The 144,179-nt window shown below is 36.7% G+C and overlaps 1 protein-coding gene across 3 annotated transcripts; it reads right to left on the minus strand.

Moving 5' to 3' along the window:
* Positions 1-18,471: 18,471 nt before the first annotated feature.
* Positions 18,472-113,159, minus strand: SLC5A7 (solute carrier family 5 member 7). 3 transcript variants are annotated; one of them, XM_008537740.2, is made up of 9 exons: positions 42,852-43,445; positions 41,318-41,547; positions 36,935-37,048; positions 36,016-36,171; positions 31,854-32,002; positions 30,919-31,062; positions 25,738-25,891; positions 23,416-23,633; positions 18,472-22,370 (listed from the first exon to the last, which is right to left on the minus strand). In XM_008537740.2, the coding sequence occupies exons 2-9, from the start codon at positions 41,493-41,495 to the stop codon at positions 21,744-21,746; spliced, it is 1,740 nt and encodes a 579-aa protein (XP_008535962.2). In that variant the 5' UTR covers positions 41,496-41,547; positions 42,852-43,445; the 3' UTR covers positions 18,472-21,743. The 3 variants fall into 3 exon arrangements, with proteins under 3 accessions (XP_008535962.2, XP_070429411.1, XP_070429412.1); XM_070573310.1 differs by lacking the exon at positions 42,852-43,445 and adding an exon at positions 113,011-113,159 and having other exon boundaries at positions 20,620-22,370; XM_070573311.1 differs by lacking the exon at positions 42,852-43,445 and adding an exon at positions 112,994-113,131 and having other exon boundaries at positions 20,620-22,370.
* Between the last annotated feature and the right edge of the window lie 31,020 nt (positions 113,160-144,179).

Raw genomic sequence — 144,179 nt, forward strand, 5'->3', positions numbered from 1 at the left:
GGTGGAGTCTTTAATGTTTTGTATATATAATACCAAGTCTTCTGCAAATAGTGACAGTTTTAATTCTTCTTTTCTGATTTGAATGTCTTTTATTTAGTTTTTCTTGCCTAATTGCTCTGGCTGGGACTTCAAATACTCTGTTGAATAAAAGTGGTCATCCTTATCTTGTTCCTGATCTTAGAGGAAAAGCTTTCCACTTTTTACTGTTCAGGATAACGTTAGATATGGGCTTGTCACATATGGTTTTTATTATGTTGAGTTACAGTCCCTCTATAACCATGTTGTTGAGAGTTTTTATCATGAAAGGATGTTGAATTTTGTCAAATGCTTTTTCTGCATCAGTTGAGATAATTCATATGATTTTTATCTTTCATTTTTTAATATGTATCATCATGATTGATTTGCAGATGTTGAACCATCCCTGCATTTCTGGAATAAATCCCATTTGATAATGGTATATGATCTTTTTAATGTATTGTTGAATTCAGTTTGCTAATATTTTGCTAAGGACTTTTGCTTTGTGTTCACCACAGATATTGGCCTATAAATTTCTTTTCTTGTGGCTCCTTGGCTGCTTATGCTATCAGGGTTATGCTGACTGTAAAATTATCTTGGAAGTGTTCTCTCCTCTTCTATTTTTTGGAATAGTTTGAGAAAGACTGGTATTAGTTCTCCTTTAAATGTCTGATAGAATTCACCAGTGAAGCCGTCTGGTTCTGAACTTTTGTTTCTTGGGAGTTTTTTGATTATCAATTCAATCTCCTTACTAGTAATCAGTCTGTTCAAATTTTCTATTTCTTCATGATTCAGTATTGGTAGGTTGTATGTTTCTAGGATTTTATCCATTTCTTCTAGGTTATCTAATTTGTTGGCAAGTAATTGTTCATAGTAATCTCTTATCATCTTTTGTATTTCTGTGGTACCAGTTGTAATGTCTTCTCTTTCATTTCTGATTTTATTTGAGTCCTCTTTTGCTTCTTAGCAAGTCTGGTTAAAGATTTGTCAATTTTGTTTATTTTTTCCAAATATAAGATCTTAGTTTCATTGATCTTTTCTATTGCCCTTTTGGTCATTGTTTCACTTGTTCCACTCTGATCTTTGTTATTTTCTTCCTCCTACTAGCTTTGGGCTTCTTTTGTTCTTCTTTTCTACTTCCTTGAAACGTAAAGTTAGGGTTTTTATTTGAGAATTTTCTTGTTTCTTCAGGTGGGCGTTTATTGCTATGAACTTCCCTCTTAGAATTGCTTTTTCTGCCATTAAGTTTTGGTATGTTGTATGCCATTTTCATTTGTCTCAAGGTATTTTTTGATTTCTCTTTTTACTTCTTTGTTAACCCATTGGTTGTTCAGTAGCATATTGTTTAATTTCAATTTCAATAATATTAATTATTGTTTAATATTGTTTAAATTCACTTATTTGTGAATTTTCAAGTTTTCTTCTTGTAAGTGATTCCCAGTTTCATATCATTGAAGTCAGAAAATATACTTGATATGATTTCAATCTTCTTAAATTTATTATCACTTGTTTTGTGGCCTAACTTATGATCTATCGTGGGCAATGTTCCGTGTACCATTGAGAATAATGTATATTCTGTTGTTTTGGGATGGAATGTTCTGTATATATCTGTTATGTCCCTTTGGTCTAATGTGTCATTTAAGGTTAATGTTTCCTTACTGATTTTCTGCCTGAAAGATCTATCTAGAGGTGAAAGTTGGGTATTAAGTCCTGTCCTATAATTGTATTGCTGTTTATTTCACCCTTTATATATTTTAATATTTGCTTTGTATATTTAGATGCTCCTATGTTGGGTGTATAAATATTTAGAAATGTTATTTCCTCTTGTTGGATCAATCCTTTTATTATTATGTAATGACCTTCTTTGGCTCTTATTATAGTCTTTGTCTGAACGTCTATTTTGTCTTATATAAGTATAGCTACTCTAGCTTTCTTTTGGTTATGTTTGCATGGAATATCTTTTTCCATCCCTTCACTTAGAGTATATGTGTGTATTTACATCTGAAATGAGTCTCTTGCAGGCATCATATAGACGGCCTTGTTGTTTATCCATTCAGCCACTCTATGTCTTTCGATTAGAGAATTGAATCAATTTACATTTAAAATAATTATTGATAGTATATATTTATTGCCATTTTGTTGATTGTTTTCTGGCTGTTTTGTAGTTCCTCAGTTTCTTTCTTTTTCTCTTGCTCTCTTCTTTTCTAATTTGATGATTTTCTGTAGTAGTATGCTTAGATTACTATCTCTCTATCTTTTGTATACCTTCTATAGGTTTTTGCTTTGTGGTTAGCATGAAGCTTACATAAAATGACTATTTATAACAGTTTATTTTAAGCTGATAACAAGTTAAATTTGAATACATTCTAAAGCTCTGTATTTTTATTCTCCCCCCACATTTTATGTTTTTGTTGTCACAGTTTACATCTTTTTATCTTGTGTATCCTCTAACAAATTATTGTAGTTGTAGTTATTTCTATTAATTTTGTCTTTTTTTTAAAGATTTTATTTTTTTCTTTTTCTCCCCAAAGACCCCCAGTATATAGTTGTATATTCTTCATTGTGGGTCCTTCTAGTTGTGGCATGTGGGATGCTGCCTCAACGTGGTTTGATGAGCAGTGCCATGTCCATGCCCAGGATACGAACCAACAAAACACTGGGCCGCCTGCAGCAGAGTGCGTGAACTTAACCATCGGCCACAGGGCCAGCCCCTATTACTTTTATCTTTTAACCTTCATACTAGTTTTATAAGTGATTAACCCACCACCTTTCTGTTAGATTATTCTGAATTTTGCTATATATTTACCTTTACCAGTGAGATTTATTCTTTCATATGCTTTCCTGTTACCTTTTCACTTCAAATTAAAGAAATTCTTCTAACATTTCTTGTAAGGTTTGTTTAATGACGATGAACTCCATTAGCTTTTGCTTGTCTGGAAAACTCTTTATCTCTCCTTCAGTTGTGAATGACAACTTTTCTGGGTAGATATTCTTAGTTGGAAGTTTTTTCTTTCAACACTTTGAATATATCATGCCACTCCCTGGCCTGCAAAGTTTCTATTGAGAAGTATGCTATAGTCTTATGGAGGTTCCCTTGAACATAACAAGTTATTTTTCTTTTGCTGCTTTTAAGATTCTCTCCTTATCCTTAAATTTTGACATTTTAATTATAATGTGTCTTGGCATGAGTCTTTCAGATTCCTCTTATTTGGAACTTTCATGGCTTCCATGGATGTTTGTTTCCTTCTCCAGGTCAGGGAAGTTTTCAGTCATTATTTCTTCAAATGGTTTTCTGCCACTTTCTCTCTCTTTTCTCCCTCTGGGAGGCCCTATAATATGAATGTTAGTCCACTTGATGCTGTCCTATAAGTCCCTTAAGCTATCTTCACTTTTTTTCATTCATTTTTCTTTTTGTAACTCTGATTGGGTAAATTACATTGCCCTGTTTTTGAGTTCACTGATCTTTTCTTCTGTATCATCTTGTCTGCTTTGAATCCCTCTAGTGTATTTTTAAGTTCAGTTATTGTATTCTTCAGTTCTATTCTATTCTTCAGTTTCATACTTTTTTATATTTTCTATCTTTTGTTGAAGTTCTCGCTTTGATCATCCATTCTTCTCCTGAGACTAGTTAGCATCTTTAAGACTGTTATTTTGAACTCTTTATCAGGTAAATCACTTATCTCCTTTTCATTAATGACTTGAAGTGTTATCTTGTTCTTTCATTTGGAAACTTTTCCTTTGTTTCTTCCTTTGGCTTGACTTTCTGTGTTGGTTTCTATGCATTAGATAAGACAGAAACTTCTCCCAGTCTTGAAACAGTGGCCTCATGTAAGACATGAACTTCTCATTCAACTCTGCCCAAGCCCTCTGTTGTCTTTCACAGCTTTGTGATTGTCTAAGCAGTCTATTTTATTTTTAGTGGCCTCCAGTTGAAAGTGTGCCAAGACATGTCAGTGTCCCAAAGAGGAGGATTTTGGTCAGCACCTAGATTCAGGCTGATTGGAAGCTAGGCCCTCAGGCAGCAGCTTTTAAAGTATGCAAATGTATACAGTCCTGTGGGACCACAAGCATAAGTCCTGGTGGCCACCAGAGCCAGGCAATCTAGAGATGTTCCCTGGGCAGCAGCCACAAAAATCAGGGCACCGGATGATGGTATAATCTCTTTTACAGGAGATACCAGTGACCTGGAGCATGGGAGAAGGGAAGCATAAAAAGAGATGACATCTACCAGCCTCTATTCCCTGAGACCATCTTGGAAGCCTCCCAGATGTGTCCCAATCCAGAAGCCTCCCCTGCATGCTGAAGCTCCAGGACCAGCAATAGGCCTCTTTCACAGAAAGGCTGAGGATGTGTAGTATTAGCCCTCGCAGTTTTTTTCTTTTTTGTAATGCAAGTGCCTGACTTATGCTTTGATTGTTGAGGCATCCACTTCAAATAGGCATCCACTTCAGAGATGGCTATCTTGAAGAAACACATTGCCAATCACACAACTAGATAAAGAGCCAGGCCACCCCTCCCCACCAGGCTACTTTGCTTTTAGAGATTGGTTGATTTCAATAACTGGTCATTTGGATCACTTGTTTTTTTCTTTCCTTATGCTTTAATTTCCTGTTCTGATGTTTTAAATTTATCAATAAAGAGTAAGCCCATGAAACCCTGCACTCAAACCTCAACCCCAATAAAATGGAATGCTAGGCCCACACTCTCTGTCTCTCTCTCTCTACATGAGCGACCTTGCTGTGTGGCTCCAGGTGTGCCATGTAATTTCCAGGATGTATAAGTAATAAACATTTTCTCTTTCAATGTTTTCTGATAGTTATTGCTGAGGGCATCTTACAATCATAATAAGAACCACAAGGGCCAGTCCAGCCACAACATTGGTTATTGATGGGCTGAGACCAACACAAAACAGGGTGCATTTCAGACTTCTGTCTGCATTTTGCCCTGGGGGTAGTAGCCAACAATAACTGTCTCTCTGATCGTTACAGTCTTGTGAGACGCAGGAAAGCAAGCCCCACTGGCCGCGAGAACCAGGCAATCAAGGAGCATTTCCTGGGAAGCAGCCACAAAAACCGGGGCACCAGACGTAAAACCCAAGCCACCAGAAATATGTATGGGCTCCCCTCTGGGATGTACCAGGACTCTGGAGCCTGGCAGAGGGAGAGCATAAAGATATCTCCGCCCTCTTAGGTCTCTGGAGAGGATTACCGTCAGCCCTTAGATGTGTGTTTAATTAGAAACCTACCTCTCAGGCTGTAGCTATGATGATAAACTATTAGGTTTCTTTCACAGAAAGACTGGATACCTTACTCAGTGCCTCTTACTGTGCCCTGGGGGTAGTAATTGGTTAAGAACTCTTTCTCCATTGGTTATAACCCTATGGGACTCGTGATCATAAGACCTGCTGGCTACCAGACCCAGGCAGCCTTGAAGTGTTCCCTGAGTGGCAGCTACACAAATGGGGGTGCCAGCTGAGGGTTCAATCTCCTTTCTGGGAGATACCCATGAGCTGAAGTGAGGCAGAAGGAGAGTGCAAAGATGATGTCTACCAGCCTCTGTCCCCTGAGAGCACTAAGATTTTTATCTATTTCTGTGAAAAATGCCATTGGAATTTTGTTAGGATTGCATTGAATCTGTAGACCTGTTTGGGTAGTATGGAAATTTTAACAATATTAATTCTGATCCACGAACATAGGATATGTTTCCATTAATTTGTGTCTTCAATTTTTTCTTCAATGTTTTATAGTTTTCAGTTTCCAGATCTTTCACTTCCTTGGTTAAATTTATTCCTAAGTATTTTATTGTTTTTCATGTTTATGTAAATGGGATTGTTTTCATTATTTCTTTTTCAGATATCTGATTATTAGCATATAAAAATGCCGCTAATTTTTGTATGTTGATTTTGTGTATTGCAACTTTCCTGAATTTGTCGGTTAATTCTAACAATTTTTTGATGGAGTCCTTAGGATTTTCTATGTAAAAAATCAGAGAGGCCAGCCCGGTGGCATAGTGGTTAAGTTTTCACACTCCATTTCTGAGACCTGGAGTTCGCTGGTTCAGATCCCAGGTGCAGACCTAACACTGCTTATCAAGCCATGCTGTGGCAGGCATCCCACATATAAAGTAGAGGAAGATGGACACAGATGTTAGCTCAGGGATAATCTTCCTCAGCAAAAAGTGGAAGAGCGGTGGCAGATGTTAGCTCAGAGCTAATCTTCCTCAAAAAAAAAAAAATCACGTCATCAGCAAATGGATGCCTTCCTTTCCAATTTGGATGCCTTTTATTTCTTTTCTTGTCTAATTGCTCTGGCTAGAACATCTAGTACAATGTTGAATAAGAGTGGTGAGAGTAAGGGCCCTTGTCTTTTTCCTGATCTTAGATGGAAAGCTTTCAAACATTGAGTATGATGTTAGCTGAAGATTTTTCATATATAGACCTTATGTTGAGTTATGTTCCTTCTCTACCCAATTGGTTGAGAATTTTCACCATGAAAGATGTTGAATTTTGTCAAATGCTTTTTCTGCAGCTATTGAGATGATCATATGACTTTTGTCCTTCATTCTAGTAATTTGACGTATCACATTTTTTGATTTGCATATACTGAGCCATACTTGCATCCCAGGGATAAATCTCACTTGATCAATGTGTGTATAGTCCTTTTAATATGCTGTTGGGTTCAATTTTCCAGTATTTTGTTGAGAATTTTTCTATCTATATTCATCAGGAATATTGTCTTGTAGTTTTCCTTTCTTCTAGTGTCTGTGTCTGTCTTTGGTTTCATGCTAATGCTGGCCTCATAAAATCAGTTTATGTGTGTTCTTTCTTTTTCAATTTTTTGGATGAGATTGAGAAGAATTGGCATTATTCTTCTTTAAATGTTGGTAGAATTCAGCCAGGAAGCTATCTGGTCCTGGACTTTTCTTTGTTGGGTGGTTTTTAATAACTGATTCAATATCCTGACTTGTTATTGGTCTGTTCAAATTGTCTATTTCTTCCTAATTCAGACCTTGTAGGTTGTATGTTTCCAGGAATTTAATCATTTCTTCCAGGATATCCAATTTTTTGGTGTATAATTGTTCACAGTAGTCTCTCATGAACCTTTTGTAATTCTGTGGAATCAGTTGTAATGTCTCCTCTTTCACTCATAGTTTTGCTTATTTGAGTCCTCTCTGTTTTTTCTTCTTAAGTTTGGCAAAAGATTTGTCAATTTTGTTTACGTTTTCAAAAAAACAGCTCTTAGTTTTGTTGATCTTTTCTTTTGTTTTGCTAGTTTCTGTTTCATTTATTTCTGCTCTAATCTTTGATATCTTCTTCCCTCTGCTAGCTCTGGGCTTAGTTTGTTTCTATTTTCCTAGTTCCTTAATTTGTAAAATCAGGTTACTTTGAAATCTTTATTTTTTCTTAATATAGGCGTTTATATTTCTCTTTTAGCACTACCATTGCTGCATCCCATAAGTTTAGTAATACAAGTGTGTTGCATTTCCATTTTCATTTATTTCAAGATGTGTTTTGATTTCTCTTTTGATTTTATTTTTGACCCATTGGTTGTTCAGGAGTGTGTTGTTTAATTTCACATGTTTGTAAATTATCCAGTTTTCCTCCTGTTATTGAATTCTAGTTTCATAACATTGTGGTAGGAAAAAAATACTTGGTATGATTGCAATCTTTTAAAATTTGCTGAGACTTGTTTTGTGAACTAACATATGATTTATACTAGAGAAGGTTCCCTGTGCATTTGAGAAGAATGTGTATTCTGTTGCTTTGGGGTAGAATATTCTGTACGTGTCTATTAAGTCCATTTGGTGTAAATTATAGGTCAAGACCAATGTTTCCTTTTTGGTTTTCTGCCCTATTCATTGTTGAAAGTGGGGTATTGCAGTCTTCTACTATTAGTGTATTTTTGTGTATTACTCTATTCAAATATGTTGATATTTGCTTAATATATTTAGGTGCCCTGATATTGGATGCATATATGTTTACAACTGTTATATTCCTTCAATGAATTGAGCCCTTTATCATTATATAATGATCTTCTTTGTCTCTTCTTACAGTTTTTGATATAAAGTCTATTTTGTCTGATGTAAGTATAGCTACTCCTCCTCTCTTTTGTTTTCTATTTGCATAGAATATCTTTTCCACCTCTTTTCTTCGAGCCTATCTGTCTCCTTGGAGCTGAAGTGGATCTCTTGTCAGCAGTATATAATTGGGGCTTGTTTTTTTTTATCCATTTAGACACTTTATGCCTTCTGATTAGAGAATTAATCCATTTACAGTTGATGTAAATATTGATAAGTAAAGAGTTACTATTTCCATTTTGTTAATTGTCTTTTGGCTGTTTTGTAGTTCCCTTCTTTCTTTCTTTCTCCTTTGCTGTCTTCCCTTGTGAAATGATGATTTTCTTTAGTCATATACTTTGATTACCTTCTTTTTATCTTGTACATATTTCCTACAGGTTTTTGTTTTGTGGTAAGCCTGAGGCTTCCTTGACACATCTTATTAATATACCAGTCTATTTTAAGCTGATAACAACTTAACTTTGGTCCCATAAAAAAACTCTTCTCTTTTACTCTCCCTCTCCCGTTTTATGTTTTTGATGTCACGATTCATATAATTTTAAATTGGATATTGTTTAAAACATTATTTCATGGCTATTTTTAATACTTTCATCCTTTAGTCTTTATATTAGAGTTGTCATCACCATATTGCAGTATTAAAGTGTTCTAAATCTGACTGTATGCTTAGCTTTACCAGAGTTCTGTATATTTTCATGTTAATAACTGTATCTTTCCCTTTCAGCTTGAAGAACTTCTTCTAGCATTTCTTGTAAGGCAGATCTAGTGGTTATGAACTCCCTTAGCTTTTGTTTGTCAGGGAAAGTTTTATCTTACCTTCATTTCTTAACTAAAACTTTGCTGGATAAAGTATTCTTGGTTGGCAGTTTATTCTTTCAGCACATTGTATAAATCATCCCCTTCTCTCCTTGCCTGTAAGATTTCTGCTGAGAAATCTGCTTATAACCTTATGGGAGTCCCCTTGGATGAGAGAATTTTTTTTCTCTTTCTGGTTTAAAAATTCCTTTTGTCTTTGATTTTAGACAGTTTTATTATACTGCATGTTGGAAAAGATCATTTTGGATTGAAATTATAGGGTGACCTACTAGCTTAATAAACTTGGAGGTCCAAATCTCTTTCCAGGTTTGGGAACTTCTCAGCCATTATTTCTTTAAGTAAGCTTTCTGTCCCTTTTTCCCTGTCTTTTTCTTTTGGGACTCCAATGATATGAAGATTATTTCTTTTTATTGTTTCTCTTCCTATAAATCTCGTAGGCTTTCTTCATCCCTTTTCATTCTTTTTTTATTGTTTGCTCCTTTGACTGGATAACTCAGAATGACCTACCTTTGAGCTCACTGATTCTTTCTTCTGCTTGATCCAGTTGGCTCCTGAAGCTCTGTATTGCATTCTTCAGTTCAGTCGTATTCTTCAGGTGCAAAATTCTGTTTGGGTGTTTTTTATATTTTCCATTTGTTTGTTGAACTTCTCATTTTGTTCTTGTATTGTTTCTGTGATTTTGTTAAATTGTTTATGTGTGTCCCCTTGTAGCTCTCTGAGCATCTTCAGAAGAATTATTTTGAATTCTATGTTGGGAAACTCATGTGTCTTCATTTCTTTGGAGTCGGTTACTACAAGTTTGCTGTGTTCCCTTGGCAGTGTCATGTTTTCCCGATTCTTCATGATCCTGACAACCTTGTGTAGATTTCTTCACAGTTGAAGAAGGAGTCATCTCTTCTAGACTTTATGGACTGACTTTCATAAAGAAAGACCTTCATCTGTGGGTGGGAGCATGCTGGAGTGTGCTATGATGCTGGGTCTAGTGGTCCAGGGACCCAAGTGCAGGGCCATGTGATGGCTCCATGTCTCATGGTATGGTGTTATTTCTCATTAGCTCAGGCTTCTGGGGTCCACTATGAGAGTCTGAAGTGGCTGCAAGGTGTATTGGGATCTTCAGTGGCCTCTCCAGTCCAGTGGCTAGGAACCATGGCAGGAAGTGTTGGTGGCTGGAGCTGGTAATGTGTACATACTTGGCTGAGGGGGCCAGCTGCAGGTACTTGTGTAGTAGCAGAGGCTTGTTGCAAACACACATTTAGTAGAGAAGGCCATGGCCATCAGCAAGGGCCTAGGCCAACTTCGGATGCACTGGGACCTGTCTGCATGCACTCCTCTGGCTTCAGTCTCTCCATGGGTCCACACATGGCAATGGAGAACAGTGTGGGGAGTTGGGCTGTGGGTGTGAAGGTGCATAGCTGGAGGGGCTTGCTGCAAATTAACCCAGTGGTGTAGGCCAGTGACTGGAGCTAGGGCTAGATATGGGCCCACAAGCATCTGCAGGGGCCTTAGTTTTTGGGATGCACTTCTGTGTCCATAGGAACTTGCCATGGGCACACACATGGCAGTAGAGGCTGGTGGTGGAAGTTAGGTTGGTGGTGTCCAAGTACACTGCTGGAGGGGCTAGCCCTAAGCATGTTCATGAAGGTAGGGGTCAGCTTCAGGAGTCTAGGCTGGTGTCTTGTACTCACACAGCTGCAGAGGCCCGGGCTGGCTGCTGATGTGGTTTTGGGCTCCAGTGTGGTGGAAGTGTAAGGGAGCAAGGAGGGATTCAGGCAGCTGGCTTCTGTGATTGCAAATACCTGTGGGAAGAAAGCCAGGTGAAATCTGCAGGAGGTCCATGGCTACTATGCTAGCCATGGATTTCTTCAAAGGTGAAAGCAGCAGGTGTCCTCTGCAGAGCAGGTTCCTGGGAACCTCAGTCAATCTTGCAGGATGGCTGATACCAGTAGCCCTTGCTTTTCTTCCTTGTTCCTAGCTATCTCTATTTGTCTTGGCTTTACCAGTCCTGTGGTGGGGTGAATTCTAAGTGAGTCCTTCAAATGGCGCCTCAAATGCTGGGGAAGCTGGTCACTCACCCTGCTCTTTCTTCCCTGTTAAAGAGAACTCTTTCTAGCTGGGGAGGTCCCACATAGTGCTCCTATAATTAAGAATCAGAACGGAAGATGTGTATAGTTTTGTTTCTTCTGTATCCTTAATTAGCTTAAACATCCCCAGCAAGGGAACTACAAAGGACAAAGGGAATCCTGTACTTTACTTCCACGTCTCTATTCAATTCATTTTTTGACATATTTATAAGGATAATAAATTAGGACACTTCCTCTGAATTATTTGAAGTCCTTTGTAAGATGTATCTAAAACTAACAACCTTTTTCTTTAGGCAAGAGGCCAGGCAAGCTAAGTCACTTCCACATAAATGATGGATGAGTTCATGCACTCATGGAGGCTGTTCTTTCAGTGAAAAGGAAGAGATTAATACACAGAATATGGATCCTTTGACCATGATGACAGCAGTCTTTGATAAGCAATGCCTTTAGCCTGTAAAATTAAAAGCATTCTTCATGTTTTAGTTTATTTTGGCTCTAAATTTTGTAAACATATCTAAATATGGTTTTAGAAACCATGAGAAAGTTGTACTATTTTAATATTAACAGAATTGATATGCTCCAATACCAGGAAAATATACTTTTATAAAAACAGAAGGTGTGTATAGCTTTTCCCTTTCACTTGCTCTAAAGACAGCTTTTGTAGGTTTGCCACCTTTGTTCTGCTGATCCAGGTACAGAGTGAAGATACAGGACTTAAGACAGAAATGGCTGAATCCCTCTATAGATGAGGAAAGAAGGCAAGAGAGAATCACAGAGAGATACTGGCCAGAAATTTTGGGGGAGAAAGACAAAGAAAGGAGATAGGGCAGGACCAGGCACTGTTGGGTTTTGAGGATTTATGTGGGTAAATTTGACTGTATGTGGAGAGGTGGAATCTTCCCTTTGTCACCTCTTCAAGATGGAAAATTATATTATTTTTAAAGTATATTAGATTTTGAATTTGTACTTCCTCTGAATGGAATATTATTCAGTAATTGGAATACTCAACCTAAATACAGTTTGACAAAGACTTCTCATTCTGAATTGCCATTTTATTAGATAGCTCTCCTCTACTACCTTAGCTACATTTTTTTAAAAATGAGAACAAAAGACGACTGGAATTCACTATGTTAATCAGATTATTTGTTACTACCCATACAACATCATCTGTAGCTGTTTGAGTGGCAAGGGATGCGACTCTTCTGTTACTTTTTTCAATAAAGATTGTGGGGAAAGAAGGTTAGTCTCATACTTTGTTATATAGATAAAGTTTTGTTTCAAGCTTAAGAGAAATGTAGATTTTGGTCAATAAAATGAATATGTGTTAAATAGTGGGAACTTTCTAATATTTGGGTAGGTCAACTCAAGAGTTGGTGAGTATCCTTCACTGGAATGCTCCAATATGGACTGAACGACCACTTGGAAGAAGTGAGTAGGCAAGCATTACTTAGGGATACAGAAGTTTTAAGTGACTCTTTCAGGATTCCAGTGGGTCTCTTTTTCCTGGGAGAAACTTGGAAGAGGAAAGCAAATGGTATAAACTGCAGCCTCCACCACTGTGCCTGTTATCAGGGCCACAAGTAATGCTTCTTGTCTGCTTGTCTCTTCTCTGATAGCCATTCTAAATTCCCTTCACTCTCAGCTGGTAAGTCTGCTGGTTTTGGTGGCAAACTTGGCGATTTATGCAAACCTTATCCCTGAGGGGTATAGGGGTGGGCCACCATGCCCCTTTTCAGGCCAATTTGCTGCACTTGTCCATTTATTCTACAAGTAAGCAAGGGAGTGCCAAAAGGCACCAAAGTAATCACTGGAATGTCAAATGTATTCCTCCCTGCTCTCATTGGGTAACAGCAGATCTAGTTCTTTCTGATGATTAGGATCAATATCTCCATTACGATGGTGATTTCTCTTCATGCTTGATAGTGCCTTGATAAAAGGAGCTCAAAGTGCCCAGGTGACAGCTGTGGTTTTAATTCAATGGGAATCTTGCTGTTTCCATTGGCAGAAGTGTTTCCCCTTTGGGAATCAGGATTTACAACTATGCAGAGCTCTGAGCTGTAGGGATGGGCAGCACAAATTCCCCATTAGGTCAATAGGAGTAATGGTTGGTAGAAGCAGTCCTGCTTCCCCACCCCTGGTTCCCAGACTCATTTATTTTCCATACTGGACACAATATCATATAAAGGTCTTTGATTCAAGGTATATGCTGCATCCCATGGGATGGCACTCTATTACCATAAAGTGTTTCCTCTGAAGCAGTACTTCAGCTGTACCTTATGCAGGCTAGTTCCACTCTCTGACAGGCAGGCAGCTTCTGGGTCAGATGTTATAGAATATGACCAAAGAATCCCATGGTCATGAGCCAACTCCCACACCTCCCTTGCTGTAAAGAAAGTCCCTTGGTTTAGTGTAAGGTTATTGGGGTTCCAGTGTAGGCGAAGCAACACTATAAACCCTTAGATAGTGGTACTGCCGAGAAAGCCAACACTTACTCAGAATATATAAATAGGCTATTCTTACTACAACTAATTGCTTGCTCTGCCAGAGTGAAAGAAGCCCAACTGAATCAACTTGCCACCACATGGCCTGTTAGTTTGCTCAAGGAATGATGCTGTATCAGAACTCAATGTTGCTCTCTGTTTCTGGCAGACTAGACACTTGGACTAGTAGTATCTAGATCAGCTTTGGTAAGAAGCAGCTTGTGTTCACAGTCCCATCTATAGCTTCTATCTCTGCCACCATGGTCACTTCATTCATGTGCTCACCATGTCAGCACTTGAGAGGCTGATGACAAGAGCTGGCTGGTATCTTGTATACTTGGTCATTAGTGCCTCTTCCAGAGCAAAAGCTTTCTGATGGGAGCACTCATCTGAGATATAGGATTTTATACCCTGGCAAAAGATCCTGGAGGTGGTATGAACTCACCAGTAGGATGACTCCTAGAAACATAACAAAGTTTTGGCCTAGCTCAATGGAGTTGAAATACCAGAATTGCCATGTTAGACAATGGAGGAAGGGATTAAAACATTCTTGAAAGTGGGCTTACTGGAGTGGATATACTAAATAGTGCTGGAAATTCAGTGGTGCTTTCCTTTGTAGGCCAAGGAGGCTGGTAGTAGGGGCTCACTGACAGCGGTTAGGATAATAAAAGATAGTACCCTGAAACAATAGAGTCCAAGTGGAGGGGCTCAACTATCAGAAAGCAGAAGACACAATTGTTGCAATAAGCAACAAGATTAGGTGGTCATTAAGGGGACTTGACTCACAGACAGGTATGGGGATGGTTGATGGCACATGGTGTTTGTGGGCATCGGACACCCCAGAGATGTTTTTGTTAGTGTTGTCAAGTCAATATCAACTCCTAGCAAAACTGTGGACAGCAGAGCAGAACCCTGCCTGGTCTTTTGCACCATCCCTTCACCTTCTGGCACTATATCAGACAATGCCTCACTGATATTCCTAGGGTTTTCATGGCCAACTTTTTTTGAAAGTGAATGACCAGGTCCTTCTTCCTAGTCTGTCTTAGTCTGGAAGCTCCTCTGAAACTTGTTCACCCTAGGTGACCCTGTCGGTATTTGAAATACTGGTAGCCCAGCTTTCAGCATGACAGCAACACACAGCTGCCACCCTATCACAACCTACAGGCTGGTGGTGTGGTTCCCTGACTGGAAATTAACCTGGGCTATGGCAGTGAGAGTGCCAAATCTTAAACACTAGACTGTCAGGGCTGGTACTCCATAGATGAGAGATGAAGAAAAATGATTTTTCTTTGCTTATGGAGGTAAAGGAGGCCACTGTCCCCCTTACTTCTTGAGTCTCCTGGGAAGGATAATGGGAATGGGTCCTAATTCCAATCTTGTTGGTATTTAAGTAAAATCTCTTCAAAACTCAGATGGTCCCATGTGTTTTGGCTGTTAGGACCTAGAGACTTCTCCAACTTCTGGGTTTCATTCTTCTGCAATGTAAATACATAGTGAAAAAAACACTCCAGTCTTCCTAACACCCTCAGGTGTAGTCTCGAGCCCCACTCTAGGCTATAGTCATTTGGTTTAACAGAAGTTTTATTCCACTTTTGGATCAGATCAATTAACTAGAAAAATGGCTACAGAGCTAACTCTCATGGTATTTAGAATTTCAGAAATCTTGGGCTCACAGAGGAACACTGAGATAGCCAGGAAGGTTTTGTTTCCCCATTGTTCTACACAGTTGTATCAGATGTGTGGATTTGTGTAACCACCGCCAAAATCAAGATACAGAACGGAACCATCCCCGCAATTTTCTCTTACCACTCCCGTAATGCTTCAGTTCACAACAATTGCAATTGTTAAACTTGAGATCTTTAGAAACTCAATAATTTGAATAGTTCCAGAATGAGCAATGAAGTATGTCCGGACTGATATGGAGGGGAGATGTAGACTCATGTCATTGGTAAATTCCAAGCCAGAGAGATGCCTTGAAGATCATCATTTACAGAATATGACTTGGGACTAAGAAAGGTTGATTAGCTTATCCAAGATCAAACAGGAGCAAAACCAGGAATGAAGGTAACTTCTCCTAACTCCTTGGTTCAGAGATGGTGAAGGTAAGAAAGTAGAATCCCTAAGGGGTCATCGACACGAATGTTGAAAACTTGCTTTTGCTTCAGACTTCATTGTTAAAAGTCTCAAGTATTTTCTTAAATTAGAAGGTAGAGTGAACCAAAATTAATTTTAAAGTTTTTTAAGCTGTCTTTCTAAATAACAGTGATCTTAGAATTGCTTTGTAGATAATAGATGTAGAAAGAATAGAAGACTGAATCAAATATGTATGAGGCCATAGCCAGATGTTTACATTTTATATTATGTCTTAAAAGCTCTAGTATAAACTGGTTTTCTGGAGCTTTATGATTCTCTCTGAAAAATGAAATGTGGGAAATATTACTAGGTGTAGTTTTATTTAGTAAAAATTTTACTATAAAAACTAAAAAGAAATGAAAAGGAAGTTGTTACAAAATGGAAGCCTATGTAGGTTAGCTTTTTCTGAAGGCTAAATTTTGACTTACTGTTGATTAACAGAAAATAGATCATGCGGCATCCATTGAGTCTATTCAAGCTCTGTGAACCAAATAAAAGTGGTTGGGACTGAGATTGCTCTGCGTGGGTTCGACCCAGATTGCTCCCTGCACTTAAGTCATAGCTTATATTTTATGCCCATGGCCATCCAAGTCTGGAACATTTTAACCTATATAGAGTAATATGGTTTGCAATACTTTCTTGACTTTGATGTTTTGAAATTTCATGTTAATTTCTATTGGTATCCATCAGCACTTTGTTTCTCACTCCCACCCCAACATACACATTTATGGGCTTTGAAGTCCAGCTTTGATTGGTTTTCAAATGACAAAATTTGCGTTTTCAATCTCCCATCATCTTTGTTACCTTTTAAAGAATTGTTTGAATCATGTGATGTCTTTTAATGGAATATCAGAAATGCACAAAGCAAGCAAGGAAAATTTTCACCAGCTTTCCCAAACCTACAAACCGACCCCGTAGACTTTCTATTCTTTCCTCACAGCACCAGCTACTCTTGGAAGATGGCACTGCCTGAAAATTCCAATATGAATAATGAGGTAAACTTTCCCACAGACTCAGGCACTTGTACTTAAGCCCAGGTTCATACATGGACCACAACTTAGATACATGCAGAGAAGCACTAAAATTCTGTTAAATTAGGTTTTTGAAAACTCAACTAATGCAAATATGACCTATAGCTCAACGTACTTTAAAACATGGCTCTTCTTTCTTCATCCTTAATTTAGGATCCATGCTTAAAACTGGCTGAATATGACAAGATTCAAAGTCAAAATGAGTTCCCAAATAGTTCGATATGTCTTGTCACGATTTTTCCAGTTGGAGAGCTCTATTTCTATTTCTAGATCTTCACACTTTTTTAAGTGTGTTCTATCATGTAGCCTTTTATGTATCATATAATTTAAGCCCAAAAACAGGCAAATACAATCCTCACTTGGGAAACTTGGCTAAGATCATATGACTGTTGAGACCCTCAATCTGAGGCAGAGCTGCTATATGAAGGCATATGTGTCTTACTCCACATTCACACTCTTACCTGTTGTCTGCCAAATTATGCTACAATTCCCTAAATAGGTTTCCAAGTAAGGATGTAATAAAAACTTAGAGATATAAGAGACCTTAAAGATGATCTAACTCAGAAGCCTTACGTAGATAAAGCAGAAACCCAGGGAGTTCCAACAATTCTCCCAGCTACATCCATTCTCAGGCCAGAAGCCAGCGAGTCCGATTCCTGCCATTCGTGTGTTGTGGCTCATGTCAGCTGCATTGTGTAGCACTACAAAGGGACTGTTTTCAAATATTCCTTCCATTAATACCCACTACTCTAACTCTATCGATAAGCCTTTAGTCCCATCTGGTTTATGGTTTTAACTGATTCTAATTCAAAAATTAATAAATCAACACAGCATTTTGGCTTCAAAAACATAATGCAGTGCTTCTTTTAAACAGGTAACCGTAGTTTTCCATCTAAAAATCATAACAAAATTATCACAAACTCTTCGATTTTAGAGAATTTAAATAACATGAGATGGCTGCTTTTACTATTTTGGAGCTCTTCTTTAGGTGTTCATATAAAAACTTTTTTAAAAAACCATCATTTATCATCATCCTTTAGTTCCCTGGATGTCTCTCAGAATATCTGTCTTAGAAGAATGCTAATGATCAAATTAAAATCTCTAAACACAATGGTTAAAAATGAAGAAAACATACACAGTTTGCAACATCATATTCTATACATTCTGTTTTCTAGCTCCTAATAATTTCTTCCATACTGTAAATTTGTGATAATGCAAAAATACATGCTCTTTAAAAGCGTGTCCGTAATGGCAAAGTACTGTGATATTTCTTGCCATAATACTTATTCTTTGCTTCATTCATTATTAAGCTCATTCGAGACCCCTACTTCATATACACATCCAAAGGCTTATCATTAAGGTGTAAAAGGCCAAAGTTCTTCTGAGAGTCTATATAATTACACTTTTAAAGACACCTTGAAAGAGTTAGGTCAGAGATATGAAGCCTATACTTAGAGCACAATAAGAACAAGTTTCTCACTTAGTGATTGGTTGTATATCCTAAATCAAGAATTATCAGACAGCTATATGGTTTTTAAGATGCAGATCTTCTTGATATCAATGGAATATACATGATGTCTATTTATTTCTTTGATTCAAAGAAAGGCCTGTGTGCAGTGGTAGAACTTCTTTTCCAGGGAAAATAATTTACATCTTTTTAAAGATATGATACAATATGTTGCCCCAAGATTTATGCGAGGTGAAACATTTCCATTTGACATTTGCATATGTTCAATGGAATTGAGATGGTTTATTTCAATTCCATTGAATGCCTGTCTTGAAGCACCATTTATATTTGCTTTAAGAGAGGGCCCCCAAAAGCCAAACCCAGACAATGATATCCTGAATTGTACCAGCACAATTTAATACAATACCATTACATTTATAACATTTACATGTATAGTTGCAAATCTACTTATTTTGATCATAATTTATATAATATTTTGACAGACAAAAATATATGTTTAGAACCATTATATGTATCTGTCTGTTGAGTAGCAAACTTACAATTAATTATACACTATTCCAGAGTAATTTTCTTGAAGGCTAAAAAAGAAAAAGTCATGATTATGTTTAAAATACAATGCTAATTCATTATTTCCAAATAAAAAAGCTAATAGCCATTGCACTAGATTCGCTTGTTTCAGGCTTACATTCATCTGATATTCACACAAAATTCATCACTTGTAAGTGTAGCAGCAAAGCTGGACTTTGACAGTGAGTGCTCGTTACTGACAGTCCACCTCCAAGCTTGATGTTTTGAAAAAGTACGTGTGAATATACTAACATTATCTGACAAACATGTTACAATTATTGTAAAAGTATGAAAATGAAATGTTTTATTCTAATGCTTTATCCACAGGTATTGCCTCCAAAGGTTAATATAGCCAGTATCTAAAACGTTTCTGTCGTTTTCTGTCCATTGAGAATGGGCTTTTGGAATTAGGTTTGCTGAGCAAAGCCGGAAGAATACAAAGCTGTCTGCATCACCTCTGACATCAAAACAGAGAAGGGACGAGCACAAAGCATCGTCCCCTACATTTCACCACTTCATTCCTTCCTTGGAAATTGGGGGGCAATTTGTGTGTGAATGTGCCTAAATAAAGACCCTGTGATTGTTTTTTCATTCCTTCTTATTTTCAACTATTTTCAACCTTTAAAAAAAACTTGCTAATATTTAGCACATTTATTAGTGGATTTTATACTGAACTAGTTTTTTATATATTTAAGAGTAGGTAGGAAATAATGAGATAAATAAAAATAGAACATTATTTGTTAGCTTATTTAATTTATCTAGTTTTTAACATTTTGGAGACTAAAATTTTTTCCCCTTTATCTTTCTATTATTATAAAATGAATGGGATGGAAGAAATTTTCACTACCAGTATTTATTCTTTTTCACTGGATTTAAATATGATCTGTTTGGACAATTGTTGCACAACAAAATTGTAAAATATAATGTCTGTAAGAAGATTAGACTTCCCTGTTGTACTCTATTGAATTACGGCTGATGTATTTCTATGGAAGCACGTGCCTAAATAGATTGAAACAAAAACTTACAGTGATGGAGTGGGTAAAAATAATCATTCAGACAGTGTGCTGGACAGCATGGCACAGCTGAAGAATCGTGTTTGCCAGGAACTGTAGACTCCCATCAAGTAATTACTTTTACGTGTCAAATATTTCCATCTCTGTAGTTTTTCTTCTTGTGTTTCCTGCCCCTGGTTCTTCTCTCAATCCGTTTCCAAGAATCTTGAGATTCTCACACTTACTAGTTCCCAAAATGTGCTCCTTCCAAGTACTCCATAGGGTACTGGCATAGAAAAGATTCTGAGCAAATAGATGAGTACAAAGAGTTCTCTTCTCATTTGGACATAGATGATGTTCCTTAAAGATTCTGAATGCAATGTCATATTCACCATCAAGTTTTGATAAAGCATTAAAAATAAGGGACACTACAATATGTAAAATTATTTAATTTCATATTTTAAAAATTACCCTGTTACTTTAATTCATGTTTAATAACAAAAACGGTGTATTATTTGATGCTTTTAGACAATTACAACTTTTAAGAAAAGGAATTCTAGCTTACCAAACACTTTTATACTTAATGTCAAACACTGAGTTAACTTCACTTTGTGTATGAATCACAAAAAAGAAATATTTTTGGAAAAAAGTGACTTAGTTTGAATAATTCAGGCTGCTTTTTTTTATTGGATCAAAAGCTCCGATACTTTTTCAGCTTATCAGTTCTGTCTGCTTTTGTAGACACAGCTCCAGGTATATCTATAAAGTGACTGGTGGAAAAGCATTTATAATTCATGAATGAATACAAACCGTTACATGTGTGTATATATATATACACACACACACACATATATTTTAACTCCAGAAAAGAAGCAAAATAATGTTTAATGGTCAACCTCATGAAAGTTATGTAGACATCAAAAGTAAAAATCAATGGCTTCTTCCTTTTAGGACTTATTTTTTCTTTCTGATTTCTCCTGCATGTTAAATTTCACTACATACTTTTTGTAATGATTTGTCCAGTGCCTAAGTTCGGCTTATGTGAAAAAGCGTCACAGAATATCTTGCTTGACACTAAATCATCCTCACTAATGAATATCCAAAATTAAGTGGGTTTTGTTTTCCTGGTTTTACTACCATGGGGAGGCGTGGCTTGTCTCTCATTAATCTTAATTGGTGCTGGGTAGCTACCTCACCCTAAACATGGCTCATTTTCACTTGCAATAATAATTTAGAGAGTAAGCCAAGACATTACTTCTTTTAGCATGAAGCAAGACTTTATACATTTTAGATGAGGATAAAAATCTACCATTCTTCCTGTAACTTTCTGCTTAATGGGCTTCTTGAGTTATTGCTTTAAAGTTGTCTAATAATCACGCTGTCCATGCTCCAGGTACTCTTCTCAATGCATCTGGTAGTTGTAGACACACTCAACGGAGCCCAGGGCTCCTCTGCAAAGATGGATTCTATTTCCCTATCACCTGGACATAAAAAATGCCACTATACAATATTTTGTGTGTTAGCTTTGCCTGTGCTCAGGATAATACATGCCACTACTAAAAGAAAACAAATTGCATGTTCAGCAAATGTTTTAATTAAGAACATGAAAGAAGAAAATCAGCTGGTTAATTCATTGCACCATTCCTTGGTGTGACGGTGAGTTATTCTCACAGCCTCAGTGTGAGAATTAAATTGGATTCACCAGTGCACTAGCAAACAAGATCTGGTCAAGACTATCCAATCTCCTTAGCTCTTTCACATCTACTTCCTTCTTTCACAATAAAGATAAACGCTCTGCTTGGCCCGCTGTTCTTTGAGTGGGGCTTTATTCATTTTGGAATAGTTAAAACTATCTAGAGTTAAAATCAAATGAGGATGAGAAACACCAATGAGGAAGAGAACTGTTGCTTTCACAGGTGCCTCCTTTAGCTTGGCTTGTATTTGTGCAGTTGCACTTTTATAGGCATTTTTGTCCTCCTGAACATTTTTGGTTTTTTAAACATGTTTTATATGCTGCAAACCATCCTTCCAGGACTAGCCTGCTATCGTGCTGTTTGAGAGAGCAGTATTTTATTTAGATGGGGTCATTATAAATTATCTTCCGTCCCAGACCCTTCTGGACTGGAATCAATGTCAAGGAAGGCCTCTTTATTGGTGAAAGTCGAACTGAGAGTTATGCTCTGTCGAGGCTTCACAGGTGCAAGTTCATCTAGTTTAATATTTTCATTTTTGACCAGAATCGTCTTATCCATGTTTTCTTCACTGTGCCTTGCAACAACAGCATCAAATACATCTAATTTTGGTGGCAAGGTTCCACTTTCAAATAGGTATTTGGCTAGATACGAGATGCAAATGTTGGTTAAGAATGCAGTAACCATGGCAAGGGTCTTAAACGGGAATCTCTGATTATAGATACCATTCTTATCAGAGTAATAACCAGGGTAAAAGATCAAGGGCTGCAGGTACAGGTATGGCTCCCCACCAGTTATTCTCAGAAAAAGGCCAGAAATATAGCCTGCCACGGCCCCATATGTGTTGGTTCCCTTGATGAAGAGCACACAGAGCAGCTGTGGGAAGATGATGATGTAAACAAGGTCTGAACTTAGGTACCAGAGCCCATACACAGTCTTTGTTAGCAAGGCCATGGCAGTTGCAGAAGCTCCAAACACAAATACTGTGATTCGCATCACCCAAACGATTTCCTTGTCTGATGCCTGCAAGAAATTGCCACAGTGTCAGCTTCTTACACAATGTGTTGGCTCATTTAGGTGAAGAATGAGATGCATTTTGGTGCTTCAAAGCTGTTCTAGAGAATTTCCCTAGTTCAAATGGCTCAACCTATGGGAAAAGCTGACCTAAACCACAGCATCAGAAGCAAGCAATTTAGGTGGCTTCCCGGGGAGGCCTTTGGGAGAGGATTCTCTGAACCATGTGCAGGAAGAACAGACCACCTGTGCCTTCCCCTGAATGTGCAGGAGGAGTGGTGAGATGAGCTGACGTCTTGTCATAGAGGAGTAATAATGCAAGGCTGAATTTTGCTCACTTTACATTTTAAGGAATAGTTGTTATGTGGCAGTAAGGAGCCATAGCTCCTCCTTGCTGCCTCTCTTCATAGGAGCCCTCCCATCTTTAGGGCCAAACACCTTAAAACAAAAGTTGAACCATTTTGTTACCTATGACCTGGAAAACCTAGAGTAAGGCAAAGCTTTAGTCAAGGCTATTGGCTCCTCAGCGACCACAGCAGCATGCTGCTCTGCACCCACTTGATTCAATAAGGAAAATCAAATTGAGAGCCTATTTTCTGACAAAACTGGACTTGGGAGTTCAAGCAAGCAGAGGCATAGATGTTACACAAATACCCACGAAACAACTTACTCACCATGTTCTGCTTACACTAGAGTTCTCAAGTTTCTTATCGTATTTAATTAAACTCAAAGTTTTTCTAAGATATTGTGAGTTTCATTACTCTTTCATTAGAAAGACAAGAGGCTTAAATTATAGCAATATGACTGTACCTCTTGGGAAATAGTTATATTGATTTTTTTCCCTTCAGTATTGGCATGAACAATAACATGCATTAAAAACATTTATTTATAGCATAAATAAAATTCATCATTATTTAACCTTGTGTGCTTAATCAAAGTAGGGTCAGATTTTAATATAGAATATTAATCAGTAAATAATATTACATACACAATAAATATAATGATGGCAACAACGATAACAATAATGATACATTTTTAAAAAATGTGTTCTTACGTTTTGTCTGAATGAAAGCTGGTAGATGTTCCGAGCAAACATTGAACTTGCTGACAAGATAGAAGAATCTGCTGATGACATAACAGCAGCAGAAACTGCCCCAAGCCCAAAGTAAGAGATGTATACAGGGCAGAGATACTGCAGAACAAGTGGTAAAATCATGTCTGCTTCCTCATTACTCTTTGGATCTGGAATCCCATATGCAGTCTGGTTCCAGTCTGTTGAATAGAAACAACAAAACAACAACCAAGGAGACATACGTTCTTCATCTTTCTGGGGATCATCCTATTAGGTAGTTTTTAAAATGAATTCAGAATGTACGAATTAGTCCAATTAGATGGGAAGTCCATGTAGTGGTCAAGTGAAATTGTCTTATATGTTCTGAGTTCTAATGGTTTTTGGTTGCATTTAGTCTTATTTACAGGACCTGCACAGAATGTGCTGGTGAGATATACACACATATATTTCTCTTCTGGAATGGTGGCATTACATAGAAAGTGGTGAAGAATTATAGAAAAGAAACGTTCTTAAACTGAAGCACAGAGTATTTCTCCAACCATTTGGAGATGTGAGAGGACACTTACTCTTTCATTCCTTAGTCCTCAATTGTACATGTATAAATGGATAAAGACAGTAGTGGGGCTAATCTTACCCAACCTCTTCCTGTACATAAACTTGGTTTTGTAGCTGTCTCATCATTGTTTTTCTCCCAACTAAATTCCTTCTTGCATCAAATTCCACTTACTGGAAATGGGAAGCATGATACATAAAGGATAGTCCCTTTGAATTGAATAAAAAGTGCAGGTATGGGGCTGAAAGTTTGAGGACATTTTTGGACTCTGTGGTAAAAAGATGTGAAACATAAGCTTATCTTTGAATGCATAGCTTCTTCACCTTTTAGTTATGCGAACACGTGCTAAAGAAGACAATGGAACCTTTAAATGTACATTACTGTAGTTTCTTGTTTAATGCCATGATTACAAGACCAAATAAGAGTGGTTTTCCTCAGATCCTACCATTTTTTTCTTCCCTCATTTTCCGTTACAATTGTTCAAAGCCACGCTTTGATGTAGCCAATTTTACAGCAGTAACTGAGATGTTGTGTTAGCAGAAATATTGACCAAGAATGTGTACCTGATCTAAAAAAAATTGTTTTTTAAGTCTCTTGTCCTACAACACACACACACACAGAAACATTACTGAAACCAGATCTGTTTTTTGACTGTGACATAAATTCTATCTTTTATTTAAAGGCACACAATCACCTTTGTCAGCCACCTTTTTAAGTGCTTATGTCACGGATGAACAATTGGAATAGAGAATGTATGCTATGAACCATGACTACTCTTTTAAAAATTAAGTAACCCAATGAATAGCTCTACTAATTGAAAGTCAAATTAGCCAGGTGAGCATCATCCTGGAATATCTTTACAAAATACAACGGAGTGAGAGGTGAACTTCTCTAATCTGTTGTAATCATCTCTACCTAGCCTCCTTGAATTTGGGTTAATGTGGTGTATTTTCATGAAATGCTCTTAAAAGCTGTATAGCATGGGAACACAGGGTCAGGAACAATTAATAAGTTCAATCACAATAAGGGTGCGATTTAAAAAATGTTCTTCATAGAGCCTAACTTGGAAATACGCATTTCATAATGCTGTTTTTACCAATTTTGAGTAAGTTATTCCCTAAGTGACTTAGTATCTTAGTTTATCTTTAACTACACACTTATAGATTGATTTCTCCAAGAAAGAAACTCTTAATTAACAAACTATCAAAAATGTAAAGCAGAAATCTCAAGTTCAAAGTGCTCCTGAGGTGGTCATGATGATGGCAGGTAAACTTCTAAGCCGACGGCTCTCAACTCTGCTGCACTTTGACTCAGCAAGAGGACTTGAGAAAGCACTGGTCTCTGGTTCTATCTTAGATTATTAAAATAAAATCCCTGTGGTGTAGGCCAGAAATAGATATTTTTTAAAGAGTCCCTCTCCCTCTCCAGGTGATGTCAACGTGCACCTTGGCTGAGAACCACTCCTGATAGGATTACATATACATGATTGATAAATATACCAACATTGGAGGGGCTGTGTGTGCTCACAGGTATTTTATTGGAAGAGTGAGCAACCAAAAAAAGTTTGGAGACTACTGAGCTATAACACTATTTGTTGAATGCTATAACAAAGGTGTATATGTGAGCACGATGAGAAACAATGAACTATGTGGGGATAAGAGGAAAAGCAGGGGTGGAAGGGCAGCTGGGTGGTAATTCGTAACTTCGATGAAGCTTAAGTGGGTCAATTAGTGAAGCTGTAAGATATTTACCTGTTGATGCACCAATGGCCCCAATGAGTATGGCTGGCAGAGCCATCACCAGGCACCCAAAAGCTGCCAGAAAGGACAGCACTTGAGCATAGGTGGCTGAAGATGAAGAGAGAACCCTCTGGAAATAGGCTTGCCATGGGATTCCACCCAATATCTGCATGGGAATCATAGGGACTCAGAATGAGTTGGAGGCAAATAGCATCTATTAGGTATTTTTAAAATGAAATTTATTACAATAATATTCAGAATAGTCATAAGTACAGCTCTAAAGTACAAAAATGGTCTTACATGCCACTCATCTCAACTGCTATCACTATATTATTGTCACCCTTTTAATTGTGCAGAATTTCCTCAAGTTATTTTCTTACATAGCTACATAGGACAATCTTTTCTTTTCCTTAATTTACATACTTTAAGTGCATTACAACTACCAGAAGCCTTTGATTTGTTCCCATGTGCGGGTTCTAACCATCATAAAATAGTCACAAAAAATTAAGATTCTGAAAGTATGAAGTTTAATCTGAATCAATACAATTCAATGAATATTTCTGGACTTTGGTCATGTGCCAGGCAATGCAATGGTTGTCAGAGCACAAAGATGAATAAGGCATGGTTCTTGCTCTGGAGCTAACTGTCCACTGGGAGAATCAATGCATTTTGTTTGTGGAATACTCAAGACATTATACTGGGGCATCAAAGAAAACATTAGAATTTCTATTTATGCTCATTTTTACCTCATACCTAAATGTTATATAGTTGTTTTTCTTAAATAATTTACATACCATGTTAGTACAGTACATATAAGCAATTGAAAACTACATCTACATTGGAGGTATGCTTAAAATTCTTACTGATGATATAAATCAAAAAAGTTTGGAGACATTGAACTATAATATAATTTGTTGCATGCTATATGCATGGGATCAAAAATGAGAAACAATTATCTGGGGATGATGGAGGGAGGTTAAAAGCTGAGAGGAAGGGACAACCGCATGGTGATGAGGAAAATCTACAGAAATGATATTTGAGTCAGTCCTCAGGCATTGAGAGGGTGTCACCAGCTAGAGATGGAGAGAGAGGAGAGTAGCAGGGAGAGAATCTAATAGGAAAAAGAAAGAAAAAAACAATGAGGCAGCTATGAGCCCACCATATTTGGTATAATTAGAGGTCAGGATGTGTGGGAGTGACGAGAGAGGAGGCTGAGAAAACACTTTCCTGTGGATTACTGCCACAGTCTTCTGACTGGCATAGAGTCAGTGTTCGATACATGCATATCATGTGAATAAGTGAACTGATGAATGAGCTTCCCATATCACAATATATTTAAGTTGTTTCTTTAATTGCCTCTCTCTATAACTGGGCTCTAAATTCTGCCAAGCAGAGTGCTTGTCACATACTGATTCTAGAATAATTTCCTTTTTATATAAAACACACACGTTCAAAAGTAAAAAAAAAAAAAAAAAAGTTAAAAGAATATCCTCAACAAAGCATTAGCAAAGCAGATTTAATAATACATTAAAAGGATCATATACTGTAATCAAGTGGGATTTATTCCAGAGATTCAAGGATGGTTTAACATCCACAAATCAGTCAACATGATACACCACATTAACGAAATGAATACTAAAAGTCATATGATCATCTAAACAGATGCAGAAAAAGCATCTGACAAAATTTAACATCCATTTATGATAAAAACCCTCAACAAAGTGAGTAGAGAGGGAATGTAACTCAACATAATAAAGGCCATATATGATAAACTTATTGTTAACATCATACTCAATGTGAAAAGCTGAAAGCTTTTCATTTGAGATCAGAAACAAGACAAGGATGCCCACTCTTGCCACTTTTATTCAACATAGTATTGGAAGTCTCAGCAAGAGCAATTAGGCAAGAAAAATAAATAAAAGGCAACCAAATTGGAAAGGAAGAACTAAAACTGTCACTATTTGAAAATGACATGATATGATATATAGAAAACCCTAAAGACTTCGTTAGAAATCTGTTAGAACTAATAAACAGATTTTTTGTTTATTATTCTAATAAACCGACTTTCTGAAACAGAAATTCAGTAAAGTTGGAGGATGCAAAATCAATATGCAGAAATCTGTTGCATTTCTATATATTAATAATGAACTATCAGAAAGAGAAAAGAAGACAAAAATCCCCTTTACAATTGCAACAAAAGAATAAAATACCCAGAAATACCAAGGAAGTGAAAGACCTTCGTGCTGAAAACTGTAAGACATTCATGAAAAAAACTGAAGAAGAAACAAATAAATGGAAAAATATTCTGTGCTTATGGATTGTAAGAATTAATATTGTTAAAATGTCCATACCACCCAAAGCAATCTACATATTCAACGTAATCCCTATCAAAATTCTGAAGGAATTTTTCACAGAAATAGAACAAACAGTCCTATAATACCTATGGAGCCATAACAGATCCCAAATAGGCAAAGCTATCTTGAGAAATAAGAACAAAGCTGAAGGAATCATGCTCCCTGATTTCAAATTATATTACAGAGCTATAGGACTTAAAACAATGTGGTATGGAATAAAAAATAGGCACATACATCAGTGGAACAGAATAGAGGGGCCAGAAATAAACCCATGCGTATATAGTCAATTAATCTATGACAAAGGAGCCAAGAATACACAAGGGGGAAAAGACAATCTCTTCAATAAATGGTACTGGGAAAACTGGACAGCCACACACAAAGAATGAGACTGGACTGTCATCTTACACCACACACAAAACTTAACTCAAAGTGGATTAAAGACTTGAATATAAGACCTGAAACCATAAAACTCCTAGAAGAAAACACAGGGGATGATTTTTTGGATTTGATACCAAAAGCAAAGGCAACCAAAACAAAAATAAACAAGTGGGACTACATCAAACAAAAAAGCTTCTGCGCAGCAAAGTAAAGCATAGAAGAATGAAAAGGCAACCTACTGAATGGGAGAAAATAATTGCAAATCATATATCTGATAAGGGGTTAATATCCAAAATATATAAAGAACTCATATAACTCAATAGCACAAAAACAAACAACTCAATTGAAAAATGGGCAGAGAATCTGAATAGACGTTTTTCCAAGGAAGGCATCCAGATGGCCAGCAGGTACATGCAAAGATGCTCAACATAACAAATCATCAGGGAGATGCAAATCAAAATCTCCCTGAGGATATACCACCTCACACTTGTTAGGTGAAATAGGTCAGACAGAGAAAGACAAATACCATATGATCTCTCCTATATGTGGAATCTAAAAACAAAAATTTAAAAATTAAAAATAAATGAGGTACAGGTACAGGGAACAGATTGGTGGTTGCCAGAGGTGAGTGGTGGGAGAAATGGTTGAACTGTTGTCTATACTTTTAGTTTAAGTAAGTTGAACAAAAACAAAGTTAAAAGAAGGAATTCTAAAATTCCTAATTCCACGACTCAAGTCTATATTCTTCCAAAATTTTTCCTTTATTTTGCAGCCTGTAAATCAATATATTACTAACATCTTCCATGCCAATGAATATTTATCAATAATATCAATGACTATATGAAGTGATATATCATAATTTACATATCAATCCCCTTAGACATTTAGATCATCACATTATCAGAGGTTTCTGAGTAAGGTAAAATCTGACCTCCATTGACAAACAGAAGCTTCCACGGCAAGGTAGAAAATAGGTTTGGAACAGAGAGTTATGGGGGGCTGCCGGTGGGGAGACCAGTGAGGGGCTAGCACAATAGGCCAGGTGAGGAATGCTGTCAGCTTAAATATAATGACAATATAGGGACAGTGGGCTGGTACAGAGCGAGACAGGGAGATACTTTGATGTTATCATTAGCAAGACTTGGTGGGTTTTTTACATGGAGGATATGCTTGAGAAACAACTGAAAGATGAGACACCAATGGCGAAACATTTCAGGGTTTATTTTTACAGTTTACTCATTCATTCATTAAACATCTACTATTTCATTTCAACTTACTTTATGATTTGAATAATGAACATGACTTGGTCATACAATTTTTTAAGATGGAAGAAACTTTAGCAATTATGGGGTACAATGCCTTATCTTGAAGGCCAGTAAATCTGAGAACTAAAGTGGAGTATAGAGGAAAGGACTTTGGAGTCTTGATTCTCTGTTTCGATCTCTAGCTTAGACAATGGTGTGATCATTAACAAATTGCCTAACTTGTCTGAGTCTCATCATCTACTCCATATAACCATAAAAATACCTGCCATGCAGGTATAATTATATACACATCCAATATTTAATCTCTTTCTCTATTCAATTCATAATAGTAAATTATTCCAGAAAAATTTCAGCCAATGCATTTCTTAACAATCCTTGGGGAAGAAGCTCTCCTACTCGCCACTGGAAATATTTGTTTTTATGTTTTCTTTCCTGGGAGAGATACTTCTACTTTTAGTGCTAAAATTTAGCAAAGTGGCACAAACACAAAGTTAAATCACACAATATTGCGAACCCTCTAAAGAGGAAACAAAAATAAACAATTTCACCTAATTTTAATTAAAAAAAAGTAATCTATTTCTTCCTTTGAAATCAAATACAGTGTTTTATTTGTATGTATAACCCTTCTAATTAGCAAAATCATAGAATCTGGTAGGTTCTTTTGGGTTTTTTCCTTCCCTCAATCTACGGCCTGTGCCCTTTCCCCCAAGGTTCTTCATGGTCTCAGGCTGCCTCTGACTTCCCAGGGTTTCTTTCCTGGCATCTTTCCTGAGTGATACCTCCTTTCCCAACTTATCTCATGCACATAAGGCCTTATGACATCCCCTAATTTACTTACTTTGTAATTAGAGACTAAATGAGTTACTTATTTCAGAAGAAATTGGTCCAAAATACAAATTAAAATTTTTAGATGGCTTGACTCTCAGATGAGGGTAGGTATCTCGGGGTAGGGCATGGTGCTCCTTAACTTACAGTACAACACAAATGAGAAAACACCACACATAACCCCATGAACATTATTCCTTATTTCACTAGTCAGCTACCACAGTCAGTAAGTGCCTCCATCCTTTCAATAGAAGGTATTCAACTCGGAAATGGACAGTAGGTGAATTTTACATATAAACTTTAAATTATTGAAATTGCATTTGATTTCAGGAACAATTAGATTGCATTCCTCAGGTAAAAGCATCACTCACCAACAACAGAAAACTATCAAGCCAAGTGTAGACTTCAAATGATTCAATGGTTCCAAGCCAAGGCTCCTGGTATTTGGCATGGACTGCAGTGAACCCAATGTCAGTAACTGCAGGATGTGACAGTGCGAAAGGGACACTGATCCACTGTAACCAAAGAGTGACATTAGAATGTTAGGCTATTATTTTTAACTAATGTATGTAAGGTTTAGCCACCTATGTTTTTTCATAGACGTCATAGCTCAGTAGTTCCTCTTGTTCAGACAGAAGAACCCGGAATCACGTTCTCTGTAGGACACCATGCAGTACTGATTTAGAAAAGTTAAAGTAACATATTATATACTTCTGTGCTTAATTGCACTGTATTATACCAACTATAGGAGCAATCACCACAATGCTCTGGGAAGAAAACATTAAATTTGAGAACATTGTATATATTTATTTATAAACTTTTTACTTTTTCTTTGAATTAGGAAAAAATATCCATTCCCCAAAATAAGGAGCGATTTGATTGAGAAATTGGTAGTGAAATAAGCATTCAAGGGTGAGCCTTCCAATAGGTGGAAGAAGAAGGAATTGCAGGGAGAGATGGTCTAGGTGGATCAAGACAGAGAGCAAAAGAATATATGGCATACGGACATGTGTGCGCACACATCTGCTGAGTGACAGGGTTTGCTGGCTTGAGGGTGGATTAGAGAAGTGGGAGAGATAAAGATAGAAAACCTTGTATTGTGAACTAAGAGATCTGTATTTTCTTTTTTAGGCAAACAGAAGCTAGAGGAATTTCTTCTGAATTTAAAAAAATATTTTAGTAGAATTTCTTCTGAATTTTAACATCCTATGTGAATAGAGAGTTTAGCTGAAGGGAAGAGCCAGGAAGAGCGGTAAGTTGGCTCAGACAGGAAGGAAGAAGAACATCTGTGAATGGCCCCACTTACCAGTCCTACGAAAATGCAAAAGAGCTGAACAACATCCGTGTAGGCCACAGAGTAGAGACCTCCTACCAGGGTGTACAGAGTGGCGATGAGTGCAGAGACAATGACAGAAGCGTGTACATTGACATTAATGATCACACTGATAGTGGCTCCTGGAAGAAAGCAAAAACAAGAGAACGCTGTGGTCAACGTACTCAACTGGATTCCACTTCCTGTGGAAAAATATATTTTTTCAGTGACAGCAGATATTTTCCTATGTCACATGAATCGTATTGGATGATAAAGCTAAAGCAAATTTTCATATTGAAATTTTTATATCTCAGTAAATTGAATATGCACTTACATATGTGTATTTATGTGTATATAAATGTATATTTAAAAATATTCTTTCTTTTTGAAATTAGTGCTTTGCCAACCTATTTACATGGGGACACCTGAAATCCATGATATGATTACAGAATTTCATGAAATATGATAAATTTAATGACTGTGAGAATTTATAATAATTCCACCAACTATCTGAAACTTTAATTAAATATATGCAATATATTTATGCACATCCATGAGAAATACAAGCCTTTTTGATAAGCATATTCATCCATTTCTACATTTTACAATTAATATTCACTTACTATTTTGCATTAATTCTGACCCATGCTAGCTTTTGTGTATGACAGATGGTATAAAGTACCAATGTTTGAGACAAATTTATAGGAGAAAATAACAAAATTGGTAAATTGTATCTAGCAACTTTTCCTCTTATTTTGTAAAAGATCACTTTTATTTTGTTTAAGTGGTGGAGCATTCCAGGCTCACTCCTAGGACACGAACGTATGGAAGAGCCCTAGATTTAAGCATTATAGTTTTAAGGAATTTTCATCAACAAATTTTTAAATCTGCCTTAGAAATCAAATTTATATTTTCTTACTTTATGACTTTGTTCACTGTGCTTGTTGGTGTCTAAATTTCCAGTGAGAATATTATGGTTTGGACAATTGGACCCCTGTTGTTCCTGGACTGGCAGTTCAGAATTTGCTTCTTGCTTTACAAAGCCTCTTCCCAGTGCTTTTGAGAGCTATATAATTCATATTTCATATTTTTAAACACGGCAATGCTAGGAATGCTAACACACATGCAATAAATCTGTGCTTTTGTGTTATCAGTTGCAATCTTACATATTACTACAACTCCTCAGTTGCATGCTACTAGTAGTGTATGCGACCCACCAGTGATGAAAATTTATCACAAAGAGCAGTAAATGATATTTTGATCTAAGATAACACAACAAAATACTTATCAAGAAATTTTTTCTTAATGCTTTGGCTTTGGTAACAGTTAAATTACTTTCAATTAATAAAGGAAAAAACATGGTAAGGAGTTAGAGGATGAAGACAGAGGAAAGAGGTCAATTATTTATAAATGACTTTGGGTAACTGACTGAGTTATTGTAGTACAAATATCTGTTGTACAGATATTTGACAAGTTATTTTTTTCCAGAAATTATTTACTTCATCTTGAAACTTTAGTTGCAACTCTTTGCCATTCTTCTTTTAGTCTAGTTTCTCTCCTTTAATAACAACATTTCTAAGTATATTCCATGAATTATCAAAGTCCAACTATCTCTTTTGAGTCCTGCTTAATTTTCCACACATTAGTGAAATTTCTATTAATCCTACACCTGCAAAAGGTAGGGAGGTTGTATATTATAGAAGAAAGATCACTGGACTAGGATCCTAAAGGTAGGGGGTCCTAGTAGATGCTGCCATTTGGTTGTAACTCAGTGGTTTTAGAAAAGTTACCCACTTTTCTGTCACTATTAATATGAGATAAATTTTTTCTCTAAAATATTTTCTAAATAATTAAATCATTTGTAGTAAGTAAAATCAAAGTTCTACTTCCAGATCTGCTGTGAAATATTAGTGTACTGATGTAGTCATTAACATAAATATACTGTAAATAAAGTTACAAAAAATTCACTGAATTTGAGCTGTTAGAAGTGTAAATACACATTTCTCTAAAAAGTTGTAAGGATGCTATCCATTTATACAGAGAAGATAGTTTAAAATTCTTCTGTGTTTCAGTGGTGAACCACACACATTCACAGTAGGGTGGTAATAGAGCTTATATTTGTCTATTCTGAAGTATCCCAAATTATTTCTAATAAACACTAACTTTGAATTATGTCCAACTATTATTTCTGAAGAAAATGGAGGTGTTAATTTAAAAATATACGCACATTCTCTTTACCAGAGCATGGATATCAAGCAATATCAGTAATGTCTTCATATATATTGTCTCATATTTGTGTGTGTGTGTGTGCGCGCGCACACGCGCATGTGGAGAGAGAAAGAGAGAGGCATTAATATATTTTACATATATATTGACATACACAGGCATAGACACACATGAATTATATACAAAAATAACTATTGCAACAAAGTTCAGAGTTTAGCTATTATGTTTTATATTTCCAAAATACTTTAGAAATATTAGCTTATTAATTCTATTCTCCCTTCAGGGCTCTGTTACATAAATTGATCTTTATTCAGTGAGAGTGAACATTTTGTATTCTATTAGATATTCAGCCTACTCCTTTTTTGATATCTCAGCAGGCAGTTTGTTCTCAAAACAAAAATTTTCTGGTGTTGAAAGCAATATAAGCCACCATTGCTTCTTAGCTAATGAGAGCAAGGTGGAAAGGTAGGTGTACTTTTACAAATAATTTCATTAAGATATAAATGCAGTGGAGTATTGTGGAGTATTGCCATCTAGCACCAGGAAAGTGCAACATTTTTCACTGAGTTATTAGAGTATTTTATAACTATGAAATTCTCTTCTTTTCTCCAACAAGTCACTCCCTTGTTTTACAGTTGGAGACCAAGAAAATAATATAAGATTATATAGGATTTTGAGAGAAAAAGGAGTAAAATGTAGTATATATAAATTATCTGATATTACAGAGGCCAGGTCTGATAATACTTAAACCAGACGATAAGTTTGTTCTGGAACATACAACATAGAAGAAATTCATCTCATCTTACTTTTGTTCAGCCCAAAGTCTGGCTGTACACTTAAGCTCTTCATTTCCATTTGTAAGAAGAGATGGAGAGTAACATGTGTGAGTGCCTGGATGCAAAACATTGATATAGCTCACTGAGGAAGGTTGCCAAACCTCCAGCTCTGTTGATTTTCAAGAAGGAACTCAGCACTCAGTGGGATGGTTTAGATTTCTCCTTGACCAAAAAGTAGAGTAATGAGCCTAAAGATCTCCCACCATCCCACTGAAATCTCTTTTTTCTAAAACTTATAAATGGGCGGAAAAGCCAAGGGCCAAGGACAGATTGTCCTTAGCATTAATTGATCTTGCTAGTAAGTCAGACTCTAAAGAGTCTAAGTTCATTTTCTAGATCCCTAAAGATGTCCACAACCCAATACTTCACAATATAATGGGACTACATTGAGGAAAAAAGAAGCAACATTTGTTTTCTTTGTAGCTGTAGATCATTCATTCACTTGTGATAGGATTACGCCTGTTAACAAGACACAAGTCCTGCTTTCTAGAAATTTATAATTCTTTTCTTGAGGTTAGAAAGGTTGAGGTTGAGCATGAAATAGATAAACAGACACTTAATCATACAAAGTGAAGTCCAATGAGAACAAAATTCCAGGTGCCTAATGAAGCCCATAGGAAAGGCACCCAGGAGGTTCAGGATGACTGCTCTAAGGAAGTGACATCTATTAGAAGATCTGAAGGATACTCCTGGTTATCTAGGCAGATGTGGGAGAGGAAAGAGGGGAGATGAGTCAAAGCAGAGGGCACCTGGGCTTGCTAAGCGTCAGAGGTGAGAGAGGAGGACTACAGTTCTGGAAGAAGGAAGGAGGCATGGGGAATGATGAGAGGAGAGAACCATAGCCCAAGTCATAAAAGACCTTGTGAGCCCAGTTAAAAAGTTAGGTTTTAAGCAGGAACGAGATATGATCAGATGTGCATTTTAGAAGGAAGAGTCTGGCTACCATGTAGAGAATACAGGGAGAGGGCAGAGCAGTGGGCAAGGAGATGGTTGCATTAATCCAGGTGAGGGAGGCTGGGGGTGGCCTGTAAAGTTGTGTATCTGTTCAGTCAACGAGAGAGATGAAGCTAGAACAATATTTCATCGGTCCTTACCTAAGGCAGAGAAAATGGCTGCAGCCCAGAACATTTCTCCCATTAGTGCAGGAATAAATAAGAGCCCACCCATGCGTTTTCCGTAGATCTGCTGAAATGGGTCTAACATAGTCACATATCCCTTGGAACGCATAGGCTTTGCAAAAAACAGCCCACCTAAAAGAAATCAAACAAGTGTTTATGAGAAAATAAAAAATGCATAATATAAGAGTGTTTGCCAACCTTTCGCTATGCTATAATTTTTGAAGGGAAACAGATTTTTTAGAACACTTGTATATGTTGAGGAACCAACCTGAAATACCCTATGAGTACAGAACCAAGAAATATCTAGCAGCCAAATAAAAATTTCTTAAGACATTTATCACTGTATGCATCCAAAGGACAATTGAATTGGTATATCTGAGGCATGCAGATTAAAAACATGGACCAGCACAGCACTCACTAAAATGCCTTGACGTATTTATTTGTAACATCCAGCATAGCACTTAGACATTTTGAATAAAGGCAAGATCCAACAAAAGTATTTTAAGTGCAAAAAAAAAGGAACTCTATGATATAATATTCTTGACCTTTTATTAGTTTGACTTACAAAAAGAAATTCTGATACAATTTAAGTGAATTCATTCTTAATGATATATTCACACTATTTTTGAAAGAAAAAATATTCTGTTAAGAAATTCACTGTTCTATTAAGTCATAAGATCAAGGGACTTTCTTTACATATTCCATAGTCAAGAGATCAAATAATCTACGCATTATTGTTCCACTATTTACCAATTTCTTGTAACAGCTACTTAGAGATTTATGGTAACGCTTTTACAAAGTAGTCATTCACATTGGTTGACTTGTTACTTCACTTGTTATACTCCTTTTCTAAATGTTCACTGAGTGGGTCATTGAGGTTTAAACTTTCACTTACCTAAAACCAGACTAAGAGAATATCCAATTGGTGCCTGAGCCCACGCTAGACCGTAATCTGGTACGTACACTGCTTCAGCTGTCCCGTTGATGTATCCTCCTCCAACCCAGGTGGCTGAAATAAAATGAAAAGCGAGGGAAAGACACTGCCATACCCGTCATACCCTAGACCTGCTTGGTCTAACACAGTGGCCATTAGCCTCACATGTCTATTGAGCACCCAAAACTTGGCTAGTCTCGATTGAGATGTTCTATGAGTGTGAAATACACACTGGATTTCAAAGACTTAGTATGGAAAATAAATGTAAGATATCTCAATAATTTTTTTGTGTTGATTACACGGTGAAATGAAAAAATTTTCAATGTATTGAATTAAATACATTCTATTATTTACATTAATTCATCTATTTCTTTTCATGTCTTTTAAAGTAGTTTGTAAAAAATATAACATTACATTTGTGGCTCACATTATGTTTTTATTGGACAGTGAGGCCCCAGATGTTTTCTAAATCCATTTAGTCATCAACAATTTTAAATGATATTATTTAAATAAATGAAACCATATACAATATAATATATGACTATTTCTATTCTCAATAATACTACAACTTTTTCCCTAGCCTTCATAACATGGGGTCAAGTGTCTTTATTTCAAGGCCTTCTGTTTTAATTGTATTGATCTTTACACAGTGATCGTGACTATTCTCCTCAGGGAGTAACGTATGTGGGTGCGTGTGTGTGTGTGTCCGTGAGTGTGCTTTTCCTTAGTAGAGTCATGTCTTAAACACTCTGGGTACATAGGACCTTGGCAAATCTGTGGAGCATCATAATTAAGTGATACTACTACTTTAAATTGCCAGGAGAGTGAAGGGAAGAGAGAGATGACATTTTTACTCCAAGGTGTCCTACAGTGAGTTTAAATTATCTTTTCCATCTGTCTTCCTAAATCCTCAACATCCAGGTAGGGCCTAGACTAGCGATCAGAAGAATTTAAAATGTTCACTGCATACCCACTTGCAATTCTTTGCTCTAATCTGGGTCTTTTAGTAAGATATTTGATATATCACAGAGAATAATAAGAAATATGTCTTCTCCAGATTTATTTAATAAAATTTCTGTAGCATAATAGCTAAACGAGGGAGGTCAAGGGACCAAAGAAAACACATTTTGTTAAACAAGTTTGAGCCAAGAATGATCTATAAAATCTACCATTTTCTCCAAGAAGACAATATAATATTTGGTTCTTGCTGAAAAACTAGGATTACTGGGACACTTAAATCTTCACAGTTTATATCATTTTAAGAGTACAATAAAAATATTTAAAATAATCCCTAAGTACAGTTTGTGTACTTAGAACTGTATAATAGAATTATGAGGGATACAGGCTGGCAAGAAGCTTATCAGATGTGAGACTGAATTCTGGGCTGTATCATCACATTGGGAATAAAATGTGACTGAAAAATTCTCTAAAATCTTACCCTTAGAACGTAAGTAAAACCAATAATATGTACATGAAATTATCAAAGACAAGCTTTTCTGTTGTGTTCGTGCCAGAATTTATCTGGCTTTCAATTGAAAAACAAAGCAAAGAATAGAGAATGTTTTGGGGTTAATACTATTTTTAAAAGGTTAACATGTGAAAAGACTTTCCTGCACAGAAATTTTAAGTATATTCAACTGGGAAGTTTATATACAAAATCCTAAAGTGGATAAATATGTATTTATCAGTCAATCTCATCTTCATAGTAGCTTTCACATGGGTATTAATAAGTAACAAATGCTATTATTTGTTTTTCTCATTCTAAGCCCCGCTGAAATTTTAAAAAGGGTTTTTTTCCCCCCACTGAGTGTGTAACTAGGACGAATTCTCACAGGTTCAGGATCTGAGACTTTGTCTTCCTGCTGGGCAACCGGAACTGCTAACAACACACCACAACATTTCATTGAATAAATGATCTGACAGTCTTACAAGCACACAGCTTACGAGGGATCAGTTTTCATTGTGTAGGTCTCCTCTTCCTCATCCAAACTGAACATGGTGCCTGAATGATTGCAAATATTATAATATAAAGGTGAAGACTTGGTTACTTGTTATGATTAAAATTCCTCTATTTTTATCAATCTAGTTCCTTCTATACCAGAATTTGCTCTGCATGTTTGTATATGTCATGTCAGATTCATGAATGAGAACAAGAACTCTTTTAACCCATATGCATTTTTATTTTCAGTCTTTATTCTTTATTAAATATATACAATCAATGAATCTGACAAGGTTTAGATAATATTGTTCAGATTTTAAATAAATTATGATATTGACCAAGGTTCTTTTCAGTTCTAAGAGATTAAAAAAAATCTTTAAAAACTGAGCTAGATCATGTCACTTTATAGGAAATATTATAATTCAACTTTTTTCTAAATACTTTAACAGCCTATTAGATTGGAAAAATCTCTCTAAATGATGAAAGAACAAATTCTGAAATATTACCTTTATGGGCATAATAAATATAATATTAAATTATAGTAATAACTATAATAATTTACATGAACAAAATATGCTGATGTACAACAGTGTATTTATTTTTTCAACAGCTTTTTGAGTGACATCAGCAACTTTTGTTGTTTTATTTTGCTTTTCTTCTCATTTTTTTCTCTATATCTCTCTGAGGGAAATATAGTTACGATATTTTAAACCACTTCAGATCCCAGTATCACATCAGGATCTTTAGGGGAAGGAAGAAATGTCTGTGCTATAATGAAAATGAAGATATGAAGTTGTGCATACTATTCATCAATAGGTGGGTAAGAAGAAAATACATTGGAAAATCTACACCAACATTTCAGTAAACTTATCTGCAGGTGGTAGCTTTATGGATGACTCTTGTTCTTTATATGCTTTTTATTTATGTAATTTTGTATATTAGGCATCACAGAAAATATTTTGCAAAATACAATTTGTTCTGTATATGTATGTATGTAGAAAAAATGAGAGATGGTAAAAAAGAGACCTCTTTACAAACTGTGTACTTTTATACAGAAATAAAGTGAAACCAGCGGAGGGCCGCATGTGCACACTGTGGAGGACCTGGGCGTGGCTGCCAGGAGACCACTGGTTAGGCCTTGGCTCTGCTCCTTGTTAACCATGTAACTCTTAGTCTTCACTTAAGCCCAGAGCCCTTTCATGGAGCTCAAATTCAAACGGAAGATCTTCACAAAGATCAAATGAAATCTGTACAGTTCATGAAGAGTTAAACAAACATAAAACATACATATCTGAAAAATAAAATCTATAGTCCATAAATTGTTCCACAGTATTGTGGGTTTCAGATGCCCAAACAGGGATGCAGTCCTTCCAGACTGGTTTGTAAGCTATTTCATATCCAGAGAGAACCCTTTTTAAACAACACTTCAGGACTGAAGTTGGGCATCATTTGGATATGATTTCCAACAGGACATTTTCAAATGGGCACTCAGGGCTCCTGTTAATTGGTTATGTTGCTAATGCTTGAAAACCTAAGAAAACGCTAAAACAAAATGTGTGTTTTTACTGAATATGTATCAAATAATACTAAACATATAATTTTAAATTCTTGTTTTTCAGAAATATTTTCAACAACCAAGAAGAATATAAAGGAGAAACAAGTCACCACTTAAACAGAACCACATCTGGGCAAATGAGGAAAGAGTATGGCCCTCCCAGCAGAGAGAAGGTGTGAATGAGAGAGAGCTGCAGATGGTGGCCCAGGGGTCAGCCCACACTCTGTTCTGTTAGGACACACTTTAGATTTTTTCCTTTTATATCAAGCTTCCTGGAAATCTCTTTTTTCAGTGCTGTGGATTTCTAACAAGTGATTGTCTTCTTGTGAGAAAATCAGTTTATTACCTGGTAGAATTAGGTTTCAGAACAGGGTATCAATCAATCTGGAATTGTGTTGCCTCCAAATTGATTTATTCAGGTTTAAAGCCATCACTAGCCAGTGTTCCTTGGCATTCATCGTTTAAGACAACTTTAAGTTGCAACGTCATGCCCGTATTAATGAACACGATGAGACACTGACTTTATCACATTAATTAACAGAGACATAACTTGTAAGAACAAGAGATTTTTGTACTTTCCGCCACCTCTTTGTTTGAATTCTGTTTACACCCACTAAACAGCCTAGAGAGCTCAGATTTGTCTCATTGATATTCTGTCCAGTGATTTATTATAAAATCATTTTGTTCAAGTACCACTGAGTTGAAATCATTTTATTTTTGTTTTAAATAGGTGTAAAATTATTTAAAAAATATGTAAGTAGTGAACACACAGAATCCCCAAAGGACAAAAAGCAACACTTGCTTTGTTACTCTGAGAAGCCAAGGAGGACCAGGCAGCGTCGGAACCTACCTGTCATGGTGAATCCGCCCACTAGCAGGCCAATGTCCCGGCCGCCAACTATTATGGCCTCGCTGTGCTCCTCCGCCCGGCTGCTGTTTTTGGTTCTCCAGGCAGCCCATATTCCAACCAGCAATATCAGAAGGTAGAACACGATGATAGCTATCAGTCCTTCCACATGGAATGTCATCTTTATCTGGGGGGTCTGGATTCTTTCACAGCTGGCTACTTCATTAAGACTTCTGAAGAAAATACAGTGATGCATTATAAAGCAGCCAAGCATGCACAGGCAGCCGCAAACAAACCTGCTGGCTCCTGAGAGATCCTGTGCCACTTAAAGAAAAAGGACATTGTAATTGTATATTAAAGTAGTAGTTGCCAACAAGTGCCCATCGTATCATTATATTTCTACTTCACAATTTAACATTCTTTTGAGTTGAAACAGAAAAAAATCAGAAATTCTGTTTAACAAATGTAATCATGATCATTTTGTATTTAATAAATTCTTTCAATTTAAATTTAATCTTGTATCTTAACTCAGTAAGTTGGCCAAGGAATCACCTACAAAGAGGATGTCTGCTTGCTTTTGGAACTGACTTACTATTTGATCTAGAATTATTCAGTAATGTAAGTGTATCATAAAAGGCCACTCTGCGAATTCTAACATATTCATTCACTCATTCTTCTATCCCTCCTTTCAAACAATTTCAGGGAGCAGTTCCAACAGTAACGTGACATGCAAATATCGGGGAGAAAAAAGCTTCAGGAAAATCTATTTCAAAACCACATCAATTCCAATTTTCAACAAGTGCCAGTAGCTCAAGTTACTGCAGCAAATAAAGATGTTATGCTGTGTAAAGGGTCCACCCTCTCGATCAACTCTTGTTCCCCATCTGCTGTCCTTTGTTCCTTTTATTCCCTGCCGCCAATGGTATATACAAGAAAACGGTTTAAAAATACAGAATTGCCTAAAAACATGACAGAGAGTCAAAGGGATTAAAAACAAGACACTTAGGTGACATGTCAAATTCTCATGCCTTCACTTTTTGGAATTCTTGTTCTCTGTTATTTTTTCCCTTTGTGACCACGGCTATTTCATGCACCTCAGTTGACACAAGTTTCTGGGGGAAACTCAGATATTTGTTCACGCAGGTGGGTAATGAGACCTTGGGCAAAAGAACCAGCCTCCCTTGGATTCAGGGGGAAGCAAAAGAAGCGCAGGCAGGCTGGAAGGCTTCTGCCTTTGTGAGCAACTGAGCCGGAAAGTTCTTTCTCTGGCCACAGCCAAGTGCTCCCCGGCCCCGCGCTGTCCCTCCCGGTCCCCACTACCCATTTCCTGCGCCAGGACTTGGTCCCTCTTGAGCCCAGACTTTCCAGCCCCTAGCATCCCAAGAGCCATGAGTGCCTGACAGTGCCCTCGCCCGCGCATCCCCACGGAGAGGGAAAAGAGCCGTGTCCCTCGGCTCTACAAACGCCCAGCTCGGCGCCCGCCGCGTCCCCGAGGGAGCGGGCCCCGACGCGCCGGGGATGCCCGCTCTGCTCCTACCTGGAGAGGTGGCCGCGCAGCGAAGCGCTCCGCCGGGTCGGGCTCCTCCAGGGACCGCCGTCCCTGGGAACTGCGGTGATGGGGGGGCTGCAAGGGTGCAGCGTCGAGAGAGAGTGTGTGTGTGTGTTTGTGTGTGTGCTTGTGTGTGTGTGTGTGTGTGTGTGCGCGCGCAAGGGTGAGGTGGGACGGGGCAGGGGCAGGGCCAGGGGACCGGGGTCGGTTTCTGGACTGCTCCTCGCCCAGTGTCTTCAAGAACCTGGGCGCGCGCAGAGTTGACAGGTGTGGGCGCCGGCGGAGGGCGCGGGGCGCGGGACGAGGCGGTGATCGATCCCAGTATTGGCAAAAGTCCTCTTTATAAGGACGGCCGGTGGGGGCGATCGTCAGAGCTCGGGAGACGGACGTCAGAGGAAAGTGGTGCTGGGGCGGGTGCTGGAGACAGTGCCCTCTCGAGCAGGGAGGTGTGGGGGTGCGAAGGGACCGCGGGCCTGAGGAACTGGGGCTGAGCCTGCGCTCTGGGCCAGCGCCACGGTGACATCTCCGTCCCTGACGGATGCGGGGCAAGTCTCTGCCACTCCCGCTTCCCTCCTCCAGGAAAGACGGCGATACTCCCTAGGGTCATTTCCAATTCTGACTTCCCACGACTCTGGTTGGAAGCAGAGAATGGGGAGACTGGGAGGGTCTCAGAGAATTATGTTTTCAAATGGAGCAGCTGGAAGTCCAATGAGAGGAGGAATCCAGGGTTCTTGTCTTCCTAGACTTTGCCTGGAATGTTTCTCGAGGTTTCTCTCACTGAGAGCAGAGGGACCCTCTCCCAATGCCTCCCGCAGGCCTGGGCTGGAGGCAGGGTCGGCTTCCCTGGGTGGGGTCTCTGAAGGAGACGTTTCAGGAAGCTTTCGAAAGTCATTTTTAAATTCATACCCCTTCCACTTAAAAATAAGATCAAAATGAAAGACTTTAGGAGTTGTTGAAAATAACAATGAAGTTATCACATTAGCAGACGAGATAGCTTTCCTTGTAGAGCCTACTAGGTTGCTTGCCCACCAAAATATCCTATTCCACCCTTACAAAAAATTGCTATATAAGTTTGAAATATCTATCTTCACCTAGATACCTGTATTTAATATCTACATTATTTATATATCCATGGATATAGTTATATATATCTATAGCTATGTTTCCACAGAGCTATATTAATATATGTACATCTTAGGTAGATATAGATATCTGTGTGTATTTACATACATATGTCTGAGTTCATGTGCATTTATGGAAAAAGATGGACAGAGAAAGTATAGAAGAGTAACAAACACAAAGCCACAAGCCCTCTGGCCACTTTCTCACTTCTTTCCCTATTCCACCATGCCAGTGTATTAAACAGTGAAATATGAAAATTTAATAACTGATAAAATAAGTAAGAGTATTTCTTTACTGTCCACCTCTCTCTAGGCAAAATCTCAGAACATCCCCCATTTTCTCACACTGGATTTGGAAATGAACTTTCAAATTTCTGTCACTACTCCCTTTCTTTATTCTCTGTGTGAACAATCATGGTATCCAACTACTTTATTTGAGATAAGAAAGCCCATGGAGTTCAAACAGACTTTAGGATGGGGAGAAGGGCCGGCATGGGGCAGTTCCCTCATCTGGTTTATATGATTAGCTCATTGCTTTTCTGGAAAAGGCTTAGATAGCCTTTGAATATAGCTCCATTTTACATGGAAAGGTTATGAATTTAAGCAATTTTAGGGAACTTAGGGAAAACAGAAATAAAATTTCATATAATTCAAGTGTTTTTAAACAGAGATTCATTCATTCATTCATTCATTTTGTTTTGGACAGTTTATAACTCAGTTTCTGATTCTATGCTTTGGGCACAGGTTAATTTATGTCTTTCCTGCCAGAATATGTTTAAGGTGATGATGACAAAAAGCTTACGGTTGTAGGAGGGCAGGAAAGGGCAATGACAGTGTATGAAACAGTGCACAGGGCTAAGGTCAGGAATCTGGATTTATATCCAAAGAAGGACGAAATAGGTGACTGTCCTCAGAAACATATCACCAGGGCTTTTAGGTCTAAGAATCAGGAATGTAGCCAGGACACGAGGCTCTCTGTGGGGCCTGCCTAATCCACTTTAAGAAGCCAGACTTGCCAGACTCTACATTCAGTGCCAGATCGGGGAAGGTACAATGACCTTGGAGGTGGCCAAAAATATTCTGATCTGGCGGAGCAGCTGTCCTTCATGACGAAAAGCACCGGTTGAAAATAACAATTGTTGATGTATTGAGTCTACTTTTCTGGAGACATTTCCTCATTTTCTGAGTCCTTTGAGCTCCTGGGTCTGATCTAAGGATGACGCTGCTTGTGAATTTCTGCTCCTTCGGGTACCCTCCCAGACAACCATTCATCTTTTGTCTTCAGCATGCGCCTTCCTCCACTCTCCCGAGAATATATGATCATGCTTGGAGCTGGAGAAATACATCTCAGTGGGAAATCAATTGCAGCTTTCGGGGATAAAAAGCAGGTTTTGCCTTTTCAAATCATTTATTTATTTAATAGACATTTCCTAAGTTCCTTTTATGTTCCAAGCACTGTCCTAAGTACTGAGAAACATGGAGAAAATTATAGAGCCCCTGCCCTTAAGCAATCCATCATTAGTGAAAGGAAGGAAGGAACAAACTGGCGAAAGCTCTGCTTCAGTGTATTGTTGTAAACGCTGGGAAAGATGCATCATATCTACACACACAGATTAAAGGGAAAACACAGACAGAAGGTCCTAATCAGACTAGGATATTCTTTGAGGACAGGGAGAATTATTCATTCAACAAACACATGGTGAGCACCCACTATGGGCCGGGAATTGTGACTGAGCAAAAAGAGCCCCATCTTTAATAAGCTTACAGTCTACAGTCTTGTTATTCGAAGTATAATGCATGGAACAATAGTGTCAGCATCATCTTTTTTTTTTAACAACGTTGGTAATTTGAGAAGGACATCACTTGGCATACATATATTGAACATGACTCAGATAAGAATGAAAATGCATAATGAGATTTTTTGGGATTCCTTTTCCTTAAGTCATTTTCTTTCATAATGCCCCAGTTTCCTCATGCAATTTTTACTTGAACTTTTCATAGTGTCTTATTGATTACATTCAGCTTCAATTGCAGTTGTGGTCTGTCATTTCTAAACCAGAGTGATCTCAGAATCATAGATTGCTTCAAAATGGAAGTTCCTTGAGCCCCACAGCAAGAATTCTCACTCAGTAAATCTTGGGCAAGAGTTCAGAAGTTTTTTTTTTAATAGAATTATTGTTTTTAAAAGAAGTTTTAGATTCACAGCAAAATTGAGCAAACGTAGTTCGTATGTACTCCCTGCCTCCACACATGTGTAGACTTCACTATTATCAACATCCCCCAGCAGAGGGTACCTTTGTTACAATGATCACACCATCACCCGGAGTTCATAGCTGACATTAGGGTTCACTCCTGGTATGCTTTCTATGGGTTTAGACAAGTGTATAACGACGTGTATCCACCATTATAATATCACACAGAGCATTTTCGCTGTCCTAAAAATTGTCTATGCTCCACCGACTCATCTCTTCTTCCCCATTAACCCATGGCAACCATTGATCTTTTTACTGTCTCCATAACTTTGCCTTTTCCAGAATGTCATATTGTTGGAATTGTACAGTAACCTTTTCAGATTTCAGTTAGTAATATGCATTTAAGTTACCTCCATGTCTTTTCATGGCTTGGTAGCTCATTTCATTTAAGTGCTGAATAATGTTCCCTTGTTTGGTTGTACCAATTTATTTATCCTCTCACCTACTAAAAAACATCTTGGTTGCTTCCAAGTTTAGGCAATTATGAATAAAGTTGCTGTAAACATCTGTGTGCAGGCTTGTGTGTGGACATAAGCTTTCAACTCCTTCGGGGAACTACCAAGGAGTGTGGTTGATGGATTGCATGGTATAGGTATGCTTAGTTTTGTAAGAAACTGTCAAACTATCTTCCAAAGTGGCTGAACCATTTTGCATTCCTACCAGCTCCACATCCTCACCAGCATTTGGTGTTGTCAGTGTCCTGAAGTTTGGCCCTTCTAATAGATGTGTAATGGAATTGAGTTCTTATTTTAATTTGCATCTCCCTGATGGCATATGATGTGGGGTATCTTTTCATATGCTTATTTGCTATCTGCATATCTTTTTTGGTGAGATGTCTTTTAATGTCTTTGGTCCAGTTTTTAATCAGGTCTTTTGTTTTCTTATTGTTGAGTTGTAATAGTTCTTTGTATCGTTTGGGTAAAACTCCTTCATTAGATGTGTACTGTGCAAATATTTTCCTCCAGTTCATGGCTTGTCTTTTCATTCTCTTGACAATATTTTTTGTAGATTAGAAAATTTTAATTAATGAAGTCCAGCTGATCATTATTTCTTTCATGGATTGTGCCTTTAGTATTGTATCTAAAAAGTCATCTCCTTTCCCAAGATTACCTATGTATTCCTCTATGTTATCATCTAGGAGTTTTGCAGTTTTGTGTTTCACATTTAGGTCTGTGATCAATTTTGAGTTAATTTTTGTGAAAGGTGTAAGGTCTGTGTCTAGATTCATTTTTTTTTTTTTTGCATGTAGATGTCCAGTTGTTCCAGCACCATTTGTTGAAAAAACTATCTTTGCTCAGTTATATTGCCCTTACTGTGCTGTCAAAGGTCAGTTGGCTTTATGTGTGCCTATTTCTGGGCTCTCTATCCTTTGCTTTGAGCTATTTGTTCTTTCACCAGTCCTACACTGTCTTCATTGCTGTAGCTTTACAGTAAGTCTTGGAGTCGAGTAGGGTCAGTCCTCCAACTTTACTCCTCTCTTTCAATATTGTGTTGGCTATTCTGGGTCTTTTGCCTCTCCATATAAACTTTAGAATCAGTTTGTCAATATCTACAACATAACTTTCTGGGATTTTAATTGGAATTTTGCTGAATCTATATATCAAATTGGGAAAAACTGACATCTTGACGATATTGGGTCTTCCTATCCTATTCATGACGTGAAATATCCACTTATTTAGTTCTTCGATTTTTTTGTCAGGGTTATGTAGTTTTCCTCATATAAGTCTTGCGTATATTTTGTTAGATTTATACACATTTCATTTTTTGTGCTAATGTAAAGGATATTATGTTTTTAATTTGTTTCCACTTATTCATTGCAGGTATATAGGAAAGAGGAATCTTCCCTTTTTTTTCCCTAGACTTTCCCTGATGATTCTGATGGTCAGCCAAGTTTGGGGGATCCTGCTGCATTTCTGAGTGGAGAGAGCTTTGAAGTCAAAACAGACAACTTTAGCTCATATTTGCTAGTTATAGGATCTTCAGAAAATTGTTTTCTGCTTTGAATTTTAATTTTCTTTAAAGTGGAAATAAAAAATATGCAAAGTTACTGTTGATCTCATAGGGGTGCGAGGATTACTTGAGATGGCATATTTTAAAACACCAAGTGCAACACATACTTTCCCATTGGCGCTCAGTATGTGTTGGTAAGCATTTGCTACTGCATCAGCTTCTGTTATTGTTGCTTTGATTCATTATTGAAACCTGTTGATGTCCCAGCCTCTGGTGGCAGTTAATTATATAACTACTGTGGTAAATAAATGTCTCTGCCTATTTCCTTACTTAATGGTAGAGAAATGTTTTCTTAATGAGCTCAGGGGTACTTCAGGAGTTCATAAATTCTGTGAACCACATCATAGACTAAGGTCTAAATTCCACTTCTTGACCAATTTTTTACTAACTCAATTTGTGCCTTTGTAGGTGGGGCTGGGGGGAGTGGCAACAATCCACTTTCATAGAGACACATGTGGAAGAGACATCCAGCTTCTTCTTCCTCTGCCTGACACTCTGTTCTCACCAACAGTTCCCAGCAACTTTTCAGCAACACCCTCTTCACGTTGGCCACCTTGTATGAGGCTAATTCCTTTTCATTCTTTTAGATTCAGCTCAGACATGGATCCAAAAGAACCTCTGTGATTCCCTGTTTATGCCCAGACTGGATAATGTGTCCCGCTTCCAGGCTGCTCTCCCACGGCACTTAGTTCTACATGGCAATTGTTTGCATAGCATACATCTATTTCTCCACTAGCCCATGAACTCTTCTTAGGAGAAGATCATATTCCATTCATCTTTATATACTCAGCACTTAGCACTATACCTGGAATCTACTAGCAAAAATTTAGTTGAACTGAAAAGCCTTATCATTTTACAGAAGGAAAAATTGAGACACAAAATGAATAAAGACCTGAGCACATTAGAATAGACCTCCGTGTGCTGACAATAACAATGACTAGAATTAATCACTTGGATACAAATAAATTAGAATCAAAAGCAATTGTCCAACAAATGCCAAGTTTTTTCTTTTCTCCTTGTGATAAATGGTGTACGATCACTAAATGTTCATACTTTTAAAACAAGAAGTAAGATAGGAATTATCCAATTGTATAAATTCATCATAGTTAAAAAAATTTTAACAGTGATGAATAATGTACTTTAGGGTCAATGATTTCCCTCTGTTGTGGTGTCAAAGTCATTCTGTGCAGCCACTGCTATAGCTCTTGGTAGTGGCAGTTCTCCTGTTGGTTATTTTTCTAATATTTTATTATGAAACTATTTAAATGAATATCACAGTTGAAATACATATCAAAGTTAACACCTGTGTAACCACCCCCTAGATTCTATCATTAACGTTTCTTTGTCTTATATCAGTCTGTACATCTCTCTATCTGTTCATCAATTAACCTCACTTACTTGATGCATTCAAAGTAAATGGTATAAGTACAGTTCCTCCTTGAGCAAGTATGTCATTAACTAGAGTTTGAGAATTTTTTACAGGATTTTTTTTCTATTGAAGTAAAATTTACATGTAACGAAATGTATGAATCTTAAGAGTATATTAGCTATTTTGATAAACGCAAATAACAGTGTAACTCAAGCCCTGATCAATATATAAAACATTACTTTTGTCCCCAGAAAGTCCGTTATACTCCTTCTGAGTCAATCTCTGCCATTGTCCCTAAGAGGCAAGCAATGTTCTAATTTTTCTTATATTTTGCCTATTCTAGAACCTCATATAAATGGAATCATACAGTATATACTTGCCCTCAGCATATTGTTTTTGAGATTCATCTATGTTTCTGAGTAGATAAATAATTCGTTCCTCTTTTGGATGTCATTTTCCATTGCGTGAATATACCGCAGTTGGTTATCTATGCTCCTATTGATAGGCACCAGGAGTGTGTCCAATTCTTGACTATTACATATAAAGCTAGTATGAACAAGGTTTTTGGGGATACAGGTTTTTATTTCTCTTGGTTAAATACCTAAAAGTGATATTTCTGGGTCACAGAAAAAGATGTTAACTCAGGGCAAGTCTTCCCCAGCAAATAAATAAATAATAAATTACTTTAAAAAATGTCAGATCTTTTGCAAAGTGGTGGTGCCATTTTACCCTCTCATCAACAATGCATAAGATTTTCCTTGCCAGCATTTGGTGTTATCAATCTTGTTAGAAAATAATTTTAATATATTTTTCATTTTAATTTTAAGCCATTTTGGTTGTTATATAGGTATGTCATTGCGGGCTTAATTTGCATTTTCCTTACAGTGAATAATGCTGGGCACTTTTTCATGTGCTTAATTATAATAGTATGTCTTCTTTTGTGAAGTGTGTATTTGATTTTTTTTTCGAATTTGTGATGGGTTACTTGTTTTTATTACTACTGAGTTTTATGCATTCTTTATATCTCCTGGATACCAGTCATTATCACACACATGTTCTGTGAATACTTTTTTCCTGTCTGTGGCTTGTCTGTCTACTTTCTTAATGAGGATCAGAAAGTTTCAATTTTGATCAAATCTAATTTAATTATTTTCTTTAGTTTCAATGCCTTCTCTTAAGACCTTTGCTCATCCTAAGTCAAAATTTTCTGTTTTCTTTGAAAAGCTTTATAATTTTAGTTTTTACATTTAGTTCTATGATCTATCTCAAATTAATTTTTTGTGTACGAATATGAAAATTTTATATTGTTGTTTTTAAAAACATTTGTCTGCCCCATCCTCTTTTCCCTCCTCCTCTGTGTCTTCAAGTATATGTGTACAAGACCTTTAGAATTCGTCTCACAGATTCTTAAGGTTCTATTTATTTTTTCAGTCTTTTTTCCTTATGTTTTTCAGATTCGCTAACTTTTACTGATACATCTTTACAGTCACTGCCATTTCTATTCTTCTATTTCCCTATTCAGTGCTTTTTAAATTTCACATATTGTAGTTCTGGAACTTCTATGTGTTCCTTTTAAATGGTTATCTCTGCTGAGTTTCCTATCTTTTCCATCAGTATGACAGACTTTCTTTATGTAGTCAAGCATTAATAGATGCTTTAGCATCATTGTCTGCTAATGGCAACATCTGGGTCACCCAGGGTTTCTGTCCTGTTATTATCTGTTCTATTGGGGATTGGTCACATTCTTCATTGCTTCACACTTTGAGTAATTTAGTTTGTATCCTGGACCATATGGATCATCTAGACTTTTGCTTTATTTATATAATTTTTTCATATCCCACTACTGGCTTTGTCTCTCTTTTCAAAAGTAATTTATTGAGGTAAAACTCACACAACATGTAATTAACCACTTTAAAGTGGTTAATTAGTACATTCACAATGTTGCGCAACTCCCACCTCTATCTTGTTCCGAAACATTTCCATCACTCTAGAGCCTTACCCAGCAGTCAGTTTCTCCCCACTCTCTCGCTTCTCCTAGCCCCTGGCAACTGCAAATCTGGAATCTTTCTCTATGGATTTATCTATTCTGGAAATTTCACATAAATGGTATCATACAAAATATGACCTAGTGTCTGGCTTCTTTCATTGTAGCATAATGTTTTGGAGGTTCATCCACACTGTAGCGTGCATCAGTAGTTCATTGATTTTTATGGGTGCATAATATTCTATTGTAGTTAGATGTATACACCATGATTTGATTCTCCACTCATCTGTTGTTGGACATTTGGGTTGTTTCCACTGTTTAGCTATTGTGCATAGTCCTGCTATGAACATTCATGTACACGTACATGTTTGAGTCTCTGTTTCCAATTCTTTTCTTATATACCTAGAATTAGAATGGCCTGGTCATATGATAGTTCTGTGTTTAACTTTGCCAGGAACCACAAACTGTTTTCCACAGTAGCTGAACCATTTTAAATTCCCATCAGCAGTGGATGAGGGTTCCAATTTCTCCACATTTTTTTTTTCAGTTATGACATAGTAGTGGGCGTGTGACATGGTACCTCCATGTAGTTTTGTTTGTGTTTCCCTAATGAGTAATGATGTTGATCATCTTTACATGTTTGCTTTTTTAGCCATTTGTAAATCTTCTCGGGGCTATGTCTTTTCAAGTTCCTAGTCTATTTTTTAATTGGGTGGTTTGTCTTTTTGTTTTTGACTTGTAAGAGTTTTTTATGTATTATGTATTTTTTGTATTTATGTATCATGGATACTAGATTCTAATCAGATATACAATTTGCAAATAATTTCCTCCATCTATAGGCTGTTTTCTTGATAATGTCCTTTGATGCACTAAGTTTTAAATTTTGATGAAGTTTATCTATCTTTTCTTTTGTTGCTTATGCTTTTGCTGTCATATCTAAAAATCCGTTGCCAAACCCAAGGTCATGATGATTTACCCATATGTTTATTCTAAAAGACTTATGGTTTTACCTGTTTTGAGTTAATTTTGTACATAGTGTGAGGTAGGGATCCTCCTGTGTTCTTTTGCATGTGGTTATCCAGTTGTCTCAGACCCATTTGTTGAAGAGATTACTCTTCCCCCGCCGAGTTGTCTTAGAAATCTTTTTGAAAATCAGTTGACCATACATATGTGAGTTTATTTCTGGGCCCTCAAATCTATCCCATTCATCTTATATGTCTATCCTTATGCTAGTACCACAGTGTGTGGATAACTGTAGCTTTGTAGTAAGTTTTGAAATTGACAGGTATCAGTCCTCCAACTTTGTTCTTTTTTAAGATTGTTTTGACTATTCAGGGTCCCTTGTAATTTCATAAGAATTTGGGAATTGGCTTTTCCATTTCTGCAAAAAAAAAGGCCATTGGAATTTTTATAGGGATTGCATTGTATCTGTAGATCACTTTGGGTAATATTGACATGTTAGCAATGTTTAGTCTTCCAACCTATGAACATAGGTTATCTTTCCATTTATTTAGATTTTTTTCATTTCTTTCAGCAATATTTTGTAGTTTTCATTGTATAAATCTTTTGGCTCCTTGGTTAAATTTATTTTTAAGTATTTTATTCTTTTACATGGTATTATAAATTTCATATTCTGATTGATTACTGCTGGTGTGTAGAAACACAGCTGATTTTTGTGTGTTGCTATACTACCCTGCCACTTCACTGAATTTGTTTATCTTTAAGTGAGTGTGTGTGTGAGTTCTTTGGGATTTTCTAATATAGGATAGGGTCACAGGAGAATAAAAATCCTTTTATTTTTTCATATTCATTTGGATTTCTTTTATTTCTTGTCTTTTTGTTTTTTTTAATCTAACGGTTTTTCCTGAAGATCTATGAGGAGAGAGGTCACCAATCCTCCATTCATATTTTTTTTTTTTTTTTGTCTAGGAAAGATTTGCCCTGAACTAACATGTGTTGCCAATCTTCCTCTGTCTTTTTTTGTTTCTCTCCCTAAAGCTCCAGTACATAGTTGTATATTCCAGTTGTAAGTCCTCCTAGTTCTTCTATGTGAGTGGCTGCCACAGAATGGCTAGTGACAGATGAGCTGTGTGGTTCCATGGCCAGGAACTGAACCAGGGCCATTGAAGTAGAGCATGCTGAACTTTAACCACTATCAGGGTTGGCTCAGGGTTTCTTTTATTTCTTTTCCTTGCCTAACTACTCTGACTATAACTTCCAACTCTATGCTGAATAGTGATGGTTAATGTTGGCATCCTTGTCATGTTCCTGATTTAGGGGGAAAGCTTTAAGTCTTTACTAGGAAATATAATATTAATGAAGGGTTTTTTAATTTGTCTTCTACTGTGTTGAGGAATTTTTATATTCCTAGTTTTTGAGCATTTTTATCATCCCAGGATATTGACTTTTGTCAAATGCTTTTTATGTTAAATTGAGATAATCATGTAGGTTTTCTTTCTTTCATTCTATTAATGTGGCGTATTAAAAGAACTGATTTTCTTACAATTAACCTTCCTTGCATTGTGGAAATAAATTCCACTTGGTCATGATGTATAGCCCTTTTAATATGTTTCTGAGTTCCATTTGCTATTATTTGGTTTGATATTTTTGCATCATATTCATAAGGGATTTCGGTTGATAGTTTTCTTTTCTTATAGCATCTTCGTTGGAGTTTAGTAGGAGGATAATACTGTCCTCATAGAATGAGTTAGGAATCTTTTAATTATTTGGTGAAGTGTGGGAAGGATTGTTTAGGTCTTTAAATGTTTGGTATATTTCACCACTGGAATCATCTACCCAGGGCCTTTCTTATTGGGAAATTTTTTGCTTACTGATTCAGTGTGCTTACTAGTTATAGCATAATCAGATTTTCTATTTATTCATGATTCAGTTTTTGTAAATTATGTATTTTTAGAAATGTGTCCATTTTATGTAGGTTATCCAAGTTGCTGGCATACAATTGTTCATAGTCTTCTGATAATCAATTTAATTTCTGTATAATCAGTGGTAATGTCTCCACTTTTATTTCTGATTATAGTAATTTGAGTCTTTTTTCTTTTTAAGAGCAAATATAGCTATAACTTGTCACATTGTTGATGTTTTTAAATAATCAACCTAGGTTTCATTGATTTTCTCTATTCTTTTCTACATTCTGTATTACGTATATCCCCTCTAACCTTAATTATTTCCTTCTTTCTGCTATCTTTTGGTTTAGTTTGCTGTTATTTTTCTAATTACTTTGAATTTAAAGTTAGATTATTGATGTGAATTATTTCTTACTTTTTAGTGTAGGCATTTATAGCTATAAATTTCCCTCTGAGCACTGCTTTCATTGTACACCCAAAATCTTGGTATGTTATCTTTTGGTTTCTACTCATCTCAAATTATTTCTAATCTTTTTTGTTTTTTATTCTGGGACGTATTGTATTTTTATTTGAGTGTTGATTAATTTCTACATATTTCTGAATTTTCCAATTTTTTTTCTTATATCAATTTCTCATTTCATTCCTTTGTGATTATAAAAAATACTTTATATGATTTAAATCTTTTTAACCTTATTAAGATTTGTGTTGTAGCCCAACATATGTCCTATCCTGGAGAACATTTCATATAAACTTGAGAAAAATGTATATTCTGCTGTTGTTGAGTGGAATGTTTTGTATATGTGTGTTAGGTCCAATTGGTTTACAGTGTTGTTCAAGTGTTCATTTCCTTACTGATCTTCTGTCTGGTTATTCTAACAGTTGTTGAAAATGGGATATTAAAGTCTCCAACTATTCTTTGAGAATGATTTATTTTGCTATTTCTTTTGTATATGTCTTACAGCTTTTTTGTTCCTCATTTCCTCCATTATTGCCCACTTTTTGTTTAGTGGAGTTTTTGTAGTGACATGTTTGATTCCCTTCTGTTATGGACTGAATTGTGTCTCTCCAAAATTCATATGTTGAAGATTTAATCCCCAGTGACTATTTGCAGATGGAGCCTTTAGGAGATGATTAAGGTTAAATGAGGTTATAAGAGTGGGGCCCTAAACTGATAGAACTGATGTCCTTATAAGAAAAGGAACAGATACTAGAGCTCTCTCTCTGCAAGTGCACAGATAAAACATGAGGTGAGAACACAGTGAAAAGATGTTCTTCTGCAAGCCAAGAAAAGAAATCCCTCACCAGAAACCAATCCTGTTGGCATCTTGATCTTGGACTTCCATCGCCCAGAACTGTGATAAAATAAATATGTGTTGTTTAAGCTGCCCAGTCTGTGGTTCTTTTATTGAAACTCTGCTGACTAATGCAGATTTTGGTACTGTGAAGTAGGGTGCTGCTCTAACAAATACTTAAAAATATGGAAATGGCTTTGGAACTGGGTAACGGTAGCGGCTAGAAGAGTTTTGAGATGCATGCTAGAAATAGCCTAGATTGCCTTGAAGAGATCGTTGGTAGAAACATGAATGGTAAAAAGTGATTCTGGTGAAGACTCAGAAAGAGAAAAGGAGGACTATAGAGAAACTTCTATCATCTTAGAGAATACATATATCATCATGAACAGAATGTTGGTAGAAATATGAACACTGAAAGTGCTTCTAGTGGGATCTCAAATAAATGAGGAACGTGCTATTGGAAACTGGAGGGAAGGTGACTCTCGTTGTAAAGTGGCAAAGAACACAGCTGAATTGTGTTCTAGTATTTTATTGAAGGTAGAACTTGTGAACAATGAAATTGAATATTTTGCCGAGGAGATTTCTCAGCAAAGTGTTGAATGCACAGCATAGTTTCTCCTTACTGCTTATCGTAAAATGCAAGAGGAAAGAGATAAATTGAAGGAATTATTAGACAAAAAGGAACTAGAACTTGAAGATTTGAAAAATTCTCAGTTTATTTATATTGCAAAAATGAGAACACATGTTGTGGAACCAACACCAAGAGTATGGCTGCACAGTCAGTTTGTAAAGATATTACCCATGGATTTAATCTGCCGTCTCAGTTGAAGCCAAGAATAGGGATCGGATTATTTCAGTACAAACACTATTAGCTGGGATTAAAGAGGGTAGAGACAATGAAACAGAATGAAGAAAGCCTGTTGGACTCTTGGGATGCTGCAGGATGGACAATAGAACTATGAGGCTTTGGACAAGGGTTATCCTTCAAGAAAAGAGAAGAATGATTTTGAAGGTGATTCACAGATCATCAAATCTGCACTTTGACCACAGGAATAAGTGGCAAGCCTGTTTCCTATCTGGTTTCAGAGGGTGGGGCCAACTCCTCCATTTCAGTGGGCCAGAATGTCACTACTCAGTGTATCAGGGGTAAGGTCAACCTGCAGAGCTGAGAGGAAGGACCCACCATCTAAGGCCATAGAGGCAATGCATCAGTGGGCCTGAAGGGCAGAGCGTTGAGCCAAAGAGATTTATTCTTGAGCCTTAAGATCTAACGGAATTTGCCTTGGTAGGTTTTGGATTTGCTTGGAACTCATCACCCCTTTCTTCTTTCCAACTGCTCTCTTTAGGAATGTGAATATCTATCCTCTGCCTGTCTCACCAGTGTATTTTGAATAACTTGCATAACATTGTATAACTTGTCTGGTTTCACAGATTCAAATCTGGAGAGGAATTTTGCCTCCGGATAAATCATACCTTGAGTCTCACTCAGACATGATTTAGACAATATTTATATGAGACTTTGGAACTGGAGTTGATGATAAAATGGATTAAGACTTTTGAGGCAGGGGGATGGGATAAATATATCTTGCACGTGAGAAAGACATGAACTTTGCAGGGCCAGAGGGTGGAATATTATGGACTGAATTGTGTTCCTCCAAAATTCATATGTGAAGTCCTAATCCCCAAGGTGACTATATTTGGAGATAAAGTCTTTAAGGAGGGAATTAACATTAAATGAGATCATAGGATGGAACCCTAATCTGATAGGACTAGTGTCCTTACCAGAAGAGGAAGAGACAGTAGGGCCCTCTCTCTGCATATGCACAGAGAAAGGTCATGCGAGGGCACAGAAAAAAGATGTGTGGTTTCCCCAGAAACCAATCCTGCTGGCACCTTGATTTTACTTCTTGCCCCTAGAACTGTGAGAAATAAATGTCAAATTTGTGAAGTTGCTGGTCATTATTTATTGAAATAATTTTTGCGCCCCTTTGTCTCTCTTTTTCTCTTCTAGATTTCCACAGTGCTTCTGTTGGTCCACTTGATGATGATGTTTTTTCTTCATTCTTTTTGTTTCTCTTCAGACTTGATAATTTCAAACATCTTGTCTTCAAATTTACTGATTATTTCTTCCACCTGCTAAAATCTGCTATCGAACTCCTCTAGTGAATTTTCAGTTCTCTTATTATATTTTTCAGCTCCAAGTTTCTGTTTAGCTGCTTTTGAGAATTTCTGTCTCTTTATTGATTTTTTTTTTTTAAAGATTGGCAACTGAGCTAACAACTGTTGCCAATCTTCTTTTTCTCTCTTCTTTTTCTCCCCAAATCCCCCCAGTACATAGTTGCAGATTTTAGTTGTGGGTCATTCTAGTTGTGGCATGTAGGATACCACCTCAGTATGGCCTGATGAGTGGTGCCATGTCTGTGCCCAGGATCCGAACCAGTGAAACCCTGGGTCACCGGAGTGGAGCACACGAACTTAACCACTCAGCCATGGGGCCAGCCTCTCTTTGTTGATATTTTCATCTTGGTCATATATAATTTTCCTGGTTTCCTTTAGTTCTTTGCACATCTTTCTCCTTAACTTCTTGAGCCTATGTAAGACAGTTGTTTTACAGGTTTTGTCTGACAAGTCTGATGTCTTGGATTCTTTGGGGATAGTTTCTGTCAACTTATTTTGTTCTTTTGAATTGCCCACATTTTACTATTTCTTTATATGTGTTGTGACTTTTTGTTGACAGTTGGAATGTGGAAACTGGAAATTAGATTCTCCCCCTTCCCCAAGGTTTACTGTTTATTTTGATTGTTCAAGTTTATAGTGGTCAATTTTTTGGAGAGTTTTCCAAACTATTTGTACAGTCTTATTCCTTGTTGTGTGTGATAACTGAAGACTCTGTTCCTTTAGCTCATTTTTAGCTAATGTTTTGACAGAGATTTCCTTAAATGCCAGGAACAGAAACAAAGAAACAAACAAACAAGAGATATCAAGGAGAAAAACAGAGAGACAGAGAGAAAGAGAGAGAGAGAATGAGACAGATAGAGACAGAAAGGCGAGAGAGAATGGCTACCTGTAGATTTTCTCTGTGCTGGTATACTCCTTCGCCACTTAGCTTGACTTGCTCTGAGCCTAGTGATCAGCCTGAGATGAAAGCTTAAGATCTTCTCAGGGCTTTTCTGGGAATGCCTCTTGTCTTTTGTCTATGCATGTGCTTAGCTTTGTCAATTCTTTCGTATACATGGCTGCCCTTGAATGTCCCAATTTTAAAGCATCTCATCCTTGCTTCTCCTCCAATCTCAGATGGTCTGTTGTATGTCTCCACTGATAGCCTCTTGCCCCAGGCATCAGTGGGTTTGTAATTATCTTGTAGTTTTTACAATTAGTGACTGCCCCTTTTCTCTTTTGCATTCTGAGTTACAACAAGTAAAGACAAGCACCTTGCATCAACAATTCAGGTATCCTATGGATGGCTTAGAAAAGATGTAGACAATAATTTTCAAATAAATGTACTCTTCTCCCTCTGGTTCGAAGGCACTTGGAAACTGGGCTGCTGCCTGTTTAAGACCATGACTCCCACTGCATGAGGATGTGTGTGTGTGTGAAGGAATGGAGAATAAAAACACCATAAAACTTTCCTACCATTCTGCAAATGGCTTTTTCTTGATTCGGTGTTTACTTGGTTGCTCTAAATGTTTGACTGTTTTCCAGAGCTCAGAAAAACTGGCTCAGAGAGTTTCTGGGTTTTTTTTTTATGTTTCTCTGGGGGAACATAAGCTTGGTGCTTCCTAGTCCACCATTTTGCTGATGTTGTTCCTCAGCATCCCATAAGTTTTGTGATATTGTGTTTTCACTTTTATTAGTCTCCAATTATTTTCTAATTTCCCTTTCTGTTTTTTTGAGGAAAATAAACCCTGAGCTAATATCCACTGCCAATCCTCCTCTTTTTGCTGAGGAAGATTGTCCCTGAGAAACATCTGTGGCTATCTTCCTCTATTTTATATGTGGGATGCCTGCTGCAGCGTGGCTTGATAAGCAGTGCACAGGTCTGTGCCCAGGATCCAAACTTGCTAACCCCAGAACCCAAACGTGAAGCACACGAACTTAACCACTATGCAACCTGGCTGGCCCCTTCTAATTTCTCTTTTGATTTCTTCTTTAACTCATAGTTGTTTAAGATTATGTTAATTTCCACATATTTGTGAGTTTTCTAGTTTCCTTCTCTTATTGATTTCTACTTTCATTCCATTATGATTAGAAAAGACACTTTAAATGATTTTCATCTTTCTAACCTTATTAAGACATTTTTTGTGGCCTAACATTTGTCCTATCCTGGATAACGCTCCATGTGCAGTTGAGAAGAGTGTATATGGAAGTTCTGACTATGTCTGTTAGGCCTGACTCACATATGGTTCTTCAAGTTCTCTATTCTTTATTAATCTGGTTGTTTTAGCCACTATTGAAAGTGGGTTATTGAAGTCTCCAACTATTGTCATAAAACTGTTTATTTCTCCCTTCAATTCTGTCAGTGTTTGCTGTATATGTTTTGGGGATCTGTGGCTCTGCTGTTTGTTATATATTCATCATATTCGTAAGTCAAGACAGACGCTACAATGCTGATTTAGAACTAAGTTCAAGACTGTTTATTTAAAGAAAAGAAAGAAAATAAAAACAGTTTGGGATAGAGAAATCAAATGACTTTTTCTTTTACTCTTAGCTGCTATCCCAATTACAAAATTACCTGTGAAGGCAGAGAAATTTGCCCTTTACACAGAGCATTATTTGTTATTATGATTTGACTTAAGATTAGAGGCCTTTCTGAAAAGTGACATTTAGAAAGCTATCTTAAGAATAAAAATAAGAATGATTTTTAAAGCTTAAAGTAGAGGCATGATAGGTCACACCTTGTGGAGAAACAGACTCCACAGGCTTAATTTGAACAAGTCATTAAACAAACAAATAAAACCAGCAATAATAGCCATCTCTAGGGGCATCAGCATCCAGATACCTGTCTCTGAACAGGCAGAACATGTAGAGTTCCTCTGAGGTCCATTTCTTTGTCATTGTTCGACCCACTACAATAATGTTATCCCAAATGTCCGGTTATCAGCAAAGAAATTGTGAAACATGCAAAGACAGAAAAGTGTTTCCTATACACAAGAAATCACATGGGAATCAATATATTCTGTCTCTGAGGAGAGCCAGGTGTTAGACTTAGTAGACAAAGAATTTGAAGCATATATTGTAAATACATTCCAAGAACTATGAAAAATCTTGTTTAAATAGTGAAATGAATACAAGATGACACTGACACTGAAGAACAGAAAGAAAGAGTGAAGAAAAATGAACAGAGCCCCAGGGACCTCAATATACCCGTAATGAGACTCCTAGAAGGAGAGTAGAGGGAGAAAGCAGAAAACGTACTTTAATATAATGTCCAAAACTTTTCCAAATTTGACTTAAAACATTAATCTGCATGTCATGAAGCCCCACAAAGTCCAAATAGGATAAATACAAAGAATTGAACCTTAAAAAACGTCTTGATCAGAGTGATGAAAGCAATCACAAAGAAAATATATTGAGAGTAACAAAAGAAAAACGAATTGTTGTGTACAATTGATCCACAATAAGATTAATAGCTGACTCTATCTTGTAAGAAACAAATTATTCCAGAAGACAATAGTTTGACATATTCAAAGTGCAGGTTGACAAAAATACTTTCAACCAAGAATTTTATATCCAGCAAAACTATCCTTCAAAAATAAAGGCATTCCCAGATAAATAAGCACTAAGAAAATTTGTTGCTTGTCAACTTGCCTTAAAAAGTACTAAAAGAAGTTCATAAAACTGAAAGTAAATGATGGAAAGCTTTAATTCAAATCCATGTGAACAAGCAAATAGCACTAGTAAAAGTAATTACATAGGTAATTATTAAGAATGACAATTGTATAAAGCAATAATTATAAAACTGTGTTGTTGGGACTTTCAACATATAAAGAAGTAATATATGTGATTATAATCTGATAAAGCTGGCTGGAGGGAATGGGGCTATATTGAAACAAGGAAATGATATCAGATGGTAAACTTGAATGCAAGGGAAAAATGAATACCAAAAATGGTAAATATGTACATTATTATAAAAGATACTCTGAAGATATTTTCCTCCTTGCTTCTCTTGTTTGAAATATATTAGATTTCATAAACAACAATTATAAAACTGTATTGTTGGGTTTATAATATATAGAAAGACATTTATGACTTTAATAGCACAAAGGAGGGAGGAAACAGCACTATATTAGAGCAATGTTTCTGTATTTTACTGGACTGAAGTTAGTAATAATCTGAAGTAAATAGTGAAAAATTAATATATTTATTGCAATTCCTAAACAACAATTAAGAAAATAAATAAAAATATAGTCAAAAAACAACAAAGGTCTGACTTCAGAGGAAATGGTGGAACAAGGACTTCCAAAATTCTTTTGCTCCATAAAATCAGTAAAAACATTGGGAAAAATTCTCCAAGTAAACTATTTCAGAACTCTGAAAATTGACCAACAATCTGGGGAGTATCTTTCCAAGAAAATTGGCTAAATCTCAGTAGGAATAGCAAGCTTTCTTGCTTTTCAACTTTCTCTAGTCCAAATGTCTCTTGCCTACTTGATGGTAGCCTTTCATATAATAGTTTTATGATTATGGTGAAAATGAACAGCCTAGTAGCCTCTGAATAGGCAGAACATTGTGGAGTTCCTCCAAAACTCAGTTCTTTGTCACTATTTGACCTGCTCTAAAATAGATAGTAAATAAAAAGACACAAGACATTAAGCTGAATTTACATAAATAAATAAAAATAACTGGTATTGACAACTACATAAATATAAAAGAGAGAATAAATGTACCTCGTTTGTAACTCTTTTCTCCTATCTGTGTAAAAGACAAGTATATAAAGCAACAATTATGAAGCTGTGTTAATAGGCACACAATAAATAAAGTGTACTTTCTATCACAATAGGAGTACAAGAGAAAAGGAATGAAATGAAGCTATATAGGATCAACGTTATTGTAAATTATTAAAATTAAGTTAGTATTAACACATTCTACGAAGCCAACATCACCCAACCCCAAAACTAGACAAGGACAACACAAAGAAGGAAAACTACAAGCTAATATCACTGATGAACATAGATGCAAAAATTCTCAACAGAATTCTGGGAAACAGAATACAGCAATACATTAAAGAGATCATATGCAATGATCAAGAGGGATTTATTCCAGGGACACAGGGATGGTTCAACATCCACAAGTCAATCAACATGATACACCACATTAACAAAATGAAAAACAAAAACCACATGATCATCTCAATAAACACAGAGAAAGCATTCAATGAGATCTGACATCCATTTATGATAAAAATTCTCAATAAAGTGAGTATAGAAGGAAAGTAGCTCAACATAATAAAGGTCATATATGACAAACCCACAGCCAACATCATACTCCCTGGGCAAAAACTGAAAGCCATCCCTCTGAGAACAGGAAAAAGACAAGGGACTCCACTCTCACCACTCTTATTCAACATAGTACTGGAGGCTTTGGCCAGAGAAATTAGCCAAGAGAAAGGAATCAAAGGAATCCAAATAGACAAGGAAGATGTGAAACTCTTGCTGTTTGCAGACGACATGATCTTATATATAGAAAAACCACAAAGAACCCATGGGAAAACTACTAGAAATAATAAAAAACTACAGCAAAGTTGCAGGGTATACAATCAACTTACAAAAATCAGTAGCATTTCTATACTCTAATAACAAACTAACAGAAAAAGAACCCAAGGACACAATCCCATTCAGAATCACAATTAAAAGAATAAAATACCTTGGGGTAAATTTAACCAAGGAAGTGAAAGACCAATACAATGAAAACTACAAGACTTTCCTGAAAGAAATTGATGACGACATAAAAAGATGGAAAGACATTCTGTGCACATGGATTTAAAGAATAAACATAGTTAAAATGTCCATACTACCTAAAGCAATCTACAGATTTAACACAATCCAAACCAGAATCCCTGTGACTTTCTTTATAGAAATAGAACAAAGAATCCTAAAATTCATATGGGGCAACGAAAGACCCCAAATTGCTAAAGAAATCCTGAGGAAAAAAAAAAGTTGGAGGCATCACAATCCCTGACTTCAAAACATACTACAAAGCTACAGTAATCAAAACAGCATGGTACTGGTACAAAAACACGCACACAGATCAATGCAACAGAATTAAAAGCGCAGAAATAAAACCACACATCTATGGACAGCTAATCTTTGAGAAAAGAGCTGAGGGCATACAATGGGGAAAAGAAAGTCTCTTCAACAAATGGTGCTGGGAAAACTAGACAGCCACATGTAAAAGAATGAAAATATACCATTCTTTTTCACCATTTACTAAAATAAACTCAAAATGGATCAAACACCTAAAGGTAAGACCTGAAACCGTAAGACTTCTAGAAGAAAATATAGGCAGTACATTCTTTGACATCAGTCGTAAAAGGATCTTTTAGGACACCATATCTTCTCAGACAAGAGAAACAATAGAAAGAATAAACAAATGGGACTTCATCAGACTAAAGAGCTCTTCAAGGCAAGGGAAAACAGGATTGAAACAAAGAAAGAACCCTCCAATTGGGAAAAATATTTCCAAATCATCTATCTGATAAAGGGTTAATTTCCATAATATATAAAGAACACACACAACTCAACAACAAAAAATTAAACAACCTGATAAAAAAATGGGCAGGCGACATGAACAGACATTTCTCCAAAGAGGATATATGGATGACCAATAGACACATGAAAAGGTGCTCATCATCACTGATCATGAGGGAAATTCAAGTCAAAATTATGCTAGGATAGCACATTACACCTGTTAGAATGGCAAAAATAACCAAAACAAAAAGTAACAAATGTTGGAGAGGTTGTGGAGAAAAAGGAACCCTCATATACTGCTGGTGGAAATGCAAACTGTTGCAGCCACTATGGAAAACAGTATGGATATTTCTCAAAAAATGAAAAATAGAAATACCATATGATCCAGCCATCCCACTACTGGGTATCTACCTAAAGAACTTGAAATCAGCAATTCCAAAAGCTCCATGCACCCCTATGTTCATTGCAGCATTATTTACAATAGCCAGAACATAGAAGCAACCTAAGCGCCCATCAACTGATGACTAGATAAAGAAGATATGGTATATACATAATAGAATACTACTCAGCCATAAAAAACGATAAAATCCTCCCATTCACAACAACATGGATGGACCTTGAGGGTATTATGTTAAGTGAAATAAGCCAGATAGAGAAAGACAATCTCTCTATGACTCCACTCATATGTGGAAGTTAAGCATGTAGACAAAGAGAACAGATTAGTGGTTACCAGGGGAAATGGGGGGTGGTGGTGGGCACAAAGGGTGAAGTGGTGCACCTACAACACAATTGACAAACAATAACGTACAACTGAAATTTCACAAGGTTGTAAACTATCACACTCTCAATAAAAAGTTAAAAAATTGTTAGTATTAATTTAAATTATATGTTTGTAAATTAACATGTTAAGTGTGACCCTTGGGCAACTACTAAGAAAATAACTAGAAAATAGTAAAATAAATGACAACACAATTAAAATGGTACACTGGAAAATATCTTTTTAGCACAAAAGAAGAAAGTTATGATGTAATAATTGAACAAAAATGGTAAAAGACATAGAGCAAACAAATAGCAAAATGGTGGGTGTAAATTCTACATTATCAATAATGACTTTGACTGTAAGAGTCATCACTCCAAACCAATGCAAAGATTGACAGAATGGATTAAAAAAACCCCATGATCCAGCTATATGTTGGATTTACAAGAAATGTTCATTAAATTCAAAGGCCCAAATAGATTCAAAGGCCCAAATATGTTCAAAGTAGAAGTATGGAAAATGATATGTCAAGCAAATAGTAACCAAAAGAGAGCTTGCATGGATAAAGCAATATCAGACAAAACATATATTAAAGCCCAAATTTTTACTAGATACAACATAGACATTTTGTAATGATAAAAGTGTCAATCTGTCAAGAATATATACCAAGTATAAACATATATGCACCTAATAACAGAGCCCCAAAATACATGAAGGAAAAATTAACACAGACCATTCAAATATAATAATTGCAGACTTCAATACTTGACATTCAATAATGGGTAGAACAACAACTAGACGGAAGAGTGGCAAGGAAGTAAAATCTTGAAAAACACTATAAATGAACTAAACCTAATAGGCATCTATAGAACACTCCTCCCAATAGCAGAAGAATATAAATTCTTTTCTAGTACAAAAGAACAATTTTCAGAATACATAACATGCTAGACATTAATGTCTCAATGATTTTTTAAAAAGTTGAAATCATATAAAGTATGTCCTGTGAACACAACAGATTAAATTAGAAATCAGTAACAAAAGGAAATTTGGAAATTACAAATATGTGGAAATTAAACACAATTGGTCAAAGAAACAAAGATAGATTAGAAAATACTTTGACAAAATTAAAACAAAACACGGCATATCAAAACTTATAAGACATAACAAATATAGTGACTTAGAGAGACATTTTTAGTGGCAAATTCCTATATCAAAGAGAAAAAATATCTCAGATCAATCCTCTAACCTGCTACCTTCAAAAGCCTAGAAAAAGAAGACCAACTTGTTGAAGAACATCAGCAAAACAACCCCTAAAGCTGACATACAATAGTGAGAAATATATCCCTTTTCTGTTAAGATAAAGAACAAGACAAAAGATGTCTGATTCACCATTTATTTTTCAGCATACTATTAGAAATTCCAGCCACTGCAATAAAGCAAGAAAAAGAAATAAAGGCATACATTGTGGAAAGAATTAAATTTGCAGATGACATAATTTGCTAAGTGTAAAATTCCAAAGATCCTACAAAAGAACTCCAAGAACTAGTAAGTCAGTTCAGCATGTTCACAAGCTACAAGATCAGCACTCAAAAAATCACTTACATTTCTAAATATGCACAATGAACACGGGAAAAACCACAATTTAAAAAAAAATATCATTTACCATCATCCCAAACAAATGAAATACTTAAGTATACCTCTAAAGAAGTATAAAATTCACATGCTGAAACTTACCAAAACTCATGAAGAAATTCAAAGAAGATCACTTCTCCCACTTTAAACAACAACTAAAATGACCTTAATTTATGAGTAGAGGATACCCACACAGCACATCAGGATGCCTGAGAGACACATGCAGCTATACATCTGATGGTGGATGGACTACTGACAGAGTGGTGGTGGAGATAAATGAACACTCTCCAGCCCCCAGGCAGCCCAGTACATGTGTACAAATGCTTTCCTGGCTGGAGCACTCATAGCACTATTATGGCCCAGAGGGTGAGAGCATGACTTGGTGTGACTACGGGAACCAGTGACAGCAGCCATAAGGCCCCACATGATTGCTTCCCCATCTGGTGGGAGAGCCCAGAGTGCTGCATGGTCCACATTGAGCAGCTCTGGCTCAGACTCAGTGGAGATGCCCCACCTCCCAAGCTGTGCTTGTGTGACCTGGCAGCAGACAGTGGCAGAACTGCAAGCCAAGGTGAATGAGCTACAGGCTGCCATGAATGCCCAGAGTACCTCAGAGGTCCCAAAGAGGAGAGTGCAACTCCGAAGTGTGGGAGCAGGTGACAGCAGTCCTGAGCCCCTGTGTGATCGCTCTCTTGTCTGATGGGAGAGCCCACCATCCCACTGCAGTCCCAGTTTGGCTATGGCCCAGACCCAGTGGGGAGGCCCTGACCATGAAGCACAACAGCTGGTGCAACCTAGGAGCAGATGGTGGCAGATCTGCATGCCCATGTGAATGAACTTCCAGGTACTATGAACACCCATGGTACTGCTGAGACCCTGAAGGGAGGAGAGTGTCTTGGCAGGATTGTAGGAGCAGGTGGTGGCAAACCTGAGCGCCAATGTGATTGCTTCCCCATTTGGTGGGAGAGACCATAGGGCCACTGCAGTGCCAAAGAGTGGCCAAGCCTTGGTGAGGCACAGCTGACAGGGATCATGACAAGCTCAGAATACACAGCTTCTGTCCCCTGCCCCCTGTGGCAGGTGGAACCTGCAACCAGATGTAATCACTATACGATGGCACAAATCCACTCTATCAAGTAGTATGAAGAAATATATTAATACTCTAGACAGAAGGATAAAAACAAACACTCAGAAATGAATCCTGAAGGCATGGAAATATACAATCTAAATGACAGAGAATTCAAAATAGCTATCATAAAAAAAAAACCCAGTGAGTTACAAGAGAACTCAGAAAGACAGTTAAATGAAATCAGGAACAAAATTAATGAACAGAAGGAGTTCTTCACAGAAGAGATTGAAAATATAAAGAAAAACCAATCAGAAATCCTAGAGATGAAAGACACAATAGATGAGATAAAGAAAAATCTGTAATCCTTAATTAACAGAGCTGATATTATGGAGGATAGAATTAGCACTCTAGAGGATAGAAATATAGAAATGCTTCAAGTGAAGGAGGAGAGAGAACTAAGACTAAAGAAAAATGAAGAAATTCTCCAAGAAATATCTGACTCAATTAGAAAATGTGACATAGGGATTATAGGTATTCCAGAGGGAGAAGAAAGGGAGAAAGGGACAGAGAGCTTTGTCAAATAAATAATAGCTGAGAACTTTCTAAACATGGAGAAGGACCTAGAATTACATGAAAATGAAGTCAACAGAATTCCTAATTATATCATTGTAAGAAGACCTTCTCCAAGGCATATATTAGTAAAACTGGCAAAAGTCAATGACAAAGGAAAATATTAAGGGGAGCAAGGCAGAAGAAAATAATTTACAAAGGAATCGCTGTCAGGCTTTCAGCAGATTTCTCAGCAGAAATCTTCAGGCTAGGAGAGAGTGGAATGATATATTCAATATTCTGAAAGACAAAACCTTTCAGCCAAGAATACTCTATCCAGAAAAAATATCCTTCAGATATGATGGAGAAATAAAGACTTTCCAAGATAAACGAAAGCTGAGAGAGTTCATAGCCACAAGACTCACCCCCACCCAAGATATGATCAAGAAGACCCACATAAATAAATTTTAAAAAAGAATAAAGGGGTTACAAAGCCTTGAGCAAGGATATGAATAGGCAGACAAAATCATAAAATTGCAATTCTATCAGAACACATTAGCAAACATTTAATTATAACTCTAAAGATAAAGGGAAGGAAAACACCAAAAATAAACATAATCGTTTCATTTTAAATATAAACTCACAACACAAAATGGAATAAGTTGTGACAACAACAACTTAGAAGGGGAAGAGGTAAGGGATGAAACCTGCTTAGACTAAGAGAATAAGAGGCTTTCAGAAAATGGACTATCTCATCTATGAGATCTTTTACACAGACCTCAATGGTAATGACTAAACAAAAAATCAGAAGAGAGACACAAATAATAAATAAAGAGAAAACTGGGAAAACCATCATAGAGAGCCACCCAGCTCAATTGGTAGTCTGGAATACACAGGGTGAGAAATAAGGGAAACACAGAACTATAAAACTAGCAATAAAATGCAGCATTAAGCCCTCATATATCAATAATCACTCTACATGTAAATGGATTGAATCCACCAATCAAAAGAGACAGAGTGGCTGTATGGATTAAAGAAAATACCCAACAATATGCTGCTTCCAGGAGACACATCTCAGCTATAAAGACAAACACAAGCTTAGAGTAAAGAGGTGGAAAACAATACTCCAAGCTAATGACACACAAAAGGAAGTAGATTTTTGTCATACTTATATCAGACAAACTAGACTTCAAGATAAGAAAGACAATGAGAGACAAAGAGGGACAGTGTATAATGATAAAAGGGACACTCCACCAAGAGGACTTATAACACTTATAAGTATATATGCATCTAACAGGAACACCAGAGTACATAAAGCAACTATTAATTGACCTAAAAGGAGACATTAACAGCAACACAATAATAATAGGGGACCTTAAACCCCACTTTCATCAATGGATAGACCAATCAGACAGAAAGCCAGCAGGAAACAAATGAAACCAAATGAAAAACTAGACCAGGTGGACTTAATAGATATACATCGAACACTGCATCCAAAATCAGCAGAATATGCATTGTCTCCAGTGCACATGGAACATTCTCAAAGATAGACCATATATTGGGAAACAGGGCAAGCCCCAATAAATTTAAGAAGATTGAAATTATATCAATCATCTTTTCTGATCACAATGCTATAAAACTAGAAATCAACTACAAGAAAAAAGCTGGGAAAGTGAGAAAATGGAGACTAAACAACCTGCTGCTGAACAACCAATGGACCATTGAAAAGTTAAAGGAGAAATCAAATATCTGGAGACAAATGAAAATGAAAATATACCATACCAAATCAGAAAATACGCTCATACCAATGCAGTAAAAGCAGTCCTAAGAGGGGAATTCAGAGCAATACAGGCACACATTAACAAACAAGAAACATCTCAAATAAGCAATCTTAAACCACACCTAACACACTTAAAAAAGGAGCAAGCAAAGCCTAAAATCAACATAAGGAAAGATATAGTAAGAATTAGACCAGAAATAAATGAAATTGAAACAAACAAACAAAAAAAACAGTGGAAATGCTCAAAGAAACTAAGAGCTGCTTCTTTGAGACAATAAACAAAATTGACAACTCTTTAACGAGACTCACTTAAAAAAGAGAGAATGATTAAATAAATAAAATTAGAAATGAAAGAAGAGAAATTACAACAGATACCACAGAAATAAGAAAACACTATGAAAAACTGTATACCAACAAATTAGACAATCTAGAAGCAATGGATAAATTCTTAGACTCATGCAACCTCCCAAAACTGAATCAAGAAGAAATAGAGAATCTGAATAGACAAATCATGGTAAATACATTGAAGCAATAATCAAAAAACTCCCCCAAAATAAAAGTCCAGGACCTGATGGCCTCTCTGAAGAATTCTACCAAACATTCAAAGATTTAGTATCTATCCTTCTCAAAGTTTTCTAAAAAATTGAAAAAGATGGAACCCTTCATAACATACTTTATGAGCCCAACATCATCCTGATCTCAAAGTCAGACAAGGACAACACAAAGTAGGAAAACTACAGGCCAATATTGCTGATGAACATAGGTGCAAAAATCCTCGACAAAATAGTGGCAAACTCAATGCAACAATACATCGAAAAGATCATACACCATGATCAAGCAGGATTTATAACACCATGATCAAGTGGAATTTATACCAGGGACACAGAGATGGTTCAACATCCACAAATCAATCAATGTGACACACTACATTAACAAAATGAAGAGTAAAAACCACGTGATCATCTCAATAGACACTGAGAAAGCAGTTGAAAAGATCTAACATCCATTTATGATGAAAACTTGCAATAAAATCAGTATAGAAGGAAATTACCTCAACATAATAAAGGCTATATATGACAAACCCACAGTAAACATCGTACTCACTGGGGAAAAACTGAAAGACATCCCTCTGAGAACAGGAACAAGACGAGAGTCCCCACTCTTGCCACTCTAATTCAACATAGTACTGGAGGTTTTGACTAGAGCAATTAGGCAAGAAAAAGATATGAAAGGTATCCATATTGGCAAGGAAGAACTGAAACTCTCACTGTTTGCAGATGAAATGATTTTATATATAGAAAACCCTGAAGAATCCATAAGAAGACTATTAGAAATAATCAACAACTATAGCAAAGTTGCAAGGTACAAAATCAACTTACAAAAATCAGTTGCATTTCTATACTCTATTGAACTAACAGAAAGAGAACTCAGGAATACAATCCTATTTAAAGCTTCAAAAAAAGAATAAAATATCTAGGAATAAATTTAACCAAGGAGGTAAAAGACTTATACAATGAAAACTATAAGACATTATTGAAAGAAATCAATGATGATGTAAAAAAATGGACAGATATTTCATGCCATGGATTTGAAGCATAAACATAGTTAAAATGTCCAAATTACCTAAAGCAATCTACAGATTCAATCAGAATCCCAATGACATTCTTCATGGAAATAGAACAAAGGATCTTGAAATTCCTCTGGGGCAACAAAACACCCTGATGAGGTACAGCAATCCTGAGAAAAAAGAAGAGAACTAGAGGCATCATGATCCTTGACTTCAAAATATACTACAAAGCTATAGTAATAAAAACAGTACAAATACTACAAAAATAGAAGCACATACCAATGGAACAGAATTGAAAACCCAGAAGTAAAACCACACATCTATGGACAACCTAATCTTTGACAAAAGAGCCAAGAACATACAATGGAGAAAAGAAAATCTCTTCAATAAATGGTGTTAGGAAAACTAGACAGCCACATGCAAAAGAATGACATTAGACCATTATCTTTCACCATACACAAAAATTCATTCAAAATGGATTACAGGCTTGAAGGTAAGACGTGCAACCATGAAACTCCTAGAAGAAAATATAAACAGTACATTCTTTGACATCCGTGTTAGGATCTTTTCAAATACCGTGTATACTTGGGCAAGGGAAACAATGAAAAAAAATAAACATCATGAACTAAAGAGCTTCTGTAAGGCAAAGGAAACCAGGAGCAAAACAAAAAGACAACCCACCAACTGGAAGAAAATATTTGCAAATTTTATATCTGACAAGGGGTTAATCTCCAAAATATATAAAGAACTCACACAACTCAACAGCAAACAAACAAACAATCTGAAAAAAAAAATGGGTGGAGGATGTGAACAGACATTTTTCCAAAGAAGATACACAGATGGACAACAGGCACATGAAAATATGTTCAACATCACTAATCGTTAGGGAATAGGGAAATGCAAATCAAAACTACATTGAGAAATCACCTTACACCAGTTAAAATGGCTATCATAACCAAAACAAAAAATTACAAACGTTAGAGAAGATATGGAGAAAAGGGAACTCTCATACACTGCTAGTGGGAATGCAAACAGGTGCACCCACTGTGGAGATTTCTAAAATAATTAAAAATTGAAATATCATATGACCCAGCTATCCTACTACTGAGTATTTATCCAAGGAACTTGAAATCAACAATTCAAAGAGACTTATGCACCCCTTTGTTCATTGCAGCATTATTCACAATAGCCAAGATGTGATAGCAACCCAAGTGCCCACTGACTGATGAATGGATAAAGAAAAGGTGGTATATATACACAATGGAATATCATTCAGACATAAAAAAGCCAAAATCGTCCCATTTACAACAACATGAATGCTTAACTATTATGTTAAGCAAGATAAGCCAGACAGAGAAAGATGAAAACTGTATGAGTTCACTCATGTGTGGAAGATAAACACATGGACATTAGAACAGATTAGTACTTACCAGAGGGAATGGGGTCAGGGAGTGGGCATAAGGGATAAACAGGCACAAACATCTGGTGACTGATAAATAATGTACAACTGAAATTTCACAATGTTATAAACTATTACCACCTAAATTAAAAAATTGATAAATACTACATAAATATGTAAATATGTTTGAAATGTTGATATATCATTATTAAATACTTCTAAGATTTAAAAAAATGTAAAGATCCAATTAGAAAGTGGGAAAAACACATGAAAAGACATTTCCTTGAAGAGGATATATAGATGGCAAATAATAGGAAAAGATGCTCAGCATAATTTGCCTTTAGGAAAATATAAATTAAAACCACAAAATACAAATTGGAACCACAATATCATCACACATGCAATAAAATGGATAAAAAACATCATGCCAACACCAAATGCTACAAGATTGTGGAGAAACTGGATTTTCCAGATATTTACTATAAAATGACAAAATAGTAAAATATAAAATTCACACATTGGTTGTAAGATGTTAGAAGCACTTTGGGAAAAGTTTGTTACTTTCTTATAAAACTAACATGTAATTACTATACATCTCAACATTTGCACTCTTGGGCATTTATCACAGAGAAATGAAAACTTAAGTTCACACAAAAATCTATATGAGAATTTTCATAGTCACTTTATTTGTAATAGCCAAAAACTGGAAATAGCCCAGATTTCTTTCAACAGACAAATGCATAAACAAACTGTGGTACATCAACACCATAAAATAGTATTCAACAATAAAAAGAACAAACTATTAATAATGCAACTAGTTGGATGAATCCCCAGGGAATTGTGTGGAGTGAAAAAAGCCAATCCCTGAAGGTTATATATGGTAAAATTCAATTTTTATAACATTTTGTAATGACGAAATTTTAGAAATGGAGAACAGATTAAAGATAAGCAATAACCAGTGCTGGGAAGGATGTGCAGAAACTGGTATTACATACAATACTGGCTGGAACATAAAATGATATAGCCACTTTGGAAAATAGTTTGGCAGTTTCTTAAAACTTTAAACATAATCATAACATACAACCCAGCAATCCCAAGAAGACTGAAAATAGGTGTCGACACAAAGATTTATATATAATATAAATAGTAATATTACTCTAAATACTCTAATGGTAGATACTCAAAATGTGTATAAATTTGTGAACAGATAAACATTACGTGGTACAGCCATACAATGGAATATCATTCAATAAAAGAAATGAACTACTGACAAATCTTACAACATAGATGAACCTCAAAAACGTTATATTAAGTGAATGAAAGACAGACTCAAAAGACTACATATTGTATGCTTCCATAAGGTAGTAAATCTATAGTAACAGAAAGGAGATTATTTTTTGCCTGTGGCTGGAGATTGGAAGTGGGAATTAATTGCATACTACTATGAGGCAAATTTTTGGGCTAAAGAAGACATTCTAAAACTGGATTGCAATATTGTTGCATAATTCTATATTTACTAAAAATTCATTTATTTTTACACTTCAAATAGATTATTTCTTCAACAAAATATTAGCAGACCAAATTCAACAATACATTAAAAGAATCATACACCACAATCAAGTGGGATTTATTCGTTGGATGCAAGGATGGGTCAACATCTCCAAATCAATCAATCAATGTGATATACCACATTAACAAAGTAAAAGATAAAAATCATATGATCATCTCAATAGATGCACAAAAAGCATTTGACAAAATTCAACATCCGTTTATGATAAAAACTCTCAACAAAGCAGGTAGAGAGGGAACATAACTCAACATAACAAAGGCCATATATGACAAGCCAGAGCTCACATCATACTCAATGGTGAAAAGCAGACAGTTTTTCCTCAAAGACCAGAAACAAGACAAGGAGGTTCACTCTCGCCACTTTTATTCAACATAGTATTGCAAGCCCTAGCAGAGCAATTAGGCAAGAAAAAAAAATAAAAGTCACCCAAATTGGAAAGGAAAAACTGTCACTATTTGCAGATGACATGATATCATATATCCTAAAGATTCCATCAAAAAGCTGTTGAAACTAATAAACAAATTCAGCAAAATTGCAGGCTACAAAATCAACATGCAAAATTTGTGGCATTTCTTTAGCTTAATAATGAACTATCAGACAGAGGAATTAAGAAAACAATCCCATTTACAATTGTATCAAAAATAATAAAATAACTAGAAATAAATTTAAAGAAGGGGGTGAAAGACACGAATATCAAAAACTATAAGACATTAATGAAAGAAATTGAAGAAGGCACAAATAAATAGATCAAAAGAATTAATATTGTTAAAATGTCCATATTGGGGTCAGCCCAGTGGCATAGTGGTTAAGTTCACATGCTCTACTTCAGCAGCCTGGGGTTCGCTGGTTCGCATCTCAAGTGCAGACCTATGCACTGCTCATTGAGCCATGCTATGGAAGAGTCTCACATACAAAATAGATGAAGAGTGCCACAGATGTTAGCTCAAGGCAACTCTTCCTCAAGCAAAAGGAGAAAGATTGGCAACAGGTGTTAGCTCAGGGCCAGTCTTCCTCACCAAAAATAAACAAATAAATAAAAATAAAAATGTCCACAGCATCCAAAAAATATACAGATTCAATGCAAACCCTATTAAAATTCTAATGGAATTTTTCACAGAAATGGAGCAAACAATTCTAAAATTTGTGCGAATGACAAAAGACCCCAAATAGCCAAAGCAGTCTTGACAAAGAACAAATGTGGAGGCATCATGCTCCTTGATTTCAAACTATATTACAAAGCTATAGTAATTATGATATTGTGGTATCAGCATAAAAACAGACACACAGATCAATAAAACAGAATAGAGAACCCAGAAATATACCCAAGTATATATGGTCAACTAATTTATGACAAAGGAGCTAAGAATATATAGTGGGGAAAGGACAATCTCTTCAAAAAATGAGATTGAGAAAAACTTGACAGCCACATGCAGAAGAATCTTACACCATACACAGAAATTAACTCAAAATTGATTGAAGCCTTGAACATATGACTTGAAACCATAAAACTCCTAGAAGAAATCATAGGTGCTAAATTCTTTGACTTAGGTCTTGTGGATGAATTTTTAATCTAACACCAAAAGCAAAAGCAACAAAAGCAAAAATAAATGAGTGGGACTACATTAAACTTCAAAAACTTCTACACATCAAAGGAAATCATCATCAAAATGAAAAGGCAACCTACTGAATGGGAGAAAATAATTACAAACCATATATCTGATAAGATATACAATATACAAAGAACGCATGCAACTCAATAGCAAGAAAACAAAAAATTCAGTTAAAAACTGGGCAAAAGACCTGAATAGACACTTTTCAAAGAAGACATACAGATGGCCAACAGGTACATGAAAAGAGGCTCAACATCATTCATCCTCGGGGAAAGGCAAATCAAAACCACAATGAAATATTTCCTCACACCTATTAGAATGGCTGTTATCAAAAAGGCAAGCAATAACAAGTGTTGGCAAGGATGTGGAGAAAAGGGGACTCTTGTGGAATGTTGGTGAATGTAAATTGGTGCAAACACAATGGAAAACTGTATGGAGGTTTCTCAAAAAATTAAAAATAGAATTACTATATGATATAGCAATTCTACTTCTAGGTATTTTCCCAAAGAAAATGAAAACACTAATTCAGAAAGATATACGCATCCCACATTCATTGCAGCATTATTTACAATAGCCAACATATGGAAACAACCTAAGTGTCCATCAATGGATGAATGGATGAAGAAATTGTGATATACATATATACAATGGAATATTATTCAACCATTAAAAAAATGGAGTCTTGCCGTTTGTGACAACATGAATGGATCTCAAGGGCATTATGCTAAATAAAGTAAGTCAGACAGAGAAAGACAAATACTGCATGATCTCTCTTATAAGTGGAATCCAAAAAAAAAAAAAAAATCTCATGGATGCAGAGAACAGATGGGTGGTTGCAAGAGGCAGGGAGTGGGGAGTGGGAGAAATGAGGGAACATGTTTTTTTTAGATTAAATAAATTAAATAAAAATTCTTTTTAAAAGAATGGAAAAGAGGGCAGTGGGGCAGGAGGGAGAGGGCCAGGCATAGTCCAATTCCCCTTGCTCCATGGTGTTTTTGAACTGCATAGCCAAGCCGTGTGCAGCTCTGGTGGTCTGGGAAGCTTCCCTGAAAGAGAAGTCAAGATCAGAACCTCAGGTCCACGACACTTGGGGAACTCCATTTCTGCCAGGCCACCTGTCTGAGTGATGCCTGGGCACTTCTGCCTCCCCAAATACCTCATGAAGCTGGAAGCCAGTCCATGATCAGCTTGTTTCCAAGCTAGACTCCCAATTCAGCCAACCTTCAGAGGAATGTGACTCCTCTCCAATGACCCCTCTCTCACCCCTGCCCCATCACGCACCTACACGTGGTGTTCAGAAAAGTCTAGCCTTTGCCCTTTTATAACTTCACCTCCCCAAGTAGCGCCGCCTCCAGGTTCTTGTTTCTGTCAGGACACTGGGAACTTCCTCTCAGCCAGGCATGGACTTCTCCCTCTTCATCCCAAGTTTTCAGGACCCTGTGATGCCTGTGGGTGCCCCTAGAGCCAGGCCTTCCGGAGGACTGAGCCAGCTGGTTTAGAGAAGGTCTGGGACCTAGCCCAGGGGAGAGGTTGGATGAGTGCTTTCTCAGGCTCCTTTCAGGATTCTCAGGGAGCAACTCTGGGCAGGCAGAGTGACTAGACTGATCTCCAGGAGGCTGCACAGTTTCCATCTGTTTCTGCTGAAGCTAGAACTAGAGAAAAGTAGTGTAGGTAGAAACATTAGAGATTGAGGTGAGAAAGACCACAGTGTGGACCCAAACTCCTAAAACAAATGTTTGAGATCTTCATAATCAGATCCCACTTACCACTCCTCACGTTCACTCCTGTCTCTCCACCGCTCTCATGCCTTTGCCTGTCCAAATCCCACTCAGCCTCCATGATCTTTCATCAGTCTCACTTCTTCCAAAAAGCCTTACCTGACCTATGTGGCCACTTCTTTGAAATCCAACCACACAGATTGTACTACACAGTATAGCATTTGGAATCTTAGCACTTCAAGCCTGGCAAGCACATCCCTAAGACTGTCAACTCTTTTCCTGATTGACTTGGTTTCCAGGCCTTGTCCTCTGACATATCCTTTTGCTTATCCCTCTGACACTCTGGGGACCAGACTGGACATGCTGTACCACCTGCAGACTGTCCTTGACATTGCACAGTGCTCTATCCCCTTCCTGCTTCTGACTGCCATGTTTCTGTTAATACATCGCAAGTTGATATTCACTTTTTTCAGCAGTCATAAAAGTGACAAAAAAGAATATAGGTTTAGAGCGAGAAGCAACTCTACTGTCTACTAGTTGTGTAACTTGGACAAGTCTGTTTATCTCCTGCCTCAGTTTCCTGTTCAATATAATGGAGTTGAAAATAGTACTTTCCTCTTGGGGTGTTTGTGGGAGTCTTGAGAAATAAGATGTTGGTAATTTTTCTAACTGTGCCTAGCATATAGCATGTTCAACGAATGGTTCTTCTGATAGTTCTGCTTCATTCAACTTCCTGCTCTTAAACAAAAAAGTAGATATATTTTGTGATGTGTACATTATATCTCAATAAAGCTCTTATAAAACAACATGGATGAATCTCAAAATCAGTTTGTTGAGTGTAATATGCCCTTCACAAAGAAGTGCAGACTGTATGAGTACAATCATATGAAGTTCTAAGACTGGCTGAACTGACTTATAGTGAAAAATATCAGAACAGTAGTTCCGTCTGCTGGAGTGGAGTGGGTATTGCCTGGAAAGGAACATAAAGGAAATGTCTGATATGATATTTGATATCTTGACAGTAGTTTGCTGGTAGTGGGTGTATATAGATTTGGAAAAATTTTGCAAATATACACTTGAGATTTATATATTTCACTTTGTAAGTTCTACCTCCAAAACTATAAACAAATATTGATACGCATAATGAAATGTTTATGAGCGAAATGTGATGTTTACAACTTGCTTTGAAATCCAGAAAAAATAAGGTGGGCTGATTAATGGGTAGAAATATGAACAGATGTGTGAATTTGCAAGTATCACAAGATGTTAATTATAGAATCTGGATGGTGAGACCATGCGTGTTCTCCATATAGTTCTTTCAATTTATTTATTTGAACATTCTTATAATGAAATATTGGAGAAAAGGAAACCAACAGGTATTACTCCAACTAAAACTGTTTGGTAAAGTTTGTAAGCCACTCACATTTAAGACCATCTTATCCCTTAATATATTTGGTCAGTGTAGGGATCTTACTGTTTTCATTGAGAAAGAAGCACTTTTCATTTCTACAAAATCCTTGATATCACTCAGAGGTTTGTGCAGTGCTATTATTTCAATCCTTCAAAAGAAGAGTCAGTATTGCTACCACATGTCTTTGTTTCCAACTAGGATTCTGAGTAAACTATAGAAAGAGAGATGACTGTGGAGCGGCAAATGGCTTAGAGGTTTACAGGATAAAACATCAGAATCTCCTAGTTGATCCTAGTTTCCTGTTTGTGGGCCCCTGGTTTACAGAAGTGAATTGAAGGCAAATGTGATATCTGGAATAAACATTTTTGGGACAATTATTTAATGCTTTATTTTTCCTTTAAAAGTCATAGCTCAGTACAAAAACATCTGTCAAGGCAATTGGCTGTAATGTAAAGAAAAATAGGTGAAATAGCCCAAATTGCATGCTTGTATTTCAAAACATTTAGGCTAAATACCTGATACTTTCTATTTTATAAACCATTTCTAGTCTTCTCATAAAAAATGTAATTTTAATAAGTTTCAATGCTACTTACTGTTAGCAAGTTATAATTACATTTCATTCTACCTCTTTATATTTGCTTCATTCTTTGATATAAAAGTGTGCTATTTTCCTTTTCTAGTTAAACCATTAAACAAAAAAAATAAAGACTTCTGTTATACTTAATAGTAATATCAATTTCTTTCTCTCTGTGTAATATGTGAAACTATATGTATTTATTTTTTATTGTACTATATGTTACTTTAAAGGTAGAAGGTCTTTATTTTTAATAACTAGAGTAACATTTTTCTTACATCTTTTTGGGAACTTTCTCCATTAAATTTAAATTATGGTCTTTTGAGAGAAGAGTCTTACATGTGCCTTTTTGTTGATTGCAAAAGCTTCTGTTTACGGAGAACATAGGAACATGGCATACAATAAATGGGCTGTCAAATGAATTAAATAAGCTGTTGCTAAAGAAACTTCAGAATGAGTCAGTGAGCTGCCTCAGCACATTTGGCACTGATGTTTTGTGACGGTCCTATGTGTAGTCATAGGATTTTGACACTGATAAGCAATACATTTCTTGTTTCAAATATCATTTAAAAGGTAATAGAGGTTCACTTGCTATATTTCAGGTATCATCAGTAAGGCTTTGGGAAACGGCTGGCAGTACAAGCCAGTTCAAAGCACTGAAGTCAGCAAGGGATTCTGAACGCCAAGAACACGGAGAGTGAGCAAAGTCTAATGTAAAACAAAACAAAACCCTAGAGTTGCCATTATTCCAATGGGAGAAAAACCAACGTCATGTTTTTTTCAATGAGTTTTTATTTTAGAATACTTTCAAACTACAAAAAAATTGTGAATAGATAATAGAGTTCCCCACAGTCAGTTTCAGCTGTTGCTAATATTTACATTAGTATGGTATATTTGTCACAGTGAACTAATATCGATACATTATTATTAACTAAAACCCAAACTTTATTCAGATTTCCTTGGTTTCTACCTAATGTTCCTTTCTGTCGCAGAATACCGTATTACATTGAGTCATCATATCTCCTTAGATTTCTCTAGATTGTGACAGTGTCTCAGACTCTCTTTGTATTTGATGACCTCAACAGTTTTAAGGAGTATTGATCATGTATTTTATAGAATGTACCTCAATTTGTGTTTGTTTGATGTTTTTCTCATGATTAGACTGTGATTATGGGTTTTGGGGAGAAAGGCCAAAGAGGTGAAATGCCATTCTCATTGCCTCATATCAAAGGTATATGTTATCACCACGATTTTTCACAGTTGATGTTGACCCTGATTGCTCGGCTGAGGTAGTGTTTGTCACGTTTCTCCACTGAAAAGTTCCTCTCCCTTCCCTCTTTCCAGACCATACTCTTTAGAAGGAAGTTACTATGTGTAGCTCACATTTAAGGTGTGGAGAGTTATACTCAGCCTCTCCGAGAGGAAGATATCTACATAAGTTGCTTGGAATTCTTCTGCATGGAAGATTTGTCTGTTGTCCCCAATTTATTCATTTATTTAACCATTTATTTATATTGGTATAGTCTCATGGATATTTATTTTATGCTTTGGGTTATAACCCAATACTAAATTAATTAATTAATTATTTTTTAAAAAATATTGGCACCTGAGCTAACTGTTGCCAATCTTTTTTTTTTTTTTCCTGCTTTTTCTCCCCAAATCGCCCCCAGGGCATAGTTGTATATTCTAGTTGTGGGTCCTTCTAGTTGTGGCATGTGGGACGCCACCTCAGCATGGCCCGATGAGCAGTGCCATGTCCGCGTCCAGGATCTCAACCAGCGAAACCCTGGGCCGCAGAAGCGGAGCACGCAAACTTAGCCACTTGGCCACGGGGCCAGCCCCATAAATTATTTATTCTGTTGCTTAAATTATTGCAAGAATTAGGAGCTTTGACAGTTGTCTACCGTGCCCTTTTGACATACTACCATTGTTGTGTGTGTATGTTTTGGTATTTCGTTACCTAGCATTTCTACCACTGACAAGATGTCCCAAACTCATTTTGTATATTCCCTGCCCCAGTTGTGGAATAAGCCATTTGCCAAGGAACCCTAGCTCCTCTTATGGAGAACAGTATTGGAAAGCAAGATATGATCTCTGGGTGTGCTCATTGTTTCTGGATTACTATTGCTTCTAGTTTCACTCAGATAAAAGAGTTTGAAAATATGTGTGAATATTAGCCACTTTTTAAACACATTTCTATAAATATTTTATATATATTTTCATCTGTCTGTATATCTACCCGTATCTATCTATTTTGCATCTGTATCTATATTAAAACATGAGTTCATACTGTTGTCTCCAACTATAATTCAGTCCCACATGATCATTCTAACCTTGTCCACTTGCTTTTCTGTAACTTCGCACTCCAGTAGTGAGAAATCTGTTCCCACCGTCTCCATCTATTTGCTTCACTGTTTCATTACATATACTCGGATAGTGGTTTCAGAATTTCAACATCATATCTTAACGACAAAATAAAATTATGTTAGGCAAGGTCATTCTTGAACTCTGGATATTTTTCTCTAGTAAGATAAAAGGCTCTGTACTAAGTACTCATAAGAAATATTTTATGCATTTAAGGAAATTAAAATCCCATTAAGATGAACAATTGAGAGTAAACCTTAGTTTTTTACCTCCTATTCATATGAGTTATTATTAGTATTGCTACTTAAAAGTGAAGAGGTAACTAGAGGAAAATAGATAAGCCAATTCCTTGGCTTCACTGTTGTGGTCAGAAAGAATGAATGCACCCAGTTTATAATTAGGAGAAAGTAAATATTGCAATGAAGAGGCCCAGCTTTAATCTACCAGATATATGAAGACCTACTCCTTAAACATGAAGATGGTTTCCCTTATTCCCAGCATCATCAAGCAGTCTTGATGTCATCTTTTGGTGACTATTATGTTTAAAATTACAGAATCCTAGATTTTTAGAGCATAAATATCATAAAAACTGGAAACTAAAGGTATACGTCAGGTCTCTTTGCTTATTTTTTTCTAACAATTATCTTGGTATTTTAAAGATTAATAACTCTACAAGCTTTAACACTATGTTTAATTCAACTTTACAAAAAGTCTGTGAATGTGAATCTAATGGGCCATTTGGTAAGTCTTCTCTAATTCATAACAGTAAGAGACGTTAATCATTGCATAGTCACATTAAGAATCATCTGGATTAGGCATCAGGTTCTGCATACTGTAACTGATGATTGTGAGCTGTTTATTCTGTTCATGTTGAATATAAATACATTCTGTTGGTAAATGTTTCTGACATTTGTGCTGATCAGTAAGGAAGAAAATGAAAATGAACACTATCTTTACCACTATCCAATCAATGATTCAAAAACTTAATAGGTGTGGATGTTAAGAAGATATTTGATGCAAAAAATAACAGAAATTAAAACTGAAATCACTTATATTGCTTATTAACTCCTTAAAATAAGTCAATTAAACACAATATTTTCAGATTTTATTAGGGATAAACATTCTACCTATACTTCTATTGCAAAATAGTTTTAGAGACATCCTCGGTTATTAAAAGGAAATTTATTCCATATGCAAAGAGTTCAACTTTGGTTCAAATAACAGTAAAGCAATTTGATCTTTAATTTCTATGTATTTCTTTGTTTGCAATGTCTTTATGTTTCTGTTCAGATTGAATCTTATTAGCTGTCATAAGCCTATAATTAATGGCTTTTAGGTGGTTCTATAAGCATATCCAATTGTATGTTTCTGTTAATTGTAGATATAGATATCTTAGACATATGGATACTGTCTTGCTGAATATGGTAAGATAATCCATTTATTCTTTCAACAAATATATATTGATCACCTACTATGTGCCAGGTGTATGTGCATAATACCTTTTTCATTTTTTTTGCATTTGCCATAAAAGTTGAATAATAAAAGTAAAACTTTATTCAAAGATACATGTAAGGACACAATTGTGATCCTCTGAGAATAAGCACTTTTTCACACTGCGCTAGTATTGTGAGTAAATATAACAACCTGTGCATTATTGTTTGTCTTTTTTTTTCCTTGCTGAACGAGAACTTCTTATACTTTTACATGCTGAGCATACAGACTATATAATGTCACATTAGCTGTGCATTCCTAATTCTTGGCCTAATACTTGTAACTGCACTCTTTTAAAAGTTTTTCTATTTGAAAAAGTATTTCAAATAAAAGTAAATGCACCATTATTATAGAAAAAACAGTCTTTTATTTCAAAAATAATTAATTCAGTACCTTGAATTTTTGACTTATTATATGTTGTTGGGCTGTGTCTAAGGCAGTGAGAGCCTCGGTTTTGCTCATTGCTTATTTGTTCTCTTTTCTCCACCTCTCCAAGGTCGGGTGTTATAGCTGGGGAACAAAATCCTGGGAGGATGGATTTCTTTCTTTTTCTGTCTCAATAATTTAAACTAGTTATGTGAATCTAAACCTCTCTTACAAATAGAAATATACTATGATTTATTGTTATTATTATTTGGGGGATTGGTGCTGTATTTTAACTGAGCCTTTACTCCTACTTACTCAGTTCTCTGGCTTTACCCAATTTTGATATGGCTCTCCTGGCAGCAGAGTGGTGTTCCATGGGCTGGATTCAATCCATAGATCTGTTTTGTTTGAGTCATAGAGTTTTGGCATATCTGAACATCTTAAAATCAGAATTCACATAAAAATCCATATTTCTTGTGAAAGTTGTAAATCTGGTCTAGCTGGTTGTTGGTTTCCACAGGAGAATTATGGGCTGGGTGGAGTAATCGCTACTCTCTTTGAATGTAGAGCCATAGGCCTCACTGACTGCTTTTGCTTTCCCGAGACTGAGGGCAAGAGTCACTTTGCGTTTGCTTCTGCATTTTTACTTTGCCTTTTTCAGAGTAAGAATTAGGAGAAAAATAAAATCTTTTCTTTTAATTTTTGTTGAGATTATGATAGTTTACAACCTTGTGAAATTTCAGTTGTACATTATTGTTTGTCAGTCGTGTTGTAGGTGCACCCCTTCACCCTTGGTGCCCACCCCCCACCCCACCTTTCCTCTGGTAACCACTAATCTGTTCTCTTTGTCTACATGTTTAACTTCCACATATGAGTGGAGTCATACATGGATTGTCTTTCTCTATCTGGCTTATTTCCCTTAACATAATACCCTCAAGGTCCATCCATGTTGTTGTGAATGGGGCGATTTTATCCTTTTTTATGGTTGAGCAGTATTCCATTGTATATATATACCATATCTTCATTATCCAATCATCAGTTGATGGGCACTTGTGTTGCTTCCACATCTTGGCTATTGCACATAATGCTGCAATGAACATAGGGGTGCATGGGGCTTTTGGAATTGCTGATTTCAGTTTCTTTGGGTAGATACCCAGTAGTGGGATGGCTGGGTCATATGGTATTTCCATTTTTCATTTTTTGAGAAACCTCCATACTGTTTTCCATAGTGGCTGCACCAGTTTGCATTCCCAGCAACAGTGCATCAGGGTTTCTTTTTCTCCACAACATTTCCAACATTTGTTACTTTTTGTTTTGGTTATTTTTGCCATTCTAATGGGTGTAAGGTGATATTTTAGTGTAGTTTTGATTTGCATTTCCCTGATGATCAGTGATGATGAGGATCTTTTCATGTGGCTATTGGCTATCTGTATATCTTCTTTGGAGAAATATCTGTTCATGTCTCCTGCCCATTTTTTGGTTGGGTTATTTGATTTTTTCTTGTTGAGTTGTGTGAGTTCTTTATATATTATGAAGATTAACCCATTGTCGGATATATGACTTGCCAATATTTTTTCCCAATTAGTGGGTTGTTTTTTTGTTTCAATCCTGTTTTCCCTTGCCTTGAAGAAGCTCTTTAGTCTGATGAAGTCCCATTTGTTTATTCTTTCTATTGTTTCCCTTGTCTGAGAATACATGGTGTCCAAAAAGATCCTTTTAATACTGATGTCAAAGAGCCTATATTTTCTTCTAGAAGTCTTATGACTTCAGGTCTTACCTTTGGGTCTTTGATCCATTTTGAGTTTATTTTTATGAATGGTGAAAAAGAATAGTAAATTTTCATTCTTTTACATATGGCTTTCCGGTTTTCCCAGCACCATTTGTTGAAGAGACTTTCTTTTCTCCATTGTATGCCCTCCAGATGTGCCATTTTATTTCTGGGCTTTCAATTCTGTTCCATTGATCCGTGCACCTGTTTTTGTACCAGTACCATGCATTTTGATTACTGTAGCTTTGTAGTGTGTTTTGAAGTCAGGGATTGTGATGCCTCCAGCTTTGTTCTTTTTTCTCAGAATTGCTTTAGCAATTCGGGGTCTTTAGTTGCCCCATATGAATTTCAGGATTCTTTGTTCTATTTCTGTAAAGAATGTCATTGGGATTCTGGTTGGGATTGCATTGAATCTGTAGATTGCTTTAGGTAGTATGGACATTTTAACTATGTTTATTCTTCAAATCCATGTGCATGGAATGTCTTTCCCATCTCTTTATTTCATCATCAATTTATTTCAGGGAAGTCTTGTAGTTTTCATTGTATAGGTCTTTCACTTCCTTAGTTAAATTCAATACAAGGTACTTTACTCTTTTTGTTGTGATTGTGAATGGTATTGTGTCTTGAGTTCTTTTTCTGTTAGTTCATTATTACAGTATAGATATGCTATTGATTTATGTAAGTTGATTTTATACCCTACAACTTTGTTGTAGTTGTTGAGTATTTCTCATAGTTTTCCCATGGATTCTTTGTGGTTTTCTATATATAAGATCATGTCATCTGCAAACAGCAAGAGTTTAACTTCTTCACTCCCTATTTGGATTCCCTTGATTCCTTTCTCTTGCCTAATTGCTCTGGCCAAAACCTCCAGTACTATGTTGAATAACAGTGGTGATAGAGGGCATCCTCATCTTGTTCCTGTTCTCAGGGGGATGGTGCTCAGTTTTTGCCCATTGAGCATGATTTTGGCTGTGGATTTGTCATATATGGACTTTATCATGAAGAGTTAGTTAATTTCCTTCTATCCACATTTTGTTCAGAGTTTTTGTCATAAATGGCTGTTGAATCTTGTCAAATGCTTTCTTTGCATCTATTGAGATGATCATGTGGTTTTTATTCTTCAATTTGTTGATGTGGTGTATCACGTTGATTGATTTGCGGATGTTGAACCATCCCTGTGTCCCTGGTATGAATCCCACTTGATCGTGATGTATGATCCTTTTGATGAATTGCTGAATTCGGGTTGCCAAAATTTTGTTGAGATTTTTGCATCTATGTTCATCAGCGATATTGGTCTGTAGTTCTTCTTTTTCATGCTGTCCTTGTCAGGCTTTGGTATCAGAGTGATGTTGGCCTTGTAGAATGTGTTAGGAAGTGTTCCATCCTCCCTAAGTTTTTGGAATAGCTTGAAAAGTCTAGGTCTTAAATTTTCTCTGAAAGTTTGGTAGAATTGCCCAGGAAAGCCAACTGGTCCTGAGGTTTAATTCTTTGAGATGCTTTTGATTGCTGTTTCAATCTCTTTCTTTGTGAGCTGTCTGTTCAGATTGTCTGCTTCTTCTTGACTTAGCTTTGGGAAGTTGTAGTAGTCTAAGAATTTATCCATTTCCTCTAGGTTATACATTTTGTTGGCATATAGTTTTTCATAGTATTCTCTTATAATCCATTGTATTTCTGTGGAGTCTTTTGTTATTTCTCCTCTTTTGTTTTTTATTTTGTTTGTTTGAGCTTTCTCTCTTTCTTTCTTTGTAAGTCTGGCTGGGTGTTTGTCAATTATATTTGTCTTCTCAAAGAACCAGCTCTTTGTTTCATTGATCCTTTCTACTGCATTTTTTGTTTCAATAGCATTTATTTCTGCTCTGATTTTTATTATTTCTCTCCTTCTGTTGACTTTGGGCTTTGTTTGTTCTTTTTCTAATTCAGTTAGGTATAATTTGAGATTACTTATTTGGGATGTTTCTTGTTTGTTAAGGTGTGCCTGTATTGTAATGAATTTCCCTCTTAATATGGCTTTTGCTGCATCCCATATAAGTTGGTATGGAATGTTATCATTTTCATTTGTCTCCAGATATTTTATCATTTCTCCTTTAATTTCTTCAATGATCCATTGCTTGTTCAATAGTATGTTGTTTAGTCTCCACATCTTTGTCCCTTTCTCAGTTTTTTTCTTGTAATTAATTTCTAATTTTATAGCACTATGATCAGAGAAGATGCTTGTTACTATTTCAATTTTTTTTAATTTATAGAGGCTTGCCTTGTTTCCCAGCATATGGTCTATCCTTGAGAATGTTCCATGGCACTTGAGAAGAAAGTGTATTCTGCTGTTTTTGGATGGAGTGTTCTATATATGTCTATTAAGTCCAAATGTTTTAGCTTTTCATTTAATTCCACTGTTTCCTTGTTGATTTTCTGTCTGGATGATCTGTCCAATGATGTGAGTGGGGTGTTGAGATCCTCTACTATTATTGTGTCATTTTTGATATCTTCTTTTAGGTTTGTTAATAGTTGCTTTATGAACTTCGGTTCTCCTGTGTTGGGTGCATAGATATTTATAAGTGCTATTTCTTCTTGATGGAGTGTCCCTTTCATCATTATATGTTGGCCCTCTTTGTCTCTCTTTAGCTGCCTTATCTTGAAATCTACTTTGTCTGATATAAGCATTGCGACACCTGCTTTCTTTTGTTTGCCATTAGCTCAGAGTATCATCTTCCACTCCTTCACTCTGAGCCTGTGTTTGTTATTGGAGCTGAGATGTGTTTCATGGAGGCAACAAATTGTTGGATCTTGTTTTTTAATCCACCTCATCACGCTCTGTCTTTTTATTAGAGAGTTCAATCTGTTTACATTGAGGGTGATTATTGATGTATGAGGGCTTAATGCTGTCATTTTGTCACTGGCTTTCTGGTTTTCATGCAATTCCTTTGTTTCTCATCCTGTGTGTTTTGGTCTACCCATTGATTTCTGCAGTTTATTATGCTGCATTTATTAATTTTTTCCATATTTATTTTTTGGGTCTCTGGTCTGCTTTTTAGTTTAGTGGCTACCCTGAAATTTGTATTCAGAATCTTGTGTATAACAGTCCATTTTCTGATGGCCTCTTATTTCCTTAGTCTAAACTGAGTCAGTCCCTTTCCTCCTCCTCTCCTAAGTTATTATTTTCACATCTTATTCCAACTTGTGTTGTGAGTTTGTGGTTAAAGTGATAAGATTGTCTTTGTTTTTGGTGTTTTCTTTCCCTTTATCCTAATGCTATCGTTGAATATTTGCTATCCTATTCTGATTCTATCTGTCTACTTACTCTGTTTTGGACCCCTTGAGCTTTTCTGTTAGGGGGGAATCTCGTGGCTATGAAGTCCCTTAGCTTTTGTTTGTCTGGAAAAGTTTTAATTTCTCTTTCCTATCTGAAGGATATTTTTCCTGGATAGAGTATTCTTGGCTGAAGATTTTTATCTTTTAAAGTTTTGAATATGTCATTCCACTGTCTCCTAGCTTGTAAGGTTTCTGCAGAGAAATCTGCTGAAAGTCTGATAGGGGTTCCTTGGTAGGTTATTTTCTTCTGCCTTGCTGCCCTGAGTATTCTTTCTTTTTCATTCGTTTTTACCAGTTTTACTACTATATGCCTTTCAGTAGGTCTTTTTACATTGACAAATCTAGGAGATCTGAAATATTCCTCCACACACATTTCTCTCTCATTCCCTAGATTTAGAAAGTTCTCTGCTATTATTCCTTTGAGCACATTTTCTGCTCCATTCTCCTTCTCTTCACCTACTGGGATACCTATAATTCTCATGTTGCATTTCCTCATTGAGTCAGATATTTCTTGGAGCATGTCTGGAGCATTTCAACATGTCTATCTTTGATTATGCTGATTCGCTCCTCTATGGTGTCCACACGAGCATTCAGGGAATCTGTATTTTGCTTTCTCTCTTCCATGGTGTCTTTCATCTCTAGTATTTCTGAATGATTCTTCTTTATAGCTTCAATCTCTTTTGTGAAGTAGCTCCTGAACTCATTGAATTGTTTCTCGATATTCTCTTTTACCTCACTGAGTTTTTTGATGATAGCTATTCTGAACTCACTGTCATTTAGTTTACTTATTTCTGAGTCCTCAGGGCATAATCCTGGGCACTTATTGTTTTCCCTTTTGTTTGGAGCTTGGATGAACTGCTTGATTCTGGAAGTACGGATTTTGCTCATAGTGATATTATTCAGTTGAAGTTATAGCCTATAATCACTAGGTGGGGGTCTAGAGCTGCGTATTCTGAGTCCTCGGCCTTCAGCCAAGATGGCATGGCACAGTGCAGGTGGTGGTGAGGGGGGCATTTTCTTTTGGGCACAGACATTTATTTCCCTATCAGCTCTCCCTATCTGGTCTCCTGTGGTCTTGGCTTGATGAGGTCACCCCATGTGAAAGCTTTCACCCCATTAGAGGGCTTCCCTATAGGCTGCAAGGGCGCTAGGGAGTCAGGGTGATCCCACAGATGTGTGACCCCTCCCCTTCTCCTTCCCTCACCCAGCCTCCCTCAGCAGTAATATCAGTCTTTGGGGGCGGGGGGGGGGAGTGAAGTTCTCTCTTACCACATTTCAGCTCTTCCGAGGGGGGAATCCAGCCTCTCTGCCCTCCATCATTTGGCTGCTGTGACTCTCCAAGGATTCCTGTACTATTAGGATATTTTCTGTTGGAATATGGTTGCTCCTTTTTGTTGTGTGTTGGAGGGGAGAAAGTCTTGGGCAAGTTCACTCTGCCATGATGCTGACATCACTCCCAATAAAATATTTTTTGAATTAATATCTCTATCAAAAGTGGGAAAATAAAAGACAGAGGTCAATTTTTTTCACTATTCCAATCTCAGTTATAGTATTTGCCTGAAGTTCACACATATTTAAGTTTGTAACCAAATAATATAGGGACATTATTTTGAAATAAATAGGCACTTGTGAATGTATGCGTGTTGGAGGTCTCATTAAAGTCAGTGCAGTGGCCACTGAATTAATGAGACATCATGCACTCTGTTAGGAACTTAAGATACAGAAATTAATAAAACATGATATTGTTATAAAATAGGAGTGCATGGTATAGGCAACTATAGTGGAAGTCCTTAATAGTTGTTTCCTAATTCATTTTACATTCTTTAAATTGTGCTTCCTTTTATTGTGTGTTGCATCATAATCCCCTAAGCTAGAGTTGAATTCCCAGTGTCATCAATAGTTAGTAAAAATATACACTAATATTTAGATGGTGGTCAAAATAAAAACTCACATATTCAAAGATACTCTCCCTTTAAGTCTGCAAACAAACTTTCCAAATCTCATTGGTAGTACAGAGTGAAAAACAATACTTGATAACTGATTTGTTGAGAAGGGTAAGATTATTTCTATTGAGGAAAAAGTAATCACTGGCAACAATTACAGAGTAATGCCTAGAGAAAAGGAAAAATTCCATCGGGGAAAAATAGATCAATTCATCTGTCATATCTTGAACATCAGTCAAATCCATGAATGGATTTATAATACTGTTTGGGAGAGAAAGTTATAAAATTGTAAACACCTGTAACTTCAGGCAGGCTTTACCATCACTAACTTCCAACAGTTTCATTATACACACTGGGGAGTCACAATATCACAGATTTCTATTTCTTGATCCAACTGCCTGAAAGAGCCCCCAGGAGAGAAGTCAATTCTTAAGTCACAATGGCAGTAGCTTTAGCTGACTCTCTTACAATTTAAAGCCATAAGTGATTGCTATGTTGAGAGCTTGGTAATCCTCAGGGTGGCTAGAGATTGGTTGATGGACTATTAAAGATAAGACTAGAGACTCTCCATTAAGAAGAAACAATGGGGCTAAAGAAAAATTCTATGGCTTGATTTGGAGATTAGCTGTTAGGTAGAGGTGGTGGAAGATCGATAAAGAAATTCTAAGGAAAACCATCAGAAATGTGCTTTCTCTACAACACAGCTGTATTCTTGTTTCCCTTTTTCTCTTAAAACTATTCCTGTTCAAAAATGACTAATGCAAAACAGTTGTAATAATTTAGGGTCATGTGATTAAAGCAAACGTTTAATCTGAAGAGCCTTCCTGTCTCTGAAAGGAAATGAGTACTGTGATTTGATTACTTTTTACTGCTGATAGCCTTTTTCTCTTTAGAATGCAGATTGTGTTAATTTTTAAAATAAGATGACTGAAATATCATTTCTCACCATCTGAAGTTGGCAAATATTAAAAATCTTGTAAAGATTTCCTAATTTATTGTGTAAAATCTTTTTCTCAAACTGCCTCTAACCAAGTGGAAATGGTTTCTTTGTACCTCTCTTCAAGCAAATGATCTTTGTAAGTAATTTTACTTTATTCTCAGTTTCATCTATAAATTATTGTTATTTCATAGTAACATTAATTTATTATTAGATTTCTAAGTAATGAGCTAAGAGTGTCACCTGAATAAAATGTTATATTAAAGGATGAGTGATTAACCACTACTCAAAGACAATACTCCATATTAAATTTATTCTTTCATCCCTAAGTAATATTACAAAACCCATTTAAGGCTCAACGCCTTCTTGAATATTCATGTACATCATTTTGTATCATTTCTACTGGATTGGATGATGGCCTAATTGCCCAAGTTATATGAGCTAGCACACATATTGAACTCGCTGACTATTGTTCCATGTTCTATGTGCCTAGGACAGAAGAAGAGAAGGAATGGGAAGAAAAGGATCTACCATGTATCAGTTGCTTAACATTCATTAATTCTTTTAACCTTCCCAAGGCAATATGAGACAGAATCATTATTCTCATTCTGCAGATGAGGCAACCAGGGCCCTCTTTAGAGTAAACAATTTGCCTGAAATCATGCAGCTAGTACTTGAGTAGTGTAATCAGGATTCAGAAGCAATTCTCCATGAATCCAAAGTCCACGTGCTTTCTCTGTCCTTGTAGTGTCTTTGAATACACAGGATAGATTCTTTCCTCTTTCTTCCTTGTATTCTTTCTCACTCTCTGTAACAAGTTCTAAGATACAGCCCACCTGAGCAGCTACCACTCTAGCTATCTGACCACTCAGTGGACATCATATTTATGCCTTTACTCACATCACTTGCATAGAACCTCCTAGATAGCCTCACAGGGGAGTGCCACATGTGAGCTCACCTAGGATAAGCACATCATGTAGAATGCAATTATATTGAGGACTCTTAGACCAATCTTTAATGAGTAATAAATATAAGTACAGTAAAAAAAAAATAGTAAGAGTTCAATAGATGCCCATTTGTTGAAGCTTGAGAATGAGAAGAAAAGTGAGGCTTATGTCAGATTTCCTCAATTTGATATGTATTATGAGAAAAATCAGTCTTATGGCCATTTAAGTTTGGGAAATAGTGGTCCAAAGAGATCTGAATAGGTTTCTTTACAGAGGATATCTGAGAGCCCTTGATATGCTAACGTGATTGCAAGAAGGCATTTCCTAAACATATTTGACTATGAATGTTACATGTTTTTTTGAGACCATTTTAAGAAACTAGTGCTCCCCAATCGCTTTTTGGGAAACACTAGTTTATGCCAACAAAAAGGGAAACCATTAAGTTTCTGTCCATGTTTTCCTTTGATACACCATAATGAGTTACTGAAAATTACAACCTTTCCCTACTATCTCCCATTTCATTCCTATACAATTTATGACTTTGTTCTTGCTCATCATTTTTCAGAAGAAGAACCTGGTGGGCATCAACTGGAATCTTACTCAACGAATTGCCTTTTTACTACTTGCAGAAGTCTTCATTTTATTGGAAACTCACCAAATGGAGGCAATGAATCTTCTCCCCTTCATAGATCTGAGCATTGACATCTTCCGTCTAATGACTGCTGTGGTCTTATATGGATTAACTATGATCCAGGCTTCCGTGACTGGTGATAAAATATTTTTGCTGGTTGAGTAAGAATTGTAAGCGGCATGATGGCATTGAAACTTTGCAGCTGAGGAAGCCATGAAGCCTTCTCAGCATCATCTCACTATCCTCCCAAAAGACCTCTGTGACAATGGATGGAAACATTTTTCTACTAAGAGTGGAGTCTGTAGGAAAAAACTTGCTCAATGTTAGAGCCTATCAGTAATAGACTCCAGTACAAACTCTTAATCTGTACCTTTTACCAAAAAGCTACATTCACTAGATTGCAAGATTTATCTTGTTTTGACATACTGGATATTGTTTAGAAAAGAAATTTTCTTTGTTTCTGCAAATTAAAAAATGTTGTGGCAATAATTGTATCACTACCATGCTATCTTAATTTATGTATTGGAGTATTTTAGAAATGTGATGAGGCTATAATTGAGTTAGAGTCATAAAGCCACTTTTTCTCTGGAAGATTTTAGTCATATATATTTCCCCAATAAAGATCACCTCCAATCATCAGTCTCCACATAGGTATCTTGGAAATGGTTATCTTAATAATTTACTCACATTATTATCTAAAGGAAGTTTTATATCAGAAATGCAGGAGAAGAATATTTTAATGGGTGTACACTAAATTTGTGAAATATCCACTGGGAATTAGAAAGCAGAGACTATTTTCCCCTGCATTCCTGTCTTAGGAGTGGTAGGAATGTAATACAGTGTTAGTCTCAGCACTGGTTGACCACAAATAGTGAAGATACATGCAAAGCATCCAGCGACTGGAAGGACATTTCGGAACTAGCCCCAGGCTCATCTACCAGTGGAGATTATGTGTTCCTCTTTGTTCTTACTGCCAGGTCCATACTTAAACACTCAAAATATCTAAAAGACCACTGAAAAGTAGCACAAATTATCCTGTACTTTAAGAACACAATTAATTCTCAGATTCCTAGGGTGAAGGGTACAAACACTGAGAAGGGATCCTCACAACCCAACTCTCTCTCAAAGGAATTGCCCAGCTCAGATACCAGGAGGGCGCTGTGCTTCTCTTGATTAATTTTTTTTTCATGGTACAAAAGTGTTTAATAAGCAGAACATCAGTACAGAGAAACAAATAATCTTTGAAACCAGAACAACCCAGTGAAAAGTCAGCACAGAGTCTGATTTTTACCTAAAAAAAATCAAAGTTATATATTGGGAATTGAACTACTATAAGCTGGCATAGAAGAAGATTTACACAATGAAGTCGCCACTAAACCACTGCTTAGGTCCAGTCCCTGGCCTTCTTTTTTCTGCTCTGTATTCCAGAAACATTTCTTTAAAAGCCAGAAAATCCATAAACGTGAGCTGCACGTTGAGTATGTCACCAGCCACTTCATCTTGATGGTGCCGTACTGCTGTTGTGAAAGCCGCCATGTTAAATCCAGGAATCCCCTCCAGCAGCTGTTCTTCAATGTAATTTTCTACCAAAGAAATGTATTTGTTAAAAATAAGCGTGTTAGTTTATTCTCTTCCATGTCTTCAAACCCCTGGTAGTACTTGTCCATGAAATTTCTCTGTAATAACTGGAACTCGTCGTCCATGATGATATCTTCTAAATATCCTATCACAGCATCAAATTTTGCATCATAGACAGAGGAGGACAGCCAAGCTCAGTGGGGTCAGAACCTCCAAGTGAGGTCATGGTCTCAGGCTCCTTGGCTACGGCCATGTGCCAAGTGGGCTTTCACTTCTGGCTGGCCTCTCTATGTGCTGCTCCCTTGATCATTTTTAATTTCAATGCACTCAAATGTAATCTGGCACATACATGATCAAAGGGAAGTGACTATAATAATGTTGTTCTGGTTAGACTGAAGGAGCATGGTGTGGGGGAGGGAGGGCATCCATGAGTCCCACTAGCTGGTTCCCTGCCTCGGCGCCCCTCCTTCACGCATCCTCCCCACACGGTCCCAAGGGCAGAAAAAAGACAATTTGAAAAGCTTGCAGTAAGTCTTCTCTTTAAATATATGGTTGGTAGTTTTCTGGGGTCATGCTCAGATGTGTTGAAGACTCTCCTCATTCAATGGCATTGAAGGAACATGGAAAATATCTTTAGAGCCTTGTTTACAATCTTGAAACCAATAGAACCTATTTTCTTTGGTTGTAGATTTAATCTTGAAAGTTTTAAATATGAGGCACAGTGAATAAAGTACCTGAGTGTGTTAATCAAGAAAATTACATAAAAGTAACTTTATTTTTATTTTCCTCTATTCTTTAAACCTGCTTGGAGTGGGAGTTGAGTCATAGAGGAAACTTCTTTTCTCCCTGGCCCTCAGTGAAAACTTGGATAGGTTCCAGATTTTTTTTAAGTTTTAATTTTTTATTGAGGTTACATTGGTTTATAACATTATATAAATTTTGGGTGTATATCATTATATTTTGATTTCTGTGTAGCCTGTGTGTTCACCACCAAAAGTCTAGTTGCCATGCGTCACCATACACATGTGCCCTTTTATCCCTTTCATGCTCTCCCCTCCTCTTCCCCTCTGATAACCAGCAATCTAATCTCTGTGTCTATATGTTCGTCTGTTGTTATTGTTTTCCCATCTTCCACAAATCAGTGAAATCATACAGTATTTGACACTCTCTGTCTGTCTTATTTCACTTAGCATAAAGCCCTCCAGGTTCATCCATGTTGTCGCAAATGGCAAGATTTCATCTTTTCAGTGGCTGAGTAGTATTCCATTGTATATATATACCATATCATTGTTATCCATTCATCTGTTGTTGGGCACTTAGGTTGTTTCCAAGTCTTGGCTATTATTAATAATGTTGCAATGAATGTAGGGATGCATACATCTTTTTGATTTAGTGTTTTTGTGTTCTTTAGATAAACACCTAGAAGTTGAATAGCTGGATTATATGGTAGTTCTATTCTTAATTTTTTGAGGAATCTCTATATTGTTTTCCATAGTGGCTGTACCAGTTTGCATTCCCACTGGCAGTGTATGAGGGATCCCTTTTCTTGACATCCTCTCCAACATGTGCTATTTCTTGTCTTTAATAATAGCTGCTCTGATGGGCATGCAGTGATATCTCATTGTAGTTTTGATTTGCATTTCCGTAATGATTAGTGACGTTGAGCATCTTTTCTTGTGCCTGTTGGCCATCTGTATATCTTCTTTGGAAAAATGTGTATTCAGATTCTATTTTTTAATTGAGTCATTTGCTTTTGAGTTGTATGAGTTCTTCACATATTTTGGATATTAACCCCTTATCAGATATATGATTTACAAATATCTTCTCCCAAATGTTAGCTTGTATTTTTGTTTTGTTGATGGTTTCCTTTGCTGTGCAGAAGTTTTCAGTTTGATGTAGTCTCATTTGCTTATTTTTTCTTTTGTTTCCCTTGCCTGAGGAGACAAAACGATACTGCTAAGACCCATGTCCAAGAGTGTACTGCCTTGGTTTTCTTCTAGAAGTTTTATGGTTTTAGGTCTTACAATCAAGTCTTTAATCCATTTTGAGTTATTTTTTGTGTATGGTGTAAGATAATGGTCTACTTTCATTCTTTTGCACATGGCTGTCCAGTTTTCCCAAAACCATTTATTGAAGAGACTTTCCTTTCTCCACGGTATGTTCTGGGCGTCCTTGTCGAAAATTAGCTGTATGTGGATGTATGTGTGGGTTCATTTCTGGGCTCTTGATTCTGTTCCATGGATCTCTGTGTCTGTTTTTGTGCCAGTACCATGCTGTTTTGATTACTATAGCTTTGTAGTATATTCTGAAATCAGGGAGTGTGATACCTCCAGCTTTGTTCCTTTTTCTAAGGATTGCTTAGGCCACAAATTTTTAAAAATGCATTTATCGTAAATCATATATACATGCAAAAAACGTTAGAATATTTATGTATGCATTACATAGATTATTAGACCCACCAACAGAATTAAAATATAGACTATTATCAGAGGGATAATAGTGAATAAGGGAGGCGCTAGGCAAGAACATCAAAGAATCCCTCTATTCTTACCAAAGATTCTATAACTTTTCATGATTAAAGACTTCTCACTTTATTGTATGATTTTTGCTGATTTCCAGAGCACTGTGATGGTTGTTTTTGTAGGGAGAGCTTTTGGAGAGAGTTCTCACTCTCTCTGCTTTACTAGTAGTCTTGCTTCTGTACTTTTTTTTAAAAACTGCTTTATTGAGGTATAATTCGCATACCATACAACTCACCCATTTAAAGTTTACAATTCAATGGGAGCAAAATGGCAGGGTGAGCTGACCCGGGATTCTCTCCCCTCCAAAATACAACAAAAGATTGGAAGAACTGAATTTCAGAGAATAAACATAATGCCAGCTCATTAGAGACCTACAATACCAAGAAGGCGGAGATCATAAACCTTGCTTACACCCTCGGAGGCGCTGGAACGGTAGGAGAGAACATCGCTCCCTCCCCTAGAGTCTGCGATCGCTGCAGCACGGGTCAGGAAGGAGCGGGGGAGGGGCTGTGCGACCGGGGGATCATCCAGGACTCCTGCCGCTGATTCAGTGGAGACCCGCTGACGGGGGGAAAGCTTCCATCCATGGGGACCCTATAAATCAAGGGCCTTGGGAGACCAGAGAACAGAACTGATCTGAACCCAGACTGGCGCGTGTGAGTAACAGCCCCTCCCCCCCAGCAAAGCCAGTGGGCGCCGCCATCTTGCCCCGAAGGCGGAGAGCTAACATGCCGCTCTCGACCCCCATCTAGTGGCAACAGGCTGTAACTGCAACTGAATTCTACCACCATGAGAAAAAACCGCTCCTCTACCATCCAGCAATTTATAAAAGCCCCAGACCAGAAGGAAAACAATAAAAACACAGAATTAAGTCCTGAGGACTTGGAATTAGGTAAACTAAGTGATAATGAATTCAGAGCAGCTGTAATAAAAAAACTCAATGAGGTAGAGAGAAAGATAGAGAAACAAGCCGAGTTCTGGAGTTACTTCACAAAAGAGATTGAAATCATAAAGAAGAATCAAACAGAATTACTTGAGATGAAAAACACAATGGACCAGATAAAACAGAATACGGATTCCCTGAATGCCCGTGTAGACAACCTAGAGGAGCAAATCAGCATAATCGAGGACAGACAGGCTGAATGGCACCAGACAGAGGAAGAAAGAGAACTAAGAATTAAAGAAAATGAGGAAAATCTCCGAGAGATAATGGATTCAATGAGGAGTAAGAACATAAGGATCATAGGAATTCCCGAGAATATGGAAAAGGAAAATGGAGCAGAAAGTGTGCTTAACGAAATTATTGAAGAGAACTTCCCAAATCTAGGGATCAACGGAGAAATGTGTGTAGAGGAGGGTTTTAGATCTCCTAGATTTGTCAATGTAAAAAGACCCACCGCACGGCACATAATAGTAAAGTTGGCAAATAGGAATGATAAGGAGAGAATACTCAGGGAAGTAAGGAAAAAAAGAGAATAACCTATAAAGGAGCCCCTATCAGACTGTCAGCGGATTTCTCTACAGAAACCCTACAAGCTAGGAGAGAATGGAGTGGCATATTCAAAGCTTTAAAGGATAAAAGCCTTCAGCCAAGAATACTCTATCCAGCAAGAATTTCCTTCAGATATGAGGGAGAAATTAAATCTTTCCCAGACAAACAAAAGTTAAGGGAATTTGTAACTAAAAGCCCTCCATTACAAGAAATCCTCAAGAAGGCTCTTATACTTGAAAAAAGAAAAAAGGGAGAAAGGGGACATAATCCACAGACTAGGGAGACCGATGGATAGAACCAGAACAGGATAGCAAATATTCAACTATAGCATTAGGGTAAAAATAAGGAAACTACCAAAACAAGGACGATCTTTGCACTCTAACTACCAATTAATAAGACGAGTTGGAATAAAAAATGAAAATAATTATTTAGGAGGGGAAGAGCAAAAGATCTAAATCAGTATTGGTCGAGTAAGTAAGAGACCACCAGAGAATAGACTATATTGTACACTAGATTCTAAATACAAACTTCAAGGTAGACACTAAAATAAAGTACAGAACAGAGTCACAAATCATAGATAAGGAAAAATCTAAGAAACCCAGCATAAGAAATTGCAGTATTAAATGGGTAGTCTAAAGCACACAGGAAAAGAAACACAGGAAAACAAGATAATGAGTGACAGATTGACAGCATTAAGTCCACATGCATCAACAATCACTCTCAATGTGAACGGATTGAACTCTCCAATAAAAAGACACAAAGTGGCAAAATGGATTAAAGAACAAGATCCAACAATTTGTTGCCTCCAGGAAACACACCTCAGCCCCAAGGACAAACACAGACTCAGGGTGAAGGGGTGGAGGACAATACTTCAAGCAAATAGCAAGGAAAAAAAGGTAGGTGTTGCAATTCTCATATCAGACCAAGTGGATTTCAAAATAAGACAGGTAAAGTGAGACACAGAGGGACAATATATAATGATCAAAGGGACACTTCATCAAGAAGTAACACTTATAAATATCTATGCACCCCACACAGGAGCACCAAGATTCATAAAGCAACTATTAACAGACCTAAAGGAAGATGTTAAAAACAACACAATAATAGTAGGGGACCTCAATACCCCACTCACATCAATGGACAGATCATCCAGACAGAAAATCAACAAGGAAATAGTGGAGCTGAATGAAAAACTAAAACAATTGGACTTAATAGACATATATAGATCACTCCACCCTGAAGGAGCTGAATACACATTCTTCTCAAGTGCACATGGAACATTCTCTAGGATAGACCATATGTTGGGAAACAAGGCAAGCCTCTACAAAGTTAAAAAATTTGAAATAATAACAAGCATCTTCTCAGATCATAGTGCTATAAGGCTAGAAATTAATTACAAGAAAAAAGCTGAGAAAGGCAGAAAGATGTGGAGACTAAGCAACACACTACTGAACAAGCAATGGATCATTGAAGAAATTAAAGAAGAAATAAAAAAATACCTGGAAACAAATGAAAATGATAACATGCCATACCAACTCATATGGGATACAGCAAAAGCTGTATTAAGAGGAAAATTCATAACAATACAGGCACACCTTAACAAACAAGAAAAATCCCAAATAAGCAACCTTAAAGCACACCTAACTGAACTAGAGAAAAAAGAACAAATGAAGCCCAAAGTCAGCAGCAGGAGAGAAATAATAAAAATCAGAGCAGAAATAAATACTATTGAAACGAAAAAGACAGTAGAAAGGATCAATGAGACAAAGAGCTGGTTTTTTGAGAAGATAAATAAAATTGACAAACCGCTAGCCAGACTTACAAAGAAAAAAAGGGAGAAAGCTCAAATAAACAAAATCAGAAATGAGCGAGGAGAAATAACAACAGACTCTGCAGAAATACAACAGATTATAAGAGAACACTACAAAAAACTATATGCCAACAGAATGGATAACCGAGAGGAAATGGATAAATTCTTGGATTCCTACAATCTCCCAAAGCTCACTCAAGAAGAGGCAGACAATTTGAACAGACCAATCACAAGGAAAGAGATTGAAACAGCAATCAAAAACATCCGAAAGAATAAAACCCCAGGACCAGATGGCTTTCCTGGGGAATTCTACCAAACTTTCAGAGAGGATTTAATTCCCATCCTTTTCAAGCTATTCCAAAAAATTAGGGAAGATGGAACACTTCCTAACACATTCTATGAGGCCAACATCACTCTGATACCAAAACCTGACAAGGACACCACGAAAAAAGAGAACTACAGGCCAATATCGCTGATGAACATAGATGCAAAAATTCTAAACAAAATTTTGGCAACCAGAATTCAGCAATTCATCAAAACAATCATACATCAGGATCAGGTGAGATTCATACCAGGGACACAGGGATGGTTCAACATCCGCAAATCAATCAACGTGATACACCACATCAACAAACTGAGGAATAAAAACCACATGATCATCTCAATAGATGCAGAGAAGGCATTTGACAAGATGCAACAGCCATTTATGATAAAAACTCTGAACAAAATGGGCATAGAAGGAAACTACCTCAACATAATAAAGGCCATATATGACAAACCCATAGCCAACATCATACTCAATGAGCAGAAACTGAACCACATCCCCCTGAAAACAGGAATGAGACGAGGATGCCCTCTATCACCACTCTTATTTAACATAGTACTGGAGGTCCTGGCCAGAGCAATCAGGCAAGAAAAAGGAATAAAAGGAATCCAAATAGGGAGGGAAGAAGTGAAACTCTCGCTGTTTGCAGACAACATGATCTTATATATAGAAAACCCCAAAGAATCCATTGGAAAACTCTTAGAAGTAATCAACAACTACAGCAAAGTTGCAGGGTATAAAATCAATTTGCATAAATCAATAGCATTTCTATACTCCAGTAATGAACCAACAGAAAAAGAACTCAAGAATACAATGCCATTCACAATCGCAACAAAAAGAATAAAATACCTGGGGGTAAATTTAACTAAGGAAGTGAAGGACCTATATAATGAAAGTTACAAGGCCTTTCTGAGAGAATTGGATGACAACATAATGAGATGGAAAGACATTCCATGTACATGGATTGGAAGAATAAACATAGTTAAAATGTCCGTTCTACCTAAAGCAATCTACAGATTCAACGCCATCCCAATCAGAATCCCAATGACATTCTTTACAGAATTAGAACAAAGAATCCTAAAATTCATATGGGGCAACAAAAGACCCCGAATTTCTAAAGCAATCGTGAGAAAAAAGAACAAAACGGGAGGCATCACAATCCCTGACTTCAAAACATACTACAAAGCTACAGTAATCAAAACAGCATGGTACTGGTACAAAAACAGGTGCACGGATCAATGGAACAGAATTAAAAGCCCAGAAATAAAACCACACATCTATGGACAGCTTATCTTTGACAAAGGAGCTGAGGGCATACAATGGAGAAAAGAATGTCTTTTCAACAAATGGTGCTGGGAAAACTGGAAAGCCACATGTAAAAGAATGAAAATTGACCATTCTTTTTCACCATTCACCAAAATAAACTCAAAATGGATTAAAGACCTAAAGGTGAGGCCTGAAACCATATGGCTTCTGGAAGAAAACGTAGGCAGTACACTCTTTGACATCAGTATTAAAAGGATCTTTTCGGACACCATGCCTTCTCAGAGAAGGGAAACAATAGAAAGAATAAACAAATGGGACTTCATCAGATTAAAGAGCTTCTTCAAGGCAAATGAAAACAGGATTGAAACAAAAAAACAACCCACTAACTGGGAAAAAATATTTGCAAGTCATATATCTGACAAAGGCTTAATATCCTTAATATATAAAGAACTCTTGCAACTCAACCACAAAACATCAAACAACCCAATCAAAAAATGGGCTGGAGTCATGAACAGACATTTCTCCAAAGAAGATATACTGATGGCCAATAGGCACATGAAAAGATGCTCATCATCACTGATCATCAGGGAAATGCAAATCAAAACTACACTAAGATATCACCTTACATCCGTTAGAATGACAAAAAGATCTAAAACTAATAGCAACAAATGTTGGAGATGTTGCGGAGAAAAAGGAACCCTCATACACTGCTGGTGGGAATGCAAACTGGTGCAGCCACTATGGAAAACAGTATGGAGATTCCTCAAAAAACTAATAATAGAACTACCATACGATCCAGCCATCCCGCTACTGGGTATTTATCCAAAGAGCCTGAAGTCAGCAATCCCAAAAGTCCTGTGCACCCCAATGTTTATTGCAGCACTGTTTACAATAGCCAAGACGTGGAGGCAACCTAAGTGCCCATCAACAGACGAATGGATAAAGAAGATGTACATATATACAATGGAATACTACTCAGCTGCAAAACAGAACAAAATCATTCCATTTGCAATAACATGGATGGACCTTGAGAGAATTAGGTTAAGTGAAATAAGCCAGTGAGAGAAAGATAATCTGTGTATGACTCCACTCATATGAGGAATTTAAAACTATGGACCAAGAGCAGTTTAGTGGATACCAGGGGAAAGGTGGGGTGGGGGGTGGGCACAAAGGGTGAAGTGGTGCACCTACAACATGACTGACAAGCATTAATGTACAATTGAAATTTCACAAGATTGTAACCTATCAATAACTCAATAAAAAATAATAATAAAAAAAAAGAAAGGCCAAAACAAGGAAAAAAAATAAAAAAAATAAAGTTTACAATTCAATGGATTTTAGTATATTCACAGAGTTATGTAACCATCACCACAGTCAATTTTAGTTACTATCCTCCTATTCCCCTACTGCTCTCTCCTCCCCTCTGTCAGCCCTAAGCAACCACTAGTCTACTTTCTGTCTCTACAGATTTCCCTATTCTGGATTTTAATATGAATGGAATCACACAGCACGTGATCTTTCGTGACTCACCTTTCACTTAGCACAATGCTTTCAAGGTTCGTTTATGTTGTAGCATGTATCAGTACTTCATTCCTTTTTATGACTAAATAACACCCTATTGCATTTTGTTTATCCATTCCTCAGTTGATGGACATTTGGGTTATTTCCACTTTTTGTCTGTTAAGAATAGTGCTGCTATGAACATTCGTGTGTAAGTATTTGGATCTGAGATTACCATAGTCCTGTATCACAGATCCTGTTGATCCTCCCTCCCTCTCAGCTATTGGTCTCACTGGTTTCCAGTAACACAAACTCATCTCATCGCTTCAGTTTTGGGGATGATAACTGCCCCCTTTTCTTGCTAGTTCTGGGGAGTTTTACCAAGTTTTGTTGGTTTCCCTTATGCCTTATCATAAATTTATACATACTCTCTCATTAAACTTGCCTCAGTTTTCCTATTTGAGTATACAAACTTTTGTTCCATTAAAAGTTCTTGCTAATACATCTCCTTTCAAAACTTGAGGTAAAGGGAACATGTGGTAACCATTCCTTCTCATTTTGGAGGGCATTGTGGTTCAAAATACTTAAACAGCTCTTTCAAAAATACTCTTCATAAAATCTTCCTCCGTTCCAAATCTGCACCCTCTAGACTCAGTTCTTAAGGTCAGTGGGAATTATACATTCAGGTTATAATGTTTTATGCTGTAAATTCGTTAAAGGTCATTGCCACATTCAATACCTCCAATTTAACATCTCCTCACATAAAGCAATATTAACTTTATGTTTGTTCACTGCCAAGTTTTGTTGATTCAAATTGCTTAGTTACTATGTAAATTCTTATGAACCAAAGTCGGCTATTATAGATTTCCTGTTGAATTTTAAGTTAATTTCTTTTTGTGTGCTTGGGAAGAGCAGTGGGATTTACTTTTAAATTGTGCTCAACAAGAAAGGTATTATTGTGTAATTCCTAACTTCTTTAGTAACTTTATAATCCAACAATTTCATTACCCCTCAAAATTTCCTCAGACATTCTTACTTGTCTGCTCTCTTCCCTCACATGAGTTGGTAACCTGCAAAGAATAACACAGATTTTCCCTAAAGGTATTCCACTATTGGCGTAAGTTAAGCTTCTTCTGAATCATTCAGTGCTGAGAATGTTTTACTGACTCTCAAACACTTAGTACATATGCCTATTTCTGGGGGTGATTGACCATTGCTTATCCTCATTTATTTTCATAGGACACTGATCTCTTTTCATTTATTCATTCAAACAGAGCTTTGATGATTTAAATTCCTGAGATCTGTGATATTCTGCCATGCTGAAACTGGAAGAATTACTATCATCCTGATAGGATCTTATGAGCCTCAGACACCTTGTCTGAAATAATATTATTATTGTTACTGTCCAAGGGAGGTCATCTGCCTGCTGCCAGACATACCGATACTCAAGAGACAAGGTGGTAGGAGAGAAAGGATTTTTTATTACAGCTTGCTAGCAAGGGGGAAGATGGCCAACTAACGTCAGAAAGAGCCATCTCCCAGAACAAAGACTGCAGGCCAGTCACATATGGGGCTGGTCTCCAGATGGGAGATGTGGCTGATCTCTGGTGGAGGCAGACATCTGGTTTGAGTTCCTGATAGTCTTTTGTTTTACTGGATGTGCATCAGAGACCAGAGCAACACCCTATATCCTGGTCTTTCAGTTGTCATTGATGATGGCTATCAGCATAGGCTCTCTGCCTGGGGTCATAACATTCCTAAACAACTCAAAAGAACAAAGTTATCAACTTATTACAACTGGGAGGGGCCATAAAATCTTCAAATCCCTCACAGACAAACTCTTACCTAGGCAAATTAAAGCAAAGATTCAAAGGGGCTGGTGAGTCAGGGTTGTTAATCAGAAGTCATTCAAAGTTACAATGTGGTTTCTTTTCTACAATATGGCTTTCCTTATGTCAACCTTGTGTTGAGCTAGTATCATTATGGAAAACTCAAGAAATATATATTTAAATTATAATGTTTATTATGAATTTGTCTAATCTAATAGAAACATCTTTTATTGATATTTACTTCAAAAGTTATGCATTCAGTCTTATAAAATAAAATAAAGCTACCTTGAAATTTGGCTAAAAAGATTTCAATGGTGTTTTTTAAAGGATGATTTAATGCAATAGAGAAAACTAAAGCAGACAAGAATTAAACAAAAGAGGTAGGAAGCAGTACGTGTAAACAACATGTCAACAAATTAGGCTTCGAAGAGTCTGGCAGAAATAGGGTATCCTATAAAGGAAAGTGGAAGTGAACAAATGAAGGACATTCAGATCTCACGTGAACATGTGAATGATGGGAGAAATGTGAAAAATGGATCGTCAATATGAACACAATCTGTTACCTAGGCTTTGTTACCACTTTCCTTCAAAAAACAAAGTAATTCTCTTGGAGAATCTGTGTGATGCACTCAAAACTCAAACTTCATGGAGAGTAGCATTTTATGATTATTATGAAAGTATATGAGTGATATGAAGCCAGCCATATAAGTTGTATTTGTTCCTTCTAAACACTATGACAACCCTTTAGCTGACACAACATGAAGTGCGTGGCTTTCTTTAACATCTGGTAAAATAAAGCAATGCTCAAACACACAATCCACTGATCTCACCCTCTCATTCTGCCCCCTCCCACTCCCCACCACCATTCTCTGAGGATAGATTCTTATACCTTGAGTTAACCAATGAATATAAACATTTTTTAATCTTTTAATTCATATTGCCAAATTGCTTCCAGAAAAGTTTTTACTAATTTAAAGCTCCGGCAGTAATCTACAAGGGTGCTCATTTTACTACATTTATCAATGTTGACCATTATCAAGTTTGATGTGTATGTTAATTTAATAGGACAATAGTATATCTGTTTTTATTTCACTTCTTTGATTAGTATTATGGTTGATTTTTAAGTAAATTTATTGTTAATTTTCAATTCCTCTTTTATGATTGGTCTTTTCACAACGTTTATTTATCTTTTATTGGCACCTTACTGTTTTCTTTTGATTTATCTTTAATATCTCTTTGTATATGAAACATATTAGTTATTTTTTCTATCATATTTATGTCAGAATACTTTTCCCAGTATATTGCTGCATTATAATTATTTCTACTTTGGATTTCTTCCATTGTATTTATGATTAAAATGTTTTTCCCCATGAAACTGGTTAAATAAAGATTCAACTCATTTTTAGTCTAGATTAGTTTCATTTCTTTTTTGCTATTATTTTTACTATTTAATACAATAGAATGTACAAAGATGTAATTTCAGACAAACACTAGAAAATAATTTTATTTTCCAAATATCAGGCAGCTTTTGTATCAACATTTTTTGAGTAATCTGTTACTTTCCCCATGGATTTTTTCTTTTTGGTGAGGAAGATTGGCCTTGAGATAACATCCGTGCCAATTTTCCTCTACTTCATGTGTGGGATGCCACCACAGCATGGCTTGATGAGTGGTGAACAAGTTTGTACCCAGGATCCAAATCCATGAACTCTAGGCCACCAAAGCAGAGTGTGAGAGCTTAACTACTATGCCACTGGGCTGGCCCCAACTCCTTTCCCCATGGATTTTTGATGATAAACATATACCCTACATTAGCCTATAACCTAATACCTAGGGTTTGTTTCTGCCTCATTTGTACTGTTTTATTCAACTAAATGTCTCTTCATTTATTTATTATCAAGCACAGCTAAAATCTTTTTGTAATTTGCTTTTTTTCCTTAAAAATTCTTGGCTATTTTATTTATTCTTCCAGATAAATTTTGGAATCATTAAGGTTCAGTTTAAGACAAAAATTGTAAATTTGAGTAAGGTTTTGATAAACAAATTAGAGAAATATTGAAATATCTATAATTTCTACTGTTTTCATTTTCCACTGAATTTTTATGATCTTTTTCCTTATTTGCTCTTGCAGGTTCTTGCAGGGTTATTCTTAGTTTTTCTAATTTTTACTCATTGTGAATAGAATTTTATTTTATGTCCTAATTTGGTTTTATGGCATCATTGACATATAAAAAGCTTTCTCTTTACTAGTAGCATCCAAATCTAAACCAGTTGTGCTTTAACCAGATTGTAAAGTCTTCTCCAGTTTCAATGGTGTCTTAAGGGCACAACAATATTTTTAATAATATAATGGCTCCTAGAAAGAGCTCTATTCTCTTTCCAGGTATCTATTATAACAAGACTAGAACAAGTGTTGAAACTAGTGGACAGGACATTGTAGGGGAGGAAGACATTTCCCCTACCCTCTCTGGGTTCTTCTGGCTGGAAAACAAATTAAATTCACATGAGACAGAATAACAGGAGAAAATTAAACAAAGCTTTATAACATGTATATATGGGAGAGGCTCAGGCAAGCTGAACAACTCACCAAAATGGCTGAAGCCACCACCTTAAATATCCTCCTCAGCTAAAGACAAAGGAGGATGTTGGCAGTAGGGGGAGTCAGCTACAGGAGGTTATCACACAAGTACAGTAAAAAAGATTCAGATTTAAGTCCTTGCCTTAGGCATTGATTAACAGTTTCTAGAGATAAGGTCATTCCCCCTTCTTCCTGGTACAGAGAGGGAGACACCTTTACAGATGGAGATTTCCCTTAAAATGTAAATGTCTCTTAACAAAGGGTAAGTAAACTCTGCTTTTCAGAGTTGCCTTCCTGTCTGCAGTTTATTAAAAGTAACCAGCCCCAAATAACCCTCATGCCAAAGAGATATATCTTGGGGTGGCCAATTCCAGTCCCCCACAACATCCTCAATCAACTAGTTGTCTATTTGTAGCACTTACTTGATTGTAGCATGGAGGCCATTTTGTACCACAAGTTGACATTTAGTCAATTGTGGTACTCTGTCTTTGTCTTATTAATTAATTATTTCTTCCTTTTACATAGTTTCTCTTTCTGTCAAATAAACTATTTGAAAGGTCCTTTGTAGTCTCCCCAAATTTCTTGCCTACACATCATTATTCATACAACTATCCTGCTTAAGATACCTCTTTCCTTCTATTTTTTTCATATTCAATTTCTATATTTTTTTCAGAGATTAACTAAAATGCCAACTTACCCATGGATTCCTTTTTAATCCTATTCACCAAAGTAATTCTTCTCTAAGTTCTAAAACTGTTTTATCTGAATTCTTTTATTGTGTCAATTAATATGTTTTGGTTATGGGCAACAAAATCTTCTAACTTAGGCCAAAAAGAAAAGATTTAAGGTAGCTCATAGTATCAATAGAAAGGGGAAGAGTCTGACTGTTCTGGAGAGCTAGGTAATAAGAATAAAGGGAGACCTGAAGGATGCTCATGGGGAAGATTCAAGGCCAATCATTTCCATCCTTGTGTCAGTTCATTAAAAATTTAAAACATCTGGAGAGGGTGACTGATTGAACTTGCTGGAGTAAAGCACCTTGGGTAGAAAAGGGCAGAGTGTCATGATGGGTGGACCCACCAAGACTGGGAGTCCCACCAAAGCAATGGGAATGAGGCAGTTCTTCTGTGGAAAGTAGGGTATTCAGTTAACAAAAGAAAGGGAAAAGAATGCTGAATTTTAGAAAGCAGAAGACAGTCACTACACTTATTGTACTCAATTACTTTTGACTTCTTATTCTAGATATGTTGGTAAGTTTTGATGTCTGTGTTTATTAATTTTTGGATACTTATCACATCAAGCACATAACACACACTTATATTTATTTAACAAATGCAAACATACATAAATGTGACTTCTCATTAGAAGATAGGGAAAAACTAAGAGATGAAATGTCCTAAGCAAACCTTTAAGCAATATACGTAGTAAATGTTAGATGAGGTCTTCACCTTCATGTACATTCACATTACTCATTTCTTAGGGTATTTTCTTTATTTTTTTAAATATTTACTTTTATTATACTCATATTTCTTAGTTTCTAGGGTGCTTTACTTTCTGTTCTTAAAACATTTCCTTTTTTAGAATTTACTTGACGTTAAAAAGGGAGCAGAATTCTTCTCTTGTGGAGGTATTTCACTCTGCTTCTCCTGATGCCTGTGATGAATGAGAATAAATTGGGAGAAAAGATTTGTAACTTTGTGTTTAGATTATGAATTTAGTCACTGGGACCCTATGAATAAAACTTTTAGTTTATCCATTCGAAGATTTTCATTCTTCAGTGATTTAAAAACTTTTATAAGCATCTCCTGTTAGAAATTGAGGAATTCAAGTGGAAGGAAAAAGTCCCTATTACCAATGAGCTTGTGGTCTTCTGGAGAGCTCAATGTCAAGTGGTGAGGGCTTTGTTTGGGACAGGCACAAGTTACTGTGACAGCAATGGGCAGGCATAACAACTCAGACTGGGGAGGTATAGAAAGAAAAGTGTCCTGGAGGTGGAGGTCGACATCAAATCGAATCTTAAAGATCACAAAAGTTATCCAGGTACAGAAGGGGATAGAAAATTTCAGGAAGAAAGAGTTGCATGGGCAAAAGCTTGGAAGCATAGAGGGCATGGTATATGTGGGGAACTGCATATACTTCCATGTTTATTTTATTAGCTTATATAGAACTTAGTAGCCAGCCCTGGTGGTCTAGTGCTTAAGACATGGCATTCTCACTGGTGTGCTCAGGTTCATTTCCAAGTCAGGGAACCACACCACCTGTCTGTTGGTTGTCATACTGTGGTGGCTGCATGTTGCTGTGCTGCTGAAAGCTATGACACTGGTATTTCAAGAACCAGCAGGGTCACTCAAGGTGGACAAATTTCAGCTGAGCTTCCATACTAAGACAGACTAGGAAGAAAGACCTGTCCACTCACTTCCAAAATATTTTGGCCATGAAAACCTATGAATAGCAGTACAGAATTGTCTGATATAGCACTGGAAGGCAAGAAGATGGTGCAAAAAGATCGAGCAGGGCTCTGCTTTGCTGTACACAGGGTTGCTAGGAGTCAGAATCCACTCCACAGTGCTAACAGCAACAAAGGAACATAGTGTGTTTCAGGCTCTGATATAAGTATTTTATAAGTTTTAATCAATTTAAGGTAATTTAATGTATGTTTAGAATTGGGGTTGGCAAATTAACAGCCTGCAAGCCAAATCCACCTCATCATTTGTTTTTAAAAATATAGTTTTATTGGAAACAGTCATGCTCATTTATTTATGTATTATCTATGGTTGCTTTCACATTACAATGACAAGGGTGAGAAACTGCAATAGAGATCATATAACCCACAAAGTCTAAGATATTTACCATCTGGCCCTTTACATAAAAAATTTGCCAAGCCCTAATGTAGCTTGAGAGGAGAGACAAGAGACATAAGGCTAGAGAGAGAAGGCCAGATTACAGAGGTTGTCAGCTTAAGGGAGGAGATTCACTTATAATATATAATTGCTTGTGAGTATAACTGTACCCCAAAGCCCCATCATTAAGACTGCTCAGGGAGGACTGCTAGTGTTCTTGTCAGACTATGGCAGTATCTCATGGTCTACCCAGTTCCACATTAAGTGGCAAACTTCACAAAAGCTATGTGTTTGTACCTACAGCTGAGGTTTTGGTTGACTTCTGAGCTTCAGCATAACATTTTCTAGATTCAATCTAATTTTACAAAAGATAAAATGATGCTTGGACTGTAGATAAGTGTTTTCTTAGCCAAAAGACAAATCTCAAATATGTTTTTCTGCATCAATGACATTTAATATGTCATACAAATGTCCTATTCATACATAGCACCTCATACATAGGTCCTTATATACATAAGGTCACATTCGTGGGTCCTTACTAATCTGTTGACCTAGGTAAATTATTTAAACTCTTTAAGCCCCAATTTCTTCGTCTTACTTAAAAATAATGTTTTGAGGATTCAATGAGATAATAAATGTATAGCTCTTAGTACAGAGTTTGGTACACAGTGGCAGCTCAATAAATAACGTTTATTATAAAAACCACAAAGCTTTAGAGGCCTCTCTACATGTCTCTTTAAACCTGTTTTCTTGCAACCCAATATTTTTTATTGAAGAAAAGCTTATAGTTGGAAGTCAACAAACTTCACATCCTCTGAAAAACTCAATTGAGTGAACAGCTTGAAGATTGAAAACACAATAAAAGTGCAAACAGCTAATAGTTATTGGATTTTTTCCCCCAAATAAACCTGGGCACAAGGCAGAAATCATCTTTTTGAGAAGAGATCTGATTTCAGTGAAGTCTGGAAATATCATCAGAGGAAACTGACATATTGTTTTTGCTTTCAGTTGTCCAGGCTCAATAAAAGTGATGAAGAATGGGAGTCTATGCGACGATTGTGATGCAGAGAAAGACAAAAAATAATAGAATCAAGGCGTCATGAAGTATTCCCCTTAGCCACTCACCCATTTGTTATTGTCCTAACCAGGGAAGCAAATCCTGTCATACAACTGAGTTCCTGGATCCACCTGGAAAGTGGCACAATCTCCAGGTCTTTAAGCTTACTCACCTTTAGTGCCTATTAGTCAGGTCTTGTCAAATTCCAGAGATTACTCTCGGAAATAAAAGCATTAGAATTAAAGGAAGATATATTAAAATTTCCATCCTTGATAATTAACAACCTAGAATATTAAACTAACAGAGGGGAAAGATGGCTAGGAAAAGAAAGGGAAAAATGAGGCAAAGCAAGAATGTGCACTTACAAGATCCTGCTACTCACAGGTGTTGATCTGTTTTCGAAGAAGCCATTCAAATCTAGCAATCTGGAAAAGTCTTCGGAAAACTTTCTCCTTCATGCTGTCATCTTCGTCTCGAGAATCCCAAGAGATTCTTCGTTTACATGTCACACAGGCATGGAGCCCAGGAAATGGCTGAGTCACATCTTTATAACTGAAAAATGTGAACTCAAACGTTGATTCTTTGCAGCTTTACTGCAGTTGCCCACTCCCACTCCCTTAATGGTTCCTGATAAGAACTCTTTCCATGAGGTTCAAGAGCAGTCACACCCTGGTGTGGTTTCCAGGTCTCTGGGCTGAAGTTCATACAAGGGACGCTGTAGTTTATTCATGGGAAAAACTGCCTGTACCTGTTAGTTATAAACTTGAGTGGCCTGCATAAAACTTCACGGGAAGTCTTCATGGAACTTTGTAAGCTTTTTTGACAGTGTCATTTGTTCATTCAATGTTCTCTGATTATGGAGGATGATAAGGGCAATGGAGTTCCTGGATGATGGGAAAGATTTTCATTACTTTCTCTGTAAAATTTATTACTACACAAATAGGAGAATAATTCCCCTGTGAGAAATACAAAGTCTAGGGGCCGGCCCCAGTGACCTAGTGGTTAAGTTTGATGCTTTGGTGGCCCAGGTTTGATTCCTGGGCGTGGACCTACACCACTGTCAGTGGCCATGCTCTGGTGTCAGCCCACATACAAAATAGAGGAAGATTGGCAACAGATGTTAGCTCAGGGTGAATCTTCCTCAGTGAAAGAAAGAAAGCAAGAAAGCAAGCAAGAAAGAAAGAAGGAAAGAGAGAGACAGAGACAGAGAGACAGAAAGAAAGAAAGAGAAAGAAAAAGAGAAAGAAATACAAAGTCTAGAGAAGACAGTTGACTTTCAACAGAGAACAGCATCTAGCCATCCAGAAAATAGACAGACAATAGTAAGAACATATTCACATCCATCTGAATGGAGCAACTGTATAAAATCCATCTGCAAGTGTTCAAATAGACCCTAAAGCTTTAGTTCTTTCCTATATCCCACCTTACAGTTTTGCCAGGACTATGGGTTTGGCAGGTGGAATGTGTGCCAGAAACATACTCAGCAAGTTTTGAGTGAAACTGCCCTATTAGTACTGGCTTAAGATTGCAGGTATTTTTTTCCTTTGATAGAGTGATAAAATTGAACAGTTCTGGTTAATGAATTACGTTAGCCAGTATTATGAGAATGGAAGAGAGTGTAATTCTTTCCTTAGGAATAACGGACAATTACATGAATGCCTGGGAGATATCGCGAGTTTGATTTGAGACCACTGCAACAAAGTGAATATTGCAATAAAGGGAGTTATACTAAATTTTGGTTTTGCAGTGCATATAAAAGTTATGTTTATACTATACTGTAGTCTCTTAAGTATGCAATACCATTATGTCTAAAAAAACAATGTACATACGTTAATTTAAAAATGTTAACCAGCATCTGAGCCTTCAGCAATTTGCAATCTTTTTGCTGGTAGAGGATTTTATAAAAAACGCAGAATCTGTGAAAAACAATAAAATGAGGTATGCCTGTAATTTGTCAGGATGTAATCAATGACTACCCTGTGTATCAGAGCAACCTATAAACAGTGAGACCATCAAAAATTTTCCACGGCCTTTTGGTTTATATTGTGAATCTTATGACACTGGTAAACAAAGAATTTACCAAAGTTCACTATTTTTGTGTGTATGTGTAACAAATAGAATCTTTTTTTTAACTAGAATTTATTTCTTTTATTTCTAGTTTAAGGCCCCATTCAGCTGCAGTGACAATCATCTTATCAGCAGAGGCCCTCCGCCTTCCTCAAATTTACGGGCTATGTCTGTGTTAGGGAATTTCTGAAGTGCCAAGATGAGGAGAAGCTGGAGACATCAAGTCCTCGCATCACTGGTCCCCACAGGGATTCTGAGATGTTCTTTGCCCATCCTGAGGTTTGGTTTTCAATCTTTTGGTTTCAGTGCTGACAAGCCTGGCCCCTCCAATCATGGTGACTGCCTGGCTTGTGGGTCCAGATGTCTGTGGCTTCCTTGCCCTGTGATGTGGCAGAAATCTCTGTGAGGCTGCCCTTCTGCCTAGAAATAGCTGAAGCATCACCTCACAACTTGTTAGAAATGCAAATGCTAAGTGTATCCTCTCCCCTGAAATAACTTCCTAAGTCAGAAACTCTCAGACAGTCAGCAGACTGCAAGCTCTCCAAGGCTTGCTCTCGGAGGCTCTGCCCGGAGGGAGTAGGCAGACCTTATTGGTTTCTCCTCCCCTGAGGTGCGAGGGGTGTTAGAATCTTACTCTTTCCTCTTCTCTCCCTTTCTCTAAAAGAAATTAATGACTTTATTTTTAGAGCAGATATAAGTTTATAGAAAAATTGAACAGATAGTACAAAGAGTTGCCATATATCCCCTCTTTCCATCACTCAATTTCCCCTGTTATTATCTTGCCTAGTATGGTTTATTTGTTAGAATTGATAAATTGATATTGACACATTATTACTAACTGAAGTCCCTAATGCATTTTAGGGCTCACTCTTTCTGTTGTAGTTCTATGGGTTTTGGCAAATGGGTAATGTCATGTGTCCCCTAACACAGTATCATGCAGAAAGCCAAACTTAATTTTAAATAAATTAAAATGTAGAGACCACAAGGTTTTCCCAGGGAAAATGAATTAGACAAACGAAGTTCTTAATTACTATTAAATGCTTTGAGAAAGAAAATGTAGTTCAGGAAATAAGATAGTTTACAGATTTAGAATAGCTTACTTCCAGAAGAGAGAACACAAAAACATACTGCATGTGATGTTCAAATTTACTAATTAAAGGTAGACTGGAAGCAAATAATGTTTATTTAACTGATTAACTTTGACTAAAAATCAAACAAGATGATAGTCTTGGGTTCTCCAACTTGATTGAAGACTAAATTCCCTGTTAACTTAGCCTGCGAAGAAATCAGATCTTTTTTAAAAACAAGCATTTTAATGTTAATTCTGAAACATCATTTGCAAGAATTTTCATATCAAATAACGTGACTTTACCCCGCTAGTTCAAGTCTGTTAATTCACACTCAGCATTCGCAGACACAGCTACAGGCTACCTACCAGCTCTCAGCATATCCTCCACAACACACGGCCTTGTCTCCTTGTCTGGCAGGATATACACATATGTTCTGTGACATTAAGATCATCTCTAACTGCTTGTAAGGATGATAAATGATCAATATGATATAATCAAGTGGATTCTGAACTTTCTGGCCACTTATTTAAATTATTTTGTTGACTGGTTGAGAACAAAGGTACCAGGGGGCCCTCTGCTGGACAGCACACATAAGAAATGAAAACAGATTTTGGAAGGATAAAAGGAGATTATTTTGGGGTCTTCCACTCTCCACCTCCCCCACACCAAGTCCTTTTAAAGGATCGGGACTTGGAAACGTAAGGGCCTACACTTCAGGCCTGTAGGATAGAAAACTGAGGACTGGGTGGGAGAGTACAGCTATTAAATGCAATGAGGCTGATGGCTGTTTTTTTCTTTTTTCACCTTTATTAAGATATAATCAACAAATAAGATTGTAATGTATTTAAAGTGTACAACCTGATTAGTTATTATACGTGTACGTGTTGAAAGGATTCCCATCTTCGAGTTAGTTAACACATTCATCACTTCATACACCTTTGCTTTTAGTGAGAACATTTAAGTTCTACCCTCTTAGCAAATTTCTGATATACAATACAGTATTATCAACTGTAGTCACCATGTTATACCTAATAAGCTTCAGACCTTATTAATCTTCTAATGAGAATTTGTGCCCTTTCAGCAGCCTCTCCCTATTTCCCTCCCTGAAAGCCTCTGGCAACTTCTGTTCTACTCTGTTTTTATGAGTCCAACTTTTTTTTAAGATTCCACATGTAAGTGATATCATGTAGTATTTATCTTTCTGTCTTGGGCTTATCTCACTTAGCGTAATGCTCTCTGGGTTCCTCCAAACTGTCACAAATGGTAGGACTTTCTTCTTTCGTAAGGTTGATTAATATTCCATTGTGTACGTATACCACATTTTCTTTATCTTGTCAATGGACACTTAGGTTATTTATATACGTTGGCTTTTGTGAATAACACTGCAGTGGACACAGTAATACAGATACCTCTTTGAAATAATAATTTCATTTCCTTTGCATATAAACGCAGAGGTGGAATTGCTGGATTGCATGGTAGTTCTGTTTTTACTTTCTTGAGGAGCCTCCGTACTGTTTTCCATAGAGACTTCACAGTTTACATTCCCACCAACAGTGGACAAGGGTTCTGTTTTCTCCACATCCTCTCCGGCATTAGTTATCTCTTGTATTTTTGATAAAAGACATCCTAACAGGTGTGAGATGATATCTTATCATGGTTTTGATTTGCGTTTCCCCGATGATGAGTGACATTGAGCATGTTTTCATGTGCCTGTTGGACACTTGCACATCTTCTTTGGAGGAATGTCTATTCAGGTTCTTTTCCCATTTTTAATTGGAATGTTTGATTGTTTGCTATTGGGACGTATGAGTTTCTTATACATTTGGGATATTAACCCCTTATCAGATAGGTGGTTTGCTAATATTTTCTCCCATTCCATAGATTACCTTTTCATTTTGTTGATTGTTTCTTTTGCTGTGCAGAAACTTTAGTTTGATACAGTTTCATTTGTTTATTTTTGTCTTTGCTTTTGTTATAAAATCAAAAACACATTGCCAAGACCAATGTCAAGGATCTTACCCACTATGTTTTCTTCTAGGATTTTATGGTTTCAGGTCTTACATTCAAGTCTTACATTTTTGTGCATGGTGCAAGATAGTGGTTCACTTTTGCTCTTCTCCATGTGGTTGTCAAGTTTTCCAAACCCCATTTATTGAAGAGATCATCCTTTCCACATTGTATATTCTTGGCTTTTTTGTCAAAAATTAATTGACCATATATATAGGTGGATTTATTTCTTGGCTCTCTATTCTGTTCCGTTCATCATTGCATCTGTCTTTATGCCAGTACCATACAGCTATGATTACTATAGCTTTGTAATAATGTTTGGAATCATGAAATGTGATGCCTCCAGCTTTGTTCTTTCTCAAGATTGCTTTGGGGTCTTTTGTGGTTCCACATGAATTTTAGAGTTATTATTTCTATCTCTGTGAAAAATGCCATTGGAATTTTGGTAGAGATTGCATTGAATCTGTTCACTTTGGGTAGTGTGGACATTTTAACAATATTAATTCTTCCAATCCATGAACATTGATTATCTTTCCATTTATTTGTGTCTTCTTTGATTTCTTTCTTCAGTGTCTTGTAGTTTTCAGTGCACAGGTCTTTCATTTTCTTGGTTAAATTTATTCCTAGGCATTTTATTATTCTAGATGCCGTTGTAAATGAGATTGTTTTCTTAATTTCTTTTCCTGATAGTTCACTGTTAGTATATAGACATGCAACTGATTTTTGCATATTGATTTTGTATCTTGCAACTTTACTGAATTGGTTTATTAGTTCTAACAGTTTTTTGGTGGCATCTTTAAGGTTTCCTATTTATAAAAGATCATGGTATCTGCAAGCAGATACAATTTTACTTTTGCCTTTCTGATTTGGATGCCTTTTATTTCTGATTCTTGCCTAGTTGCTCTGGGTTGAACTTCTAGTATTATGTTGAATGAAAGTGGTGAGAGTGGTCATTCTTATCTTTCTCCTGACATTAAAGGAAAAATTTTCAGCTTTTCACTATTGAGTACAGTTTTAGCTGTGGGCTTGTCATATATGGCCTTTATTATGTTGAAGTCCATTATATTTACTATTTACACCTAATTTATTGAGAGTTTTTTTCATGAAAAATGTTGAATTTTGTCAAATGCATTTTCTGCATCTAGTAAGATGAATATATATATGTATATATATGTGTATATATGTATGTATATATGTGTATATACATACATATATATGTATTTTTTTTTTTTTTGTAAGGAAGATTGTCCCTGAGCTAACATCTGTGCCAATCCTTCTCCATTTTCTATGTGGGATACTGCCACAGCATGGCTTAATGAGCAGTGTGTGGGTCTGTGCCCAGGCTCCAAACCTGTGAACCCTGGGCTGCCAAAGCAGAGCATGAGAACTTGACCATTACGCAACTGGGCTGGCCCCAAGATGACCATATATTTTTATCCTTAGTTTTGTTAATGTGGTCTATCACATTTATCAATTTGTATATGTTGAACCACCCTTTCTTCCCAGGGATAAATCCCACTTGATCATGGTGTATGATCCTTTTAATGTGCTGTTGAATTTGGTTTGCTATTTGTTGAGGTTTGCTATTTGTTGGTTGCTATTTATTTCTTCTATGTTTATCTGGGATATTGGCCTGTAATTTTCTTCTCTTATATTGTCCTTTTCTCACCTTGGCCTCAGTGTAATGCTGGGCTTATAAAATTAATTGGGAAGTGTTCTCTCTATTTTTCAAAGAGTTTGAGAAGAATTGGCATTAATTCTTCCTTAAATGTTTGGTAGATTTCACCAGTGAAACTATCTAGTCTTGGACTTTTGTTTGTTGGGAGGTTTTTGATTACCAATTCAATCTCCTTACTAGTAATTCCTCTGTGCAGATTTTCTACTTTGTCACGATTGTCTTGATAGGTTGTACATTTCTAGGAATTTGTTCATTTTTTCTAGGTTATCTAATTTGTTGACATATAATTGTTCACAATTGTCTCTTATAATCCTGTATATTTCTGTGGTATCAATTATAATGTCTCCTCTTTCATTTCTGATTTTATTTGCAGCCATTCCTCACTTAATGACAGGGACACGTTCCAAGAAATGCATTGTTAGGTGATTTTGTCATTGTGAAAACATCATAGAGTATGTTTACACAAACCTAGGTGGTATAGTCTACTACACACCTAGGCTGTATGGTACTAATCTTATGGGACCAACATCATATATGTTTTCTGTCATAGACTCAAATGTCATTATGTGGCACATGGCTGTATTTGAGTCCTTTCTCTTTTTTTCTTAGTTAAGTCTAGCTAAAGGTTTATCAATTTTGTTTATCTTTTTAAAAAAACAGCTCTTAGTTTCATTGATCTTTTCTGTAGCCTTTCTGGTCTCTATTTCATTAATTTGCTCTAATCTTTGTTATTTCCTGTTTTCTACAAAATTTGGGCATAGTTTGTTCATATTTTTCTTGTCCTTTGAGGTGTAGAGATAGGTTGTTTATTTGAGATCTTTCTTTTTTCTTAAGTAGGCATTTATTACCATAAATTTCCCTCTAAGAATTGCTTTTGGGGCATCCCATAAGTTTGGTATGTTGTGTTTCCATGTTCAATTTGTCTCAAGATACTCTTTGATTTCCTTTTTGATTTCTTCTTTTACGCTTTAGTTCTTCATGAGTATGTTGTTTCATCTCCATGTATTTGCAAATTTTCCAGTTTTCTTTCTGTAATTGATTTCTAGTTTTGTACCACTGTGGTCAGAAAAGGTGGTTTATATGTCTTCAATCTTCTTAAATTTATTAAGACTTGTTTTGTGGCCTAACATATAATCTGTTCTGAAAAATGTTCCATGTGCGCTTGAGAAGAATGTGTATCCTGCTGCTGTTGGATGGAACATTCTATATTTGTTTGTCAGGTCCATCTGGTCTAACATGTAGTTAAGTCCCGTGTGTCCTTATTGATTCTCTGTCTGGATGATCTATCCATTGTTGAAAGTAGGTATTGAAGTCCCCTAGTATCATTATATTTTTGTCTATTTCTCTCTTCAGTTCTGTTTATTTCTGCTTTATGTATTTAGGTGTTCCTATGTTGGTTGTAGCAATATTTATAATTGTTATATTCTCTTGATGAATTGAGCCTTTATCATTATATAATGACCTTTTTTGTCTCTTGTTACAGGCTTTGGCTTAAATTTATATTTTGTCTGATGTAAGTATAGTTACCACTACTTTCTTTTGTGTTTTGTTTGTGTGGAATATCTTTTTCCATCCTTTCTATCTATTTGTGTCCTTAAAGCTTAAGTGAGCCTCTTGTGGGCAGCATATAGTTGAGTTCTGTTTTTTTAATCCATTTAGCCACTCTGTGTCTTTTGATTGAGAAATTAAGTCCATTTATATTTAAAGTAATTATTGATAGATATGGGCTTATTATTACCATTTTGCTACTTGTTGTCTGGCTTTTTGTATTTCTTTTATTCTTTTTTCTTGCTCATTTCCTTTGTGATTTGATGATTTTCTGTGGTGGCATGATTTGATTCCTTTCTTTTTATTTTTTGTGTATCTAGTATAAGTTTTTGCTTTGTAGTTACCATGAGGTTTATACAAAATATCTTATAGTTATAACAGTCTATTTTAAGATGATAACTTAACTTTGAACACATACAAAGGGTCTACGTTTTTACACTCCCTCATTTCAAGTTTTTGATATTACAGTTTACATCTTTTTATATTGTGTTTTCATTAACAAATTACTTGTTATAATTATTTTTAATACTTTAGTCTTTTAGCCTTTATAAGAGAGTTATAAGTGATTTGCCCACCATCACAATATTAAAATATTCTGAATTTAACTATTTTTTACCTTTATTAGTGAGTTTTATACTTTATATGTTTTCCTTTTACTAATTAGCATTCTTTTGCTTCAGCTTGAAGAACTAACTCCCTTTAACATTTCTTTTACGGCTTGTCTAGTGGTGATGCACTCTTTCAGTTTTTCTTTGTCTGGGAAACTTTTTCTCTCTCCTTTAATTCTGACTGACAGCTTTGCTAGATAGAGTATTCTTGGTTGGTAGGTTTTTCTTTCAGCACTTTGAATCTATCATTCCACTCCCTTCTGGTTGTAAGGTTTATGCTGAAGTGTCTTCTCATAGTCTTATGGGGATTTCCTTGTATGTTGCTGGGTGCATTTTTCTTGTTGCTTTTAAGATTCTCTCTTTGTCTTTCGCTTTTCATAATTTAGTGATAATGTGTCTCAGAGTAAGTCTTTTTAGATTCATCTTTTTTGGTAAGTTTTGGGCTTCCTTGATCTGGATGTCTGTTTTTTTCCACACGTTAAACTTTTTAGTCATTATTTCTTTGAGTAAGCTTTCTGTTCTTTTCTCTCTCTCTTGTCCTTCTGGATCCCTATAATGTGAATATTGGTGTGCTTGATGGCATCCTATATGGCCCTTCATTCTTTTTTCTTTTGTGCCTCTGGTTGGATGAATTCTACTGTTCCATTTGTATTCACTGATCCTTTCTTCTGCTTGATCTGGTCAGCTGTTGAAACCCCACTCTTAGGCAGCAAATGGGAAAGTCAGGGTGCTAGGTATGCAGTCTAATACATATCAGGGCGAAACAGAAAGCTGGATGTTTTTGCTCCTCACTCTGTGCTGAGCCAGAGAGAATAGTCACTGGGAGTTCCTGTGCTCCCAGATGGAACTGCCTCTTTGTTTTGTGTGGTCCCAGGGGACCTGTGTATGCTGAGCCCTGTCAGCACCCAAAGTTAGCAGCTAGAACTACCTGTTCCCTTGATAAGCCACCAAGAAGACCCCAAACTCAGACCTAGAGAGAGTAGGAAGAAGTCCATCCCACCCTTCTTGTAACTCCACTCTCTGCATTCTAAGAACAAACACCACCCTCAGAGGGCTGATATCACAGATTTGTTGCTCCACTCCCCCATCCTAGACAGAGATATTCCTTACCATTAGCAAACTGGTGTATTAAGAAGCTGTATATCTCCTTCCTGTTCATATTTGAGTCTCCACTCATCCCTTTTGAATCCCTTTTCCAAAGAATCCCCCACATCAGTAAATGGCACCATCATCCATCCAAAGGGTCCCCCAAATACTTAGGAATCAACCTAGACTTATTTTCTTCCTCATATCCACATCCAATCTGTCAGAAAACCTTGTTGCTTCTGTGACCGTAATGCATCTCACCTTCACTCACTCATCTCCATCTCCACACCACCTCTCTCGTCTAAGTCACCATCATCTTTCACTTGAGGTACTGAAGATGCCTCTTACCTGGTCTTGGCTTTCACTTTTGTCCCCTCTCTCCACAATCCATTCTCTGCTGAGCAGCAGCCAGAGTGGTTGTCTTCAAAAGCAGATCAGATTTTGTGCCTCACGTGCTTAATTACCTTCCATCCCTTCCAGGGCACTAAAAATAAAACCTAACCTCCTTACCCCCATTTAGCCCCTACTTACCTTCCAAGTTTTCCACTTTTCCAGGTGGACCACAGTCCACCTCACCTTACTCTATGTGCTTCAGTTACCTTGACCTTCCTCCTCTCCCCAGGAAGGGCTAGCTGCTCGGCTCTTGTCCTCATAGCTCCTTCTGCTGGGATGCTCCCATCCCACCCCAACTCTTCACTTGGCTGTGCCTTCTTCATGCTCTGGTCTGATCTCACATATCAGTGCTTCAGAGAAGCAGTCTTTGACCAGACTCTGCATGCTCCCACCTGTTCCCCTTTACCCTTTAAGACATCCCCTTATTTATTCCATTCATAGGGCCTACGGCAAGCCCAAATTACCTTGTTAATTTATTTTTTTCACTTATTTGTTCCCTGTTACCCCAGTTGACAGCACCCAGAGGGTGATAGCCTTGTCTACCTGATTTCACTGCTGTATTCCAAAGAACTGAAAGAGTTAGCACAAATGGGATTTGGCTTATTGGAAAAATGTAGATATAAAGGAAGATACTGATTTTAAGATTCTGTGATAATACCCTCAAGGTCCATCCATGTTGTCACAAATGGCCGGATTTCATCATTTCTTATGGCTGAGTAGTAGTCCATCATGTGTAAATACCACATCTTCTTTATCCATTCATCCCTTGATGGGCACCTAGTTTGCTTCCAAGTCTTGGCTATTGTGGATAATGCTGCAATGAACATAGGGCTGCAAGTATCTTTATGCCTTTGTGTTTTCAAGTTCTTTGGATAAATACCCTGCAGTGGGAAAGCTGGAGCATATGGTAGATCTATCCTTAATTTTCTGAGGAGTCTCCATACTGTTTTCCATAGTGGCTGCACCAGTTTGCACTTCCACCAGCAGTGAACAAGTGTTCCTTTCTCTCCGCATCCTCTTCAACATTTGTTGTTTTCTGTCTTGTTAATTATAGCCAATCTGACCAGAGTGAGGTGATACCTCATTGTAGTTTTGATTTGCATTGCCCTCATAGCTAATGATGTTGAGCATCTTTTCATATGCCTGTTGGTCATCCGTATATCCTCTTTGGAGAAATAATTCAGAGGGAGAAAGTCAAATACCATATGATCTCACTCATAAATAGAAGACAAAAACAACGACAAAGAAACACATAGCAATGGAGATTGGATTGGTGGTTACCATAGGGGAAGGGGGGAGGGAGGAGGGCAAAAGGAGTGATCAAGCTCACATGTGAGGGGATAGACTATAATTAGTTTTCAGGTGGTGGACATGATGTAATCTACACAGAATTCGAAATGTACTATGATGTACATCTGAAAATAAACAAATAAATGAAAACAGAAAGAAAAAATGATTCTGTGAGATTCAGGATTATTTAAGTTCTAATTTTTGCAATTTTTGGAGGTTGATGCGAAAATAGAGTCTACAAAATCCAACCTACATCTTTGGGTCTTTTCTGGGCACGTTGTGGCGGATAGTCAGCATCTGTGTGCCTCCTCCAGGGGAACCCTCTGAGTTTCTCCACACTGTTCCCCTCCCAATCTGGATTTTCTTTTCTGTGTGTTTTCATCACCACTGTTTACTTTTATCATTGATCTTATTACACAGTATTGCTGCTGTGAACTTATATTTGTGACTTCCCCACTAGTGTGAATTTCTTAATAGTAAAGGCCACTTCTTACTGATTTTTGAATGCTTAGAGCAGTGGCTAGTACAATATATATGATTGATAAATGGTGCATAAATAAAAGAGAGAGTGTACTACAAATCATAATCACAGCTTTTTTTTTTTTTCTTGGTGAGGAAGATTGGCTCTGAGCTAACATCTGTGCCAATCTTCCTCTAATTTTATATATGGGTCACCACCACAGCATGGCTTGATAAATAGTGTAGGTCTGCTCCCAGGATCTGAACCCATGAACCCCAGGCAGCCAAAGTGCAGCAGGCTGAACTTAACCACTATCAGAGCTTTTATCAATGACAGTATGGCATGACATGTAACAGGGAATTTACCCTTGAATAATTTAAGGGCCATCAAAATTCACATATAAAGCTAATGTGTAAAGTTATCTGATATGATAATTGGTAATTAATGCCAAAACAGCATTCACTATCTCTATCCTGAGCAAGATTTTCCATCCCATTTTGCTGCCTACTTCTACTTTATCTCCAAGGTGCCACTTTGATCTCTTATGCTTCTATGCTTAGAAACCTACACTTTTAAGGTACTCACAATTGAGAGCTTATTAAAAAAATTATTTAGTGAAGCCCTCTTAGACTCGGTAAGTTTTCACTCACGTCTCTAATGCACACATCTCAGTAACCACAGATACAATACAAATCCATAATTCAAGTGCTTTTCTGTTCTATTTTTCCTTTCTTTCAACTTGAAGTATTAGACACTAAGAACTTGTTGAATTAAATTGGCATATATTTCAGCTTCCTCTCCTCCTGTGGATTTCTTCTCACAGAATCTCTTAGGTTCTGAGATTAGTAGAAAAGAGGGGCCATAATTACCTAACTGATTTTGCATTGTCCCTTCACTGTGTTTTCTTGGTCATTTAGATGGTGTAGGCAACAGCATGTCTTCCATTCTTGCATATCTACCTGGGTACTTGAAACACATTACCTGTGTGTAAACCACTTGGTTCTGACAAAGCCAGCTGTGCCTCAGTAGAGGTTTTCCAGTCCTAACTTATTCAATCACTTTACTTTTAAGGTTCTCATCACTGCTATTCTGAAACAATCTCCACAGAAATAGAGTTAACGCCTAAACTGAAAGTAATATGGGCTTAAATAGCAAGTTACTTTGACCTTTAGCGTAAAGGTCCTGGGGAGTCCCCTGTTTTTTCCCCCCGATTTTAAACTTTTAACAAAACGAGTTGCTTGTGTTTCATCTGTTCTGTTGCATTTGACTCACTAGAGGGAGGCAGAGGAATAGATTTCAAAGAAGCTAAGCCAGAAACTACACAGAAAACCCACCACTTGTTTAGGTTAGTGTTCTAAAAACAACTTGGGTCCAAATGTCAAATCTAATAGTGAAGCAAATTAAGATGCTTGTTTCTCTGTGCCCTCATCTTGAGGATAAACTTATTATGGACAATTCAGCCAATGCATTCATTGTCTGGGAGCTGATTACTGATTGAATCTGATGTCTTCTGTTTCTATGTCAATTGAAGGCATTCACAAATAATATATATATATTTTTTCCTGCTCTTCCGTCCTTTCATTTTCACTGGAAATATCCTAATGAAATCACTTCCTTAATAGCCCCCCAAATTTCTTCTTGCTTATAGATGTAGAATAATATTTAAAACGTTTTGAAGTTGGCACTCAGCCATGAACATCATTAAGAATCAAAACATATGTATAGTTTCTGGCACTCATATTAAATAATATGGCAACCTACCCGTTACATGGCTTCCCTTTGCCCTTTTAAGGAGTGGATGACTGACTGTATTTTGAAAAGGAAGAGATTTCAGGTCAGCTGACCATGAGAGTTTGGCCTCTGGGATTTGAGTATCTCATGTTGTTTTGCCAAGCCTGTCAATCTATCCCTTCCCCACAGATCTCTCTCTCTGAAGATGACTGTGCTACTGAAAACAGTAGGGTGACTACATTCCTTAATAAAGTGAAACTAATGAATAGCAATGACTATATTTACTCCAAAGGTAGTAACATCTTTAATTGTAGGCGAGATTTTGAAGGAGGTAATATTTCTCTTCAGAATTACCCCTTCCTTTTCCCCTCCTAGGTACCCACAGGGCAGGGCAGTCTCTCTTTCTCTCTCTCTCTCCCTCTCTTGGATTCTGACAGCTCTATCTTCCCTCCCCAATGAAAGCATTTCAGTCTCTATTGCTCTGGAGTCATTTAGACATATTTGTTTGATTCCTGCATTGTTAGTAAAAGAAGGGTCATCAGTAAGACATGAAATAAATGTACATTTAATTGATTTTGATATTTCCTTCTTTGTTCCCTTCAATCAGGGCTCCTTCCGCCCCACATTCCAAGGGTCTGTGTCCCAATGCGGATCCACAGTTACTAGGATACCCTCTATACAGACTATGCCCATGACTGTTGCTCTTGGAGTAGCACTCCTTGCTCTGGATCTGTCAAGGTTTTCCCTTAAAAACCCATTTGTTCTGTAACTCCCTTCTCTCAGAACCCACTAAGTAACCTGATCATTAATACATACTAAGGTACCGTTATATATATACAGATATATATATATCTCTGACATATGACATATATATATACATACTCTGACATATGATTGTTTTAGAGGTTTCGTACATTTGTGGGATCTTTCTGGATACACACACATTTTTACTCAGAGGGTTAAAACTTTAAGGATGATGTTTTGGGCACTGGAGCAAGCCACTGAGCAAGGCTCTTTGAGTTAAGTTTCTGAGGCTGCCCTCCCGTGTGTCTGTTCTCTCTGTCTCCAAACTCCAGCTGGGTCCATTGTTTCAGCATGTCTTACTCTGCGAGGTCACAGGAATGAGTCATTCTGGATGAAATGATCTCTTCTTTCTTCCCACACCAGGCACTGGCAACCCTTAACCAGTTCTGTCTCACATGTGGGCCAAAACTTTCCACCAAAAAATACAAAATTGGCCCTTGGAGAGAAAAGTAGTGTGGGCCTCTTGTATGAGATCCCTGGGGTAGTAAGGCAAACACATCTGGAATGAACTTTAAATATTTGCTGACAGGTATGTCTAAAGGACAATTTTTTAAAAAGTGAACACAGTTTTTGCCCCTGCCCTGCAGTTTTAAAGGGAGATGGAAAGAATTATGGCAGAAGAAGACAATGGCAGGCCTTTTCCTGGGGTGAGGGTACCCCCAGGAAGCTGAATTGTGAAAAGCAAAGGGCAGTGGTGGGTGTCATTCACTTCTCTTTAATTACAGAACAACCAGCATGTCATTTCATTCTAAAATGGAATACTCTTCTTATTTCATTAAATATGTACATTCCATAAAATATGGATTAGCAGTGGGCTCTGCTGGTGATCGGTCTTTCCAATCTGACCTAAATTGTTCCTGTTGGTTTTATGATCCGGAAAGCAAATGTATGCATTCCAAAGACTTTTTCTAGGATATTTTAAATTATTCCATTATACTATGGAACAAATCGTTATGTTTCAACCTTGAAAAAAAACAAGCCCATTACACTGCAGAAAGAAGTTAGCCATTAATTAAACGGAAACCTGGGGCCTGATCCACACAACAATTGCCCTCCATTTGTCGAAGTATGTTTTGCAGTTCTGGTTTGAATCCTCTGCTGTTGCTGACACTGTGGCCTGTTGAAATTTGGATGGCTTGATATGTTATCTTTCTCATACAAACGAGCTGGGGTTTGTTTAAAACACAAGTAAACTAATTGTTGGTTCTGTGTAGAAATTATACAAGGAAACTTGAAAATGTATGACTTTCAGTGAGGAAAGAAAATGGCATGCAAAGAGACAATAAATGATAATTCACATAATCATAGAATGTGATTAACTTTAGCCTTGTGAGTTCATTTAAAATATTAGTCAACACAATAGATTTTATTTTTATGATCTCATAGAGGAAAATGTGTTTTCTTTGCTAGAAGGTTCTTAGTTTCCCTGGCTGTGTCGAGGTTTATCAAAATGTAAAACCTATTGGAAAGAGCCCACTCTCCCCTCCTCTGGATAAACTAGAATTGAAAATGCAGCTGAAGATTAAATACACCGTCTGCTATATGGTATTACAGCAAATCCAACGTCGTGCATCATTTCTGGGGGAACTGACTGAGTGGAATCCTAAGGCGTAATTTTCCTTGCTTTTATTAAACTAATGAATTTTTTATTCCTGAATAGCATAGAGAGAGGGTGCACTTTCATGTAGGATACACATTCTCTACAGATATATTTAGCTTATTCATATTTAAAAACATTCTTCTCTTTTAAACTTTCTTTAATGTTTATGTGTAATTAACATTTACATAAAGCTTTGCATTTCAAGACACTTTAAAATACATGTTCTCTTTTGATCTTCAAACTAACTTCAGAGGTAGGTCTCACTAGCCCCGCTTTGCAAATGAGGCAGCTGTAACTGGAGAGATTATATTTCTTCCCCAAACTCACATGAGATAGTAAGTGGCAAAGCGGCGTGCACATCACAAATTCAAGTCCTTGGTTTCAAGTTTGGCATGCTTCAGCCGCTCCAAATGTCAATTGCCATTTAGACCCTTCTTGTGGTGAGCACCACATGTTAACCATATGCATCTTTCCCTTCAATTAAAGGACTACCCACACATTTGCAGGGAATCCATACATTCTTACTTCTACTTTTAGATAAAATTAGCTTTTTGCTATTGAGATGAAATATAAAATTGCTACAATCTTTCGATTTTGAAACTAACAAGGCAGTTCCACTCTCAGCCCAGACTCAGCTGTGATTGCTTTCACCGCTTATTAGCTTAGCTTTGCACCCACTGGTCTGCTTTGTTAACGTGTAGACTCCTGGAAGGCATAGCCTTTATTATCAGGACTGTGCCCATGGCTAGCTTGGTGCTTTGTATATAGCTGAAGTTCAAAAAATGTTTGTCATTCATAATGCTTAAAAAGCTGTCATCTTCCCTGGGTACTAAACTAGATAAAACTCCCTTCTACTTGAATGAGTTTAACATTTTATGGCAAATATACACAAATTTTGAAACTGATGAAATTAAATCATGAAAACTAGATTCCTTTTACTGTATCTCACATTTCATATCCACTTTACATGTTGATGAAATTACAGTTGAAGGAAGTTTTGAAGATCTATTTTGCTCATCTGATTCCTGGGATCATTAGAATTCTGGATGCCTGCATTTACCTCAGGATCTGCTAAATAGTGAGTGCTTGTTGACAAACATCCTGTCAGAGGGCTGACTACTATCTCCTGGTCCTTTGAGATTTGGGGAACAGCAGTGTCAGGTGCTCTCTCCAGCTCCCTTCCAGGACATGTCGAGCATTTTCTGAGAGCGAGCTCTCTGGAGCTTACCCTTGTAAACTCTGGGGAGGAAATCTCAATTTGAAATATATTCTACTTACAAAAAAATCTCTTATTTAGGTTTGGATTGTTACATGGCAGTAGTTGATGATTTGAATACTGCATTTAAAATTTTTTATATGACTTTTAGTTATTAACCTGAAGAAAGCCTATCTTCTCCAGGATTCTTCATCAACTCTTCCTTCTGTCTCCTAAATCTTAAATTTCTCTCTTTTTTGATGAGTCCACAAGCCAGTGCCCCATTCTAAAAGCATTCCCCAATCCTATTGTCACATCACGCAGCTACTCTAATTTCCCACATTTCTACACTTCTAAACTTTCTGGAAGAATAATCAGTCTTCCCGGTTCTCTCTTGCTCCACTGCCAGCCTCTCTTCATCTAACATGACATCTAGCATGCCTATTGCTATTGTGGAAAGAGCTTTAATAAAGTAGCTAATGTCTTTTAATTGCTCAATCTAATCAGGGTTTAATTTTTCACTTTAAATTTCTGTTAAATTTTAATAATGTCCTATTACATATTACTATACACATATAAAGTATAGGAAATATACAGAATAATGTAACACATCCACGAATGTAGTACCCAGATTTTATCTTATGTTAATATCTTACCATATTTTCTTCAATATTCCCCCTTTTAAGAAATAAAATGGTGGTATCTAGACTTGCGGTGATGATCTCTTTGTGGTGTATACAGATGCCAAATTATAAAGCTGTACATCTGGAACGTATACAATCAAAAGGGACTGAAAAAAAAGAAAGACAATGGCTCAGTACATTTAAATCCTCACTTCATCCTTTTTCCTTATTTTCAGAACCTCTCTCTTCCACTTTTCTGTAGCGCTGACAATGTTGATTCATTCTTTTTTTTAACATCCTGCTTCTCCTTAGCACTGCCATGTTTCCTATATTCTCTTCCTACTAGTACATCTGCTACTTTCATCCATGTTTTTCATTCTTCCTTCTCCATCTGTCTTTTAATTGTTGGTTTTCCCACGTGTTCCATCTTGGTTCTGTCCTGCTGCTTTACCTGTAATCAAGTGATGTTGTCCACCTGCCCGACTACTTCCTGTGTGTCCATGTTTCCCAAATCTATGTTTCCAGCTTTGACTCTCTTTATTAAGCACCATTTTCATTTGAACACTAGACTCAGATTTCTGGGTGTGGTTCAGCCTCACCCAAATCCGCCCCTGTTGGTCCCTTGAGCCTCCTATGCAGCAACCTCAGTGTCCTTCCAAGTCCATTTCTCTCATCCTTTATTACTTGCCAAATATTAAAAGGCCATCTCAGGAAGATTCCCTGTATTTCATCTCCTATCCATCATGACTACCACTGTGTTAATGCTTTTCCTTATCTATCATCTTAGCTTGACCCTATCATCCACCTCCTAATTGGCTTCCCTCATTAGACATTTGTGCTACATGTCATCAATTATCTTACTGTCAGTTTTCTTCCCAAAAAAGTCTGGTTATGCATTGCTAATACTTAAAAATTTCCATTGACCTTTGGTCTTACAAGGAAAAAGTCATGGATTTCTTTTGTCCCATGTGACAACCTTCACATCTGTTTGTTATCCGCCTCACCACTTCAGCTCCTGCCCACCCCGTTCCTCTGCACCTAGTTTTTATCTACATTGAACCTGATTTTCCCACTACCCACGCAGAAGCACTGCCAGGAGGCCTTGCATCAAAGTTGCGGACTAGACTGAGTGTGAGGCCTGCTTCCTACCTCCATTCTAAACACGGAGAAACTGAATAATTTATAACAGCAAAAAATAAAACAAAATAAAATTCATAGCTGAGCTTAAAGGTAAGAAAGGGAAATCTCCAGGTGCCTGACAACCAGAGTGGAATGTCCATTAGCCCTAAAAGACATTGGAATTGGATCTATGTCTTCAGGTGGAGTTTTCACACCCACTCTATCCAGCTGTTTAAGGCTGCATTCCCTGGGCTCCATGTGAAATGGAACTGAGATCCTTGAATGAGGGGGAGTGAGATGAGATGTTTTATATGTGAATTGGAACTAAAATAAAATTGTGCTCTCTAGGCCAGAGAGGCCTCGTGAGGCATGGCATCTGCCTTGGACCAGGGATGTGGAAAAAGACGCGAGCAGAAAGAAAACAGGTATACAGATTTGTGCTCTGCATAAGTATGAGATCCAGTCTTAAGTTTTTTACATGATGAGGAAATCATGAGCTGAGAAATTAACCTTAAATACTTGATTAGTGAAACCGGTGCAACTCATAGTGCCTAGTGAGAGGCAAAAACTTCCCCGCGGTGAGATCTTCATCACCACACCCGGCAAGACTCACACTGAAGATAAGCTCAAAGTAAAAATTCAAAAGCAAAAATACAACACCGAGAGAACTCAAAACGGATGAACTATCAATCAGAGCAATCTGAAAACAATTCTAAAGAAAAGTGTTTAAATTATTCAAAATGCTGAAATGGGAATTGAATTCATAAGAGAAGTATAAAACATTAGAAAATAAACATTAGAAAGAGAACTTAAATATCTGAGAAACTTCTGGTTCTAGAGCAGGAGTGTCCCTTAAGAGAAAAGGAGAACCTAAGTGTCTACAGTAGACCTGGAGAGGGAAAAACCAAGTTAGAGGTTCCAAGGAAGAAAAGCAGCAAGCCAGAGGGCTCCCTGCCCTGCCTCCCTGCACCTCCTGCTGTCACCTGTCCGTGCCCTGCACCGCATCTGCCAGCACTTGTTTAGTCCCACTGAAGTCAACGCAGCGGTGTGGACAGGCCTGCCGGGGAATGTCTATAGACCCCAGGTTCTCCACCTGGGGCCATATTACTCCTGCAGGGGGCATTGGGCCATGTCTGCAGACACGTTTGGTTGTCACAACTGAGAGAGTTAGTACTGGCCTCTGGTGGAAAGAGGCCAGGGAACTCTAAACATCCTATAGCGACAAACAGCCCTACAACAAAGAAATTCTGGTCCAAAATGTCATTCGTGCTGAGGTGGAGAAGCACTGCTATTGACAAATAAAATACTTTAAATGCTATCTTATTAATATCACACTATGCTTTTCATGCCTTGTTCTTGTGGCTTTCCACTATATCCAGAATGTGGTCTCCCCACGTCCACCTGATGAACTCCATTCATGCTGTATGGCCTCTCTCTAGTGGAGAAGTAATGGCACAGTTGATGGACATGGACACAGGTGGTAAAGGAGAGCGATGGTGGGGGAGAGTGGGAGAAGTTATTGTGAACAATTTTTCTATCTTACTTGCTGGAGAGATGAAGGATTCTGCTCAAATTTAATGAAATGCCAAAGGATAAAACTAAAAACTCTTAGTTTAAGAAGATCAAATATATATTGAGATCTAAATATAATAATATAAAAAATTGTGAGAAGGTGTGAGAGAGAGGTAGTAGAGGTGTGTTAAACTACTTGTCTTATTTTTAGCACAGAAGTTTATAGATGCAATTCAAATTTGATATATCCAGAAACAGAAACAAATTCCATAGAGTTATAGTGTTAATCAGTAGATGCACTGAAAGCAGAACTATTGAAATAATAGGACTGTTAGAATTTCTTGACTATATGAATACAGTATTTCTAAATTTAAAATAAAACAATTTTAATACCAAGTTTTAGCAAGACTGGGTCTGTGAAAATAAATGGAATCATCTTTCTGGAGGGCATTTTGGCAATATGAATCAAAGGCTTACAACATCTTAGATCCTCCTACCCTGTAATTCTGCTTTGAAGTATTTATCCTAAGGAAATAATTAGACATGTAAAGATAGATTTATATTCAAGAATATTCGTTGAAGTTATTTTTATATGCAACAGTTAAAATTCATATTAATTGAAGTGCCAGATTAGAGATCAGCCAAATAAATTATTGAACATCCAGACAAAGGAATAGAAGGTACTATTAAAAATCATGCTATCAAAAATCATTCAGAGACACATACAAAAACCGATCACAATATAATGCTACATGAGGGGGAGGCTATTTTAAGAGTATGCTCCCAATTACGTTAAATATATATGATTGTCAGAGGCATTTCTGCGTCCTTTTCTCATGCATCTACTTTATCCTCAGAGAAGAATAAGCTTAACTATCAGATTTTCTGATATAAATTTTTCTGTAGGAGGAATTAACACGAGGACTACGTCAATACTTCTAAAAACCTTCACAGAATAATGGTAAATAAGGAAAAAGTACATTATTCAAGGACATGTGGATTTTGATTATAACTGTAAAAAAAACAGATTAGGTTATGGAAAAAAATATAGGTATCTGTAGAAGAAATACATCAAAATCTTGATAGAATATAATTCTAGGGACTGGGGCAGTGGGCACTGTTAGATTTCTTCTTGATTTGTATTCCAAATCCTTCATAGAAGGAAAAAAAGTCTTTGTGTAAGCATCTGGGTTTTTTTCCCCCACAAATAGGCATTGGTTCACTTTCTGGTAAACATTCCTTCATTTTACCGTGGAAAGCTACCTGCCTCCATTCACAGACCATGTCCAAGAATCAGGGTGGAGCATCTGACCCAGGGCATTGCATTTTCCTGGCTACAGGGATTGATCCAGAGAGAGACATGTGAGCCCAACATAAGCAAAAAATTAGAGATTTCTGAAAAGAGCTCTTCATTGCCATTGGACATGAAGTCTAGAGGATGCGAGATCAAGAGCTGCTGTCTCAGAATCTGCAACTACAAGAAGAAAGACTCTATGATTGTGGAGCCAACCCACAGAGGAGAGCAGAGCACTGGGTCTTGCTCCAAGACAAGGACAGCGCGACTCTGGACTTGGTCACATGAGCTGATGCATTCCCTTTATGCCTGAGCCAGTTGGGGTATAGTTTTCAGTCATCTGCAATCAAAATGATCCTGATAAAATTTTTTGTTAGAAAAATTTTTTTTCCTCTCTTTGATGGGTAGTTTATCCTGGAAGTTGTGGTCCTTTGGTCATAAATCTTTGAAAAGAGTCATAAAAATTCATTTTGGAGAGTGATTTACTATATTATTATTTATATTATATATTATGCATTATTATATATATGGAGATATTTTTCTCCTTACATTTGTAGAGAAATCAAGATGCTCATTCATTCTCATTAAGGAAAATATTTAAATTTGTGGTTATTCATTATATCTCTGTAATATCTTCAAATATATATTAATTGAGAAAACAAATGCCATATAAACAAATTTTCTCTCTCATTTCTTCCAAGTCTTCACTCTCAAAGCAGTAAGAGAATGATGCAGTTTTTAATCAATTCAGGCAGAAAAATGAGTAAAGGCACTTTTGAAGAAAAGTTTCTTCTCTTCTCTTACCTCAATGACAAAATAAACCAGAACATGAAAAATTGACTTCCAGTAATTTTTTCTAGGAAACAATAAAGCTTTCCTCCACTTTAGACTCCAAAATAGGACAGTGTCCTTCCTTTTATCCACACTTACTTGAATAGAGGACAGAACCCCTGGTTGAGTTTGTGCAAGTCTGACAATTGGGTTAAGCTTAGTCAAGCAAGAGTCAACAATAACACTGTGTACCGATAAATGATCTGTCTTTCTTAGCAAGAATTCTGAAGCTGTCTGTCTGGTTTAATTGCATGAGGTTAACTAGTGAGAGGAAGATATGAGTTAAGCAGTTTAATATGTTACAGATCTGTTAACTCTGGTATTTATCTGTTTTTGACAATCTCAGAGGGCAAGTCCTGATGTCCATTGTTATGGGTTTTACTTTTTACACATTTAATCCAAGAGATATTGATCCCCCAGAAACTTGGCTTTCTTAACATCACTGAAATTTTCCCTTTTTCTTAGAAAAGGTCATATGACCCAGTTTCCATCCTCCCTGTGCACTCTCCCAGGGCAGCTCAAGCTTTTAAAATTAACAAGGATTTCACGCATAGCAGTGGTAAATAGATGTCATAAGAATTAGGCCGACTGGGTTTTTCTTGATTGGGCTGAACCAGACTCTGAAAGAAGTTAGTCCCCTAAGAATCTTATGATCTTTCTTTTCATGTCTGAACAATATAGCTTGAAGGTTGGCTCCCTGGTGTGATGGGAAAGTAAGGGCAGGCTTTTAGCTAATTCCCAATGTGATTCAACTTGATTTTTACCTCATGCCTATCATTCTTGTTGCTGATGGAACTATACGCCTCTTTCTCTCTCTCTTCAATTTTAGCTATACTACATATGGTAATGCTAATTAACAAGCACCGTTTCAAAACAATCTGGGACATGATACATATGAACAAATAAAAATTAAGCCAAACTGAGCTCAGTGCCCAGAAAAATCAGGCACAATCACTTGTAAACAACTGAGGAGATATACATATATATATATGTATATACATGTATATATATATATATATGTATATACATGTATGTATATATCTATACTATAACAATATAAATGATTAAAATATAAAACAACTCAATATGTAGAATATTCTATAATTTTTTAAAAATTAAAAAATGTGGTCATTTCCTAGCATGAGGCTGGCAGCAATCGCTTTGAGTCTTGGACGTCCTGATGATGATAGCAATGATGGTGATGATGACAGTACTGGTGATGTTTCATGATAAATTTTCAAGTCACTCATCACATCCAAGTCACTCCCTCCATCACTTTATTCATTGTGAGTCATCCTGCATGCTTCAGTCAGACTGCTTCAGATGTGTAGTGACCCTAAATGAATCAGCCAAACTTTCAGGAAAATGTCAACCATTTTAAGATTTTTTGTAAATATAAGGTACTTGAGAATGCACTTTTTTTCCAGTTGGTGTGAGAGAGAAAAAATTTAAACTGAACAGAGCATTAGATCATTTGAACATGGATACTTAAAATTTTAAAGACCAGAGAAATGCAAACCAAAGTAGATATGATCTAATTTTTTTCTGGACACTGAGCATCTTTTACATTTTAGTTAGGTATACAGAAATGCTCATAATGTAGCAGTCATAGTCAATGTTGTTGGAACTAGGGTACAAGAAAAATAAGTCAGAATTTGCCTTATTCTCAGCTTAGCTACACAAATAGTAGAGTAAAGGACAGGTAGACTCCTTGTTGAGCCTATTGTACACTACTAATTTGAAAAGAAAAATGCTATAAAAATAATAGAAACAAATAGATATTTGCTTTAATCGAGAGCTAATGGGCTTAGGAGACAAGAAAAGTTTTTCTAAGCAGAGATTTAAAAATATTCCTAGGCAAATTTTAGCTATACATAGGATTTGATTTGGAAATGAGAAATAATACAATAAGACATCATCAAAATTTGTCTTAATTTCTACCACTAGTGGAAGAATGTAAAGGAAGAACTCTTAAATTGACAGAGTGGGCCTCTGGATTAATGTTTCCCTTTCAAATGCCTGGCTTCTTCCACTATGCACGACTCGAAAATTACAGTAACCGTAATTACTGAAAGAACCATCTCAAATCATCTTTAGTTGCAGCAAACTGTAAACATTTATGGAGTTATGTATTTGTAAAATGTATTTTATATTGGAGAAGCAGTATGATATAATTCAGAAATAATCATTGGAAGAAAGATATCTTGATCAATCAATTATTAATAAATTATCCATTTTAATTGTATATGTAGTAAGTACTAGGTACTGCCCACGAAATGGAAAATACAATAAATACAGTAAGACAAAAGTCATTCCTGCCTTCCTATCATTTATGATTTAGCAGGAAAGACACACGTTGGACAAATAATTACAAATGTGATGATGTTACAGGCTTTTAACATCAGCCCTGATATCAGTACCCCACATTGAACCCAGCGTATATGGGGTTAAAACTAAAACCCACCACCCCCTTTCCTGCTTCTCTAGCTCCATTCATATGTAAATACTTATTTCTTTAAACTTTGACTCTTTGAGCTTTACAACTAAATGGGAGTTACAAGTTGTTAAAAGCCCAGGTGGCCTGGAGTTGGAGGCACACTAAAGTTTAGCTAATCATGTGTTCTTGAGTTTGCCAGGAAAGCCGCTGTATCAAGAATATCAAGGAGCGGAGGCTTCCCAGACCTCAAGTCCTCACTCCAGGCGCTCGAACCCGCCTCAAACAGGAAGACGAGCCAAGAGACAATGGCCACCTGCCATCCTCCTATCTCACCATCCCCCCCCACCTGGCTGCAAGCAGCCTCTCAAGGCCAAATGCAGGCTGGTGGAAAAGCACCGAGCTGCAAAGCTACATGTTCCCCCTCCCCTACCCAAAACCCCAAATAAAAATCCATACCCATTCCTCATCTGGGAGCTAGCAATTTTTGAGGCATGAGCCCTTGCTTTGCTCCCTGTGCCTGGCATAGTAAAAACCTTTCCTCTTCCGCTCAAAACTCTCTTCTTGTTATTTGGATTGGCATCCGGTTCAGAGACCGAACTTTCGGTTACAATGAGTCTTAGAGGAGTGGAAGGTCAGCATGGCTAAAAGAGCTTCTATCAAGGGACTGTAACCAATTCCAAGGGCTCAGGGAGGACTCTATTGAGGAAATAACATTTAAACAGAGACCTACAAAGATGAGTAGATATGACGTGATCAAAGACATAAGAAGAGTATCCTAGGCTAAGAAACTAACATGTGAAAGTCCTTTCAGAAGGAGAGAGCGTATACGAGGCATAGAAAATAAAGATTCCATATGGCTAGAACGTAGAGAATTAGAGAAGCGCTCAGCAAAATTACGCTGGAGAGGTGAGCCATGGATTTGGCATTTTATCAGATGTTAAAACCATTAAAGGATTTTAAGCAAGGTCAGATTTAAGCACAGTTAGATTAGCTTTTGAATAATAACCTAGAGGCTGGCCCCGTGGTCGTGGTCAAGTGGTTAAAGTTCCACGTACTCTGCTTTGGTGGCCGGGGTTTATGGGTTTGGATCCTGGGTGCAGACCTACTCCACTCATCAGCCATGGGGTGGAGGCATCCCGCATACAAAATAGAGGAAGATTGGCACAGATGTTAGCTCAGGGCTACTCTTCCTTAAGCAAAAAAGAAAAAAGAGGAAGATTGGCAATGGATATTAGCTCAGGGTGAATTTTCCTCACAAAATAAATAAGTAACCTAGTTTTAGCCCCAGCTCTGCAACAAGTAACCTCTCCGTACTTTAATGTTGTCCATCGGCACAATGAGGCTCACATGCTGTGTGCAGACCCTTTCTACTCTGAGTCAAGTGTGAATAAGTCAGAAAAAGAGGAAGGAAATTGCTAATGGGAAGGGAAGAGATATGAATTTCTCATGATGACTTCCTATTTGTGTGTGTGTGTGTGTGTGTTGTCTTGGTGGTAGTGAAGATTGCTTATTATGTTGATGCATAATAAAGTGAAAAATGTCTATTTTCTTCATTGGCCCAAGTGCAGGTGCCGTGCCATTATAATTGCTGAGATTGTTTACATATTGGCTTTTAATGACGCATTTAAAAATATTCTTCCCATTTACTGACTTAGGCAAACAATTTATGTTTTCAAATGTGGGCCCATGTATTATTCCCAAGCTTCCATTTATTTAAAACACATCACTCTAGTTTTTATATTCCCCTCGCAAGGGAAAAAATAGAATTCTGGTTGTTTAAAGACAGAATACCAAAACAAGATGAAATAAACTACTTTCATAATAAGAGATTAATTTCTTTTCATCAGGAGGAAAGGATTAAAATAAGCTGGTTTACAAGTTGTGCCTTGTGCTACTTCGTCCTAAATGCTCTTCCAGTTATAAGCCCTTAGGACAGGTTAGGGCTTTTATCACAATTATTTTTAAAGTCCTCTTAACTAAAGCTGAGCATCAAAAGTGAAGCAGATGTTATACTGGAAATGAATAGCATATACAATGAAAAATATTGTTACTTTCCTTCCCAACAGTCAGGGGAAAGATAGGCTTCTTGGTAACCCACATTTTCTAGGCAAAAAGTGAGGAGTGAGATGGCACCGTTGCAGATTTCAGGTGTGGAGCCTTCCTGGTGGCCTGGAAACAGAAATGATACCTGAGGACTTGGAGAGTGTAATTCAGACTTAATTCCAAATTTAAATAAAGTTATAGAGGAATACAGATTGGCATTAGGAGTGGCTATTTCCTAACTTCCAGAAAATGATAGCGCCGACTTTGAACTTTTAATCTTTGAGAATGGTTTGGAGAAGAAAGTGAAAAATGAAAATGTATTTAAGGATTTAACTTTAAAAATCACACATCTTCTTTCTATATAAAAGCACTTATTGTCCTGCATTATTTTCATAAAGTACATTTTGTCATTATTTTAGTGAGCCTTCTGCTCCTAATCGTATTTTCAAAAGTTTGTTAATAGGAATATCATAGAATCATTGATTAATTGCATCATACAGAGTTATATTTTGCTTAATCTCCATTTGTTATGCACATTATGCTCACAGCATGCATGTTCTACCCACGGACCATATTAGGATCTTTAACTGGAATTTGCTGTGTTTGTTTTACATGAAAAAAGAAGTGAGAATTGAAAACGTGTTGAATTGGGGCTAGAGATGAAGCATAGAGGTTGGCCTCAGGGAGTTATGGGGTCTGTAGAACCATCACTGAGTAGCTTCTGCCTTTGAAATCTTTTTCCAGTCAAGATAGTAACTGGAGCCCAAGAGGAGTGACAGGACTTCTGAGTCTGAAGCTGAGAGTGGTCCAAAGGATAACACTCTAGAGCAAAATGGAAATCAATAATCAGGAAGATAGTAAAACTAATGCTGCAACCCAATGACCTCTTCAGAGGCTGCCCCACGTAAGGCACAGCAGGATGGAGTGTTAGGATATCAGAGTAGAGTAGAGCGTGGAGGCAGGGTTTGGCTTTTCCTGAAGTGGAGGATCTGTAGCCTGGTGCGGGCAGTATAATGGAAACTCTGCATCCTTAGCCCCATATGCAGAGGTAGCCTGGCTGGCCCAGATTCCTTATACAGACAACTGCAGAATAAGTATAGACACCAGTGGTCAGTGGGGTGGAGTAGCTTTGTGAATTGGGGTTGTGGGGATATTCAGAGGGACTTAAAATGTTGTAGAATTTGTACTTCTTGGTCATACGAACTACTTTGTGTCCAGTCTAGAGCTGTAAGAGTTCTCCACCCACACGCTCCACCATTTCCAAAATCACCACAAAGAGACTTAATAATCATTTGCACCAAGCTATTCAAAAGGGTCTTTTTCGAACAAGCAGAGACCTTACAATACTTTAAGCTTTGACCCCCATTTTATCTAGAGGGGTCTCTCCTTTGCGCTTCCTCCAAGAACATGTCATAAAGAAGACACTGCTGCTGGCCTTTGGCTGTTCTTGGCAACTAGAGTCAAGAGAAGCAGCTAAATTTCTTAGGATCTGAAAATGGGAAGGTTGTCAGAACAAGCTTCTGGGCAAGTAGGTATTTGCATAACTAAAAGTGTCATGTTGTATAAAGTTGAAAAAAAACACATTGATCAGATTTGGGAGAATTCTTTGTGACACAAACCCTAAGAATTCCTAAAGATATTTTGGTAAGATATTCACTAACAAAAGGAAGTGAAAAAACATAAAGAAAGAAACGGAAGAAGTAACAAACGATTATTTTAAGCCAGAAAAAAACCCAGTACCAAAAATCAATATGAGATTCTCTCTTTGGACAGGTATAAGAATCCTGCTTCCAATATATACAGTAATTAAGTGGAATGCTTGAGACTCTTTTAAGTATTAATAAGGGAAATTTATTATCATTCAGCCCTTTCATTTCCCCATCTGTGACAATGAAGATAGGGTTACCAGCTGGGGAAAACCTGTTTTCACAACATAAGAGCTAACAAAATTTGAACATAAAATATTGGACGGAACCTTTGCAGATATCTGCATAATTTAAGATTGAGGCATAATACTGACTTCATCTCTACAAAGCAATGTGCAACTTGGAAAGAAAATTAAATACTAGATAGGAAACAGATATTTAATCTCATCCAAAAGAACATAGGTCTTCATCTTATTCCAGAATAGTCTCATATGAATATTCATTACAGAGAGAAAAACTTCCCATCCAGATGATTGTTTCAAAGCTCAAAGTCAAGATTTTTATAGAATAACATATGGTAAAGTGAATGTAGTGTTTCTAAGTGGAAATTTCCCTCTAGTAGTTCTTGGGAAATTCATGTTTTTCAGAATTCCTAAGTTCTGCAAACAAAAAAAGATTAAGAAATTTGGAAAGCAAGAAAAAGTAGTTTAACTCTTCTGTGAGAATTAGAGGTTAACAATCAACATAGGGAGATTAATTAGTTGATCTAAAGAATCCACTGACACTAAATCAGAAGCCGGCACGGCACATTGAAAGTTCAGGTCCACGTTGCGGGAATGTGACAGAGGCAACCACACTCTGATCTGTTAGTCCTGCTTGTGATTGTTGACACGTTCAAAGCTAGCTGATGGTGAGCTATTTTTACACATAAAACAAGTATTAATAAGTCTATATGCACAGTATATTTTATACTATGAGTGATATTTCAAGAAATAACATTGAATACAAAATGAGTCCTTAAGTTGACAATTTTGACTCTTGATTCTGTGTGGTGCTGCTAACTGCTAGGAGACCCAGACACTGGGTTTTTCAAATGCAACTCAAGTTTGCTGGTGTTTTCCAGTCTTAGAAATTCAGCATTGGCATTTGCTCTTTAACAGACAGAATGCAAAGAGTACAAGATAGGAGCAAGGTGCAAAGTAAAATCAGGAACTGATCTAAATCAGAATCAGCCAGAGCAACATCAACTCTGACTCCAAACCAAAATCAGACGAAGTAGACAAAAATATTTTCATCTTTAAAAAAGAAATGAGTAAAACAAAAGAAAAAATTTTTTTTTGTTTCTGGAATATTTGTCATGAAACAAGTCAAAACGATCAGAGAGAACAATTAGTTTTCTATTTTAAAATTTCATTTTAAGAACAACTTTTAAATATTGAGTATTTCTATCTTTCAATTTTAAATGCCTTTTATTAACATTTATTTTGTGTTGATATTCTTTTCTTTTGACGTTTTCTATGATCAAATGTCCACATCAGATAGGGATTATTTTTACATGTTATTGAAACATATAATCTTGTCACCATATATAGATTCATAACAATAAATCATTTATTTATTATATTATTAATAGAAAACCTCTAAAAATTTTAGTTTAAGAAAAATTGTTCACTGTTTATTATTATAGTCACCAATTATTATTTTAAAAGCTATAAATAAAGTGTTATGAAAATACAGCATAATATGATTTTAGGAATTGCTCAACATTCCAGGGAATTCTTGTATCTCATTCCTATAATTTTGATATCTCACTCCTAGTTCCTAAAGATTAATATTCCTAAGATTAATATATTTTGTGAATTTAGAAGACTAAAGATTCTTTCATCTTCCCATCTCCCTTTCTCTTCCTCCTCCTCATTCTCGTTCTTCTTTGGTATCCCCTTTTCTTCACACTTTATTATCATTGGTGTCATTTGCCAGTTTCATGTTATGTTGTCCCTAGTGTGTGCCTCATTTTATCCAATATGTGGGCATCTACCAAATCCCAGTCAGTCCCACTCTAATTTTAGGTGAAAAGTATGTTAGGATCTTATCATTTCCAGGGACCTTATACATGTATTTGTCTTCATGTTATATTTACAATTTTAGTCTCAGGTGCTTATTCTGATTTAATCATATTTCTCAGTATAGCAACTGATAATCTTGGATCTGACATTTTAGAATTCACTGTCACTAGGTTACGCTTGCTGTGTTTGGTGCCGTAACTCACTGGTTTATAGTTATTCATTGATGTGATGCCTTTGATAAATCTATTCATAGGTCTCTTGGTCCTCTCACTTATTAAAATCTTATTAAAGATTTATTAAAATCTCTCACTGCAGTAGTTAAATGAAAGTTCCTGGTTATATGAGAGGCCATTAACTCAAATCTGGTTTAAGCTTAGATTGCAAATAATTTTCCCAAGCATAAAGACCAAATATTTCTCTAGTCTTTGCATGTAGGCCCCATT

Source organism: Equus przewalskii, chromosome 14, assembly GCF_037783145.1.
Source record: "Equus przewalskii isolate Varuska chromosome 14, EquPr2, whole genome shotgun sequence".
Taxonomy (NCBI): Eukaryota; Metazoa; Chordata; class Mammalia; order Perissodactyla; family Equidae; genus Equus; species Equus przewalskii.

What these genes read in the sequence shown, in the direction of transcription:
- SLC5A7 (XM_070573310.1), bottom strand. Translation starts at nt 113,039, where the DNA reads ATGGCTTCTTCGAAAACAGATCAACACCT. An exon ending in AGCCATTTTCTCTGCCTTAG is followed by an intron (nt 32,003 to 36,015) that starts GTAAGGACCGAT and finishes GCTTTCTTCCAG; the next exon opens with GAGCCACTATCAGTGTGATC. An exon ending in TTGATAGTTTTCTGTTGTTG is followed by an intron (nt 25,892 to 30,918) that starts GTGAGTGATGCT and finishes ATTCCCATGCAG; the next exon opens with ATATTGGGTGGAATCCCATG.